General features: G+C 38.8%; 1 protein-coding gene across 2 annotated transcripts; it reads left to right on the top strand.

Annotated features, from left to right (window-relative positions):
• Positions 1–46060: 46060 nt before the first annotated feature.
• Positions 46061–132314, top strand: MINDY4 (MINDY lysine 48 deubiquitinase 4). 2 transcript variants are annotated; one of them, XM_074899830.1, is made up of 18 exons: positions 46061–46289; positions 48244–48363; positions 49559–49767; positions 55711–55969; positions 57031–57449; positions 73603–73661; positions 74012–74121; positions 75253–75369; positions 78864–78952; positions 83000–83101; positions 84127–84190; positions 85541–85606; positions 85868–85935; positions 103145–103208; positions 105097–105258; positions 118881–119061; positions 123847–123919; positions 128781–132314. In XM_074899830.1, exons 1-18 carry the CDS (start codon positions 46227–46229, stop codon positions 128827–128829), a joined length of 2274 nt encoding a protein of 757 aa, XP_074755931.1. In that variant the 5' UTR covers positions 46061–46226; the 3' UTR covers positions 128830–132314. The 2 variants fall into 2 exon arrangements, with proteins under 2 accessions (XP_074755931.1, XP_074755932.1); XM_074899831.1 differs by lacking the exon at positions 85541–85606.
• The last annotated feature ends 11865 nt before the right edge of the window (positions 132315–144179 follow it).

Genomic DNA, 144179 nt, shown 5'->3' with positions numbered 1-144179 from the left:
CCTTCCAGTACTTAAAGGGGGCTACAGGAGAGATGGGGAGGGACTCTTTAGCAGGGAGTGTAGGGATAGGACAAGGGGTGAGGGGTTTAAACTAAAAGAAGGTAGATTTAGATTAGATATAAGGCAGAAATTCTTTACTGTGAGGGTGGTGAGGCACTGGAACAAGTTGCCCCCTCCCTGGCAGTGTTCAGGCCAGGTTGGACGGGGCTTTGAGCAACCTGGTCTAGTGGAAGGTGTCCCTGCCCATGGCAGGGGGGTTGGAACTAGTGATCTTTAAGGTCCCTTCCAACAGAAACCATTCTGCAATTCTATGATTCTCTGACATCCTTCCCAGAGTTATGATGGACTCTGGGGCTTGAGCTGAACCATGACATATTGTCATGGTGAAATATTCTGCTGTAGCAGTCAGGCTGACTGGATCACAGCACAGCACTCCTGGAAGGATCAGGAACAGAACAAAGCCATCAGCAGCCACTTGCTTTGCTTGTGTGAAATCAAGCCCTGTGCTTTTGTTGCTGCCTGCCAATCTCTAAAATTGGCTAGTGACATGACTGAGCCTGAGCACTGTGTGAGTAAAAGGACAAGGCTGTTGTCTTTGTCTTCAAGAGCTGAACTTCCACCTTGGAGGGAGAACAACCAGGACCAGGCAAAGCACTGGTTAAAAATGCTGTACAAAACCAATTAGAGTCCATACTGATTGGTCCTTCAAGTGTCTTAGCGCTGTGAACGCTCTGACAGCTTCACGCACTTTGAATTGCAGCATCATCTGGCAATGGCTGGTGATGAAGCAAGGAACAATCACAGATAAGATGCCTGAATGTGACTAACAGTACCTCAGCAGTGATCCTGCATGACATCTTGTTAACTTTGCTTTAGCAAGCAAAGACACTCTAGTTTTGATGGGGCCATCATAAAGCCCAGTTTTCACTTGGAGATGCCCTGCTTTTCTTCCTGGACTTTTTGACTGAGTGGAATTTGAGGTTTTATTACACCTCTGTATTTGCTGATGCTCACTCTGAGGCTGCTGTACATCTAGAAATGCTGGATTTATCCACACCAGGTAGATTTAAGCTCAATACTTTCTGAAAATGTCAGACTTCCTACATTATACACAGTGAAAACAGACCCAAACATTGGCATACGTACAAACACTCAAGCTGACAACAACCCAGTGGATTTAACACACAAGACTAGGATTTAACTCCTGTATCTATTGCAGATTTTTCTCTGAGACCTTGTGAGACCTCTCTTCATCTTGGTGTGACCTGTATCTCGACAGAGGTAACACTGTATATGTTGTCTGAACCATCTGGCAACAGTTGTCAACTCTCTGTATTGTCCAGAAAAAATTTTTCTTGAACTGTTAAACACATATTACTGTAGTGGATTAATAAGTAATAATATAAAATATTCAAACTTCAATGGACCCCGAAGTTAAAAGCAGGAGTTCTGGAACATATAAGTTATATTCACCTGGTTTTGGTGTTGCCACTTTCTTTGATTTGTAGCACAAAAAATTGACTAGAATTTCTTTTAGAGATAGAATTCCAAAAAGTAGTGTTAATAAGAATCATGAACTTTCTGTTGAGCTTAACTCCAGTTTCTTTCAAACCCGTTGAACTATCCAGGTTTGCTTCAAATTGGATGCAGATTTCTCAAGAAAGGTCATGAACCTTGGTAATACCTTTATAACCATCCTAGCTTTAGAAAGATTTCTCGGGAAAATTAAGTGCCTAAAGGCTAAACTGCATCCTGTTTTAGAGCTCCCATGTTAAGGTCATATTTATAGGTATAAATTAGCTCTGTCTCTGTTAGTAGCTCTCTGACCTTTAAGCCTTCAATGTAAAATCCTGTAGTTTTTGGCTTAAAGTAAATTAAAAAAAAAAAAAACAACAAAAAAAACCACCAGAATCCAGGTAGTTAAATGAGATAGCAGCAATGGCACACAGATGTTACGTTCCTGTGAAGACTTGTCCTTTGTAACCTCCAAGATGTCTATTCTACTCATTCTCCAAAAACTGCATTATATTTAACATTAAAATGAGAGCTTGTAGTGATGGGCATCTTTGCCCATCTGTTTCTCCTCTGAAGTGCTCAGTATTTTAGGAAACCAATAAAAATAACAGAGCAATAAGAGCCAAGTTTTTTCAGAAGGGACTAGTTATTTTGAATCTTTTCTAGGAGAACTGGCCTTTTCCCAGCAAGGTGCACATAAAATTCCACCACGTGTTGGCTTATAGCGATGTACAGCCTTGCCTGTGAGTCTATAGAGTCAATAAAGCTGCTGGAACATACTGCATAGAGCTTGGGGCCAAAGCTGTGCTTAATGTGCACCTCCTAAATGCTCCTCTTTGAAGTATTTTCATCTGATGCATCTCTAAAATTGCCTTTGGGTCTGATTCACTAAAATCACTCAAAGCTTTTTCCATTTCCTCCATCCTCTTTTTAAGCTGTAAACACATGCCCCAGCATCTCCTTGGGGGATGGAGGGAATGATTTGGACTTTTCTGAACTGTTACTGTCCTCTTACCTCCACACTTGAAGGTGCCTGTGACAGACAGTTCAACTGCCAACTGAAGCTCTTGAGAGTTTCTGCTCCAGGCTGCAACTTTGAATGCTCCCAGCTGCAGTCCTTCTGTCTGGCTCCTCCTCAACCTCCTGATCATGTCTCTAATGCTCCCCTACCCTCTCCATTTACCTTCTTTTCACACAAAGCCCCACCCAAGACTGTGGTATCATTTCACTTACTTCTTCCCAACCCTGGTTAAACTTGTCCTCTAAGTATAAAGAAGAGGAAAGCTGATGGATAACATGGAAGTGATGACAGGGCCCATTTCTATACCCTAACTTCTCGGGTATCCAAGCACGTCACCTGTGGGTGGCATCAACTGGCTCCCTGGTTGCCTGAAGGGAGCAACAGGAATCGTCAAGGGTGCCCTGCTTACTCTTCTCCTGCAATTCTCTCTAAAACCATGCCTGAGCCCTTGACCCTCACATCCCTTCCCTTTCCTCTTCTTTGGTTGTGCCCATCATATTTTTTTTTTTCCTGTCTCTTTTTCCCAGCACCAAAGTACTTGATGACTAAGTTCCCCCTGACAGGACAATGACAGAAGAATAAAATTTAGTTCTTTCAGTCAGAGGGAAAGAGTAGTTAGTTCAGGTGCAATTCTTTGTGCAAGATTAATGTGTACCTAATAATTTACTAAAGTGTTGCCACTTTTATTAATATTGGCATATTAATTAAAATGAACAACATAAAAATGATCACTGAACAAGACATTCCTTCCTGTATCTGCCACCCCTGGGTAGTGACTGTAACCAATTCAGTCTTGTGAGGGAAGGGAAGGGAAAAGGGAAAAGGGAAGAGAAAAAAAGGGAAAAGGGAAGGGAAAAGGAAAGGAAAAGTGAAAAGGAAAAAGGGAAGGAAATAGGAGACTCAACAAATTCTGAACTTCATTAGAGGAATATTGAAGAAATGGTCTCACTTCTTAACACTCCTTATGCTTCCAGGAGCTGTGTCACATATCATGAGACTTTTTTCAGGGCATTATTTGAGACCAGAAAGATGTTTTAAAACAGCATTTCTTGTCCTTTTCTGATTAAGAGTGCCTTAGTGATATTCCAAAGGAGATGCAATGGAAAACCAGGACTAAGCCACAAAGCACGATGTTTCAATGCAGAAAAAGTACTGGAGTGCCAGACTGAAAGCAGTGAACATGTGGGTGGAACCACTCTGTCCAAGAAAGTGTAGCCTGATACATCAAATAGTTTTCAGCATGGACTTATGTCTCTGTTTCGTCTCCACGGGTCACTGGAGCTTCTTTCTGAACAAGCCACTGTGGCAATAATGGGTTGTGTACTAGGTCTCACTAACTACTCAAACACCTGGAACTTGTAGCCAGTTGAACCTTCATACTGAAGTTCCAACACACACCTATTCCAGTGTAATGTAACTTGCTATTTCCAGCATAAAAGAGCAGACACTTTAGGCTCCATGACCTGAAGGGGGTTACATTTGACAGAGGGAGTCATTCCCAGTGGTCCTTTAGTGGAGCAGAAGTGCGCTTGAGTGGACGGCTCCAAATACATGATTTACCTACAGGACTTTAGGACTCAACCTCAGTACAAGAATCCCTATTCAAATGCCACTGGGGTCACTAAAAAGACTCTGACATGAACCACAGTTGTCAAATGTTAGGCAAAAGACGGAGCGTGCAGCACTAAAGATTGCTTATTTTAATCTCTGACATGTTCCCATCTTGCTGCTTCCATTAACGCTCTTTTCTCCCCTCCTCTCCTCACTCCTTCCTGTCTTCTTTTAGCATAAAAATGAGTCTGCTAGACAATGCATTCACAAGTTAACACAGCGCAACAGACTGTGACTACATTAAGAGCAACTAACAGGAAGGTTTTATATCTAAGCCCTAGGGAAAGAGTAATGAAATAGAAGGATAGAGCTCACCACTGCTGTGAAGATGAGCAGTTTCAGCTATAAAAAGAATCTTTTTACACAGATATATAAAATGAAATACAGTCTGAAAGCATCTCTGCTTGGAGAGAAACATTAAGCAGCACATAAGTATCAAGTTGATGAGAGCCCCTGAATTGGATGTGTACGGAAGAAAGGTTTAAAATCTAGGTCCACAGTGTACCTCCTAAAACCAACCCTGCAGAGGGTGCGTGCAGGCACGATGGAGCCAAGGTGGTTTATCTTGGCAAGAGGGCTCCCTGGTCTGGCTTTCTCTGTGTGGCCAGGTGCTTCACACATGGCTTTCCCCATCTGTAAGTCTGGAAGTTGTTTTAGGATATCACAGGATGAAATGTGATTATATAACTGATACTGCACTCCTCTAAGCAGTTTTAATGAAATATGGAAGCTCTTTGTACAGGCTACAGACACAGTAGTGGTAACACTGCCCAAAATACTCATGTTGCCTTAGGATCCTGGGCCAGGACTTAAAGTAGGGCTCAAAGTGCAAAGGCTCTGGAAGTGTGAACACCAGAAAGGATTTGTCACCCAATACCACTGAGCATTTGTTGTTTCACCGCTACCCTGGGTCAAAGCCCAGCAACCTCTGGTAACAGCATTTCTCACAGAGACAAATTTGTTTTGAGACATCAAGAATTCTGTCCCTCATCTCTTTCACTGCAACCATAATTACTTCTTCTAAAAAAAGGGGTCTTGTTGCCCGAGTTTTCCTTTGCCATCCAACACTGGTTCTTGCTATGTTGCGTTAGTTTAAATAGCCTCTTACTTTGCCATTTCTTGTGGAGAATCAATTTCTGTGTGCAATCAGGTCACCTCTCTGACAAACTGAAGAGATTGAGATCATTAAAACATTCATCAAGTGTTTTCCCCAGCCCACAAATCATTTATGTGTTGCTTCTCCTCTCTGATTAGTTTATGCATATCCTGACACCAAAGATAACAGTGTGGGTCTGTCCAATACTCCCAGCTAAGGTGTTTTTTAACCAACTACTCCTCTCTCAATACACCTAAAAGTTTGATCAGACACACACCCCACCAAACACACACAGAGCTCCCAGTGTGCGACTACCAGTGCAGACTGAACTGCTCAGACTTATATCCACAAGATTGTGTCCAGAGTCAATGTTTTCAAAACACTATAATCTATTCTTCAAGTATTACTTGCATTCCTAGAGGTAGCAGATTGCATTTGTCTGTAATAAAAAGACCATTTGCACAGACCCATCTGACAAGGAAAATTGCCTTCTCTAAATGCCTTGTCTTCATTATTATTTATAGGTGCTTCATCATTTTGACACCCACAAATTTTATCAGCTGTGATTGCATATTTACTCTTGGATCATTAATGACACTGTTGACTAGTGCTGGGTTCAGTGTCAATCTTGTAAAATGCCAGTAAAGCATCTCAAAAAGTCATTTCATTAGCTACAAGAATGCTGTTTTCCTTGTTCTTAATCACTTGAAAGTGCTTCTACAGATAATAATATCTACTCATATGATCTACTGCTCATTATTGTCCAAAATATTGCTCATTACTAATTAAAAGCATTTGAAAGATGCTTTGGTATATTTATGCACAAAGCTTTCCAATTTCCCTTGATCAAGTGTCCAACAAGACCTATGTTCAATAAAGCCATGCTGACAAACATTATAATTGCATTGCTATCCTCTTGTGTCTTCACTAAACAAATCCCTTATCAGCTTTTCCATAATTCTACCCAGGGCTGGAAATCCAATAAACTGGCATGTAGTTAACTGGATTATCTGATACTAAAACATCTAAAATTAGTTCCTTGCTAGGTTCTTAAAAATGAATCCAGAAAAGATAAAATGCCTAAACATTTCCAATTGTTTGGGCTTAATCCACTTTCAGAAATGAGATGTAGGGCTCTAACACAGGGGGTCTGGCAGATTTAACTGCAGTGGAGCTGGTGAAGTTGAATAAAAGGTGGTCTCAGCTCCTCAACCACTTAAGCACCTTAACACAAACGTAACTTTGTTTAGCTATCTATATAATTATATAGCCTGCTCATCACCATAGTGACCAAAATGCTGTACTCTGAGAATAAGATTATGATATAAGTAACTACATTTGGAATGAATCTTTCATCTATAAATGTCTCTGCTTAGCTCTGCATTAATCCCCACAGCTACTCACTTCACACTAAAGTTTCAAGCTCAAGTAAGCACAAAAGTGTGAACTCATCATCATGAAGGAGATTTCAAGAAATATCTAAAGCTTACTGCTTGAATTATGGATGAGTTAGCCTGCTTCTTTCACTGTGAACAGTTTTGTCTAACAGCTTTAGGGAGCTCTACTCACAACTCAATACTTACTTCTGCTCTCTCATGAGAGCAGAAACACTTCTTGGGAAATTAAAAGTATTTGTGACCTCCTTTCTCTGTTTTTCTGTTTGATTGGTTTTTGGTTGTTTTTTGTTTTTTTTTTTTTTTGTTTTTTTTTTTTTAAACAGAAAAAGTTTCAGATCTGTAGATAAGGTCCAGATCTAGATACAGTCAAAACCAGAGTTATACCACTAAAACTGAATTCTGCTCTCATTAAATCCAGGGTTTGCACTGTGCTCCAGTTCTGGTCCTGAACTCTACTATTTCATGATCACTGCTGTCAAGGCTGTCATAGATTGTCATAGTCCCAAGTATGCATGACTAAAAACCAAGACAAATGTCACAAGACATTCTCCCCAAAACCCAGATGAAAATGGAGAGGCTAAAAGCCAACCACAAGGCTTAGGAAAGGGAAGGGGGTGGGGGGCAGAAACTGTGAAGCATATTGTTTCTAAACTCCCTAATTCAGATTTAAGCCAGTGGAGTTTTTAATGTGGCTTCCAGCTAATTAAAGAGGAAAGTGCAAAAATCAGTAGGAATTTCATGGTAGAGAGAAAGTATTTGGAACTCAATTTCTGTATACTCAATGACATTCGTAAAATGTGGATAAAGAGACTTACACGCTGTGTAACAAATCTCAGAGTGTTAGGCAAGCTTTGTGCCATGCCCCAAAGACACCACACTCTATAATCTAAAGCTTATTGTGTATAGCCTTTGATCCTGTTTTTAGCAGCATTTCAGTTAGCAGTTATACAAATAAGTGTCAGGCTACGTGACTGTAATTATACAGAGAATGAAGAAGACACAAAAACATTTAGTTAAAGGAACAGACACTTTAAATAAATTATTGTATTAGCTTGAGTGCAGTGAAATGTTAGCCAAAAGAAAAGGTTTTCAAAAGTTGTAATCTGTCCCTAGAAAAATCTCTAAGAAACAAGGGTTGCACTTGGTGCATAAGCAGGACCACAAAAATGCTGATAAGTATTCTGAAGTGGGAATGGCTAGAAAACATGTAGGTATAACATGCTTTCCTTAGAGAAAGGGCTTCAGAAGAATGATGGATCCACAAGGTCAGGGGATATAGTGAGGTCCTTAAAGACAAGCCATGAAGTTATTTCTTTGCATCAGTCTCTGTGGGTAAGGGCACAGTGTACGTTGGTCTGGATTTTGACTTCTGGGAAAACTGCTGGTTCTACAATCCTTCCTAACCCATTAACCTTCTCTCAAAGGTGGCCTTGGAAAAACAAGTCCTGTAACCAGCAAGTCTTGAAAAAGAGTAGATCTTTCTGCAGTTTAAAAATCCAGATTAACAGCTATTTTAAGGGCTTGGTTTGCATGTTCTGAACCACTGTAACTATGAGTAACTATGAACTATAGTCCTAAACATTGTAACTACAGCCTAAATGAGCCATTCAGCAGCATCACCCATCTACAGTACTTTGGCCAGCATAGATACTCCAGGTCCTTATTCTTGAGCTTGGAAAGAGAGTTCCACAATAGCTATACTGTGACTTCATTTCTTCCAGTACATCTTCCAGATGTTTTTCTGCAACAACATCTATAATTAGTCATTGTTACATAAGCTGCTATACTAGTAAGAGTGATACAAAGGGTGTGGAATAATGGGAAAATAAGAGAATTATAGGGGATAAAGAATTTAAAAGAGGGCTATTAAAAGATGTAGGCATATTGCAAGAACAAGTCCAGATGAAATAGCCACAGAAAAGAGAGGGGTAAGATGAGGGCAGTAAGTCAGAGTGGTTGAGAAGAGACCAACTGAAGCCATGCCACAAGGCTGACTGTTGACATGTGTCAGTATTAAAAGACACTTTCTAGCACAAACAAAAAAGGGCATCTACTGGGTTTTGATCTGTTCATTCCCATCAGCAGGGCACTTTTCAGGTCAATGTTTCTTTCCATAATGGAAAAAACCTTGTGCTTAATGAGTGATACGAATTGACACCATGGACAGAGCCACCTTCCCACCCCATGCCAGACCGAGCTGGAATTAGGGCTCATCGCACTGTGAGCACATTTCAATACCAACACTGAAGCCCTCCTCTCAGCTCCCTTTCCACCCCCACCCAGAGTCCATAGGCTTCCTCCTGCCAGCAGTAGTTTTCAGATCTACTACCATCAATCAAGGCAAAATCCTCCCAGCAGCTGATGGCTCATTTCACTCCCTTCTGACAGATGGTTAATATCAGAGTAGCTGTCAATTCAAAAATAGCATATAGCCCATTAATGACGACGTGATAAGGTTGGCACAGGAGACAGTTCACGGCTGTCCTTCGAAGCTGATGGCCACTGTCCACTCACACAAATCCTGCTCCTCCAGACAGACATCCCGGTTCAAAATATTGCCCAGGCAGCTTGAATACTGTCACCAACAGTGCTGCTGCCTCATGCATAGTTAGGATAGTTGAGCACCTCTTCTCCAGCCGCTCCCCCTGTAGCAACGGCAGGGTCTATTTTGTGTTTGTTTCCTGGCTTAAGTCTTTCCATTTGTTACGTTTGGCTCTATTCCATGCACAGCCCAAAAGCCAAATAGCCAAGGGCAGAGGGCTGCTATTTCACCTTTGATAGATGGGAATCAAAGTTACTCTTGGCAGTTGACCTGAAGCTTCTATAAAGAAAAAATTTGGGCTCAGTCACAAAAGGGCCATGCTCTGCAGATTCAGATAACAGGTTTAGTTAGGATTACCTAAGCTTGACTTTAAATCAGCACGGGGAACATGCTGAAGTTCATTTAGAAATGTCATGGTGGGTTTAAACTGATTATGCTTAAGAGCAGCTACAGGCTCCATAAACAAATGAAAAAAACCCAAGCAACAACAAAAACAAACCCCCATTTGATCTCTTGAATATTATCTCAATTTTGCACTGTCAGGAAGTACAGAACCACACAAAACACAGACAGACTGATGTGAGATGAGCGTCCAATGAAGTCAGAGATTTTAATCTTTTAGAGCTTTCTTAATTACAGGAGGTCTAGTCCCTAAAATTGTTCATTTTTTCCCTACTTTTACTATAAATTTTAGAAACACAGAAAGCAGTTATGGTACACACATAATATTTATAAAGAGCAACATGAAATTTTGTAGAAGTGCACGTGGTATGGGAAATAGATTATAATGTCATTTACCTTTTATATACTGTGTCTATTCGAACTGTTTCTAAATATTCTATTTCTACATCAAGCATTGCAGAATTTGCTAGTCTTATATAATTTAGACATCTAAGAATACCATAACATTTCATTTTAATTCCTCTTTCTACCGGATAAGTATATAAAATCCTTCCTAATCAGTTAGTCTTACTTTCAGGGACAATCTCTGAAAAAGTAAGCTGTGACAAAAATGAGCTCTGCAATACTAAGTGCCATAGATGACTCTGGCATGATCTAGACTTAATGACAGATGAATCCAGCTCCAGCCACAGCCATGGGGAACTTGTTTTCATGTTAGCAGTCAGGAATGAAATCCCATTGGAATCTGGGGGTGTTTGAGACTGGAGTCTTTCAGTCTTGAAGGACAAAGAGGTGAAAACTCTAGAATACTAAAGTGACTTGGAAGCTAAGGTCTACCTTCAGACAGGTATCTTTGATGACCTTTCTCTCACAAGTTCTAGGTCTAAGACTGATGTGTGGAGGTAGCAGATCCTGAAATGAGTGTTAGGAACTTCTGCCAGCATGTAGCTGAGGTGTGGGGAAAAGTAACACTATCTTTAGTCCTCTAGATACCTTCTTAGGTCTGAACTTCAGCTCTGATGTTATAGATGTTGGAAATAGGTTAGTGACCCCAGGAGGTTCTTACATATTAAGAAAATCCTCATGTGACCCCAAGAGCAGGCAGCCCTTCTGGGAACCTGCTTTCCCAGAGGTCAAGACTGTCCATAACTCTGGGGTTTTATTTTATGTGTTATCTTCTGCAATGGTATTCCAGTATGTTGGTCCAGTGAGCTAATCTAACACCTCCACAGCTACCCAGACAGAAGCACAGTCCTGAGGGGATAGACACAGAAAAAAAGCTTATAATTGTAATTTCCTATGTTCCTTTGCATTGAGCTCTACAATAGGCATGTGGTGCCCATTACCACTGCATACGGTAAGTAATGCAATTTGAATGCCACTATTTTGAAATAGTGGACCTATTCTCCTCATTGCTTTGATTTCAGGAAGAAAACCACAAAATTAATTTCATTCTTCTTTTCCAGCTGTGGATGAGGATAACTGAATTCTCTGAGCAATGGAGCCAGCAGGCCTGCAGCTACCTGCAGATAAGGCTCTTGAGTAACAGAGCAGTCCTTCTAGATAGTGGGAAGGCACAAAAATCCACCCCAGCTAATGAAAGTGTACCATGATCTGCCGGCCTTCAGCATCCTGACTTCTCTTCAGGTTGGTGCTGATCACTGAACAGGCTCTGTGTTTAGTCAATGCACTGTGTAGCAAGTAGCCAGAGGAAGCCTGTGCTTGTTAACTCACTCCTGAAGGAGCTCAGCAGCTATTCTTTCCAGCTGGAAAAATCTGAATTGTTTCCAAATATTTTCCCTCCCGAAATACCAGAACTGATATAAAGAGCTTACTTTGTCTGGCAAGTTTGGCTTGGATCTAGCTATTTCCCTTCCGCAGGTCTTCCTCTCTCTCTCACACACACCAACCCTTTTGTAGCAGAACAAGAAAACTTAACCTAGAAAGCAGATGCACCCTAGGCAAAGTGGGCTGTATGAACAACTATGAGCTGTGGTTAAAAAATGAGTGGTTCAGGTGTGCAGAGTATAAATGAACACAGTGACATGGTCAAATAAGTAGCAATAATAATAATAATAATAATAATAATAATAATAAATAAATGACTCTTAATTCTCCTCCAGATGTTTTACAAGTCACTTTGCCTGTAACTGGAAGCAATTTCCCTCTATCTGCTAGTCCCCTTTGGTTTCTCATGCAGACATTATAGCCAGGTTTTCCAGATATATCAGACTATTTACCAGCTGCCACAGGACAGCAGCAGGATTTTCCTTTCGGCTGCACATGTGCGTTAGCTAAACGCTGCCAAAGTGATTAAGGAGAAACTGGACTCAGCACAGCATCAATTATTCCTTTTGAGATGTAGATGGAGATTAATTTCACCTCACTTTAACCATCTTTGAATTTGCATCTTAGACTGTTGGTCAAGATTTGACAGGTACGTTCACAGCAGAACAATAATCAACTAAAATACTGGCTGCTTTGGGAAGGCTGTGGGAAGTTACTATTCCTCTCCAAGTGGCACTTGTGAGGACAAGTCTGCAATACTGTATCTGATTTGTGGTCTCGCAATGTTGCCAAAATTGAGTGAGGCCAGTGGAAGGCCATGAAGATGGTTTGGGGTCTACCAAACCAGGGAACATGATGCATGAGGAGAGCCTGAAAGAGTTTGTTCAGCCTGGAGAAGGCTAAGGGGGATCTAACTGAATTCTTTTAACTATCAAGTAGGAGGCAATAGAGATGAGGAGCCAGACTGCTGAGGAGTGCACAGCAGGACAAGAAACAGCAGTTACAAGTTGAAGCAAGGGAAATTCCCATTTGAAAAATCAAAACTGTTTTTACCATGACAGTGGTGAAGCATGGGAACAGGGGCTCTGAGAGGCTGTACAGTCTCACAGAATAGTTGAGATTGGCAGGGACTTCTCAAGATCTTCTCATCCACCCCCCCTTGCTTAAACAAGGTCAGTGAGAGCAGGTTGCCCAGGACCATGTTCAGCCAGGTTTGGAGTATTTCTAAGGATAGAGACTCCACAGCCTCTTTTGGCAGCCTGTTTTAATGTTCAGTCTCACAGTAAAAACAGAGTTTTCTTCCGTTCAGATGGAATTTCATGTGTTTCTGTTTGTGCCCATTGCTTCCTGCCCTGTCAGTGGCCACCACTGAGAAAATCCTGGCTCTGCCTTCTATGCACCTTCCCATCAGTTATTTATAAACACTGACAAAAGCACCCCTGCACCTTCTCCAGACTAAACACTCCCAGGTCTCTCAGCCTCTGAGAGGCATACGTCAGATGCCACAATTCTTTCATCTGCCTCTGGCCCTTTGCTGGACTTGGTCCAGTAAATCGTTATCTTTCTTGTACAGGGGAGCCCAGAACTGGACACAGCACTCCAGATGTTGCCTCATCCATGCTAAGTAGAGAAGAAAGACCACCTTCCTCAACCTGCTGCCAATGGTCTTGCTAATGCGGACCAGGAATCTGCTGGTCTTCTTTGCTGCAGAGTCACACTGCCAGCTCTTGTTGAATTCCTTGTCCACCAAGACCTCCAAGTCCTACTCTGCAAAACTGCTTTTTAGCTGGTCATTCCCAGCACACACTGATGCATGGGGTTGTTCCTTCCCAGGTGCGAGACTTTGCATTTGCCTTTGTTGAGCTTCATGAGGATCCACTGTTGGAGGTTCTCAGAACTGAACTAAAACCTTGAACAGCCTGGTCTGGGATAGAAACTAGTATTGCTCTGAGCAAGATTTGGGAACAGAGACTCGAGAGGTCACTTCAAACCTAAATAGTTTTGTGATTTTCTAAATAATTATCACAGATGTGTCAAGGGTCCAGCATACTGGGAAGCTCCAGCTTTATGAATGTGAAACTACATTAGATAAGAGAGACCTCAGCTAAAAGAATAGAAGTGCTATTTTTATTGCTATGAAAAACACACAATGCAGAGTTAGGGGGTTCCTCTACTGTCATTCCTGGCAGCAATAGATCAAGAATTAGCTCAGTTTACTAAATTTCACTCCAGTATCTTCCCCATCATCATCCAGATTCTTAATGTTCCTTCTTACTGTTTGTATCAGTTTAAGTTAATGAACTCCAACCTTACATATGCTTTCAGCTGTAAGTGCACAGTATCATTTTTTTAAAAACGGATATGGATTAGAAACATGTGCAGAGTAAAAGAATAATGCAAAATATGCATCTGAGGTCCTATATCTGACATAAATATTGCATTGTGAGGAATCAGTTGAAGCTGTACATGGGCTTAGATTTGTGCAAATAATCGGGGTAAGGTTGAGAAAACTTCTGGATATGAATTCAAGATGACCCAAAAATACTGACAACTATAGCTATGACATACAAATGTACTCAAATACTTGTAAGAAGCAGGTTTGTTCCTTCCTACCAGGGAAGAAGCATAAGCCAGGAGGATAACAAATCTGAGCTGTTCTAGGCAGATGTCTGTCAGTTCTACTTCATCCAAAAGAAAAAAAAAAAAAAAAGTCCTTTGGAGACATTGCTAAATGTCACCAGCCAGCCACAAGCACTGTACAATTCTTGGAAGTATGGCCCAGATAGCCCACATCTGTCTAGTAGCTTGCTTCAGTACCAGTGCACCTCCCTAGGAAGGTGATAAAACCAATCTGGCTTGGCTTTTTAATTATTGACTGTATTCCTGATTTTTTTTTTTTTTTTTTTTTTTTTTTAAGCTGGTAAGGAGTTAATTGTCTTCTTTCTGAGTAATTTCAAAATAAGGACAAGAAATTATACTGCCCCACATGTGAATGTTAGAGCAATGAATGTGTTCATTCTCAGAGAACAAATATTTTTTTATATACATATTTGAGTACCTTCTTGTGAGAGCACAGGTATGAAATTCAGAGAGGCACAGTATCAACAAATTTTCTTGCTACTAAGGTAAAACTATACACATCTATTGAAGACATAAAGTCAATGCATTGATTCTTATCCCAGTTGCTAGGTATTTAGCAGGTATTTAACCTTCCTCAAGGAGATGTTGCTGTTTGGAATTTGCATTACTGCTATGGTTCCCCAGTACAGTTCTTGGTAAAAGGATTGATATATCAGCACCAAGAGCACAGAGGTAACATTGGTCCTTCAAAAAGTACTTCAACAATTGTTGTTAGAGCTACTTAGAAATTTCTGTGCAATAAATAGCACATTTTCCCTGAGACTCAAAGATTCCCCATCTCCATGCTCATTCAAAAAACACCTGAAGGTTTTTCACACAAGCAATTCTGAAACCCCAAGTTACACACCTTGCAAAAAACTTTTTTGAAGTGAAAAATTTGTTCACAACTAAAACAATTAACAAAAAGATATGAAAAAAGAATCGCCACTGATGCTGTCTGAAGGTCCCTTCCAAAGTGTCCTGCAAAGTTAAACAGTTAAAGGGAAGGGAGTGATGATTTCTCATAATATGAATTATTTCTATTAAATATGCCAGCATCACGGGTCTCAGTCAGATGAGGCTTTGTTACTCTACTTTCTGTAGCATCCTTTAAAGAACAGTCTGATGCCAAAAGCTTGCAAAATAAGTAGAAAAGAGTCAAGGAGAGTGAGAGAGGGACAGTTATCATGTTTTATACTGGAAGACTTGAGGGGCAAAATGTTTAAAGGGCTTCTGCAAAGGGTCAGAAAAAGGGTCTTCAAGCTGGGAACAGAGTCCAGACATCTTTAGTCTCCTTGGAGCACAGCTGCAAGCTATTTGTCCTTGATACCAACCAAGGTATCAAATCTTTTTAAGAGTATTTTTGCTCAAGTCAGACAGAAAATTCCCTGTCTTACCTCCACACTGCAGACTGAAGCCTTCATACAATATATGAATGTCTGACAACAGCGCTTCAGCCACAACATACAGACTGCTAGCCATCACAGTCACAGCAACATTATTATACCAGACCTGCTTACACACAAGCCGCATCCTTATCTAAAAGCCTGCTGTAGAGAGGAATGGCTATCCATCCACCGAGTGACCGTCTAAGTGTTCAGGAGGACTGTAATAGCAATGGAAGGGTTTATAAGTGATTCAGTGCTAATCCTGCCAGTAAATGCGAACTGCAGTGGAATTAGTACTGGTACTTTTGCCTCCTCTTTATAGTCATTGTTCTCAGAGAAGCCTGAAATTTGATCTTCCAAATTTGATGAAAATTGGCCACCAATTAATTCTTGTAAGAATTACCGAGTTTTTTCCTCATTTTTATCTTTTAATGCAACCTGGGGTTTATCACATTTCACAGCTGCAAAATTCTACTGAAATCTGAGTTATAACAACCTATTTCCATAGAACTGTAATAAAAATCTGTTTCTTTTCTTCCTTATCAAAATGTTTTAAGCAACTATACTCACGGCTTCTACAGGAGAATATATAATTTGTCCCTTGATGCAAAACCAGTCATTCATTTTCTACATCTACATTTTCTACATCTACTCAAAAGTTACATATTAGCCCTACAGCAGAATGAAGGTCCACATGGTATCAAAAGAATTGTGCTTGACCAAACATTAACATGTCACTTGACCAGATCCCAACATAAACTTAATTAAAGTGTCCTTTTGTTTTAAACTAATACCACAAATAGCTCATATGTACTGTAACCCTCTCTACTCACATTAAATCAAGATACAAAATATGCAGGAAACCTGTATTTCACAAACAGAAATGTCACACGTGGGGATGAAACAATTTACTGTTGGCAGATAGAGAGTCACTTCTCTCCCCAATGTCATTAAATCTCCTATATTAATGCTGCCATAGCTGAATCCTGAAGATGTGCTTTGCCTTACAAGAGAGTCATGTGTTTGCTAACAGACAGGCATGCTCTGGACTTTTTAAAACGTGTGGTTTTTTAAAAGAATTATACCCTAGTTTTGAGCTGTAAATCCCTTCCTTACAGAAGTACATTAGGAATAACCCACTAAGGTCAGTGGGGTCACACCAGAGACCAAGTGACAAGATAATGGAAGAGCAGAAGCAGTCAGTGTTATTTGTACTGCAAAGCTGTTATGAGCCTGTCCCCAGCCTGGAGTAGGCACAGCACATGATAAAAAGCACTTCCCCAAAAGCTCACATTTCAAGTGGGGGAGATGACAAAGGGACAAATGATAAAATGGAAACCTAGAGAGAAAACAGGCCAGACTGACCCAAAATGACATCAGACATGTAATGGGGAACATCATCTTCTTTCCTTCTAAGGAATGTAGAGAAGCTGGCACGTCCTGAGGGCTAGTGTATCCTTTGGTTGTCCACACAAACCCAGTTTAGGTCCCTAACTCAGATGCCTATGTCAGCTAACAAAAAACCAGGCCACATAACTTCCCTATATGCATAAAAATAAGTCACTACCAGGATGACAGGAACCTCGGTCCAGTGGATTGAAAACTGAACTGCCAAACTCAAAGGGTTGTGATCAGTGTTATGAAGTCCACCCGCAGGCCAGTCATTAGTGCTATATCCCAGGGGTTTGATACTGGCGTCAATACTGTTCAACTACTCATTAGTGACTTGCCTGTTGAGACAGAGTGCACATTCAGCAGATTCATAGACAATACAGAACTGGGAGGACCAACTGATACATCAGATGGTTGTGCTGCCATTCAGAGGGTCCTCCACAGGCTGGAGAAATGTGCAGAGAGGAATTTCACGAACTTCAGCCAAGGCAAATGCAGAGTCCTGCACCTGGGGAGGAACAACTTCATGTACCAGGATGGGCTGGAGACTGATCAACTAGAAAGCAGCTCTGCAGAAAATGCCTTGGACGTCCTGGGGGACACCAATCTCAACGTGTCAGCAATGTGCCCTTGCAGGAAAGAAGGCAGCCAGCATCAGGGGCTTCATCAGGAGGTTCACCACCAGCAGGTCGAAGGAGGTAATTCTTCTTCTTTACTCAGTATTGGTGAGATATTTCTGGAATGCTGTGTCCAGTTCTCCTGTGTCTCCTGGTGTCTACCCAGCCCCAACAGCTCTCCACTGACAGTTGCCCCAGGTAGTTTTTCAGCCACTTATACCCATACCAAATTAGATTTTCACACTTTTGTTCACTGTGCTGTTGAGACTATCACTTGGGACATGTCAAGAAGCCTAACCCAGAAAACACCTCCCTTGTCTAAAAAAGCCTTTCTCCCTCCCATAAAATGGCATACAGTGTTGTGCATAATTGGTATTGACAGAAAAACTTTACAGCCAAAGAACATTGCTACAACTGTGATGAAGCCTGATGTTTTGAAACATTAAAAATGTAATTTCAATAATTCATAAGTTCCAAGGAACAAGTTTTTATGTTTATGACAAAATTGGTGGTAGTTATGCCTCACAAAAGAAATAATTGATAGGATGAAATAGTTTTACTTCAAGTTGTCGCTTTCAGTGAAGTGCCTGAAAATGAGATGAGATCCATCGAGACAAAAAATAAAACCATTACATGGCAATTAAAGTGTACCTAAGTGGTTATTTACTATTAAAAACTTCAATACTAATGATAAAGTGAAAACATTAAATTCAGAGTGAGAGTCTTGCTATACTCTGCACACCCCCCCCCCCCCCGAGGCTCCCTTTCCCAATGCATTGGTTAACACGCTGCTTTTCTGCACATGTTGGTAGGTTGGGATGCACAACAGGTTTCTACAGGGAGAACAGTACTGAACAGGGATGCCATGTCCAAAAGGACAGCTGCAGGCTTCAAAACAACTCTCCCAGGACACTGTTGGAGATAACCACCTACATCAAAGATCCTCTGCCCACTCCAAGGGCACATCTCAGTCTTGGCACCATGTTCAGTGTGCCACAGCCCTCCCAAGCATGGCCTCGTGGTAGGCACAGCCCAAAGAAGAGCACAACCCAGGAAGATAATTGCTCCAGCCACAAAATCATGCAGGCCCCATACCTGCCCCACAACCAAGAGTGACAAGTGCAGTATGAAGACTATTTATTTTGAACACAAGGCACATAGAGGCCAGCTGAAGTTATCAATTCTTCTCCCCCATTTCCCCTTCATAGGGATGCATTCACACTCCATTTAATGTGAAAACCAACAAACTTGCTCACCCTTGTACTGTCACCTGGGATGAACAGTTATATTTATGAACCCTACTGTGGTCTGCACAGCCTCCCATAGACTCTGCATGGCACAGAGCACTTATGGGTTTGGGGAAAACAGAGGTACACATCACCCAGACAAAACCATCCTCAGCTTGGCTGAGACAAGAGCAGTGTGGAAGGGGACAGACAATCCCTGTTCTAGGGCAGAATGGCAAGTGGAGAAAGAACGAGACCGGGAGAAAGAAAGAGAGTACCAGACTGTACTTTGATAGCCTGCGGTCCTTGCAGCTCCTTAACAGGGCTGAGGAGCACCTTTCTGCATCCTGTGAGGGAAAGCAATGGTGTAGCATACACTCTGCTCTGTCCTGGCAAGCTGCATGTTAGCAGAAACTTCATTTAATAGATTTTTCTTTCTGCACCTTCCTTTTCCTCTATGTTCCCAGTGAAAAGTCATAGATAGGGCAAGGGAGCATAATCCACAGTATGATTATTCTCATGCAGGCCTGAGAACTGCTTCACCAGTGAAATCTAATCTTACAATTTCCAGTCCACTGTGCCATATCACAATTTGAGGGAGTGATAAAGAAGTGCAGGTCCCAAGGAGAGAGACTTTGTGTATAAGTTAGTGCATCCGAGGCTGTTTTATTCATTTTTTTACTTTTTTTTTTTTCAATTCATTTTCTTCCACCTCCTCCAGCTCCCATTGCAATCACCGTGCTCAGCTGTCAGCTCCGTGGGACAGGCAGCCCTGAGTCTGGGCAGTTTTCACACCAAATAACAACACATCGCGAATGAGAACATGGTTCCTGAGGCAGGAACTGTTTTCTGTGTCAGGCCCTCCTGGAGCTTCTCACCAGGGCAGAGATTGGAAATTCTCTGTCATCCCAGTCCCAATTATTATAAAAATGTGGTAGAGAAAGGAAGGCCAATTCTGATAACTGAGTCAGGAAAGCAGAAAAATTAGCTGCTCTGAGTGATTTATCATTTCAGACCACTGGTGTAATCTTTTCCAAATTCAATTACAGCTAATTAAAACTAATTCTCTCTTCTGAGTTGATCATTTAAGAGTTCTAAGGTACAGTTAAATCCTTCTGTAACAACGACCATAAAAACTAACACTCTAAGGAAAAGTTGCAAGGTTTGCTACTGATGTAACACTAGGGTTATATCATAATATACTTAGTTGGTAGCCATCTGGCACACTCATTGGTTTTGAGTAAAGCAAGACTGGATTAAAGTCCTGAGTATCCCAATCTCTCTTCTTTTGTTTTACCTGTCCCCTCAGATGACTGGAGGGGGATGGATTGCCTGGAAGCAATGCTTGAGAAACTGCTGTTCCACTTCACACACAGCTTCACTTGGAATTACATTATCTCATTTGTAAAGAAGTGGTGTTCTGGCTCCAATCCACAAATTTTTTGGTCTAGCACCAGCAGACATATGAATATATTACTATTAGCACACACTCAGCATAAGGTCAAGTTCTGGTGACCAACTCCAGCATTTGGTCTGGACAAAAATGCTCTGTACAGTCAGCAGTCTTCCTCTGTCATTTGGGATGCATATAAAGCTGCTTGTTAGAAAAATAACAGTAAAAAAAGAGGTAGCAATTTGGAGCCATAGGCTTAATTCTGGAAAGAGTTTTAAAAGGCAGGCATCTCTCCTGCAGAGCATTCAGCATGATTAGGTCTCATCCAATTGTCAGGAGTTAGCCATTCGTATTCTATCACTCACTTGAAAACAAGGGCTCTGGAAGCAGCTACAAGACGTAAAGCACCTTCCTCTGCTTACTGCACCATGGCAGTAAGTGCTTAACTCCTAGGACTCTCTATTATCAACTCTTGTATCATGTTATGTGGATAATAAATCAACTACTTATTTACACAGCTTTTACTGACAAGATCAACTATGAGATTTGCAGTAGCGGAACAAAGTTGCTGTTTGATTTCAAACTGCCAAGAACAACACAAGCCACAACACCAGTCACAGCAAATATATTGCACACAGGAAGGACATGGTTCAGGAGGGAAAACAATTTTCTGGTGTTTTCACCCTCAACCAAACCAAGACTTGCCAATGACTGCCCTGTTACAATATTTGAAAATGGATGTTTCATCAAACAAGCTTCAGAATAGAGGTCAGTGATCATTTTTCAGAGTGTATCACACTCTCTGTATCCATCAGGGCACAGAAATGTATGTATGATTTGCCTAGGAGGATTCACTGCTCTCTGATACATCACCTCTTGAAGGCACCAGAATATGATACTTTTTTAAGAAAAACAGAATACCTGACTAGACCTCCAATCCAAGAAAATAACACTTCACGGGGGAAGAAATTTCCTCTGGCTCTTGTAGAGAACAGTTAAGCTATATTGCACATGATGCAATTATCCACATTTTTATTACCTTTTGTGTCTTAATTACTATTACAGTATGCTTGGCAAATCATAGCTGAACAGTTTACAATCACAGTCTTTGAGTACATTATTTCATTCATTAGATTATGAAAGAAGCCAAAGAAAGTTGCAACACAGATGCTGGTTTCTGTCCAGCTACAGTCCTCTAAACTCACACGACTGTATGGGCAGGCATATTTACTCACTTTAAATGAACGGTCCTTCAGTTAGGCTGCACTGCATCTTTTTGTCACATTCCTACAGCAGCTGAGGAACTGCAAGTATTAGTCCCTGGGTAGATGCTGCTCCCTCAATTGTCTGGGGTTTTGTGTGTGTGTGTTTTGAGAATGGAAAAAGCATGTTACTACACAATCTCAACACTGTGTGTCTTCAGAGCAAACTTCATCCCCAAAGAGAATCAGAAGTAGTTTGCAAGTACAGGGTCATAGGAAGCTTCATTCAGTATGATTTGTATACTTTCTGTTCAGGTTGTCCTGCTCCAAACAAGGGTCAGCTCCGACCAAAGCTCTTCTGCTGTCAGAGCATTTGTGGCATTCCCCTCTCACACAGGCTCTCTGGAAGCTAATAATGGAGCTGATCTGCCACACCAGCACAGGTGATAGCAGTTGATGTGGGCTAGGTCACTGCCACTGATTTTCACAGAATTTGTAGGAATGCTAAGGATTTCAGATCTTTTTTCCTGCATCATGTTCCAAATCATGTAATCTTATTGATGATATTAAGGATTAACAGATAGGAAACTGAAAAAACCCAATCTATTAACAATAATTACTTTTCCCAAATGGCATACAAAATATTGTTGTATAAATTATAGAATAGAATAGACTATTTCAGTTGGAAGGGACTTATAATGACCATCTAGTCCAACTGCATGACCAATGCAGGGCTGACCAAGTTAAAGCAAGTTATTAAGTGCATTGTCCAAATGACTCTTAAACACTGACAGACATGGGGCATCAACCACCTCTCTAGGAAGGCTGTTCCAGGATTTGATCACCATCTCAGTAGAAAAATGCTTCCTCATGTCCAGTCTAAATCTCCCCTGGCACAGCTTTGAACCATAAAATGCTACTTTATCAATAAATGAAGAATAATTATCTCAAACACTTGACATTCTCTGGAACATATGGTCAAATGATCGCTTATCCTGGAATCATACTCATTCAACCATCCTCCAATTACTGTCAGTTTATTGTGGCAATGAAAAAAGCAATGGAAAGAAGTTCAGTCAATGCCACTGCACTACAAAAAGCATAAAAAAATGAGCCTGAGCCATAAATACTATAATTCTGGAGTACAATGAAAGAGAAGATGGCACGTGGCTGCATCTTGTCTGTGAAGTAGATATAATTATGTTACTGAGAGCCCTACCAGTGGTGAGGTTAGAGGAGAAAGGACCAGAATTTTTAAACATTGTTACAGAGGCTCTGAAATAAATAACCAACCACCAAAATTTTTTTTTTTTTTTGTCAACACAATTACCTACCCCTCCCAAAATTACAGGTTCAAATGTTTATAAGAAGAGAACAGAACAACTTCCTAGGGTTTAACAACAACCCAAAAAGCTCTCTCACCTAACAAGCGAGGGCTCTCAACCTCGAGGACCTGCTCAGGGCAGCATCCCGACCCAAGTGACCTCGAGGAGTTTCCTTGGGCAGCATGCCAACTCAAGGGGAGAGTCCTTGACCTTCACCAGGTTGGTGATATTGCAAAATACTTTCATGTCTCAGAGAGCAATGTCAGCTAACACCTGATATGTGACTTAGGAAATGGAAAGGAAAAAAAAATGCCCACACTTTCTGTCATAGGTTTCTGCACCTCTCTACTGTCTTCACTGCAGAAATTGGTCACTCGGTAGTTTACCTTTCCCTCTTTTTGCATCAGTCAACCAGGTGAAAGAAGGAAAAAGTGTAGAATAAAGCCTGCCAGATATACCGAGGCAACGAAGTTAGGGACAGATGAGACTGGGAAGTCCCAAGCATGCACTGGCCTATGGCTATGACATAGCTATCATGTATATGGATGATGCAACTGCCTGCAGGCTACAAGCATCCAAGCTAACCTATCTGTGGGTAGTTCAGAAAGCAAGAAGCCCATGGAACAATTCATAAGAAGTTATTATCTCTTGACATGTTTCAAAGGAGGTGAGAAAACCAGAGCAATGGTCAATGAACAGACTGACATCTCCAAATAATTCACCCAAGTCCAGTAATAGTGGAGACAGAACAGGTGCCATGAAAATGTCATTAATTTATATTTGATTAACTTCCAATGCTGGATGTAGTAATGTTCTTTCAGTGGACTACTCACCAGCAACCCAACAGGCAGATGAAGCAGCACTCACTGAGGACACTCTATTGAGGAAGTTATTGAACTTGGACTTCTATAAATGTTCTTTTGTAGTAATCACCTTGTTAAAAAGTCTTTCTTTTCTGATGGATGGAGCTTTATTACAAGCACAGTGAGATGCATCTGATGTTGCCATTTAGATTTACGACACTCCTTGATGGGGGTAACTAATTTCAGATGGAGGGATCATTTCAGAAATAGCTGCTGCTTCCACTCTACCCATCTTCAGAGCATCATGGAAAGCTTCCTCCTTTCCTCCCAGAAGATATTTTCATAACAGAAAATCAAATCACAAAATTATTCCATTCTTTTTTCCAAACTGTGTTTAAGTATGGTATAAATTCACTTTTCAGTAAACATAGAGGCCATCATCATTGCTCTAATTGGGCTGTAAACTACAAGAGTTTAGATTCAGATTGATTTTTGAGATGCATTGTCAGAACAAAGATTCACTTTTAAATAGGGAAATTTAACAAATGTTTTTTAACAAATAGTTGGAAAAAATTCTGTAGTTATTGGTCTGTTGACATGCTACAGGTGATTGATTATGGACTTATGACAATAGTAGTTCATCTTAAGAGTTTCCATGGAGACATGAATCAGCATTAATTAAAAGATATGAAAAATCACTTGTTATGGGTTTGTTAATAAAAGTGATAAATTACATGGTAGATTTAACTGGAGAGAAAGCACTCTACCACACTTAATTCAGTTCTATTATTTTCACACATAATGTATACACTTAAAGTATACCTCTGTTAAAATTATTTAAGAAAAGAGAAGCCTCAATCTGTGATTCAGTAGTGGCATTCAGACAATATGAGGTGTTTTAAAGGATTTAAATTAGTGCTGAGGAAGCATTGTTTTAGCAGTAGCACAGAATTTATACAGAGCAAGTCTGTTTAACCGTTTGCACTTTAAGAAGTTTGAATACACCAAAAGGTATTTTGGGTATGTTTTTATTATTTTTTTTCCCGTCACTACTTCTATATTGCTAAATGCACGTACACCACGGAGCAACCCCAGGTTCTCAGAGATCTTCCTGCCAAATGGGTGGGTTCACTTCAGAAGCATTTGACTGAACTATGTGGCACTGTTGAGGCTGTTAGACAATTCCTGTTGTGGTGAACATCTTTTCAAAATATTGATGGTAGCAGACTATGTGCCAGCTGAGGAGATGTTTTTAAGATGTAAATTGGAAGACACATGATACAAAATTAAGAATGCAGAGCTTGCTGGGGCAGCACTGGAGGACAGGAGGAGCTCAGGCCTGTCTCTACTGATCATGGAAATCCTGGAGTGAACCAAACCCAAGCTTCACTCCAGAAGAAACTGATCTTTGACTCTTATAAAGGGCCTGAGAATTAACTAACATGGTCAACCACAGACCCTAAAAAGCAGGGAGCCAAGTTATTTGTCAGTGTAGACAGGCTCTATATTAGTACAGCAGACTCTGGAGTGATATGTTTTCAAAAAAAGTAAATTAGCCCATCAGGGACTGAATGGTCTGTTGTCACTAGAAGGATCCTTGATTTCTGGAAGATGTAGAATACCTGCTTTCTGCAAGTCGGTCCCCCCTAGGATAACTCGGCATATAGAATCTGTCATTTTGTCATCCATGTTTTTCATATGAAATGCATTTTTTTTCAGTTCATTCTGTTCTGAGACCGATATCCCAAAAATATTCATGAGAAAGTATGCAGTTGAATTAATGTGGATAAATAAACCTTTACGTATTTGGGAAGGATTGTTTTTGTGCTTGATTTCTATTCCCATAGCAATCTGCAGTGGGATGGCTGGTATTAAAAGAACAGCAGTTCAGTAGAGGAACTGCAACAGTAAGCAGTATTAAAAGAGCAGCAATGTCAATATCTTAATGTCTAGACATTTCAGCACCCTGTATCAGAGCAATATTATGAAGACATCTGAGTTAGTAAATCAAAACGGTTAAATCAAAGCTGTTAATTTCTGCTTGTCTTCTCTCCTTTCCCCACAAAGAGGGGGCTTTGCCAATGTTCCTCAGCTGTCCTTATCTTACAGAGCCAGGACTGAACAGAGCTCAGTTCCTGTTGCTTCCCCAGTCTTTGAAAATTGCAGGAGCTGTTGGACCTGCTATTTGGCAGCAACTGAAAAAGAAAGACCTGTATTAGAGAGCCATGGTAGGAAAAAAAAAAAATCTAACCAACATACGATTCTCTTTTACAGGAGGCTGTCACTTTGAATTCACTGGTAAACAGTAAAAAATATGATAGAACAGATACTGCAGACCTTTGTATCTCTGACAGTTTTGTCACTGTAAGTGCTACTAATCAGTACTTCAACAGAAAGACAACCTCTTGAGTAAGGCAGGAGACATGCTGTTACTCTTACTTCTGCAATGAGATGATATTCCTCCTTTAACCTTCAGTGGAATATTCTGCTTCTTCAATTGTTTGGTCTGACCAAAGTTTCCTAAAAGTAAACTAAAAAGAGACCCAAGGAGAAGTAATTTCATTGACTTTTACTGCTCTTAGGTAGACAGTAAGCTTGACCTGCTCAGTTGGTATGGTGAATCAAGCTATTGGGTTGCAGTTATTCTTCTAGACTCCCATTATCAGTAAATGGAGAGATGGGCACCTCCAGGAGGTGATTTATTCCACCTATTTGAGAAACTTCTCTGAAACAGCACAAATCACTCACTCAATGCCACCTTCCTCATGCACTGGCAAGGGAACCTAGCTCAGACACAAAGAAGTTCAGCACCTAGTTCAGTGTCAGGTGTTCCCTGCTGCAGTAAGAAATCCATCCAGCTCCTTAATTTATCAGATGTATTGTGGTATCCTTAATCCATTGGATTCACTTTGCAGAGAAACTGCGGCACTTGCACAGTTACTACATAATCTTGCTTTAAGAGTAGAAGCTCTTAGTATGAAAGCACTCTTATTCTGAAGGCAGGTTGTGTTTGATGCAGATTTAGTGGACGTGCAGAAGAGCCCGTTATTTGTTCTCCCAGCATCTCCATTCTGCAAACAACATGAAAAAGTGCCTCTGAACTGATTAAATATAATACAATTATAATAATACTGACTCAAAGCTAAAACCGCCTGACTCCAGAATCCATCCTGATGTGTTGACGGTAGTACTAAGAAATTTAGCTGGTTGATAACATTGCAAGGGGACAAAATGTGACATGTATGGAGTAACTGGGACTTCTCACTTGCACATCAGATTTCTCAGGAATGGACAAACAGGCCAGAAAATTGTTGTTTGATTTACAGCTGCTATCATGACGTTGTATGGGTGGGAGTCAGAAAAACACTTGAGCAGAGTGTGACAAAGGCAAGAGACAAATTTCCTGCAATTTTGTATTTTGTTATTTTTTTTTCCATTTAGGTGGTTCTTCTAGATTAATTTACCACTTTAATAGTCCAAAAATGTTTCCAGTCAACATGAGGATGCAGTGCCTTGCACTAGCTACAGTAGATCAAATTCATCTCAGGTTTGGTACTGATGGAATGAGTGGAGTTTTGAATGACTGGAAGTGCAGAAAAAAAACCCAAACAAAAAAGAGTCTGATTTAAATTGAACTCAGCTTATTGACTGGCATAAAGGATTCTTCTGGATCCCCTTATTTGTGTCCCTCCAGTAGTCCTTCATTTCCCCCATATCCTTTTCTATGTACCAAGGTGTCTCATCTCCAGTTCTTCTCTGCTGCTTCCCAGGAGCTGGGTTGGCCACATGCTAAATTGGCTCTTCCCCAGTGACTGTCTGGACTTCAGATAGTGTATTTCTCAGCTGTTATTCAAACATATTCAGCAAGCCTTTCCTTTTCAAGACATGATTTAGATCAAGTAATCTTTGTTTTCAGTAGTGCTGCATCATAAAATTAGGCAATTACTCTTGTAAATCTGTCAGGGCTCTAAGTAATTATCTAATTCAGAACATTTAAAATAAAAGGTAGGAAAATTCCACTCTCTCATGTGTGTTGCTTAGAGGAATTAACCTGGGGGATACAGGCACGCTGATGAAGTCTATTCTATTGGGTGAGTTGGGTCAGCAGTAAAAAATGTCCATGAATATATGATCATCGTAGAACAAGTTTCCCTTTGGCTGCATTCATCCTCCTTTTCTGTTCCAATTGCACCAAATAAGAAAGGTTATTGCAAAGAATCAATTTCTGCCTTCATCTACCTAGTGGAAGGTTATAGGGAAGACAAAGTCAGACATTCCTCAGAGGTGCACATTGAAAGGACAAGTGGCAATGGACACAAACTGCAGCAAGGGGAATTTCAGGAGGACATGAAGGAACAGCTTTTTGACATAAGACTGGTGCAGTACTGGGACAGGTGCCTGGTGCCTGGAGTGTTTGTGGAATCTCTGTCCTTGGGGATTTTCTGCATTCAGCTGATGAAAACCTCAAGCCACTTCACTGACTTTGAAGTGAATCCTGCTCGAGGCAGAGGTTGGACTAGTGACCTCTAGAGATCCCTTCCAACCTAAATGTCTATAATTCTAACAAGCAGAAACACAGTTCTGTAATTCCGTATTTCTAACAACCTTGCCAAGTAGAGGCAAGGTTGACTCAAGCAAGATCACTTCACCCTGTCAAGCTGCAACCAAGTGAACAGGGTCTCTAGTGCTGGGATTGTAGAAGATCCTTTAGCATCAAGTGGGTGTAACTGGGGTAAAGCAGTTGTCCAGTGGCATTTTAGCCTGAAAGGCACTGTCCCCTTAAATTGCCAGAAAATGAGGAAGAATGACTAAAAAAGCTTTAAAACAAATTACACATGCAAACACACTTCTTATTCACTCCCCCCAGTGTTATATCACTCAGAAAGGACAACACCTGGGCTCAAATCTCACTGTGAATACAGATTCTGACACCCCTGAGAGCTTGTCTTCAACAGTGAAGCCTGCTGTTGCAGGAAGGCTGCTTGCTCTCCTGATCCATCATGGAAGCACCATGCCTAGCTCCACACTGGCATCCACACATATTTCAAAACGTCCCTATTTTTCACAAAGCAGATGTACTGTTTCCCAGCCAGTTCTACTTGAGAGAGTCCCTATACCTCCCTCCATCTGCTCCCCAGGCCTACGCAGGCAACAAACTGTGCAACCTTGTAATGATGATCTTGGCTTTATGCCTCCATGAAAAAAAAAAAAAAAAGTCCTCCACTTCAGCTAGTTTTAGTATCTATAATTAACTTCTATCAAAAAACATGAACATAAGACCGTAGATATTTTTGATAAAGTTTGAGTGATGATCCTAAAGAGAGCACAGGAATATTTCAGAGGCATGAAAATGTTTCAAAGCTACCTTATGTACGTTTGTAATTTACAAGGAGGTTCTAATATTGAAGGCATGCCTTCAGTAAGAACGGAAACAGAATGATAAATACTTGCTAGGGCTGCTGGAAAGGCAGGATACAATTTCCATTGGAATTTTACCTTTCCCTTCCCCCAGTGAAAAATTTTAATGTTTCTCCAGAACAGCAAATTCCAATACCTTTGATGGTTGGACAGACCTCAAGGTCTTCATTCAAATTAGATGAACATGTGAAGTAGGAACAGCCCTCAGGCACAAAACATTTTAAATCCAAATTTTAAATACCTCTGAACTTTGAAAGAGATTCAAGCACTGCCTGTTACAGGAGGGAAGAACAAAACTGACATCGGAGTCAAAATACAAGTTTGATATTATAGAAGATGAACAATCTTAACATCTGAAAGTTTTAATTGTAGGTTAACTGTAAATTACGGATTCTCTGAAGTGGAAAGTTTTGGCCTTAATTTTTCTACAGAATCTCAATTAAAAAACATTTTTACTTCCCCCACATTCTCCTGAATTTCACTGTCCATAAATTCAACTGAATGTCCTTTTGTAATCAATTATTTAATCCCTACTCCAAGTTCCAATCCAACACTACTTCTATGAAGGTTTTCACTAAACAATCCTGTAACGCAAACAAAACCTTACCACAAACCTAGATGAATGCCGAGGGAAGCAGAGGCTCTAACAATCAGACATCATTGTTAAACAGCTTAACACTAATGTGAACAGTTGTTGAAAAAATGAACGGTATTGTTAGAGGGAAACAAATGGCCCCCAAAACAGAGCAATCGAACTGACATTCAAAGATATGACAACTGTAGCCTTATAGCCTCTCATGCATAAAAATAAGAAGGGCTTAGGTCTTAATAAATAAAGCATTACACTTTGACAACATCCACAATCATTATGAGAAAATAAAAAGACTATAGACACCTCTTCAGAAACAAGTACACAGTATTATGCTCTAACCTCCTGCACTTACAGCCCAGTTCTGTGAAGCCTCTATTGTTGAAAGCTAAAGGCTTTCCCCTCAGTCTGATTGAAAACAGGGGGAAAGTAATTGGTAAAATGGTAACATCCACATTAATCATATCTTCTTGGGGCTCACTTGTGCAGCAAAACCCGTGTGACTCAGGCTGATGCATGTGAGACACAGAATAGCTGTAACATTGACTCAGAACACCTGTCATTCATGGACTCCACTAAACTCACTCCTTACTCAATTTCTGTGAATCTTCATTTTTAAACTCTTTTAGGCATGGATGGATTTCCCCACCATCAGAACTGTTGTTAATGTAGGAGAGAATCCAGTCAAAGTGAGGTCTGCTGGGTGCCATTAAAAGCATATTTAAGAACAGAAGTAAGGTTTTTCCAGACCTGTCCACTGCAGGTTTTCCTGCACATTCTTTTGAAATATCCAGTCTGGCCTGGATAGATCTAGTCTAAAAACTGTCATGATTTTATCCTGTTGGTACTCCAGATTATGAAATTACTTACACAAACTGAACTCCAAAACCTACAGTAGGGTCTGGATCAGTCGATCCAATTCTGAGTCAAGCATGTTTAACAAGACTGTTTGGGAGCTTGCCATAATCCAGGGTCTTGGTGCAATTATTCAGTAAAGTTGTCTTGTATTTGATGGTAGCAATGCTGGCCACTGAAAAAATGGTCAGGACAGCAGTCACAGAAACCATATGATTATTAACATATGCACATACTCTAAGTAAATGCCTGAAACCTATAGCTAACTTCAGCTTTATCTTTCAATTCAAACATTAACCTTTTTCAATTATTGTGTAGTTTCTGCAGATCTCAATAAACTTAATTTTCCACACAGTCTGGGTAAGAAATCCAAGCAAGTACATAAGCTGCTGGACTCAAAGCGATTCAATTTACAGTGTAACAAATGCAAGTAGGCTTGAATTCCTGCAAGAGCTTGGGACAGACATCCTTTTACACTGGCTCTCAGCAAATACCCAAGCATTCCTTTTTTAGCAGAAATACTCATAAGAAATTAGTTTCAAGATCTCATGGGTGCATATTTGAGGCTCCAAAGACTATCTGTACACACACAAGTATGTTATTCATGCCAGAACTGCTCATCCAATCAAGGAACGGAAATGCTACTACTGTTTGTGGTTCATTTACACAAATGCTCACGAATACCACAACAGAAATTTAGAATAGTTGGGACCACTATGACAGTGAAAATATTCAAAATATGCATGATAAAAATTCTAACATTACACTAAAAATCCTGTGCTGCTCTCAGAGGGGAAGAAAAGGAAAAAGCCTATGTTAAATGGATTTCAAGACACCTGGAACTGTTACTAGCCAAAACCCCCAAGCTTCTGGATAAGCAGTGGATGAGGATCTGTAAAGAATAGAGCTTTGCTAATTCATTATTGAGAGTATTATTTAAGTCTTGTATTAAAATACATTTCAGCTTCAATTAGCTCCCCACTCCCGCCCCCCCCGCCCCACCCCCCCCAATTATTACAACATTGAGTAAAAGGCAATATTTTGTTTAAAGTTTCTCTTTTATTTATGGTTAGAACTTGAGGAGGCTCAGCTCTCCAAACAAGTCTGGAAAAAAAGAAACCATGAATCGTGAGCTCGCCCTAGTGTTTTAAAGTAAAACTTCAGTGAGGAACTAACAATTCACATTATACTTAACAGTTTAAAAATAATTTTACTTGTCTACCTTTTTTTCCATGTTAAAGCCAAAATTACTTGCCTAAACTCTGATTTCTTTTGTTAGTATTTAACAAATGCTTAGTCATCTGGATCTCCCATTTTACAACAAACTGAACATACTCAAATTTTTGATGAGCATTTTGAAGTCACTTGATCAATTAAGGTCAAAGCAGTAAATTACTGTTTATTTTGCAGACTGTAAGCACTGCAGCATTTATCATGGAGAATCCCTAGCAAATCGTTAGTTAAGATTTTACTCTATAGCTTCAGCACAAGACACAAGACAGAAGAAAGGAGAGAAAAAGCAATAGCTAAAAATCTGAAACATTTCACATGGGATTTATAAGAAATTCCTACTTCATTTATGACCTCGTTTTCAGAAACTCATCCATTTACACAAATACAGTCTGCATACAGCTACATGCTTTCTAATTTTTCTTCCTCTTCCTCCTTTTTTTTGTTTTTAATTCCCAATAAATCAATACATTTCAAGCATAAAGTTTGATGCCATTAATGATTATGCACTCCATCTTAGAGGAAAAAAAAAGCAATACCTATCACCTGTACATGGGCAAAGCTACCCTCCTCAGTCTGCCTATGAACAGGAGGACAGAAAGTACCAAGAGGAGTGGGATGGGGTACACTTCAATTTCAACAGAAGTACGAAGTGGGCTGCAAATTGTGGGAGAAAAGGCAGGAGATGTCAAGCCTTTGAAAACTACATGTAAGAAAAGCTTTTCAAGGACAGATGCAAAACCTTCTGCAGTTTTTCTCAGTGCTGAGAAGGAAAACAGTGAGCATGTTGCCCACAGCAGGTGAATTTCTTAATACTTTGAAGCTGGTTGCACATTTTAGGGGAAGAAAAGAAAGTTTTGCAGCATGCAGGGCATTGTCCTCAAACAGCCACCCTGCAGAGATGGTGGGGGGAAACACTGTAATTTCCCTGAGACAGAACTTTTCTCCGAAGACATGCAGTTACTTATTACATTTTCCCTTAGAAAAATGGACAATAGGATGACAGCAAGAAGAAAACTGCTTGACTGTGCCAATGCATCAGTGTAACTGCATATAAAGGAAACAGAATAGCAACGATTTGGTATGGGATGATGGGCATCAATTCACACCTGAAGTCAAAAACCACTGCAAATGCACAGCAGGAGGAAAAGCTTGAGATGAAATGAGAAATTTGAGGGCAAAACTAAAAGAAGGAGAGCACATCTGCTTATTCTTAACAGCTTTAAAAGGTGTCTGAACGGACACTAAGGCAGGGCCTTCTGTCACTCCATCTTCTTAACCCCTTCCTAAAATCCCCTCCCAAAACTAAAAAAAAAAAAAAGGGGTGGTGGGGAGGGAGGATCTCAATCTCAAATCAAAATCTTTTATTTCTATATCAGCCAGGATTCTGCAAGAAGTGACTGCTCAAGGGTAAAGGTTTTAGAGAGGAGATGTAAGAGCCAGGCTAGTTTGCAGAGGAAGCCTTACAGAGTCCATAAAAGCAAGCAAAAGTGTGATAGAGTCAAGGCAACAATTTATTTTGCTGACAATGATATGCACAGAAAAATGAGCTATCTACTGTATTCTTTTGACTCATACTCTTGCATTAAACATATGTTGTATTTTAAGGGAAAAAAATTTAAAAAGAAAAAGGATGTTTGAAAGCTGACTTGACAGTCAGAGCATATATTTTGTTACCGCAATTTTATTCTGCATTTTGCTTATTTCTTGGTCTATATGCCAAAGCATATTATTGTTTACTACTGAACTTAACTATTTTCCTGACAACAGTGCCAATTCCTATTTAAATAACAAAATATGTTCTTGATTGTCCACACAGTCACATTGCTGTTCCTAGAAATAATTCAGAAGCAGTGAAATCTTCCCACAAAGATTATCAGTTTCTCTGGATCTTTGAGAGGCAGAACACTGAAGAAAGATATTATGTAATTTACAGTGCTTCTGTTAAGGTCTGCAAGTAGATGACTGGGCACTGGCTCAAGGTTTAGTTAACTGAACAGACCATGAGAAACTACTGGACACAACACTAGAAACTGCTGAACATAAATAATAGAGTGAAAAGCTGAAGAAAATTACACACAGCACTGTGAAGGAGAGATGGATTTCACACATGATGAAGGGGTGATTATGTGAGAGAATGCCAAATTCCAGAGGTAATCAGAGGGACCATCTGGGGACCAGGATCTTGCAAGGCCAACAGGACCCAGGTAATGTCATACCTCGTAAGGCCCAGATAACTATCAGAAATACCAAATTTGGATGCAGATATAGTAAAACCATGACCAATGGGGAAAAGGTAATTAAGGATGGGTTGTTAATTTAGGACGACAAATGAGTGGAGAAAAGAAGAATTCAAAGTGCATGGGAAAAGGAAAACCATGGGAAAATACTGAGGAAAATAGAGACATAAATGGGGTTAGACATGTGTAAGCAGGCCAGTACCCTTGTCTGACTGACCCTGTGTCTGACCACTGCAAATCTCCCCATCTCCTTGTTAAATCCTAATCTTAACTATTTTGTGCGAGATCATACTCTGTTCTCCATGTTTAAGGGTGATCTAAGTGTCAGCAACTGGAGAGCAGACCATCAGTGACAGGGTCTCCAGGTCTTGGTGTAAGCAACTGGAGACACTGGGGCTGTGGGTGCTTCACCAGGCAATGTTGAGTGTGATACGCTAATAAACTTCAAGTTGGACTAGACGGTGAGTAGAAGATCCACATCTGGTAAAGCCCAAGGTCTCAGACAACAACTTGTTAAGGTCCTTGGGCAAAGCTCAGGCATGGATATTAAATGATAGAGCCTGTGACAATATTTGAGAGATTTGCCAATGCGGTGTGCTTGTGAATCTAGAGCAGCAAGTGAACTTCAATCCAAATCTGATGGAGAAGCGTAAAAGCACTGGGCCATCTATGTTCATGTTTATGAGTGCTGTTGGTGTTCCTGTGGGTGCTGTTAGGAGCTCATGTATACTGTTTTAGGGTACCCTAAGGTGCTCTGTGCTTATCACCTTCTATCAGCTGCCCAATTCCGCTGCCATTCTTCTCTTGATGAAATTCCAGAAGAGGAAATCCGTTATGAATACCTGAGTATGCCTTGGCAGGAAAAGCCCCTTCCCTGCTTCTTCTTGCTTAATCCCAGGAAGAATGTATAGATTTGTTCAGCAGATCTGGTGTCCTCTGTATAGCGGAGCGATTTGACTTCAAGAATGGTACATCAGTCACAGAAGCCCCTTAACTCCTGTTCAGAAATAGGTACCAGCACTGCATGAACTACTGAGAGACACGAGATGCCTGTTCCTTTTGGACACAAAAAGTAGCCCTATTCTGATTATTTAACTTTTGGGATGGTGACAGGTGGACTCAGCAAAGGAAGAATGGTCATTACCAAAGCATTTCTATGCAGGAAAGTAGCAACAGTTCCTATGAAGGGTAGAGAGTGCACACAGAGGCTTCCGAAGAGGTGGAAAAGATGCATTTACTGAGAGTGCAGCAGCTACCTACATGAGTAACCCCTCATATGAGCGAGAGGAATTGCTATCTTTATATGTGTGTTTACATTGCCAAGAAAAATGGGCAATGTTTTAATGTAATGCACTTTGTAACAGATGCTTGCAAACACTGCACAAGAGCTTCATATTTTCAGGATCCTAGGCAAACCATCTAAGTTACCACAGTTCCAAGCCAATGGAGCTTCTTTCTGTGGTAGTATGGGATCAGCAGTACTTCTATGACCACACAACTGTTCCAGCAAACAAAGAATGTGTATCACAAAAAGGAAAGACAGTTTGGTTGAAGTACAGTCATCTAAAATAGGCTACAGTGAAGAGAGGCTGGCTGATACAAAATGCATCCATCCATGGCTTCTCTGTTCTCTTCTCCTGCTTTGTAATTTGTAGGACAACAGATTTCTGTAAGAATCTCCGCAGATACCTGGACAGTTATCCAGTAAGACAGGATGAAATAAAAAGGGGAGAATACAAGAACAATAGGCTATCAGCTACCATGTAAGAGTTGCACAAAGAATGAGAAACAAAGCCCACTGTTATCAGATGCTGCATGAATGCTCCAAGTACAGTCCTGCTGATAAATTGTAGTGCTTCCACATTTCCAACAGAATAATGGCAAATATTTGTTCATAACTATTTTCCAAGCATTAAGGTAAGAGCACTGTTTCTGACTCCTGCTGCTTAACATCTCGCATTAGCAAGTTTTGACTAAATTAGTTTTTGACTTTAAAATGCAATATTCACAGGAGTATGACGTGATATTAGGAAACTAATAGCAGCATTGTAACTTAAAGATACACATCATTACACACATGTGTATAGTTAACAGTGAATTATGCTTCAGGATATCCAGCAGTCTCTTAAAAGGGCTGATAAAGAACAAGGCATCCATCACATTCCTATATGAAATATTACTCCAATATTAAAAATTACATAGCTGCTTACTCTCAAGGCCTTAGATGCAATTATAAAACTCAGTGGTAGAAAAGTACATATTGTTTGCTTTCATTAGTGTACTTCTAAAATATTTAATTCTTACCTGTGGTTCATACCTTTTCTGTAACAGAAAGCTGAGGTTCCCATTAAACCAGAACTCTTTTTTCAGAGAAGCAATACAAAAGAAAGGGTGAAGTTCCAGACTGAAACAATGCCATAACTCACACTGCATGAGTTATACAAAGGATTACGTTACTATATTTCAAACTTTGTCTGGCATCTCTGTGATTTATGTTTGTAATTCCGACATACGCAGAACTGCATAGACCTTTAAGAGAATCAGCCAATGCTACCATGTAGTACAGAAATAAAGGCTTTTTTTGAAGTTCTATCCTTTGTTCTTGATCCTCCTTAAATTGATGGGGAGTGAGGAATGCTGAAAAAAAATCACAGTGCCATGACTTTTCTTTTTACAAAATGAAATGGCTTTTCAATCCCACATCAAAAAAGTTCGTAAGAAAATATTAGCCAAACCACATTGGAGGAATCTAAACCATCTCCAGCAAGACAGTTATTAAAACAAATCTTTTGATTTAATATACATGTTAAACAATACATAGCAAGATAAACAGAATCCACTTGTGGACCAGGCAGATTCTGCTGGTTTCAGTCAACAAAACAGCAGAAAGGTACCTTGATACTGAAGTGTTCGGAGGGTGGTATTTTAACCTGTTGTTGGGTGGGTTTTTTTTAAGAGTGCATTCTTCATGTATCATTTTTGACAGGCTAATTTTTGCAGCACTAATTTACAGCAGTAGACCTCATCAGAAAAGCAGTGTAACAGCTTTTAAGCATCAGAATTTAACACTTCATCCTTGAAAAGCTTTTCGAAATTTCTTTCTGTTACTGTTTCACTCTTCCAGTCATTTCTACCTTTGATTTCTAACAGTTAAATGAAGATAGTTCTAATAAACACAGATGACAAGATGATACCCATTTCAAGTCTCCTCTTTAAATGATAGATACTCAGTTGTCTGGAGGGAGATCACAAACCAGGCTTGCATCAGACCTGCTAGTTAACTTACACCCACAAATATAAAATGAACAGTGTGTGCAAACAGGGACTAACTGGTTAGCATAGCGGGTGGCCCAGAGGTGTAGCCCAGGAAGGTAAGTCAGTGCAATGGTGATGCTCTTTATGAATCAGAGATCTTGACCTAGACAGGAGCCCATGGGGAAAGATGTAGCTGCATGGAATCCTGGGTCCCTCTTCCTTAGTCCAGGGCTGGGACTACAGCAGCCTCAATAAGGCGGGTGTGCTCTGGTCAAATTGCTGAAACTGGAGACCTGGTGGGAGAACAAATGAAATGCTTGACATCTAATGACCACCCCAATGGCAACACACATCCCAAAGACCCAGCCAAGACATGGTCTTTCAACAATTGGATGACTAATGCTAAATTATCAACTTTGTAAGAGTAACAGAGCCACAGGTATGGGTGGGTGTGTTCAGATATATTTAAAGAATGATACATGTTTGTAGTGTAACAGCATGAAGATGTTATAGGAAAAGAGTAACATGGAAGAATCCTTGAGGTTAGGAGTTCCATAATGTAATTCCAGTTTAGCACTGGAACTGGACACTACTGATCCCTATCAGGGCAGTGACAGTGATCATGAAATGCTCAGCACAGAAACCATAAATTTTGGACTCGTAGCAATAGGAGGAGTTCAGTTACCTACATACAGAATGGGTCAGGGATTCATCAGGATGAGATGCAGAAACAAAACTCTTAGAAGAACCTTTATAGGAATCCATGAGAGATGCTATTTTGGATTTAGACTCGAGTGGTGCATGGGAACCAGTGCAAGTGGAATCACTGGAAGAGCTGCCCTTTAGTGGTGATCACAACACAGTTAAGTTACTATAGAAAAGAGCAGGTGAGTGAAGAAAGCACTAGATAAAAAAATCAAGAAATGGAACAATGTAAAAACAAGGCTATTAAGAAAAAGATGAAAATAACAGCCCCAAAAGCAGAAACAATCAAATCTACAAACAATCTAAAAAAGCCACAAACAATCTAAAAACTATGCAGAATACTAGATTAGAAGCCCAGACAAAACATGGACCAAAGGGAAAAAAGGAGAAAAAAACTCCAAAATTAATTCTTGCTTGGCTAAACAGGGAAGTAAGAAGGTTGTCAGAAGGAAAAGTTCAGAATTTAAAGGAACGGAAAGCCTTCCCACATGCAGTGAACAGAAAAGCCATACAACATGGCAGATCAAATGTAAACAAGAAATTAAGAGGATAAAAATTAATTTGAACAGTACCTTACAATGGATACTCAATGAATAGTAAAATGTTCTTCAAAAATATTAAAAGCAGGAGGCCTACTAAGGAATCAACTGGACTGCTTGATGAAGAAAGAGTAATAGGAGCACTCGGTGGTAGACAAAAACACTCAATTATTTTCTTTCACTTGTCTCTTCTGATTAAGACCTTGGGAGGATCCCCACAAAAAATATTGGTCCAAACTGATAATGCCAATAAAACACCAGAACTGGGTAGCATTCTTGTAAATGTGAATCTGCAAAACTGCTGGCAAAGCCATGCTACCCACCTTTACAAACAGCTGCTCTGCCAGAGGCCTGCAGCACTGCTAACAAGAAGGGCTCCAGAAGGTATCTTAGAATTATGGGCTCATGAGTGACCTCCTTGGCAGTGACAGAGTCCATAATAAAGAATAAATTTTTAGCACATGCACAAATAGCCTCACTAAGCTGCTGGACTTGTATGAGTGTCATCAGTCAGTATTTGGGTAAAGGGAATCCCATAAACATGACATATTTGTATTTTGAAGTAACTTCTTGAAATTTTGAAAGTTTTGAAAGAAGTTTTGAAATAACGTCTTGAAATAAGCTACGCTGCCTTAAGGTTGTAAGGAATAAATCACATCCAGGACATGACCAAAGAGCATCTAAGCTCAGAAACACGCTAATACCACCTCCAGGTTATGATCAAAGTGCAGTACCATGCTTCCTAGAGCAAACACTCTGGGGACATTTCAAAAGCCTTTCAAGTTTCCTTGTGCAATAATGTCTCCTACTATGTATGATATTTTAATACTTTTCCAGCTTATCAGCAGTTATTCCTGTTCACAGCAGCTCTAGAATAGAATGCAGTCAACACAAACTACTTTACATTTTTAAATAAAATGTACAATTGCAAAACTGAAATGAAATTATTTCTAATGAATATCTGCACTAATGAGCCAAGTTCAACCTAAATGCATCATTTTGTTCAAACTCAAATTCTATAAATTGAAGTGGGTGTCATAGCCTTCAAGAGCTTAGGCACTACTTTAAAAGAATCTGTCAATTATTTAATAGAATTCCTTTCCTAGCACAATGTTGCTGATCTATGTCTCACATCCAAGGTTAATTTAATGCTTAAAATGTAACATTTCAAGTACTATTGCATGAAATAATTTATCTTAGAAAAAATGTAGAGAACAAAGACAATTATTCACGTGAATAAGAGAACGTGAATTATAAAGGAGAGAAAATTCTATCTATATAATGCAGACATGTGAATATCAATCTATTATACTAGGCAACACAAAGAAAGGAGATTTTAATTGTATGGTAAAATTATAGCTACATACTTTTTTTTTTTTTTAAAAATCTGTTCACCACAGATGCTGATCATGTCAGTCAAGGTGCTACTATGACATCCAGGAAACCTCTTTAAAACCACTCAGGCACATCTGTACTGCCGATACACACTCTTCCTTCCAAAGGTTTCAAATGATCGAGAACACACACAAACATGTGGTAGTTCCACAGAGGAACTCACACCCACAACATTTAGACAAAGTTTAGTCCCAAGGCAAAACCAAAGAGGGTAAGTATGAGGGATAGGACCTGCTTTCTCAGCAGGAAGAGGACCAGACACTTGACTTCTTCTTTATCAGTGAATCTAGATGATGATTAAAAAACCAGAAAAATAAAATAATGGAGACCTTCCATGAAATCTCAAAGACCAGTTTCATCCTGTTTCCAAGGACATTTCAGTAAGTGTCCAAGAATCAAACCACTCCTCTAGAGCAGGCTGGCATAGCTGCCCACATTATTTGTGACCATGACTCCAATTCATTTCAGAGCCCCTACCTTGGGGTCTGGCATCTTAATGTGGAAAACCCCAGAGCCAGATGCCAAGACAAAGAACCACCTGCCTGTCCAGGGAGATCTGCTGCTTCCCTTTTTCTTGAATCCGGGGTGCTGAGGAGAGACTGCCAAGGCTCATCCAGCACTTGGACACTTGCTACTCATTCACATGGGGCGCAATGTTACAGTCAAGGGAGACCATGAGCACATTGAAACAAAAGGCCTGAATGACTAGAGCTCTGTGATAGACAGATTACAGGTTACAGTGGAGGACTTTAGAAACACTGCCAAGGCATACAGAGATGGTGTTAGAAAAGCCAGAGCTCACCCCCAGTTCATGCTTGTAGGAGAATTTAAGGGCTAAAAGAAGTGCTTCTTCTCTCACATTAGTGGTGAAAGGCTGACCAAAGAAAATGCAGGATTGTTGCTCAGTGGGGAAGGTGAATTTATAATGGCAAAGACACATAAGGTTAAGTTAGCTGGTTTCTTCTCTGCCTCATTTGCCATTGACAAGGTCTCCCAGGTCTCTGAGATTCCCTCCAAGAAGATGAACTATTGGCAGGACATATCACTGAAGTCAGGGATTACCTGTGAGAGCCTGACTTATCCAGTTCCATAGGACCAGGTGGGCTTCACCCACGGGTGCTGAGAACTGACTGGTATTATAGCATGGCCGCCAGGGCTGGTCAGTACGCTTGTCTTTCTGCACCTGGTCAGCACAGCTTGTCCTGTCTCCACATTAAAATTTATTTTTAACTACTGTTGCAGGTAAGTGTCTCTCTATTCTGTGGCTATGTGTGTATAGGGAGGTCTGGGTCATCTGTTTCATTCTCATGCTTTTAATTAATTTTTTCTCCACACCTCTGACTGAGCAAAGGGCTGAAAAAAAGGCAACAGAAAAAGAAACAACAGTGTACCTAGAAAATTATTTGACAAGGAGCTCAAACAGCTTTCTTATTTAGCACCTCAAATACCAGTCCTTTCCTGTACAAATAAGTCACTCTCCAAAAATCCTTATTTACAAAAATGCCTTTTGTTTAACAAAAAGGTTATGCATTTCACATTCAGAAAATCTTTACACATTTCACCTTCTCCTTTAACATACAATGAAATGTTCTGCATTTTTACAAAAAACACAGGAACATTAACTAGACAAATAAAGGTCATCTAAACCAGCTTACAAAACATCAGGCTTAAGTGCAATTATGTTCTCCACAGCACAGAGCAGAGAACAAGAAGACTCAACAAACTGCAGCACATACATAATTGCGCACAATTACACACATAATACATAATTTGTTCTAATTATTTTGCATTGATATCTGACTCTATTGTACTCCAAATTTTGTACAAAAAAGATATCAGCTAACTCCAGGTGCCTTTTAAAAGCCAGATCTATTCTACTCATTGTGTATTACTCACTCTGGCAAATAATATTTACAGATACCACAATGTTCAAGGAATATTTTAAGAAGTCTTTCAGACCTCACATTTGCTGGTTTGCTGGAACTGTCACTCACGTTACTGACAGTATTTCCCTTAGCCCATAACCAGAAGAATGTTTCTAGATTGCATACATTCAGTAGCTAGTGGTGCTGAACGAGCCAAATTAAACTACGTACCATACTACCCCAGCCGCTATGTGATCAGTCAGTGAGCTCTGTGTCTGTCATGACTGTCACCGACTGGGATCCTGAAATCTGAGGTGGTGATACTTGTCAGCTTGATGACTAATTAAAACCAGAAGCCTATAAGACTGTAAAGAAGCAGTGAGCTACAATAGTGACCTCTGGGGAAGGACATCACAAACCCCTGTGTGTCAGGCAAAATCACTTCCAGACTGCCCTAAGACAAATGAAACAACAGTGGAAAACCACATTGTGTGCCAGAACGTAATCGAATCAGAGAAGTATTTGAGTTTAAATATATTTAACAAAACATCTGGAACTGTTTAGGGAACTCTCAAGGGGAAAGAATACACCATGCCAGGTCAGGCATGCTCCTCCAAGAACTCCAGCCTATGGTTGTCACCATGCTGGAGCAGGACCCACTGTGTTTATTGCCTCAAACTCCTACACTGCCCCTCTATTCATGAGAGGAATTTTTATGGACTCCATGTATCATTTGGTGAAAGAAAAGAGAATATGAGACTAACAAAGGGGAAGATAGAAGTCTTTCTCTAATTGTTTTATCTTTTTTTTTTTTTTTTTTTTTCCTTCAGTCCTCAAATCATGGTCAAAGAGTGATGGACAACTAACCAGCTCAAGTAAAACACCCCAACCATAGTCTGCTTCCCCTGTCACAGTGTTTCCCAAACTTGAGGAGCACCTGCCATGCAGAGCTCCAAACTCTTTTCTCATATCAAACAGGACTGTAGAGCACACCACGAATAGTGGTATCACAAGATACTACACTGGTGACACTAGGGATGACAGCTTGTCTTGCTGTTGCAGAGAAACATCTTGGCATTATCACTACTACCATGATCAGAATATGCAGTTACTGAGATCCAAAAGTCTGTGGCTACTGTACTCCAGACTTGGCAGTAAGTTTGGAGAAACACAGTAGAAACAGTCTAGCCAATGCTTTTAAGAAATAATTTTTCATTAATATAGCATTTGGAAACAGGATTTCCCAGTGTCTAATCTGTCTATAAATAGTGCATTTTCCAGATAGATCTGCCCTGCTCAAGCAACATGGGACTCCACCCTTGCTGGTGATGTCACCACCCCTTAACCCATGATGTGGTAACACTTGACACCCAGCTCACCTTCCTCTGTAGAGCAGATCTGCTCTTGATGTTCTCTGACATTGGGAAGCTTCTGACATCCGAAGGTTCTAATTAAACGTTCTCCCAGCTGTGCTCATGCTGAGCATAAGATACGCATCCCTAGTAGGTGCCCTCCAACTCCTATCGCTGTTGATCAAGAGGAACCCAAAAGACAGAGTGAGGGCCTCACAGCCAGTGTCCCTTAGCCCTCCATGGCGGAACTTGCTCAGACCACTTGAACATACAGGTTTTGGTGCTTCTGAGTATGTGGGTAACAAAGTAAGTAGCAGAAAAAGTACGTAAAGCAAGACAGATTTTGCATACTAAAAAAATCACTTTTCATAGGACTTCATATTGAATTTTCTTATGTTATTATAGCACATCCCTTTTCCCACTGCCTGTGCCTGATGCAACCTTATTCAGCTGAGGCACCCCATGATCCCAGGGGTGCTTGTCTTGGGCTGCAGAGAGGTGGAGCATGACATTGGCACCTAATTTTACAGTGGGGCTATGTTGAGAGATCTGTCACATGCCAACGTGGCAAATGCTTTAGACCTAACTGTGCCTGATGAATACTTCTTAATGCATGTGGACACTGGAGAGACACTGTCCCACGTGATCAACAACTACCCAGTCCGCCTAACAGTTAGGTCTACTCTAACCACCACAGTGGACACACTAAGAATAAGACACCTCATGTAGATTAATTAGTGATAAAGGTAAAAATCATAAAATCAGTATTATAAGAAGGCTTTTACTGAAACTCTGTTTCAGAAGCCCACTATACTTTGGCATACCTTAATAGTAAAAATTCCCTAGCTGTGAAATGAAGTTTCCTGATTTCTTTCTGTTTGTATCCTGGCTGAGGTTTCTTTCTGCGTCCTTGCAAGACAGAACATGTGAATACCCACTGTCAGGAGCACCCGAAGAGCTACTTCTGGGAAAATCAATCCCTGCATCACCACCTCATATAATCTCTTTGCCAGGTTATAATCGATCTACTTTTACTAGTAAGCATTAAATGAAACCTTGAGAACACTATTAGTGCAATGGACAACAACAGCAACAACGAGATGGTACAGAGGGTACTAAAGTCACCTCTCTGTACCGAAGTCAGTAGCTGCATCGACACGAACTATTCTCAGGGCTGCAAGACCGACCTATGGGCGCCAGAGGGCATGCCTGGCACTAACATTTCAGCTTGGGAAAAATAACTTCTAGGAACTCTTACCTCTCTTGTAAGGGACAAAGGTATCAAAAGCTGGTCTGGCTAACTCAAGGAGACATTCACACTCTTTTATTGAAGTCAGGGAGAAACATGTACACCACCAGGTGATCCACTCAGCTGTTGATAGCTGTTTATCCAAAACAAAGTCTACCCTCTAGTTTCCTTTGTGTTGAGATAAAGTCTGCTCCTTTGCACTGTTCTCGAGCTTCATGGGCACATCACCCTGACCCATCTTGACAGACCATTCTTCTACATTCAGTGAGTCACATTCCACCCTTTGTCAGTCAGAGAGCCCACATGCATGTGTGGCAGACTTAAGGCTGGGATTTCAGCTAATATCCTACCAAGTAAAATGATACAAAACCCAGCTACTTGGTCTTGCAGGTATACCATTTGATACTCCTGGACACAAAGCTGACCCATAAGTAAGCAAAACACCAGGTCTGGAAGTAGGTAAAAATAGCTCACCTGACTGCAGAGATACAGGATTTCAAGAAAAGAGAAGCAGGGAAGAGGGGGGAGAACTGTGCTGTATGCAAGGCAGTGACCTGAATGCAGAGATCTATGCAACAAATGATGGGAGCAGTCAAGAGCTTATAGGTCAGGACCAAAACGAAGGTCATCAAAAGAGCCACAGTCTGTTCTATTGAGAAGAAATGATTCTCTTCTTCTTTCAGAGAACTGGAAGAAGCTTCACCATCACCAGGTCCTGCTTCTTATAGAGGATTTTAAGCACCTCAACATCTCATGGAAAAGAAATGTGGCCTGGCATAACCAACCCAAGAGAATTCTGAAGGGTGTTGGCAATAATGTTTTGATGTGCTGGATAGACAAGTCAATGAAGAGGGGTGGGTGCTCTGCTTGATCTGCTACACACACATATGGAAAAACTGGAGGGTGATGTGAAGGTCAAATGCAAAGTCCTGCAATAAGAATGAAATAAACCCACTCAAGAATATAGACTAAAAGTTGGTTATACAAGAAAGCAACTTCTCAGAAAAGGATCCTGGAGAGCAAGTAGACAAGCTGAAAATGAGTCAGTAGGATGCACTTGCAGCAAAGGCACCTAACCACATACTGCAATACACTAGTAAAAGCATAAAGGCCCCTCTGTGAAGCACTCCTGAGGTCACATATGTAATATCATGTTTTATTTTCCTTACCCCACTACTCAGTTTAAGAGGGAGATGAATTAAGTGGACCAAGTACAACAAGGCACCAGTAAGGCAATTAAGGGGCTGAAGCACACAAGATGCAAGGAGCAACTGAGAGGGCAGTGTCTGCTCAGCCTAAAGAGAAAAAAGACCAGGTGAGAGTCTAGATGCTATATACAACTATTGTATGTGGGTTAAAGGAAAGACGGAGTCAGACTCATCTCAGAGGGCATGGTTAATAAGGTGAAATAGTTGGAAGCTATAGCAGTGGAAATTTTAGCTAGCTAAGGAAAACAGTTTACCCACCCAAGAGTAGTCAAATATTGGAAGAGGTTGCCCACGCTGCAGAATCTCCATCCTGGGAAAATACCCTCCTTTGAGCAGGGTTCTCTGCTATATGACCTCTCCAACCAAATTCAGATCCCCAAGCGCAAAGTGTTACCACAATCCCTCACATTAGCATATTTTATTACTGGCAAATGTAGGTGCAATCTGAAAGCAGAGATTCAATTGAAGAATGCTCCCACCCTAGACGTTGCCAGTATGAAAGATTAAGCTTAATTTCGCAGCTCTATTTTTTGTTTCTTTTATACAAGAGTGCAATTTTACTAAAGAAACACGTATGGTTAAAAGTTGTGTTAGCAAGGAGTAATAGGTTGCAAATAACTATGTTTGTTTCTTAAAAAACAAAAACCAAACCCCTGTCCCCTCTCACATTTGAAGGTTTCTTTCTCAAATTTTATTGCTTAAAGCAATTACCGAGATGGTTGTTGCAGTGCCACACCACGAGCTCTTCCAGTTTTAAGCCTCCGCTCGGGTTCCTTCCCAGGGGGAGGAGTTCTCCCTGCTTCCGATGACATGGTCTCCACAGCAACATCCCTCCAGCAGCCGGGCTGCGCCCAGCCCAACCCTGCCCTGCCGCCGCTGCAGGCCTGCGGGCGTTCAAAGCCGCCCCGAGGAGCTGCGATGCCGGCAGACTCGAATGATTTGTTAGAGGAAGTAAAGAACAAGCCCCCTAAGCACACTTTGGGCTAAAAATGGACAACTCCTTTGTGGAAGAAGTGGCTGCATCCCTGGTGAGAGAATTTCTCAGTAGAAAGGTAACTTGTCTTGATTTTCTCCAGCTAGTACAAATGAGAATGACACATGAAAAGTGTTAAGTGCTAAAAGATTGAGGAATGCTTTAGGGGGGGTGGGGGGGTGGAGTGTTCTTCCAGCAGCTAAAGCTGAACCGGCTAAGTATCTGCACTACATTCCCCACAATGCCTTTTGATTGCGGAATATGGAGGCGAGCTTCCTCCTTTGAGAAAGCCCGATAGTGGCCCACGCGCGCCTGCAAAACCCAAGATTAAATCAGTTGAGTTTGTTTGTTTGTTTGGTTTTGTTTGGGTTTTTTTTGTTCCCCCTGTTAATTACCTATCATGCTATTGTTCTTGTTTTTACAAAAGGCATACACAACTTCCCAGAACAAATACTTTAAAAAAAAAAAAAAAAAATGCAAAAGGTAGCGGTGCTAGAGGAACCGGTAGGAAGTTTTTTTTCCAGTTTTCAGTAATAGTTTGGCAGACGGCAGATTTATCTGGGGGGAGGGGGAGAGGGAGCTGGGGAGGAAAGAGGCCGTTGTACTTTCCACAAACTTAATGCTGTAAAGGAAACTTTGTACTGTACGTAGTTGTAGGGAGTGTGGGATTGAGCAGAAGAAACGGCACCTTCACATTTCCAGATTAAAGTACCTATCACCTTGTATTTACGTTCATTCCTAGGGAAATACTTCCGATGTCCAGCCTAGTCAATCCCCCAGTGTCAGGAATGAGTTAGCTTGTACGTTAAAGAGCCGTTGTCTTACTAAGTGCTACACAAACCTCAATTTTCTTTATCTGTTTTGCATCCAGTATCAAAATGCACATTTTCAATGCTTGTGAACAAAGCTGAAACATTTGCCAAAAGAATTTCAGATGCAGAATTCCTTATCTGACAGAAGTATGAGAGGCTCAAGTCTGTCCAATCAATTCCAAAGATTTTTCAAATGAAAGCCATTTACATTTCTGAGTTAGATATCTTTAAAGGTAAAACTGAATTAAAGCATAAAAGGAAAGGGAGTGCTCTGCTGGTAAAACAGACCATACAGTTTACAACAGTAATTTACACTTGAATTGCCACATCTGTTTCATACTGTATACCCTGGAGTCAAAAACAAGGAGCACAGATAATCCCTTATGCTTCCTCCCAAGTGTTCTCCTTCTTCCCCCAAATCTTTAATACATATCAGAGCCAACTGTGATAACCATCCTTTATTTACAAGTCGTCCATAGTTCCCTAAATCTGAGCCAGATAATCCATCTGCAGAAAAATACTTCTTTTAACAATAGCCCTTCAGAGAAGAAATCAGGACTTTCTCTCTCGAAATGGTGGTCTGCTGTTGTACTACTTGAGTAAGTTTGGGATCTGACTCAGACATTTCACAATAAATCATTCTCTACCTCCAGAAAGTGAGATGCCCATACATTTTGACTCTGAAGTGCCCACATATGCTGACTACAGATTCAGAGTATATGAGGAAGACCCCCACTGATGCCGTGGGGATCTGAGTGATTTCCAACCTGAGACTGAGCAGAATAATTTCAACTCATGTTAAAGGCTGAAACCACTGAGAGCTAGAGTACATCTGATGTTCAGACTTTGTAATTACCCCAGTCAGAATCTTATTTATGAAAAGCTGTATCACATCTTGATGGAAAAAGCAAACATGGTGTTTCTGGAACTGTTTGTAGCAGAAGCCCAGGTACTAGCAGGGGCCTTCATACAGAGCAGTCAGTCTTATGAGGCTGTTTAGCAGCTGAAGTCACCTGCATAAAGGTTTTGCACCTTAATTACTTCCAAATCTGCAGGCTGTAATAATGCAATTGTACCATTAAAGTACAGGTTCTAAGGGTTAAGTTTTTACTAATTACTGCCATCCAGAAGTTTCATATTACATCCAACAAAGTCAAGAAGAAAAGCTTTGGTAAGTTGTACTGTCTCAGGTACTCTGAAATCTGAAACTTTCCTTCTCAGGGTTTGAAGAAAACTATCACTACCATGGACCAAGAACTTCCACGTTCTGCACTTAGCATCAGTAACAGGAATGAACTTCGAAATGTCCTACATCTGCACTCCTTGTACAAACAAAACAAGGTAAGGAAACATGTCGTGCTTCCCAAAATATGGTTATCAGATACCATGAAACTAGGCCAACCACATCAAGACTGTAGCGTATGTCCAAACTGCAGAGAACTCAAGCTTGTGCCTGGTACTACCTTGCTGTGGACACACACAGTTCACTGGAGAATGGAGAGCTTAACCTTTAGGTGAGACTGCAGCTCATGGGATGAAGCTAAGAACCTAGCAGTTCATGAACCCTTGTTACAAACCACAACCTCAAGTAAACTGGGAACAATTACTCACTTTAACAGCTTTTCTGTCATTATGTCCAGATTATTCAATTTTGGAAGTAGCCTTACACGTCCATTTCTATTTGCAACTTTGTAGAAGATCTGGCAGATAAAATTATACTTTTAGCATTTATTATTATCTGAAATGTAATACAGACAGCAATATTTGATGACAGGGACCTCAGTAGATAATTTCCATTTTCAGTTCACCATGATGCTTTTGATAAGCAGCATGAAACTGTCCTGTAATAAGTCACTTCAAAAAAATTGCCCAGAATAGTTGCATCACTATAGCAGACATCATAGCATTTTTTATTTAAGCCCATAATTTTTGTGGGGTGTTCTGGTTTTGGGTTTTTTTTGTCTTTTTTTTTTTTTTTTAATTAAATGATCATGTACATAGGACGTATTTTTCAGAGTACTGTTGAAAACCACTATAACAAGTGGGGTGAGGTGACTCTCTACTTAGGAGTTATCCCAAGTCCATGAAAAAAATTCTACAGTCCATGCTTCTCACAAAGTTCTGGTACAATAAACCACAAATACTGAATTCAGGTACTAAAAGTACTTGCAGTTCATTCTACATTCTTATGAAGCTGACCAGGTAATATCAGAAAAGGTGTATTCTAGCATAGTTACCATACTTTGCAACGTTCATCTGAAATGAGACTAAGGAACAACCAAAAGAGGTTGTTTCTTCTGTATCAAAACTTATTTTATTTAACACACCAACACCTTTGAGCTCTTGATGTTCCCTAGCTGACATCTTCAGCCTTCCAGTGTTTTTGTAGTCACATCTAGGGTAAACCCACAAGCAGCTCTATCTATAGTTAACACATTCAACTACTGCACAGTATCAAAAGAATATCCTGTATTAGGCTGCAGCAAGACAAAGAGTTTCAGTAGTCACCAAGAACTTTGTTTTTCTTTTTGGATAGGCAAAGGAGAACCCACTGAAAACACTTCTGGAAATTATTACAAATTACTTCCTTGAGCACCGTGGGACTTCCAGAAGCATCAGTTCAAGTTCTACTCTTTCAGCTCCTCAAAGTAAGTGTTTAACCTCTCATCCACTCGACTTCACAGATGAAGATCCTGTGCGTGGAAGTGCCATTATGCCTGATGAGAGTGAAACTCAAGTCTACAGGTATGGTCCTACTTCTTTCTCTTTGCCCTGTCTTGTCATTGCTGTGTTTTTATCATTTAATAAGGGAAATAATGTTAAAAGTTTTATTATTTATACCTTCAGCTACACTACCTGTTATTAGTTATCCTAGTAACACAAAGGTTAAATTTCCAGATTATTAAAATCTCCTATGCAAGTCACCCTTTAAAAATGCTCTTCTATGTTTCCTACCAAGTATGAGGATTAATAATCTCAATTACATCTTTCAGTCACCGAAGCACATAGAAATCTGAGCTTTTATGCCTTGTAAATTGGGAAATATTCAAACTGAAGCATATTCTGATGAGAAACTAACCACCTGCACTCAAACTATGGGTATATTTGTGCCTTACATAGTCAAAAACAAGGACTACTATCTTAAATTCAGTATTGTTATTAACAGCACAGGTTCAGCTATTTCCATCTTGAAAAATACCTGGAAACAGCATGTAACAATGTCTTTCAATTGCATTTATTAGTGCCTCAAGGTTGGTTAACAGCCCTAGCTGTGCTTCAGTAGAAAGCTTTTAAAATGGGCACAAAAGAGTAATTCACCTTCCCAGCCTTGACTGTCAGGGAATTAATGTAATTTTATTCCTCATCGTCAGCACAGCATGCTTAACGTAACTAAGTCTGAGCACCAGGGCTTGCAAAATCCCATCAAGTCCTTCTTTATAGAGGAAGAAAGCCAAGATTTTAAAAGTTGATGCTACCAGCCGAGAAGCGACACTTGAAAAGGAAGCAGTGCAAATAGTAATTAGCTGCTTCTGTGTTTCGGATACAGGATCTTTTAGCGTGTTGTCACTGATCTGCTTTCCCTCGCCTGATACTATCCCACCTCAGGCTGCCTCAGAGCTCACACCTGCCTCCTTTTCTCCCCTTGCTGTGCACACTGTAAGTTGTTCCCCCTGCGAGGCTCCCCATGGCCTGCAGACCTGTCTTACTACAGCAAAAAACTCCCTCCTACAGAGCACTCCGCTAGCAACCCCCGTGCCGCCGAAGAGCAGCCCCCAGCAGAGCTGACCTGCCGCCACACACCCGCGCCACGCGCCCTGCTGGCTGTGCGCATGCGTGGTGGCAGCCAGGCGTGTCCCTACCCTGCCCGCGGGGAGGCGGGAGGGCGAGCGACGTCTCAAGGCGAGTGCTCGGCTGCTAGCCCAGAGCGGCCCCCACTGCTCAGGAAGTGGCACGTTACGGGGCCGCTCTGCTGTGGAGGGCACTCTATGGTTGTAATCCTCCACTGGCGGGAAAGACATGCGCAGTGTGGTTGTGTGTGGAACATGAACACCACCACCACCACCCTCTGCCCCCAATACCCTCCCCACACACAGACCCGCGCAGATGTACACGGTTGTTGTACACATATACACGAAGACAGAAAAGCGAAGAGGCAATGTAAAGCCTCACATGGAGAACTAGTGCGTGTTGGCCACGGGAGAGGGTGGGAGATGGCGTGGGCACTGACCCTCAAGGGGCAAAGTCTTCCCTGTAAGCCAAAACGTCTTATTAATACCTTTTTTGCACTGAGAATAGAGTAGGCCAATGTAACTTTTGGAATGTGCGAACACAACTGAAGGTTGGTGCTTTTGTAAAGAAGAAAGAGGGTTGAAGATAAAAAGGAGTTTGTATCATAAAGAGGAAAGGGGTTTGTATCATCAGTAAGTTTGCAGATGACACCAAGTTAAGCAGGAGTGTCGATCTGATGAGGATAGGGAGGCTCTACAGAGAGACTTGGATAGATTGGATCGGTGGGCCAATGTTAACGGGATGAGCTTCAACAAGGCCAAGTGCCAGGTCCTGCACTTGGGCCACAAGAACCCCGTGCATGGCTGCAGGCTTGGGGAGGTGTGGCTGGAGAGCTGTCTGCAAGAGAAGGATCTGGGGGTCCTAACTGACAAACAGCTGAACATGAGCCAGCAGTGTGCCCGGGTGGCCAAGAAAGCCAATGGCATCCTGGCTTGTATGAGAAATAGTGTGACCAGCAGAAGTAGGGAGGGGATAGTCCCCCCGTACTCTGCACTGGTGAGGCCACACCTGGAATATTGTGTCCAGTTTTGGGCACCTCAATATGAGAGAGATATCGAGAGATATCACAAGATATCGAGATATCCAGCAAGACTCGCTGGAGCGAGTGCAAAGGAAGGCAATGAAGCTGGTGAAGGGCCTGGAGAATAAATCCTATGAGGACCAATTGAAGGAGCTGGGACTGTTTATTGAGGAGGAGAGGGCTACAGGAAAGCCTCATCACTCTCTACAGCTACCTGAAAGGACATTGTAGAGGCTGGTGCTGGTCTCTTCTCACAGGTAATAAGCGATAGAACAAGAGGGAATGGCTTTAAACTGCAACAGGGGAGGTTTACACTGGATATTAGGAAAAAAAGTTTTCACAGAAAGAGCGGTGAGACAGTGGAATAGGCTGCCCAGGGAGGGGGTGGAGTCACCATCCCTGGATGTGTTTAAGGGTTGTTTAGATGAAATGCTGGGGGATATGGTGTAGGGGAGAACTTTCTAGAGTAGGGCTGATGGTTGGACCCAATGATCGCAAGGGTCTTTTCCAACCTGATTGATCCTGTGATTCTGTCATAAAGTAATAAATAAGACAGTCAGGACCTGTTCTTAAAGATAACAGGAACAAGGACCAGACAAATTAAAACAAACCAGCTCAAGACACAACATAGCTGCACAACACCTCCTAACAGACCTTTGTGAGCACAGAGGTCAGCCAGCAGGCACAGTGAGGAAGACTACCAGGGACCCCTTGAGACCCAGCAAGAAAACGCATGTGTAATTAGGATGCAAATATTATAATTAGTTCCAGGAAACCTAATGCATGTGTAACTCACTTCTTAGAAAAATTATGAATATATATAATTACACTGTATATTAGCTGCTGCTTATAAATCTTGGGCATGCTCAGTTTTTGAAGAGTTATTCACATGTGTGCCCAGCGCTGCAGTAAAGAATGCCTGCTTTCTAAAACTCCAAAATGAGTTAGAGAGTTCCTCTGCTGGCTTTTATAGTAACATCCCCTTCACTGCCCCAGCTGGTGGGCAGGGGGGAGCCAGAAATGGCAGATTAAAGGAAAATTGGAAAGAGAAAAGCAGAAATGCCCAAACTTCTGTGTGTACTAAATGGAAATGTTACCCAGCCACACACCAAAAGCTGCCGGCTATGGAGAAGGCAAAATCCTGTATTGACTTTCAGGTTTCCATCTAAATCCTATGTGATTTTGTACCCATTTTCATGTCTGTGTGCACCAAACTCAATGGTTATGCCTTCCTGAGATGGGAGAACCTGAAGTTGGCTGGAGGTGCGAGGAAGAAAAAATGGGCCATGTGGGTATGACAGGGGAATGTGGGTTTTGGGGCCTGTCCTGATACAAACTGGTATTTGTAACTGATTTTTATTTTAAAACCAGCTGAAAATCAGACTCTCAGACACGGGTGGTTTCATTTTTCCCCCGGATCAGGTCTTGTCCCAGCTGTGTTTTCGCAGCGTGGCCATAAGGAAGAGGCTGCAAATCTGCCATTACAGGACTGTCGTGGGCAGGTTGATGGGATGGTTTAACCACATACTATTTCAGCCCACAGAATGAACTAGTGAGAGAAACACTATGGCAAAGCACAGCTCTGTGATCTGTGATCTTCGTAGCTATTTCCATCCCCTCTAGCCAAGGAAAAATCAGGCATTGCCAGGTCAAGCAGACAGTGCTTGAAATTAGTTTTAAATTCAACTACCTGGGTAATTTTTAACAATACTTTCAGGAGTGGAGAGTATAATTAGATGGATACTCTTTGCTGGTTCCTTATTAGAGTCTTGTTTCTTTTTAACTTAACACTTGAAGGTTTTTTTTAATGTCTGTAAATGTTAAAACAGTCTCTAAACTGGCACACTGTGCCCTTTGGCAGTGAGGGTTTATGTTGTCCTAGGACAGGAGTAACAGCCCTCAGATTTCTAATGCTCCCAGAGACTGATCGTGCTCCCATCTGTTTACATATGCAGTGTGTCTTCACAACACAAGACATACTACTTCAAAAATAATTTTTTAGCTGGTTAAATGTTAAAGGAATAATTTTATGGTACAAGATCCTTCAACCTCTGGAATTCCTTTACTATGAAATAGGATGAAAAACTTGCTAGAGTGAAAAAAGGTTCAAGGACATTTATCGTAAAGAAGGCCACTATTTTCAGGTTACACAGAATATAAATTTATTGATGACACAGAAGTGGTCTCAGTGAAGTGGGCACTACTCAAAAAAATTTCTATTTTAACAGTGATCTAATATTATGCAGACAGTGAAGCAGATCCTGATAAAGAAAATCAGACTTGCCATTGGACTTATGGAAGGGAGAACAGGAAGACCTGGATAGGATGGAAGAGTGGGCTAACAAGAACATTAACAAGTTCAACAAAGACAAATGTAAGGTGTCACACCTGGGAAAATATAATCCAGGAGTGCAGCAGTCTGGGATCTACCCAGCTGAGGAGCACCTCTGTGGAAAAGAACCTGGAGGTCCTGATGGACAAGCTGAGTATAAGTAAACAGTGAGCTGCGGCAGCAAAGAATGTCAACGGGATGCTGGGTTGCATCAACAAAGGCGTCACCAGCAGAGATAGAGAAGCCATTATCCCACTCTACTTGGTATTTGTCAGGCCACACCTAGAACACTGCGTTCAATTTTGGTCCCCACTATGCAAAAAAGATGCAGACAGGCTGGAGTGGGTCCAGACGAGGGCCACAAAGATGATAAAAAGACTGGGAAACCAGCCCTGTGAGAAAAGGCTGAGACAACTGGGTTTGTCCAGCCTTGAGAAGAGAAAGCTTAGGGGAAACCTTAACCCCATATTCCAGTATTTAAAGGGTGGATGCAAAGCAGATAGAGACTCCCTTTTCACAAGGAGTCACATGGAAAAGATGAGGGGTAATGGCTACAGGTTACTCCTTGGGAGATTCTCATTGGACACAAGGAAAATTTTTCACGAGATCAATCAGCCACTGGAATAATTTCCCCAGGGAAGTGGTGGATTCCCCAACACTGGACACTTTCAAGATTCAGCTGGACAGGGTGCTGGGCCATCTTGTCTAGACCGTGCTTTTGCCAACAAAGGTTGGACCAGATAATCCCTGAAGGCCCTTCCACGCTAGTATTCTATGATTCTGTTATTTCTTACAGGCTCAAGTGATGACTTTTTTTTAGGAAGAACATGATTTGTTAGAAGATATTTTTTAAAAAACAAAAGCATATAGCATTGTACAAACAGAGTGACAGATCCAGGTGAATCTCACTTGCATTTCAGAAAACCTTATTTATAGCGTTATATATGTGTAGGAAAACAGATGCAAACATGGAACTACACCTTGTGTTGCTACCTGGAGGACCAGGCTGAAGAATACGCAAGAGGCCAAATGGCAGCAGTGTAGCAACCTCTTATCAAGGAAAAGCCCAAATACAGAAGTACCTTTCTTTTTGAACTAAAATAAGTGTTTACATTTGAACAAAGAATGAAGGGGGTCCGTAGGGTCAGTCTAAGTTATAACAGAGGGTGTTAGCAAAAGTGTTAACAAATTTTCAAACTGCCAAGCAAGCAGATAGAGAAGGAATGGGAATTGCTGGTGGTAGCTTTGGACCTGTCTATATATGTAGTTTGCTTTCTGTTATGATATGGTACATATCAAAATAAGTGAGTCTAAGATTAAAGTGTTACACAGATCATAACCAATTATGACACATGATAATGATAATAAAATAATGTCCTGGAGACCTACATATAGATATTTAAGTGAAAGGTGATTGTATTTGAGTACCATTGCTAGATAATAACTTAATTTGACAATAGTGCTGTAATTAGCCAAGCAGATGTTTTAATTGATTTCCTTGTGCATTATTTTGCATTTTGAAGTTCTGCCTTTTTCTTTCTTGTAGATATGATGCTGAGAATCCACTAGATAAAATCCTTCCCTTCAGAAAACATCGGCACAAAAGTGAAAAATGCCACACAGGGACAATACACAACAGCCACTTACCCTCTGATGGAGAAAAGAAGTTAAAAGATAGTCGAGAAGATTTAAAAGCAGTGACTATTTCTGAGGAGCTGAAAGCCACAGTGAGGGAGAAGCCAAGGCCTGGGTCTGGTCTCTTTATCAGAGGAATGATGTCTGGACCAGTAGCAAGTTCACCAGAGGTGATTTCTAACACTTAACAAAATATTTGGCTTGGCCATGGATTTTATATCTAACTTTCTGCGATAAAGTAATTTGCAAATAATATTGAAATGACTTCTGCATGCTAATCCATTAAATCTGCAGTTTGAAAATACGTGGTAAGTTAGGGAAGTGGTTCTGGTTAATACAGAAATTCAAACTGTTTCAGATATAACTACTACATGCAAATACCTGCTGTATGTCTTGATCTTAGGTTACAGAATTTCTTTATAAATCTTTTCCATTCTTAATATCTCTTGACAGAGGGGATTTTCTATTTTCCTAGGAAAACTGCTTTTTTATCTTAGCAATATCTACAGCTTTCAAAGGTTTCTTAGCCATGCGTATCTGTTTTACTCGGTTTTCCTGAAACCCCACATTTAATTAGTAGCAGTTTGGAACTGAAAATTACTTTCAGTTAAAAATATGTTTTAAAATTGTTCCAATCAGACCATATTCCATCAGTAAGTGTTTTTAAAACACAGTTCTCGACTTCTTGCCTCTTTTTTTTTTTTACCTTCAAGCTGCTTTTATATAGACAGGAACATTCCATGTGTAAAATTAGGGTTGCAGGAATAAGCCTTTGAAAAATTTTTAACATAACATTTAGATAATACTGAAGAGAATATGGACATTAAATTAATTTGTTGGACTTTTCTAAATATCTCTGATTTGGAAATAAAAATCAGATCCCTGTAGTGGACAGACTTTCCAGAAAAATGTTTTGTATGTCTTGGTTTTCCAAGTTGGGTACAACCCCAAAATTCAGCTTTTAGGAGGTATTTTATTGATGTTATTGGGTAAAAGAAAGCAGTTTTTAATGGTATATAGCACCTTTAACAGTGTTCAAATTTTAAGTAAAAGTGTGTGTATGTCTGCCTTATTAACAATTCTTAAAAAATCTGATTTACTATATAACCTGATTCCTAATAATAAACAAATTGCTTAGCCCAGAAATTAGTGATAAAACTTTCCTTTGCTTTTCATGCATATTTAAAGATGCTCAAATTTTAATCTATGTTTTAATGGCACTGATTTCTAGGATTTGCAAAAAAGGAGGCTTTCAAAACGATGCACTAGCGTAAGCAGCACAGCACAGCTCAAGGGTGAAGAACATGAAGAAAATGACCTGAATGTCCCAAGTACTGATTTTCAGGAAAGCAAAGGGTCTTCAACACAAGTGAATACAGAGTTTGCATCAAAGACTATGTCAAGTTCACACTCAAGTTCAGCTTCTGAAAAACAAAGAAACATCACCAAAGATACAGATGACTCTTTTGCCAAACTACTGTCTGAAAGAGAAAAGACCAAGACAGAAGAAAGAAAATTAGTTCCAAGCTCTGGTATAGACAGCAATGAAAAATGCTTTAAAGTGAGTGCCCCTCACAGACATTCAGGGACTGGAAGAGAGAAGAGAGAAAGATCCCTCAAGAAAAATGAGAGTCAGTTGTCAGGCCACAGGTAAGAGTATTTGTAAGAATATTACACTAAAACATTGAGGAAATCTGATAGCAGGCTAGGAGTGCCTGAGATACACCTTCTGGTTTCATTGGGGGGAATTAGCTGGAAGAGGTGAAGATACTGAAAGGCAGAAAAGTTTTAAGATTTAATGTACTAACTTTGACATCCCAAACCACTCAAGACTCCTTTCTTGGTCAGTGGAGAGAGCCTAGAGGTGCTGGCTTCTCTTTACTGCTTCAAAAGGGAACTAAATACTAGTTCAGACCGCTTAGACATCTAAGCAATACAGGTGACTCCCACCTGTGGAGATCATCTACAGTGTTCCAGAGACATTGCTTGCTCCTTAGGAAATATTGTTGATTATCTCTAAGTATTGCAGTAGTACATCCAGAAAACCTCACAGGATAAAATTAAGGAATACCAGCCAAGTGCATGCATATGTTCACATGGTTCAATGCAGTGCTGTGTTGAGATACCTAAGCCATGCTCAGACAGGCTGGTTTAGCTACCAGCACAGTGCTGTACCACGTAGACACACTGCGGTGTGTATTTGAAGAAGGATAGCCTGTGTCATTGCAGTGTTTAGACTAAGCCAAATTAGCAGCCCCATGCACCATGAAGCTGCAGCCACACAGCTCCTGTGTCTCAAAGTATTTGACTCAAAAGTTAGTTCAGACTTTTTTTTTTTTTTTTTATTGTCCTGCATTGCTGCTTATTGAAATAAAAGGATTAGAAGAGTCTCCTGTGAGCTTCAAATATGTATTTTTGGCCTGCCTTACACTCTTAATTGATCTTGGTTTAGATGTTTTGGTTTGGGGTTTTTGTGCAGAATTTAAGAGTGGGAGGCATGGGATTTTGTTTATTTGGGGGTTGCTAAAGCAGTAGGACCCAGACTCCCACATCTCAAAGCTGGCTTCGTAGTAGAGCTGTGACTTGGGTTGGGTCTTGAAATGCTTCAGGTTGAGTCATCCATCTGTTTTTAACCAGTCTGGAATTCTGAATGGCTGGAGATACTCTAGGTTTGAGCAATGCAGGGCAATTGTGCCCTGTCTGTGCATTTATAAAATATGCGTAATAAAATCTTCTGCCTCATAATCTAGCACTTCTCGTCAGCGACTCTCGAACAACTATAAGCAGGGGGTGAGTATCACTCTGCCCATGCTACAAATAGGAAAACTGAAGCAGGCAGAGAGAAACCTGCATGCTACACGTCACACAGCATGTCAGTAGTAAAGTCATGCATAGGGCTCAGCCACCCTGAGTTTTGGTCTTGTGGTACACTCCAGTGCTGGAGGTGAGCATGTATTATAATATTTTTGAGTTTATATCACCTATTGCTCCATAAACTGAGGCACATGCCATTATCCCCTTCTGTGGGCCATAAAGTAGTATTTCTGTCTTACTAAATTTAAGAGCAGCCATGTTTGTTGCTTTTGTTTAAGTGCTGAAAAACCTCATTAATATGCTAAAACTGCAACCAGAGACTTTTGAAAATTATTATTACTATTTTGTTTTCCTATTTAATTTCTTATAAGTCTTGATACACAGTGTGTGGAGGGCCTGTTGAGATCATGAGGAAGCAATGAGGAAGCAGTGATATATTAGGTCTTCCCAGATTTATGTTAGAGGCTGTGAGAGTTATCAAACTGGGGATCTAGTGGAGCTGCAAATGGGCCAGGGGTGGCACTTCCAGTCTGGAACAAAAAAGCAACTGAAAATGGCCACCAGCATTACGTAGTTATTTTACAGTGTTAGCTGACTTCAGTTGTGAAAGATTATTGAATAACAGGCTAAAGTACTGCTGTCTTAAGTCTTAAAATCCACAAGAGGTCAGTTCTCCATTATGTACTGTACAGGAAAACTGAGCTGTATCAGATGGCAGCTGAACCCAGGCAATACAAGTCCAGCTGTTGCTGAAGTGGTGCTTGCAGATCCACCTTTGATACTCTGCTTCCAGAAGGATTTATTAAGTCTTGTATTACTCCATGTGAATGCAGAGATCCAGCTCATAAGTCACTGTGGAAGCAGAAGCTACAGGATCTGAATCCATACAACTCTTGTTTCATCTAGCTTGACAGAGCGTGTAAGTTAGTGCTAACCCACAACTTCATCCTTTCTGGTTTCAGGATGGTTTATTACTTCATGCTCAGCATTAATTGAGGTAAAGACTACAGCTTCAGGGGGATTTTGACAGCTCCCCAACAAAGCTAAGAAGAGTAAGTGTATTTCTTGGTAATCAGTGAATATATAGTACATGAGTGTCAGAAGCACTAGATAAAATTATTTGGGAAGACTCTTGTCTGACCAAGAAATCTCTTGTACTAACTTCACTGAGCTGTAGTTGGATGTGCTGACACTTCCTGACCTTATGTAGTAGTTCTGGAGTGAGCAGAAAAAGAGAAGCTGGACTGAAAGAGGACTGTCCCAGTGCACCATTTTGTGCAATATACTGTGGTACTGTGCTCCATTGCTGTAGTAAGTGGTTTGAAGTAGTTTTGTTCCTTCAGAGGACTGGTTTGGTTTCAGCAAGAACAGAAGAGGGAGCTATTTCCTAAGCAGAGTCCATGTAATCTGTTTCCAAAGCAAAACGGGGACATTCCTGCCAGATGATTTGAGTTAAAGCCAGTAGAGCATTTGAATTCATGCTGAGCTCTGAGCTCCTGAAAACTCTCACTCAAATCAGCAGGACTGCTGATACTGCTGAAGTTAAGTGGAAGTAACAGAGAGTGGAAGTGAGACTCCAAATAAACATAAACCATTACAATATAAGGCCTGGCTCTTGCAAGACTTTTATATCCCTTTGACGAAATCCTGCAGTGTTTGAGAACCTTTCAGGATTTGTCTAGAGTGCTCGAGCATTTTGAGGCATGAAAAATTACAATGTAGGAGCAGATATTTGTCTGGATCGTCTTCCATTCTCTGTTACAGCTACCTGACGCTTCTAAATGCTAGTCTAAATATTTGGATGAGTAGCTGAAAATCTGTATAGGATTAACCACAGCTACTTCATTCACAGGCATCTGCAATCCTTTATTTGTTTTCCATAGAAAACTAAAGACAAAGCTTATTTTTTCTTCCATTTGCTGTACTTTTTCATTTTCTCTTCTCATATGCAAAAAATGCTATTGTTGCATACAGGCATCCATTGTCTACATATGCGAAAAAAATGAACCACTGCCATGCTTCAAAAGGCAAGCTGAATGTTATCAAATAAATGCTTACTGACTGAGTGGGCAAAAATACCTAGCTATAAAAATATCCCGAGGAAATACAGATCCACAGTATTTTGACTCACGAGTTTTAATGAAAGAAATGATTGTGCTTTTTTTTCATCAACTATCTCATTCTTAGCTATTTCATGAAGTGTGTGTGGCAGGGTAACTGTGTCAAGAGGCCAATTTGTGACTTTCAGTCTTAGAGTAACAACATGAAGTTAGGTCTCTGAGTACCACATTTCACATAAAAGTTTGTTCTCATTAAGAATTGGAGGCTCTGTCTTTGTTCAGATAGATAGCATTTTTCTGTTTGACAGTGAGGAAGCATTTGGATTTCTGTGATGACACAAATTAAATGCTTACCTGCAAAGAGGGCTGTGCAGTTCAAGACTGAGCACTCAGTTTTCCAAAACAACAGGCCAACACGCCAACCACAAATACGAAAAAAAGAAGCAAATTCATTTCTTTGCATTGCTATTCCTTCATTACCTTGTTTCTTTTTAGGAAAATGGAATCAAGTTAGTAAATCAATCAAATGGAGACTAATGATGTCGATGTAGTCTTTCCTTGTTCGTTGAATTGCTACTGCTGAGAGCATCTGCTTTCAAATTCTAGTAACTCTAGTGATGGCTTAAAAGGCCAGTGCTTAACTGCAGTTATTACTTAATTACTCATAACTGTAATAAAATGCTGACTTTTAATAGAAAACTTCTTGTTACTTTTTCAGTATTCGCCATACTTAATGTTGATCCCCATGCAGACATACTGTCATTAGATAGAACAGAATCATAGAATGGTTTGGGTTGTAAGGGACCTTAAAGATAATCTAGTTCCATCTCCCCTGTATGGGCAGGGACACCTTCCACTAGACCAGGTTGCTCAAAGCCCCGTCCAACCTGGCCTTGAACACTGCCAGGGAGGCAACAGCCACAGCCTCTCTGGGCAACTTGTTCCAGTGTCTCACCACCCTCACAGTAAGAAATTTATTTCTTCTATCAAATCTAAATCTGCCCTCTTTCGGTTTAAAACCATTTCCTCTTGTCCTATCACTACTCTCCCCGATAAAGAGTCTCTCCCCATCTTTCCTGTAGCCCTCTTTAAGTACTGGAAGGCCACTATAATGTGTCCCTGCAGCCTTCTCTTCTCCAGGCTAAACAACCCCAACTCTTTCAGCCTGTCCTCACAGGTGTGTTGCTCCAGTCCACGATCATCTTCGTGACCTCCTCTGGACCTGCTCAAGCAGGTACATGTCCTTCTAATGTTGGGGGCCCCAGAGCTGAACAGAGGACTCCAGATGGGGTCTCACAAGAGAATCACCTCCCTTGACCTGCTGGCCACACTTCACTTGATGCAACCCAGGATGCAGTTGGCATATGTAACAAGTACACTGCATTGTTTTGGTAACAGTAAGATAGAGGTGAGGAACAATTTATTTACCTGCATCTTCATTGGTCTGCATAATGCCTCAGAGTGCGATGTCTGAATTCTTCCACAGAGAAGGGAGAATAATGATCACAAAGAATTAGAACAAAAAGATTATTTTCTTCCTTGTATTACAGGGGGAACAGAATTTTTTATCCTGTTGGGTCAATGATAGGTCTCTCTGTCATGACTGTTTTCTTTTCCATTTCAGTATGAGTTAGTCCATAAAGAAAGTATAATATGCTGTAGAGTTTGCATACCTACTCAGAAGAAATTGTGAATGCAATCTGTATGCCTCTTTTAAAAAAAATCCTTTGTTTTTAATTACAAATAAAAATATATAGGTGGCAGCAAATTTTCATGTATCCTCAGCTGTAAGCAAACAGCAGCTAATTTAATTCCTCAATTCGTAAAGTCATAGAATAATGGGTTGGAAGGGACCTTGGGGATCATCTGGTCCAAACTTTCCTTGGCAAAAGCACGGTCTAGACAAGATGGCCCAGCACCCTGTCCAGCTGAATCTTGAAAGTGTTCAATGTTAGGGAATCCACCACTTCCCTGGGGAGGTAATTCCAGTGGCTGATTGATTTAATTGTGAAAACTTTTGTGTCCAGTCAGAATCTTCCAAGGAGTGACTTGTGCCCATTACGCCTCATCTTCTCCATGTGGCTCCTTGTAAAAGGGGAGTCTCCATCTGCTTTATATCCACCCTTTAAGTACTGGAACATAGGGATAAGGTTTCCCCTAAGCTTTCTCTTCTCAAGGCTGAACAAACCCAGTTGTCTCAGCCTTTTCTCCTATGGCGGGTTTCCTAGTCCTTTGACCATCTCTGTGGCCCTCCTCTGGACCCACTCCAGCCTGTCCAGATCTTTTTTGTATAGCGGGGACCAAAATTGAACACAGTGTTCTAGGTGTGGCCTGACAAATACCAAGTAGAGTGGGATAATGGCTTCTCTATCTCTGCTGGTGACGCCTTTGTTGATGCAACCCAGCATCCTGTTGGCATTCTTTGCTGCCGCAGTTCACTATTTACTTATACTCAGCTTGTCCATCAGGACCCCCAGGTTCTTTTCCACAGAGGTGCTCCTCAGCTGGGTAGATCCCAGACTGCTGCACTCCTGGATTATATTTTCCCAGGTGTGACACCTTACATTTGTCTTTGTTGAACTTGTTAATGTTCTTGTTAGCCCACTCTTCCATCCTATCCAGGTCTTCCTTCGGGGTGGCTCTCCTTTCTGCAGGGCCCACTTCCCCACTTGGTTGGTATCATCAGCAAACTTCATCAGGGTACACTTGATCCCATCCTACAGATCACTTCTGAAGATATGAAACAGTATTGGGCCCAGTAATGATCCCTGGGGGACCCCACTTGTGTCAGGTTGCCAGTTCAAAAAGGAGCTATTTATCACCACCCTCTGCATGTGGAACTTGTTTTGTTTATTGTACCATATATGTTGTGGTGTTGGTAATGGTAACCATGCTGGCCCCTGGAACCTCAAGGTACAGGAAGTTGTTACAAGGACAGTATTTCAATCTGAATTTTAAACTTACTTTTCTCAGGAGTTGGATGTCTGATTTTTCATATTCCACGGCTTTAGCTTTTAATAGTTTAGATATAGTCCTTCTGCAGCCACAATGAATTTCTTTTTTTCTGCCTAAACTATGTAACAGTAGTAAAGTCAAGCATATATGAAGTAAATAAGGGAAGGTAATGGTTTGCTTTGACAGAGAAGTCATGCAGCAGAAGTAATTAACAGTGAATCAGTTTGTGATACTTTCCTATGTGACTTTATCATGCAAAGGTAGATGGTTGATGAGTTTTCTTGTTGTATAAACTAATACAATATATGCAGCAGTCCTATTACTTTACTGTAGAACCTTTCATTTTAAATAAATGAAAAATGTTTCTCCGAGAACATACGGAGACAAATACATAGTCCAATATTTTTATATTGATACCAAACTACACACGTGTGTGTAAAGAATTATGTCAGTAATTCCTCCATGCTCCCTCATATCAATTTTATTTAACTTCACAAATGAAAAATGACATTTATGTCTCAGTGCCACTTCAGTGGAGAATTTGATACCCTACTATCCTTTCAGGTCATTTTGATGCTGTTGTTTATAGTTCATTCTCAAAGGAGTATTTCTCACTCTTCTCCTTTTTGTTGAGTCCTTGTTCCTCTTAGTAGTGTTAGTTGTGTGCAAGGCACAAGCAAATGTGGATGACTCACTACTTTAAAAATTTTTTTATTTTGCAGTTTTCAGGGGAATAAAAAATTATATTTAAAAATGCACACTTCAAGTGAGTGATCCAAGATTCCAACTAAAAAGTTGCCGTATCTGTAGTCATGATTTTGTTAAAGTGATTTGGGTTCCACAGGAGCTCGGGAGAGACGATGTTGAAGGAATATATTCAGATCAAAGGTAGCAAACTATTAAAGACTTTCCTGAGTCTTTTAAAATGGGCAGAGCCTTGAATGGCAGTGAGGAAAAGTCCTCTGCCACGTTTAATACCTTATGGTAGGGTCAACCTTCCCTTGAGAGGGGGTTTGGATGAGATGACTTCCAGAGGTCCCTTCCAACCTCAACCATTCTGTGATTCTCTGTATTCTGTAATGCTGAATCCCCTACACGAAGGAAGAATTTATCACTGAACTGAGCACGAAGAATAAAGAATGAAGGTCTACAGTGGAATGGAATCCATGATCTTTAGGCACTGTGATAAAATAAATATCTCTTGAAGTTGATTGAATTAAAATCTTTCTGTTGCTTTTCCAGAGAAACCATGGTGAATAAATGAGTTATTTGGTAAGGCTAAATGGTGTTAAAAGGTCAAGATTTCCCCATATTTCATGGCTTGAGCAACCAAAATTGGGGAAAGGCAAGCAAAACCACAACAGTCGAGAAACAGTGCTTTTGTGTAAGCTACAGAGACATGTTGCAGTTGTTGCTTCTGCAGCCTCTGAAGTTGAAGTGCTCTCCTAATTTTCCATGCCTGTTAATTCTGTCAATGTAAGGTGTGATAGTGATCTAGAAACGCTGCAGTTCTCAGCTGAATAGTTTCTAAATGAGAGAATCTGAGCTGACCAGCTGCATTCTGACTGGGCAGTTCTGCAGTATAGTGGAACCACCTTATGTTGAGTTCGATGGACAGACAGTATCTGTAGACCTCAGTTTCACTTTTGGTAGTTAAGAAGAAGAAGATATTGCCATGTTTTAACTTCTAGTTTTCATGTATAAAGCCAACCACTCTCCCACCTCCATTTCCAAGAAAAACAGCATAGAAACTAGAATCAGACCAATGAAAGAAGAAAAAAATGTAAAACTGGAATCGAATACCCAAAGGAACAAAAGGGCTTAGCAATCAGGACCTGAAGTTAAGGATATCTTACCAGTTCATAGAAACTAAAAGGGAATGGCTATCAGAAAGGCAAAAAGAAATGGAAATTACCATTACATCAGAACAAAAATTTCCTCCTGCTACTATTGAACAAAAAGATATAGTAGTGAATCCCACTGTCCAAATGCAGAAATCTATAATACAGTTTCAGGAGCAAGGAAGATAACTGTTTCTCCACTCATCATTTCACTGTGAACGATCACCCTACTTATCCAGTAGTTCTTATTGCATCTGCCGTACTCTCCTTTGCCATCAGCCTTGGCTACAAACTGAATGTGAGCTAGTGGTTTCCTTTCAGAAGTCTGCCAGTACAGATGGATATTTCAGACAGTAGGGACTGTTTTATGACTGTGTAGCTTGGCTTAGGATGACTTTTCCAACCAAAACCTAAGTATCATTGATGTACTTCATCTCTACCACCACAAAAGCAAGTGCCAGTGATTTCAGAGCCAGGATTTCTCTTCCTACAATAGTCTCTCAATGGAGTTCACCTTAGCTGGGCACTCTTCAGTAGTTACCCAAATATCTCTCATTATTTGGTAATAAGCCTTTTTCTAGCAGTGCTCGGCATTCTAACACAAATAGGGTAGGGTTAGTGAATTGCCATAGATACCAAGTTCCTTAGTGGAACATTACTCATATTTCACAGAATCTTAGAAATTACAGATGGAAAAGACCTTTTAAGGTCATTTGTTTCTATGGCAGATTATTCATTACTATATATATATTTGCTGTAATACTTTTTCCAGGGTTTTGTCTAGTCCAGTCTTAAAATGACTCAAGTGACACCTCTCCCCTGAGAATATATGCCAGGGTCTAAGCAGTCCTTAGTCTTAAGAATTTTTTCCTTATATTCACCTTGCATTTGCTTTTTTTCTGCCCTGTTACTCATAGCTGAAGTTGATTTTTGACTGATCTTTCTGTTCCTTTCTACATAATTGCCTCTGTTAAAATACTTCTAAACATTTTTCATGTACCTTTAGGAATTTTTTTGTCTAAAACTTGTATCATCTCTTGTATTTTTATCTTTCCTGCTCTGAAATTTTGCTCTTGTTCTTCTGTTAGGTTTTATTAATCTGTATTTAAGGACTGTTCAAACTTTGTCACTGTGACTCTCACTAATACAGGGTAAGAACAGTCACCTGCTGCTCATGGCATGATTCTCAGCATTATGAAATCACATTAGCACATTTGTCAATGCAGTTTATCACAGGCATATGCCTTCTTACTTCAAGTTTCAAGAACACTGAATGCAAAATATCTCCTCAGTGTTTTGGTTTGTTTTCCTCCAAAATGGCTTTTATAATATAGTTATTAAGTCAGTCTGATCTTCTGTGGTAAGGCAATAGGTGTTCCTATAGAATGGTACCTCCCTTCAACTCCCTGCATTTCTATGTAAGACTGACAAGGAGTGAATGGCTTGGCTTTGCTTTCTGAACCACTTATGGCTTTCTTCATCCTGAATGGAGACCAGTACAGGTGGACCCATTGTGTTACTGAAAATTCCTGCCTTTTCACTTTCATATGTTCCAATAAAAAGTCCCTGAAAATTCATTTTTATGGAGCTAGGAGATCTTTAGAGGAAAAGAAAATACTGATCTTCTGCAAAGAAATCCTTTAAGTCCTTTAGAAATATATGCAGGTTTTTTGTATTGTTTTATATATCAGAGATTTTCAAAATAGTATTTTGGAAGTGTTATGATCATTCACACTTTCTGCTATTAAAAGGGATAAATAAGCTTATTTTTTATATAAGGACCAATCCTATACCTGTCAGTTATACATGACTGGATGCCTAAAACTGCCAGGATTCTCTCACACATTTTTAACCTGCATCATTCCTGGCCACAAGCTGTGTTGATTTACATTAGAACATTAGCAGAGCATGTTGGCCATGAGTTTCTGAGCAAGTCTAGACCAGGATTTGATGTTCCCTCTCTCAGCATAAGCAACAAAGCAGAGTGCAAGCAATCCAGGAGGTTTCTGGACTACACTGATATTAACTTCCTGACACAGATGATCAAGGAATTTTTTCCTGTGAAGGTGAAAGTACTGGAACAGGTTGCTCAGGGAGTCTGTGGTGTCTCCATCCGTGGAGATACTCAAAATATGACTTGGACATGCCCTTGAGCAGCTTGCTGTAGGTGAACTTGATCTGAGCAGAGGGTTGGACTAGGTGAGCTCCAGAAGTCCCTTCTGACCTCAGGTATTCTGTGATTCTGAACTTGTGACAAAGATAAGAGAGCTGAAACAGCTGCCCTCTTGTAAATATGGACTATCACTGAAACAGGAAAATACAGTGCCTAATGAAGGTTAATACATGCAAGTCAGATTTCATAAAGAATACTAATCAACATTCCAGTTTTAATGGTATTTTTAAAATAAAATTGAAATTCCGAATCAAAGGAAAAATAATTCCAGCAAAGTTATGTAATGTACATTATTCACTCAACAGTTATGATTGGCTACAGTCTTTTTTACTCTGCATTTTGATGTAAAAATAGGCTTTCTATGAATAATGAATTCTGTACTGTTTACCTAATAATTGCATATAATTTTACTGTTATATGTAGAAACGTATGTCAAATGACATAGCTTTGTCTAAAATAGTATCTGATATTTTGGTAAATAATAAAGTTTTGACCCTGTGAGGTGTTGAGCAGTTCCTAAATGTAATTATCACTTCGATAGCCTATTCTGTGAACTCAGAATAGTCTATTGTCCAAGCTCAGTTGGCCATATTTTTACAAACTAGAGCCTGTTAAAATCACTGAGAAAAGCCCAACTGATTTCAGTATATGCCAGCACACTCAGTGACATGCAGTGTGTATGAGCAACGTCTGAGGAATTCATTAATTTTTTCCCACTATGAGAGGAAGAGGATATATTTGGCAATGGTGGCATTTCTAGGAAATAGGAGTTTAGTCAGAGTGCAACATTTCAGATAAAAGAATGAAAAGGAATGCAGAGTTAGAGCAGCCTAATAGTAAACTACCTTTGCATGTTTCCTTCCATCTTTGTCTGTCTGTGATCTGTGCGTAGCACCAGGCATCATCCGGAAGCCACACGAAGAAGCACATGACGTCATTTCAAGCTTTCGTCAATGCTTCGTTGTGGCTTTGTAGACAGGAAGCACAGTAAGAATAGTGCAGTTGGCACCTTCCCTTAGAGACTAACCAAACCCTCCTGGAGTAAGCCGGGGAGTAAGTCTTTATTTGACTCTTGCAGTTGGCAATCAGAAAAATGACTGTCAAACAAAACAGTGTTACCTTTGGGGAATATGGATTTAACTAGACCATATACAAGAAGGGAGAGAGATTGTGGTTGCCAAATCACTCAGTAGTGAAAATCTTCAAGTGTCTGGAGTTGCATAACACCTTTTTTTATAACATAATGCTTTAACCGGAAAAAAGAACCTAAAATAAAAGCAATAAACTATTGTGACTTCTGCCTTCTGCCAATGGATTTATGGCATCAGAGCCTTCAACATAACATCTGTGTGTGCTGCCATTTGCCCTTTTAGTATTTTTCCAGCACTCCATAGGAAGAAGTACTTTGCAATTACTGGAAATGACAAATGGTTTTCATATAATTTCTTTATTTTTGGAAAGGATATAAAACTGGAAAGGTCCAGCCCATTGCCTAAAATGCATTCACTCAATTGAGAATTTGCCTTGTTCATGTAAACATAGAGGGAATTTAGATCTTCTCAAATGTAAAGCAAGAACAGGCAGTATACAACCTGTTTCACTAGTACAGCTTCATACCATTTCCTTCCACTGTATCTACATACAAGCACTGGGGGGAGCACAGTAGGAAGCAGTATAAGAAATTACCTGCTCCTTAAAAACAATCAGTTGTTTGCAGGTAGCACAAGGAATTTTTGCCCTTCCCTGTCACTCTCCCTCAGATTACTTTACCAGGAGGTGAAATCTCTCTCTGCAGTATGTGTGCTGACCAAAAGGCTGTTACCTGTATTCACCTTTTTTAATAATAAAATGAGATAAGAGAACTACCCCACTTCTCATTGCAAGCTTTTGTCTTCTTCCAATTTAACACTTGATATTAGCTTTCAGGAAGGTAATCTATTTTGCTAAAATCTGTCAGGTTACAGTGATTTGATCTGTTAAAAATCTGAGGTTTCTGACAGGAAATGTAAGGCCACGAAAATTCCACAACCTTAAAATAAATGGCCTGAAAATTGAGAGCCAAAACCAGACAGAGTGGGTACTTCCTTATGACAAACAGAAAGGAGGGTTGTATTCACCTCCACGGATGTAAACTGATTGAGTGTTGAAGCCTGGGAACCTTTCTCAATGCTTTATATAGTGTCTCTTAGCTGGTGTCCTGTAAGCGTGTTTAATGGAATTTTAGCTCCCTGTTTTATTTTACTGATACTTTTTATACTGTTTATTTTGCTGGTAACTGTTTTGAGTTGCTGAATGTAATGATCAGTTCCCATGAGTGGTACTCTGCTCCTTGAAAATTCCAGTGTGGGGGCATGGCACCAAAAAATCATTGATAGAGTACAGTATGAATAAAGGAGCTACACTTTTATTATACTAAGTCTGGTTACCATTCATATTCATTCATTGCCTATGAGAAAGCATTCTGTTCATTCTGTTGAGCCCAACTCAACATGCAGTTCAAACCATATTGTAGCTCAACCCATGATCATCATTGTATTTTTTTTCATATGCAAACCTTCTCAGCAAAGATGTAATTTTCTTCTGAATTGTCACTACAGATAATAAAATTCAGCAGGACAAACACAGATTCATGCCTCATGTGAGCTTATTAGAAATTATTCTTTCAATGCCAAGTTTTTCATTCACTTCTTTTCATTTACATCTGTCAACGAGCTGTCTGTTCATGAATTAATTTTTCATACTGTTAGTGTGCCAATGAAATCAGATGCAGGTCTTAACTTAGAAAGGAATTTTGGAGAAATTAAGTGCATGAGCTCTGTCACCTCTGTGAGCATATTATGCATATGCAAGCATATCAGAATTTGTGTTAAATCTTCTCAACAAGGTCTTTTTTCCACAGAAATGTACTGCCTCATACTGATTATGATAATTTCCTTTGCATCTTTACAATTGCTTTTAATAATTCTGGTTTTATAACTTTGCCCCAAAGCAGTGGCAAGTGTATTGCATATAATGGCCTTATTTACCCTTTTGCAAATAGTAACAGTTCAGTTTTTTTCTTATCTGCTCTCCAGATCTTACTGTAACAAGAATGACATGGATGTCTGTATGTGGCATAACAGCACAAGGCCAGAGGATTGAATTGCGACTTCTAGGCATCGTTCTGACATTAAATTGTTATGCAGAAAAGATATATGTCCAGTAGAAAAGCTGTTGTAAACAGGCAGTGAAAATAAGTTTTCCCAACACAGTCATTTTAAAGCCACTGATGATCAGTGTTTATTTTTTAAGCCCCTTTGTCTGACCTCTTGTATATGGTAGTGTAAATAGGAAATAGGGGAATGTACATACATTATTGTGCCTAGAAGTGCCTTCTCTGCGAGTTCAGCTATTCTCTGTAAATTCAGATTTCTGCAATGCATGAAGATCAGACAGGAATGTTCAAATATTTAGAGAAAGTACTGTATAGTATGTTTATAATGAAACGTGTTTTCTTCCTGTCCCATTTTTCTGCCATGACAGATGACTTCCCCCTTCCTTAGTATTCTAACTGTATGGTTTTACTTGTACAATAAATTTTCCTGGAACGGTAACCATCTGCTGAAATGGAAATTGCAATAAATGTCCTGCTAATGTTTTGAGAAACACAAGTTCCCCTTAAGGATGGAACCTACACCTGCAAAAATACCCCACTTAACCAGAAAACACCCTACATCAATCTTTGATATTAGCACTTTCCTCAGCTTGATGGGAATTTCCTTGTGCCTTGAGAATTCAAAGCACTTTGCATCCTGGGCTTGGTTCTTCCTGGAATGAGTATAGAACCAAGATCTTATAGACTTTACAGAAAGCAATAAAGTTACAAAAACTGGTGCCAGGTGAGCTATACATGAATTGTATGATAGTTGACTTTATTTTTATTTATAGATCTTTTCAGATCAAACACTACCAAGGAGAAGTGTTTGGAACAATAATGAAAGAAGGGTGCTAATTTGATGCAGGGAGTGATCTGCATGCCTAAACAAAGGCATATAGTGCTATGTGAGACTCTAAGGTATCCAAGATACCTAATGAAACCAGGAGATATGATACAGTACCTATAGGAGACCCAAGCTCTTCTGAAGCAGCAACTGAGGATGGATAGGATGCTGTAACCTGTAATGCTGCATTCTTAAGTGTAAAGAGCTCTGGTTTTGCAAAACTAGGTTTACCTAGGAAGAGATACATTATGCTCTAGGAAACAAGAGACAATAGTGTGCTATCTCAGACAAAATAAAAATGTGGACTGTGGTTATGTCTAAGTGCAGTTAAGTGACATGAGTATTTGTCTGAAAAACATTTTATTGGCAAATTTAGTGTCATTGAGACTCTTTCCCTCACTAGGAGAGATGAAAAATACTAGCAAGTAGCTAGCAGAAGGAAATCTTAGCTGAAATTCATTGGCAAAAAGCAAGGGGAGATCTAATTGCAATTTAAAATTTAGCACAGTCAACTATATTAAACTCTGTATCACATTAAAAGTACTGTTAGATGAGAGCTCAGTAAAATTTGCTCTCAATACTCTTGTTTATGTTGGCCTGCTGGGCATCCTATTCCTTTTTCCCTCAAATCCCTAGTAACATGGGCGATTCTTTGCCATTCTGTCTTTTCAGAATTATGGCCATCTGCATTTCATTGTATAAATCCTTTAACTTGTTTATAGAGAAAAAGAGAAATGTTTCTTTTCTTACAGTGTTGAAGATTATCAGTGAGAAAGGTGCCAAAATGCTTTTAAACTGAGAAAGTCCTGAGTGTGATATGTCTGTTCTGTTTTTATTCATCTTTCACACAGTGAAAAAGGAAATTAAGTTAATGGAAAGTATTTGATATGACAGCAGTTGTTGCTATAATAATACCATGCATACAATGTTTCTGAGCAAATTATTCCATATTATTTTTGAAAGGACTGCAGTGCAATACCTTTTTTCCAAAGCAAAGGCCAATGATGCAATATTGAAAAAAAAAAGAAAAATCTTTTTACAGTAGTTATTTGAAACTTTTCCTTCTGAATTCATTTTGGTACAAATTCAACAGGAAGACTAATTCCATCTCATCTCTGAAAATCTAACATTCTATTTTTAAGTTCTGACTTCACAACCAAATATAAATACTTAGTCCTTTTAGTAGTTGTTTATATGAATCTTTAACCTGTTGTTTATGTAATAAACAGTTAAATCACAAGGGCAGTTGAACAACTGCTCCCTATTAGTGGATTAAAAAATTACCCTGGTAAAGGAAGACAGTTTTAACACCTATTTCCACTTATATTATTTGCATATTTCAAGTAGTTTAATGACTCACTTGAATCTCATCCTGATCCCCATCAGGAATGTACATTTTCTTTTCTGTCCTCATGCTTTGTACTCAGAGACAGTCACATATACATGAATATCCTCACCTGAAGTTCAGGGCAGTATAAAGTCTGCCCCTGTATATGAGCTTGCAGGACCTGACGTAAACTGAAACCACACAAATGAAATGAAACTGATGTTGAAGCAGAACTGAAATCTTGAATCAATTGCAAGTGTAATGCTCTGTACTGGCTACTTTTCCTCATGAACTCCTGAACCTTAGCTTTCTTCCACTGAAAATGTTTTTGCTCTAACACCATTTATTTCTTTATACAAAAATGTTAGTGAGGCGGGTCTCCTTTGTATAGAACCTTTTAAAAGCTAAAGGTGAAAGCCACTGAATATGTTCTTTTATCTATCTGCACCTTTTATTATGTCTCTCCACACCCGCGTGTGTGTGTACGTATATATACATATATACACATACATATACATACATATATATACATGCACAGAAAAATTTTATATCTTTGTGTGGGCACACTCCATATTTCTTCTTGTTTATTTAAACAACTTTTCTCATTAAAAGTGAACATTTGGTCATTCATTTTTTCATTAATTTTAATGTAGGAAGTCTCCAACATCCACTTGTTATAAAGAAGACCAGATGAAAGATGTCCTAGAATTAGGTAAGTTATGTCAACCTTCAGTTTGACTTATGCCATATTCTTCAGAGCAGCTGTAACCAAATACACATGAGTTGCTTCTTTTGTAACTCTTAGTTGATTCAGAGTAACTGCATTTGCTATTAACTTCTTGGGTGAGACTGTGTAAAGAAGTAATTAAGAATTAACCAAAAAAACCACTGGCTCATGTATTTTTTATCTGTCCTTTCTGGCTAAAGCTGTATTTTCCTTTTTATAAAGATGGATGACAAGGAAGTCTCGATTGCTATAATGATCACTCCCTGGCATTGAGCCTGCTGGAGGAAGCAACTTTTTTCAGCCAACATATGATACGATTTTTTCTTTTCTTTCAGTTGATGTTGAGGATGAAGAAACAACTGGTGAAGTTAGTAAGAATGTGGATCTTGCAACACTGTACATGCTTCAAGTCGTATCAAAGGCAATTGATATTTCTCTTGCGAAAGTAAGACTAACTATGATGTTTAATAAAATATATGTGTGAGAATGTTACCTCAGTCAAGTTAGCCAAAACTGCAATGGATTGCTCTGTGTTGCATGTTTGTGTGTGATTGAACATGTGCTGTATTAATTCCTGAGTATTTTCCTTATTTGGTATTCAGGTGAAAATGTAATGTAGGGATGCCTGTCCAAAATTCAGAAGGATACCAGGAGAATGTGTTAGAATGCATCAGCCCACTTGAAGCACAGATAATAGCTTTAATTAACGAAGCTTGTAATATTTTAATGATTATAGTCATTGACTCATGTGCTTATTGTTCAATCCTTTAAATTGACAGTGGTTTAAGATAGGTTTATTATTCTCATATCACTGTTTCTCTGTTGCTTATCTTCCTTATTTGAGCAGATGGAACTGTTAAATACTTTTAATATTTTCTTTCCCATTCAGAGGGAAAAAAAAACAGAGAAAAGATAATGGTGTCTTTCAATTTTATTTCTAGATCAAAGAGGTCTGAGTAACTATACAAACACTGAGCAGTCTGTTCTTATTTACTCAGCTTTTCTTTAGCATGAATGCAATTTCTTCACTTTAGCTATTCCTGAATTATAGTAGTCTGCAGTTGTTCAGGGCCAAGGTCTGAATTTGGCATATGCTGATATACTGTCCAACATACAACAGTCAGACATTGGAGTAACATTTATCTCATACCACCAACTTTGACAGGCAAACCAGGCTGAAAAAACAGGTTTCTCCATGCTGTGTCAAGCAGGGTCCTTTTTTCCCTAATGTAACCATCAGTAGATGTTGATCTTCTAACTGTTCAATTTAAGGCAATATTCTGTAATGCTTTCCTGGGAAACTGTGCCCCAGACAAACTGTATAAAGAGTTTCCTATGCTGAGCGTCACACAGCATTATGAGTTGAAGGAATATTGCAGGAAAAGGAAAAAATTGCTCCTTTTCATTTGAGTGTTGCTATTTACAGTATGTGTAAAACAGAAAAGAGCATTTATAGTAAGTTAGTCATTCCCCTTCCACACTCCTCCTTTCTTTTCTAGAAATTACTGCAAGTAAATGTACTTGTGTTTTGGATTTGTTTTTAAAATGAGAACTTTTTTCTTTCTTTTTTTTATAGGAATTAAAAAATCTTTTGTTTGGCTCTAGTCTTTGTTGCTTCAGTGAAGAATGGAAAATACAGAGTTTCACATTTAATAACATACCACAGTTAAAATACGGCATTGTGCAAAAAAAGGTACTGTAAATTACTTTCTTAAAGTGATCTTTGCTTTTTACACTGAGTTTACAAAGGCTGTGTGTTTCAGCAATAAAAAAAAGACTCTTGTCTTTCTTTAACTTCTCTTGTTACCACTGGATGATGTCACCTTGTCAAGTCTTGTTCAGAGACTTGAGATGGATGGAATATTTCTGAGGGAAACTTAAAGTAGTTACAGAAAGTGTGTGTGTGTGTGATGAGGAGTTATTTGTAGGGAGGAAGACAAGCTTCTTCAGCTGAAAGCTAGTGGTGATAAAAGAATAAAAGGGCAGAAATCAAGGGTGGAGTTTAAGAGAAACGGGATATATAAGGGTAGTGGTTAACAAGTTTAAGATGGAGCTTGATCAGTTTCAGAATGGGGGGACATAGGAAGAATTGCGTGCTGTGCCTGAGAAATCAGAAGATTTTTGCATCGTAAAGATATAAGGGTCACATGATGAGGCTCATTCCTAAAGTAAAAGGAAAAAAATGCCCTTGCAGTGTCCCTGGGACTGGGGCACTGGACTGGTGGTGGGACCACCTCCTTTGCAGTCACGTTTCTGTAATTCTGGACTGCAGCCACAAGATGCCAGCTCCTCCCTAAACCAAGTTTTTCATCAATGCCTAGGTATCTTCTACCAAGTGGCCCACTCTAAAATCCCCAGCATGTCCCTGTGGTGACCAGAGCTGGTTAAAGTACCATGCCATGACTAAGGTCAGCCTGAAAAGCTTGTACCCAATCCACAGAAATTTTTGGTGCTAACAAAGTCCTCTCTGGTCTAGGGCATTCGTAGGGAGACTTGCTCATCTGGTGTCTATCTTGTCAGCCTTGCCTGGGCACTTGTCTCATGCAGATAGACTGCAGTTCTTCAGACTGTCCTTCTGCTTGGTACGCTGGATGCAGTTGTTCAGCCTGGATTCTCAGCTGGCTGATGTGTAGACTCAAACTGGGGACCACACTCAGGGCACAAGATTTGCATGTAATATGTAGCTGCCTCCAAAATCGAGCAGATCCATAATAAAAACGCATCCTCCTCAGCTGCAGCTTAATGCCTTGGTCTCTGCCCTGTGACTCTGTACATATGCTTCTGGGATATCCATGCACCAGGTCTCTTCTTGTAAGAGCAAGGATCTGAGAACTTCAGCAGAGACTTGGAAAGGAGTAGACTCCTCTTTACAAAACACTCATCAAGCTTCTGTGCTGATGCAGAAAATCTTTATGTGGCCTGAGAGAAGTAGACCATTATTTACTATACAGAAATTAGAGGGAGAGAGGTTTTGGGGCAAGGACAATGGCTAATAAAAATGTCATTAAGATGTTTAATTAACTTACCTTGTCTAGTTAAATATTTCATTAGGCTGATGGTCTCAGAAGAAAGCTGCTTATGTTTAAATAAAATCTAGTGGAAAAAGGATATTAAACGTTCATTTAAACTCCAAAAGGAACCATGGCAGTAAAGTTCACTGGTCCACAGTAAATGTTACTTTGGTGTTTCCAGACCCTGCTACTAGAGGAAGGGTGTCTCATCACTTCCAGTGACTTACTGGCCATTAAATTCCCTGCCGTAAATTCTAAATTCCACAACAGGAATGGTAAACCAGACGGTTTTGCTTAGATGTGTTTATTTCAGATAGTTAATATATTTGTCCTCACTTCCAAAATTCTTTTCAGCTGAACAAATGTTTGATTCTTTCCTATCTTAAGTTTCTGTGGTGCTATAAGTAGATATTTAGAATGGTTCCTACAATTTTTTTTTTTTGACTGGGAGGCTTTCCCTGGTGGATTGAAATAATCCTTGCTTTTTTCCTTAATACATTTTAGACATTTCACTCATTATTATGTAAGTAATTATAGAGAGGTAGTGTGTGTGTAATATAAATGAGAAAATAGAAGGTATCGGTATCTAAGCTATTTTCTGATTACAGGACCTTTATTTTCTAGGTTGCATACTATGCATATTGCATGTACCTGCAGGTCCTGTTCTCTTAGGCTTGATGCTGTACTTAGGACAAACTGAGAAATAAACTGATCACTTCAGTCACATTGCTATTTGAAAATAGCAGCGCTGGCTGCACTTTTCATTCTCCTCCAGGGTTTTGAGGGGAGTTTGACAGATCCTAAACTGATTCATCGTAGCCTGATCATGATCTATAGAGCAAATTGGGGGTGCAACTATAGCATATGAGCAATGTGATCCTGAGTTAATCTCAAGAGTAACAACAGCATAGATTTTGGCATGGGTTAAAATCAGAACAGAGACTCTCCAGAAAACCTACTGGATGGTCCATACTTTCTTACCTTAATTGTTTTTCTTACTTTACCTGGGTACACAAAGCTAGCACTGATACATTGGCCTCTATGGGATGTTGGCTTAGGGAATACCTCTGTTAAAGTAATGGACTTCCTTATGTAAAGAATGAACTCATTTCTGAGAATGGCAGCATGTGCTCACAGACACATGGGCCAGCATCTATGGGATTTAATATGCTGAATCTTCTGTTAAGTTGCAGTAATTCCCAGTACTACCAATGTGCTATGTGGTATTGTGGTATCTGTAATGTTAGTCTTGTGTCCTGCATAACCTGCTCCATTTATGCATAGATGTTCCAGAGAAATTATGACTTTTCCCTATCTCCTCAGCAAACTACTTGAGGAAATAATACAATGCAAGGCACCTGGGAGAGAATTGAGTGACAAGGGAAGGAGAGTTATGGTGGATCAAGTTTTCTAGAAAAGAAAAGGGCATACCATTTGCTTCTTAGGACAACTTGTGCAGCTGTCTCTGCCATATAGTTAATCCATAGGAACAGGTCTTGCTCATGCTGTGGGGTCAGGTGGCCTAGATGGCAGGGAACAAGCAAGGAGAAGGAAATGCATTGCTACTCCATCCCACAGTCTTTCAGAACATCTATAAATTTGTTTTCCATAAAGTTTAAAGTTAATATTTGTTGGTATTGTGATTTTTTCCCAATATTAATCGATTGAAAGGTTCAAACTTCCTTCGTTTTCTTTCTCTTCCCCAGTGAGATAGCTGCCTGGTGCAGAGCACTATACATAAAACTGAAATCTTTGTTTAGTGATGTAAGTGGGAACTTGAGTGGAGGCATAGTGCTCAGAGGAGCCTTTGGAAAACAGTCAGATTTTATTTCTCTCTGGGAGTTAAGTAGGCTGTGTCTCAGTGGGGATCGGGTGATCTTTCATTTGTTTGCATATTCACAGAACAGATTTTTTAAAAAGTTTCCTTTGATGTTATAGATGTCTAGACATTTTCAGGAAGAATAGGTGGGAAACACAATACCAATTAGTAACACTGATTTTTATTGGCTTGCAAAAAAAAATAAAGCAACAGAGAGCACTACAAAGTCATGGATCGAAGGAGAGAGATGAAAGAATGGCTTAAGCCTGAGTGGAAGCATGTAGCTTGCAAAAGTTTTCACCAGTATCGAACAGTGCAAATTGTTTTGCTCATGGAGTGTCCCATTACTTCCCTCAGGGTGGTCCGTGTGGAGTACTGGCTGCAGTTCAAGCTTGTGTCCTACAACAGCTTATCTTTGCAGACAGTAACAGGAATAAAGACACTCGGTAAGTCAGGAATTGACAACAGAAATATTTTCCACACAGAAGTAAAAAATGTTTTTTTCTGCTGCAGCCACTCAGTAGCCTTTTGAACTTATTGAACTTCTCTTTGCGTCTGAGAGAGAAAGAAAGGAGCATATGATTTACTTGTATTTACTTCTTTTTCAACTGTAGGAATTTAGAGGTTGCTGTTCTCTTTGTATAATTACTTGCTTGTGATTAATCCAAGCACCTCTAAAATAAGCCAACAGCTTGAATTAAGGCCAATGAAAATTATTTAACCTTGAGATCCTGTGGAGATATGATTTCAAAGAAAATGTAATCAGAGTTTGAAAGACCATGTAATTCATGCAGGTTTTGTCACTAAGAAACTCAGGGAGGGTGAAAAATTGAAGTTAGAGCTATATTTTTTTTTTTTTTATTGCTACTATGTTTGATCTTTCACAGCTAAACTCCTTATTAGAATTTGAATTTAAATTCTGTGTTTGTGTTTTCTACTTACTTTAAAGGAATATTGTTAAGTATTGCTAGTGTCAAGGAAAATTTTTTTGACTGCTATAATATGAACGTACTTGTCACTTTGCTAAAGGAACAGAGCTTAATCAATGAAATGATGGAAAATAATGTCTAAAAAAATCAATTCATTACCAGACTTCTTGTATTTGTCTTTTGCTTTCAATAAGAAATTAAGTCTATTACAAAAGAAAAATTTCACAAAGCTTTCCTGTGCTTTATAGGTACAGTTTGTTGAATAGGGACAGCTGTATTTTATTAGTTTATACTACCACCACCATGTGATATGTGTGGGTGATACATTGACCCCAATTTAGTCAGAAGAAAAGCTTTTATGCTGAGTTTTTTTCTTGAACTTCATTACCTTACGATGTAAAAAAGTTTCTCATGTATAAAAATTTGGCCTTAAATATACACTTTTCTGCTTGGAACTAGTTAGGAAAGTGACTGGGTCTGTCCTGATTTTCATTAGTTTTGTCTGACTGGCACTTAATGTAAATTCATTGTTTGGGCTGCTTTCATCAATAATGAAAAAAACCAGGCACCTGTAGAACATCATTACTTGTCTTCAGCACCCAGAATGGGAAGTGACAGTTAATCAAAGGATTGCCAGGTCCTAGGGCATTCACACAGGTGCCCAGGTCCAGAAGTACTAGTGGGTAGGCAGTCCTGATACAAGACACCTAGTAATCCATAAGAAATGTTGAAAACCAGACTTACGAGTCCAAATACAATACTGAAAGTTTTACCTTTATTACTACTATTGCCGTTGCTAGTTATTATTGGCACTGATTGCTTGCAGACCCCAAGACAAGGGCCAAATAAACAAGATGCTATGAATTCATCACTTGAAAATCGCCTGTTCCTTGAAGTTGCTTAAAGGCAATAAGCATGGAGAGATAAAGTTGTAGGGTCAGTGGTATGATACACGTGCACAGTGTAATGTTAATTCTACAATGTTATGCAGTTTAATTTTTTTCTTTGTCCGTTCAGTTCTTTCGTTACTTCACCTCTGTCCGTAATTAATATCAAGAGCCTAATGTTCAGAGCTCACCTTTTAAAGGTGCAGAAATTAGCTAGCAAAACTAATTCAGATTATAATAAAAGCAGTCTTTTCAAGGTAGAATAAGGCACTTGTCCACATAAAAGAAAAAAATTGAGAAAGAAAATCAGTATATATTTAGATTTTATGACCAGGAATCTACAGAATTCACTGAAGAATTATTTCTGGTTGTGAAAACTAATAATTTCTTTCATCTTGGGGGACATCCTCTGATCATCTGCTCCTTGGTCCCTTTGAGTTTCAGGTCATCTGTAGTAAAAATAGAGATGTTAACCTTTTCCTCTTTCAACACGGTTCAGTGATCATAAGTATCATAAAATTATGTGGCACCAAAATAAGTGGATTGAGGCCAGGTTGTTTAAACTATAAGTGTCCCAACTCATGCCAGCTACAACTTATCCTGTTTACTTGGCAATATTTGCCTCTCCTATTTTTCCCCTCCTATTATCTACATGGTTTTAAAAGATTTTGGGTTTTCATATTTTGTATATGAAAAACGCTGCTGAAGTATGCAGAAAGTCTCCAAGGAATTTCAGGTTAGCAGGTGAGCTCTTTGTCTTTATGCACAGAAATGCTAAAAGCCTTCAGGCTCTGAAAAATGAATAGCAAGATGGACTCCTTTATTCATGAGATAAACATATTTTTCTTATGATGTGTTTGCCATGGGCAGAAACTCTTAGGCAGAAAGAAAGGGGAGTCTCAGAGCTTGAAATAAGAAGATTAATATTTCTTTCTAATTCTAACCTGAATTTTCAAATCATTCTCCACTTCACAGTAAGTGTTTGACTTGAGGCTTTTTCAACGTTCAAGAAATAATTTCGTCTCCTTACTGTGCTACCTGTCTCAGACACATAAATTAGTTGCTAAGCTTCCCATAAATTTCTGAATGTCTGTATTAGAACACAGGCAGAGAAAAGAGGAAGTTGTGATTATATTTTATTTACTTGAAAACTCTCACAAATTATTTCCCATATCTTACATCCCTCAGAGAGGGAAACATTCTCTAAATGAACATTACATTGAAGGCAGACATTGAACTTGAAAGTTTGTTTAATTTTTTGATGTTTGGTGTTTCTTGTTTAGTCTTTTGAATTATTAGATCTTTTACTCAAATGCTGGGAACAGGTTTGACATCATCTCCCATGCTGGTAACAATCTTAAGACTGATAATATCTGAATTTCAAAGACTGCCATTCTTGAAGGCACTGGAGAAAATTCCAGTTCTGTGATATTTGGGTTCAATAGACTGCGGTAAATATTCCGTAGTTCTGTACATCACTGTGTAAATTCCAAGCCAGGCATCTAAGTGAAAATATTTCAGAAACAGTGGGGCTGCACATACCAATGCTGTGTCAGTTACTGTAATGTTTTAGGTCACCACTTTGGGAGCATACCTTTTTATTATAAAAATGCAAATGTAGTGTTTATTGCAGATGGTACTTTATTTAAAGTTTAGTAGTACGTAAGAACATTATGGTGTAGATCTATTGACAAGACTTAAGAAATAAAAACATAGGAAAGAATTTGTGAAGGCCTTCATAAACTAAAATTCATATTTAATATGTAAACCAATCCTGTTACAGAATATTAAAACAATTTTATTACAGATTTAAAGATGAATTAGCTTCTCATGTCTATTATTTGCTAATACAGTATTGTTCCCTAAAGTACATTTACCTGTTTTTTTGTCCAACCAATTATAAATATGTATTCTGAAAGAGCATGCACTATTTTTTTTAGATGATTAGTTTTCAGGGTGTTATTATAGATCTGTGTATAACCAGTTCCAGTTGCTGATCATATCTTATTTAGTCTTCTCTCAATTTTAATAATTGTAATTTTTTCATTTTAATTCTTGGTAGTAATAGTTTTTAGTCGTTCTTTATAAATCAGACACTATCTTTACTATTAATCTCCTAGAAGTAGAGATTGTGCATTTCATCTCTTAGATTCACTTGTATTACAAGGCTATTGTCATAAAACTTATAGACATAGGCTACGAGACTTACAATTGCTTAACTTAAGTACCCATGACAGCAGACTAACCATCATTATGAGCAACATAAGCACATCCAGATCCCCCAAATGCAGCACACTGCTGTTAAGACTTAGGTGAATTAACTTCCCTCAAATTTCTGGTTTGCTTCTGACTTCAGAAGAGACCTACCCACTGTGCCCAGTTTGTTTTACTAGCAGTCTAAAGAGGAAGTTGTTCCAAATACAACTCTATTCACTGGATCTTATTATCTTCAGTAAGATGCAAGGTATCTTCGTAAATGCCGAAAATGAGATATAAGGTGGCTGACCTCAAAGAATTGTTCCAGAAAGCCCATATTGCAGCAGCGACTTCAGCTGTATCTCCATCTTTAGAGCTCTTTAGGTGCTGAACTGTAATTGGAGCAGTTTGCCCTCTGATGTGTAACCATCCTAATACACATTTTGATACTTCTCTGTTTCTTGCATATCATGGACTTCAGTTGCCTTCAGCCTTCAGAAGTTCACAGGACCGAATGCCTCACCATGGCTATTGCAGGCATATTGTGGCGTGCAGGGGGCAATGAAAAAGCAATTGTGGCACTGTAAGTAGGAGAAGCAGTTTCAGTTATTGTACAATGCTGGTATACTTGTGTCTGTTACTTATGTACATAGTTTGCAAAATGAAAGTTTTGTAAGATGTATTTGTGCAGTCTAAAAATGGCTTGGGGAGAAATGCAAAATGTAATTTCTGCTCTCCCACTAGCTGCGACAGTAGAGTCAAATTCTTTAAAATTGCTGTGAAATATCCTGTGGATTTCATTGAGGTTAGGATTCCTCCAAAATCTTTACCAAGCATTATTTTTCCAGATGCAGCATTTTACTCTGACAATTTCATATTGCAGGATATTCTATTATGGCTGGGATTAATTTCCTTCTGCTGTAGCTGCCTACTAGTTAGTTAGTTTATGCACCAATTAGGCTTCTTTGTACACAAAACATATAACTCTTAGATCGCTAGCTTTGGCTGTACTGGATTCTACATGATATTTTTAAGTAAACCAGGCTTTGTGAGAAGAGGTCATTTCTTTTATTAGATCAACTGAGATAGCTGAAAAATAACAGAGAAGCTTTTGGGCACAGAAGTCCTTCTTCAAACCTGAAATAGAAGCAGCAAATTCAAAGACATTTCAAGTGATATTTTGCATATTTTACATCTAGAAAATGCTTCCTCTGTGATGATATTGTACATATGTTCTTCTGCTTGCTTTAATGTCATTGCTCTAATATTATTTTCCAATAAAAACTGTCATTAACATCTTAAACCTATATTTATCCTCCTTCTGTATAGACAAACTAATGTAAGTTTGACAAGTAAGACAAACTAAGACAAACTTGTAATTCATATTAAATGGACTATGAGAGCACAGCCCAGCTAAAGCATATTGCTTCACTGATAAAATTTTGTTTAATATGTAGTATGAACTTATTATGCAAGAGGTATTTTTAAAAAAAGTTAAAAATAATAATACAAAATCATTATTCAGTTCATATAACATGCTGATTTCACTTTAATGTCATTTTGTTCCTTTTAACATGAGCTTTGGTTTTGTCTCTATATCCTCTTCAGGCCATCAGGAAGACAGCAGTTCACTCCCATAGGAAAATACAAGGCAGATGGAATCTTAGAAACTGTAAGGCTCTGTGTATCTCACAGTAACGTTCTCCATATATCCTCTTTCTAGATTTTCTTATTTTAGCACAGTGAATGTGATTTCCATTGCTCTCTTAGTGTTTAAAAATCTTTTATGTCACATTAGTTGGATCCAAAAGCCAATAGGAAGTAACAAAGTCCTGTAGTTTGTCTGCCTGGCTCTGAGTCATCCCAGTATCTCTAGGCAATTGGGCTCGCTGATGTCCTTTTTGTTCCATCTACCTTTCAAGCTTATAAACTGCCTATTTTTATTGATACACAGTAAAAGTGAATGTGGATCCTTTCAAGTTGACCGTGAGCATCAAAAGGCAGTATTTTCTTCTTGTCTTACGTAGAATTCTTTGCCTTTTTTTTTTTTTTTTTCCTCTTCAGAAGCTCTAAATGGGAAAATACTTTCCAGTTATGCCTTTATTTCCATCTGAAGCTCTCAAATGGCTTTGCTAACAGTGATGCCATAAGCCAGGCTTTAGTGGTTTAAAGAAATATTACTGGCCTCCTACATGGAGGAATGGATGTGTCAACAAGTTTTCAGAAGCAGACAGTTTTGGAACAGCTAGAAGTGAAAACCTGTATAAACAGCTTGAATGCAGCAGGAAACCTTGTCTGTAATATGCTCTTCCAAGAGACAAGATAAATTATTTAATTAATATGTTAACATAATTCTGAGTAGGTGTCTATTTCAGAGTGCAGTTAACACCATTATGCTGCCTCTGAGTACTGCTTATCAAAGGTACTGTGGACATAGCCACAGTGAAAATATGGTGGAAAGGAATATAATCCAGACTGCTTGATCTTTCCTCACACAGTATCCACAAGACCATCATTTCTGTCAAAATCTGAAGATGACAAAGTATGTTGAAGTAAGGGTCTGGATCTATGAATTCTCCTGTTAAATAGGGGTATTCATGTGAGTGTGGTAGGAAGTGACCTGATGCATGCCTGCTATGGATGGCTCACCACATAGGTACAAACTCCTGAGCTACTTGCCCGTTCTATGTCTTTTAAAGCTGCAGTATTCCTATGTTTGTTCTAGGAATTGTTTTTCATTGCATAAACAATGCTTAAAACTGAGTCAAACTGTCTGTTCAATGAACTTAAAACCAAGAAGAAGCAGTATTAAAAATTCAAAATCTACAAAGTGCTGAGATACAATATTACACCAAGTAACAACAGTAAGAGGTAGATTTCATTAGATCTTTATTCCATTTTTTTAGTTCAAATCTTTTCAGTTGGACTGAAAGTTTTGGCTACTTTAGTTCTGCTTTCAGGTTATAAAAATGAGTTGTTATTGTTTTGTTGATTTTTTTTTTCTTCTTACATTTCTTCTTAGTTAGTACTGCATAGTGCCACAAGATACGAAGATCTGATTATATTTCTTCAGCAGAATATTCACCAGGTACTGTGTATTAGAGAAGATACTAAACCTGTTATAGTTCAGCTGCCAGTCCATCTGTGTTTATCAATCTCATATGGGGTCTTCTGAACATTGTTTCAAACACTATGTGGACATGTCTTGCATTTTAACAAACAGCAACAAATTCAGTTTTGACATAAATGAGAACAATTCTTTCCACTTTCAGTTCGATTTGCATTTCTTTAGGATTGGGCAAAAAACAGAGGCAACAAACAAAATAAAACCAGTCCTTTTCTTTTTCAGTTTGAAATTGGTCCCTGTGGGTGCATTCTTCTGACCGTGTCTGTCATCTTATCAAGATCTATCAATCTGTGAGTGTCTTTGTATCCCTACTTCATAAATTCCAAACTGTGTAAAGTAGGGAAGCAACCATGATGTACTTAATTCTCTGGCCTTTTTAATCTATCTTGATGTTTACTCTGTTAAATACAGGGAAATTATGCAGACTTACCTAATCTTGGCTTTTTTTTAATTGTATGAACACACACACACATATATATATATATATATATGTTGTTAAAGTGGTAGTGATCAGTCCACCTATCTGATATAATTACTCCATCTAAACATTAGACATCATGTCTAAGGTAGTTGCCTATGCTCCCTGTCATGACAGTTGAAAGCAGGACTCACTTAGAGGGTTATTTATTTCAGGTATCAGTCTTAGGTAGGGATGAATAACTTTCTTGTGATGCTCTAGTCTCTCCATCAATGATAATGGTAAAGAAAGGCTAGTATAAAATGGATTAGGCAGCTAATTTTTAGATGGCTATAAGTGAGGTATGACAAATCTGGTCTCAGTTTATTGGTGTAATAAATATGCTGAGCTCCAACTAAGGGATAGTCATTATAGCCTTTTTTAAAAACTCATTGAAGCTTGCCCAAGCACAGTTGCAGTTAATTGTGCTTTTATACAAATTAAACGTATTTCTGTGAATATTAGAGTGGGTCAGAATGTAAAAGCTTTCTTTATTTTGTCCAAGTCCACTTTTGTAAAAGTCTCCCAGAGTTACCTGCAAGTGAAAAGACCTGTTCCCTGACAGTTCACTTTCCCAACAACAACTGACTTGAAGAAAGCAGTTGCACTTGAAAACAGCACAGGCTTGATTTATGTAAGCTTTTATTTCTTACATCTCTGCATTGTTTTGAAAATAAATAGCTACTTAGTCCAAATTTGTGATATGCATTGAATTGCTCACCTACTGAGATTCTTATAAGTGTTTACAGATTTTTTTTGTTTTGTTGTCATTTATTCCTTTCTTTGGCTTACAGTTACACTACAGGCCATTGGCTTAACTTCACTTTTGCACTCTAACTCAAATGACATAATAATTTTATAGCATATGTCATTTATTCTCATTTTTCTAAGCTAGTTACAGCAGAGAGGTCCAAATTAGTAAAGGTATTTGAACAAGTAACAATACATTTGGCATTTGATAGGATTACCAAAAGCAGCAATGTTCCTAATTGCTATTGATTGAATTGCTTTACTTGCTATAAAATGGTAAACATTCTTTAATAATAGAAGCAAGAACCTTTTTTTTTCCCATCACCTCAGTTCTTACCAGATGGATTATGACAAGGCCAATCAATCATCTGTGTTTGTATTTGGGGGAGATAAGTGTCTAAAGTGAACTTGAAAATTCCCTATGGGCCCTATTTGCATTTTTAGGTATCTAAATATTTTTACAGTTCTGATCCACAGTGTCAGAATTGTTTATAAAATGTTGCTCTATCTTGAAGAATATTCAGGTCTTTCTCACAGAACTTCATTTGAAAGTACCATTACTCTTCTAGCTCGGTACTGTGTAATATATTGCATTGGTACCTATCTTTTGTTTATAAGACACAGGAATTTTTCTCTGTCACTTGATACAGTGGAATGTGTTTTCAGACCTTTGCATAATTTTTTTTAGAAGTGCAAACTAAATTTCATTTATGTAATTTTTGGTAATAGATTTGAATGGCTATGTCATAGAACTTCTCTTAGGTTACTACAGATATCAAGGCAAATAACTCATTGCTCATATCTTCAAGAAATATGTACCATTTAGTGAGTGTTGCAAGCATTGTAAGTAATTATTTACATAACTGGCATAGTTCAGGATGAATAGTTGAAGACACATAAGAATTGTTTTAGGTAATGGAATTTTCATCCAGTAATAGATCTCCCTGGGATAATTTTTTTTTTTGTCCCAGTTTTTTAAACACAAAATCAGTGTTTCGTTTGGTTTGGGTTTTTTGTTTTTTTTAAAAAAAGAGAAAATTTCACAGAAATTTCAATTGTCCTGATTTTTGTGTGCATCTTCTATTGAAAAAGCTAGATAGATTTTAGTTCAGAAGTTGACATATTTTAGTTTCTTAAATCATGATGAAATGCTTCTGTTTGTGTCAGTTCTTCACCATGTGCCCACAATGCTGACTCTCTGTGGTCCCTTGGTAAATATCTCTTCTATAAATAATTGGCACTGCTTGTACGGAAGTTGAAAACTAACAATGGAGTAGTCTTGAACCATGGTTATCAAAAACCAACATTGTATAAGATGCAGGGCTATGTTCGATGAAACCAAACCAAAACATTTATGTTTGGTTAAACAAAGAGAAGACTATTATTGAAATGTTTCTTTCAATCAAAAATATACTTCTCAGTGTTTTCTGTTCCATTAATCATTACAGTGTTTACTGAAGCTTTCACTTCAGGATATAATTAGAATAAACTAACATATTAGAACATATTTTATATGGCAGGGAAACATTAATTACCCATAAAAAAAGCAGAGCACTGAAAATGGACTAAATGGTGAGGTTGATTAATTGGAGGATAAGTACCACTGTACCAAGACCTGTGCAGTTCAACCCATGTGAAACTGGTCTAGAAGGGGTGCAGGATAATGAAACCGCAAAGCTTACAGACTTCCTCAGAGCAGTCACATCTTTGGGCAGATGCTTCCCATGTCTGTACAGATGGAAGATGGCATGCAGTTGTGACCACGCACATAATTCAGAAATGATAGCTGCAGTAGTTGGTGGGTTCTGAATGATCAAAACCTCTTAGCAACTTCTTAAATCCATGACTAAGTTCTAGCAGTTCAGAAGGATCTCATAGTGCCAACAATGGAGTAATCTCATCTAAATTCAGCCTGCTAAAAATTATGTGAAGTCTCAGTTCTCCTAACTCCCTCTGTGAAAAGTGAGAAGCTTTTCTAAGAGAGATTCTAAGAGAGAGTCATCCCGTTGGTAAAGAAGTGTAAAGAAAGGTGGGGGCAATTGCCGTGGGCAGTGCCTGTCTTTTTCCTTTGAGTCTGGAGGGAGAACTACTAGCTAAGACTTCTGTGTCCTAGGTGTTTGCTATTTTGAGGGTAGTGATCTATCTTACCTCTATTTACTTTTTATGGAAATATTTGCATCTAGGCTTCCTTTATGCTCAAAAAAGAGAAAAAAATCTCAATTCATCTGACTCATTTTGAATGTCAATCTTAGAATGAGATAAATCATCCCTGAAATGCTTACTTATCTCCCCTATATAAAAAGAAAATCTAAGTGACCTACTCATATAGAGGCTTTACACTGTAAACATCAAGTGGTGAAATGAATTCTGTCTTATAGTGACTGGTCAATTAAATGGGAGATGAAATTCAGTGTTAATAATGCAAAGCATTATACATGATGAAAAAACAGTCTCAACTCTACTTACCTAGTGATGGGCTTTAAATAAGCTGTTCTAAAAAAGGAGAGAAATTCCGGCACCACTACTAGTAATCTAATTATCTGAAAATATTAATTCAGTTTTCTATGACAGACAAAAAAGGAATAACGTGTTGGAAGTTAGGGTGATAAGAAATGAGAACAGAATAAAACCATGGTAATGTTTTTATATAAATATACGATCTTCTCATGTCTTTATCTTGCATGTAGTCTTGTCTCCCCAGGTCAGTAAAGACACATTAGAGCTAGAACCCATTGGAAGACAAAAACAAAGTTTCCCTTTAGTGCGGACTAGCTTCTGTGTTAGAACAGATGAAATCTTTTCAGCCCTGAAGAGGAATAACTCAGATGTGATAAAAGTTTAGACATCCATGATAAGGTTGAGTAAGGAGTGATTATATTATTTCCGAGTCCAGAAACTTGGGGGCTGTCATGGAAATGCTCAGGCTTCCATTTTAAAACAAACCACAGTACTTTTTTTCCACAGCATAAGTAACTTTCAGTACTGGGAGATGAGGAAGCCAAAAGTATGAAGTGGTTCAAATAAATTTAGTCAAATTACTGGAACATACATGCTTCGGTACCTTTAAACCCAGCTGTGTAGGTGTAATCTCCATGTGCCCCATTTTTGTGTTCTGCCTTGATGTTTGCTACTGCTGCTGCTGACTGAATGCTGGGATAGGCTGACTTTTGGTCTGGCTCCATAATTTTTACATTGTTACTGATTTTACCTGTAAATGGACATTCCAGATTTCAGCTAGGTCTATCGAGCAGTTGTTCTAAATCACTGACAACCTTAAGTATTTTTATTTATTGGGAATGCATGCCAGGAAATGCAGGGTTTTGCACTGCTTTGTAGATTTTGGTAACGAGTTTATCATACTCCATGCACTAATGATCATCACTGGTAGAACTGATAACAAATGGCCAAAGAGGAGTGCGAATTCCTGAGGAAGTTGCTGAGAACGTGTTGTTGCTTCTGGTACAGGAAGGAATGCTAGTCACTAACAATTGTAAACTCTTTTTTTTTTTTTTTTTAACAACCAGTGAATTAAAAAATAGTGGGCGTATTGTACTACCTCAGGGGACTAATCTTCTTGATTGTGCAAAATGTGTACTAAAATCTTCATGTTGTTAAGAGCTACGAGATATTTTCCATGTACCCAGGAGAGACTGAGCTTAAAGGTGGGCTGCAAGCCCCCATGTGGGCCTCTCCGTTGCAACTGAGAAAAGCACATTGTGTGTAGCAAAGTTATGAATACTCAGGAGTGGTTTACAGTGACACAATAATGGCAGCTTCAGTCAACCCCACGGTTTTACTGAAGTTACAACATGGAATGACAGCACAAGCTTTCTCTACTAGATGCTGTCTCATCACCTCTAACTCTTGGCGCCTCCCTCACTGTGCTTACTCATGCAAAACCATTGCTATGTTGGGATGTGGCTGATTCTTACCCATTCATTGAAAAGCTTTCTTTAAATTTCAACTTACAAAACAGTCACACTGTTGTCATTGCCATATTTTTCTTAATCAGTGCAACAACTATTGTATAAAACCATAATTACTAGAATCTGTAATAGGAAAGAATGTATTGAATGAGAAAATTCCTTAGGTCAAATTCCTTTCTGGAAAATGGTGTATTGCTGTTTTCAAGATACCTGTAGAAAATAGAGCCTCATCTGAAACACAGAGTGGTGTTACTCACAAGTTTGCTGACCAATAGAATCAAAATGCTAGTTTTTGCAGTCTCTTTTGTCGATTTAGGAATACTTTATAGCTTACTGATAGCAGATGGGAAATGTAATTCTGCAGTCAGCATTGGTCATTTGGGTATCTTTTCAATTTTTTCTTGGAAGTGTTTGTGTGAGAATAAAGAAAACAATAGCTTTATCTGTAGAAAAAAAAAAAAAAGGAGAGTGATTTTGCAAGTCAAGAGGAGGCTGTGTACATTAATGCTGGATAATTACAAACCTAGGAAGATACACATCAACACCTTTTTCCTTATTGTGATCCCACAAGTCTAATAACTATCTTTCTGTAGTCTTTACTGTTCCAGAAATAGGTACTCCCCTGTTTCAAAATTATTTGTGCTGTTTCCATTTCTGAGTTTGGATTTTGGTTGTTTAGGGGTTTTTGCTTGTTTTGGGGTGTTGGTTTTTTTTGTTGTTTTTTTTTTTTTTCAAAAGCCAATGTCTTTTTATTAACTGGAATAAATCACATTTTGATTCCTTATCAACCTAGAACTTCTGACACCAAATAAGTCTGCCCTTAGTTATTAGTAATTTATCTAGTTCTCTGAAATCTGTCAAGTAACAGTTTTTTACTAAGGGGAATCATATGATTAAAACTATGTTGTTCTGTGCCCTTGAGCACTTATTCTTCATTCCTGTGGTACAATTTTATTGAACAAGGGAAGTTAAATTTCCTTCTTCTTTTATTCTAATCCATCCTTGTAATAAACACACCCAAGCATCAAATCATGTTAATAGCTATCCAGTATACCCATTCGATCTCAAAAAATATCCTTCCTGTAATAAATAAAGATGAGCTGCACTCGGCATGTTATAGGGGAGAGTTTTGACTTGTTTGAACTTCATGTCAGATGAAAGTGTGATTAGAGAGGTTAAAGGACCACTGGTTACAATCCCTCTCTGACTATGCAGGACATCTAGCTTCAGCACTTACAGAACTAGTATACCTTCCTGAACGAATAACTTGCTTATCTGAGGATTCTCACTTCTAAGTGCTCCAAGGATGTTTGATGAACTATGCATTGTTATTGTTATTATGCCCCATACTATGCTCAAATACATCCATTTGTCAGCTTGGTCTTACTGCTGTAATTATTTGTCTGGTTGCAAGCCATATTTCAAGAATCTCCCTGCTTTGGTCCACTGGCAAACTATTTTTATCAATTTAAAAAAACCACAACGAACACTTCTATCTTTACTCATATCCATAGGACAGTATTTCACTGGGAGACATACTGTTATATATATACATTATATGTTCATAATACCTATGGGCTGTAATAAAGATCAGAAGCTCTCCTTGCCAAAAAATCAGAATGAATAAAGCCACATCCAGAGTCACCTTAGTGTGCCACCTACTAATCTTCAATAGTTCTGACCATATATGCAGTAACTTATAGGGCAAACAGATGTGTTCATCCTTGTTTCACACAGGAGAAAATTATCTCAGATTTGCTGCAGGGTAAGAGCATCTGTATATGCAATTACTTTGGGTCACACTCTACGTGGCCTCAAGATCAGTTGTTTGCCCATAGCCACACAGTTCCTGCTCTACAGAATTTTCATAGAACTGGAGGAACTTGTGACAAATGGGAAGCAGAAACCTGTGGGATTTGATTTATCAAAGACTTCCAGGTATTTATGATTTGTTGGGCATGTGCTAGTAGCATGTGAACACATTGTTTACTGTGGGTAGAACAAGATGCCACAAATCAGAGAAGAAATTGTAAAGTGACTACTGAGGTTTGGCATCTCTAGCCATGATGTTACTTGCCTTTCAGACATGATTTACTGGTCCATTTTCATCTGGATTATTTCATATAGCTGCAAGGACAGAGTAAACACTCTTAATTAACCATGCACTTCATTACGATACATAATCTTAAATAATCTCAAAAAACATATTAAAGTTATAAAATATTAGTGCAACTAAAACATATTGAAAACCAGGCTCTGAGAAGACGACCTTTACTCAACAATACAAGTTTTCATTGAGATGTGTAGCAGGTGATAATCATCATTGCAGTAATCTGTATCAAGCCATTTTTTTCTGTATCCTTTTCTATATCCTTTCTCTATCATTTACTGTGAAATAACCCTGATTCTGACATGTTACTTGACTTTTAATCTCTTTCAGACACGTAGGGCATTGAAAAAGAAAGTGATGCCTGTTGGCGCATGAATTGTGGATGGAACAATGGGTCCTCCACCCTCAATCCACTTGCCTTAATTGACACCTTTTCCTGTCTCAGAGACGATCTCTAATTTACAGTTGCCCTAAAATGCATCTACAATCCACATGCTATTTTGCTGGTGAAGAAAGGCTTTCTGTGAAATGACCATTTGTCTTGTCCAATGGTAAAAGCAATTACAACTTCACATAAAAGATCCAATCACAGGGGACATACTCAGTTCTCATTTTCTATGAGATAGTTTTCTGGGAAAACTTTTACAAGAAGTAGTTACCCCCCACACTTGAGAACACCTGAAAGACCAACACCAAGGGGAAATTACATGTGTGAGCAGTTTTCACTCAGTGTTTATAGTTATGTAATATAAATACATGTCATCATTTATTTTACAGCTTATCTTTTGGTGTTTGACAAAGATAGGGAAGCAGCTATTTTTAAGGGGAAACAGCTGTCAATTACGTTACAGTGCTAAAAAACGAGCAGCTTGACCTCGCTGAAAAGTCTGTATTTGAGTGTCAGACCTCTCTGAGACCCATTTGTGATTTTACAACATGGAGGAAGCATGAGTTTAGATTCACCAAGAACAGTGGGAGGAGAGCAAATAGGAGAGTTTGTGTGGGATCCAGTCCTTGATAGGGGAGAATTGAGTCCTTGTTTGTTTGGGTAAGTGAATTTCTGTGTCTCCTGCTTGATAGATTGCATGCAATTCATAATCTTCAGGATCTTACGTGTCTTTGAGGCTCTGATGTATGAATTAGCCATAGGCCATTCTAGCTGGAGTGTTCACTGTGAAAGAATTGCTTGCTGCATTAATAAATGTATTAATAAATGTAGAACTGTAATGAAGCATAGATTGTAGATTCAGCTGCTGAGTCAATAAAGGGAGTTTGATTGAAAGACGTTAATGTTTTTCCTTCAAAGAAAGACAAGAAGACAAGGTTAGTAAGTGACACAGCCTTAGCAATAATTGAAGGAGGATGTGAGACCAAGATTTGAAGGTATGAAATTTATATTCTTTCAGAAATGAATATGCAGTGGCATATATTGATGTATGACACAGGGACAAAAGAATAAAGCTAGAGATTATGGTAAAATGGGACTCTGAAGAGCAGATACAGGAGAAGAGAGTAGGGTCTGACACAAGACAAATATGTAGGCATCTGTCATATAAGATCTGAAGCTAAGGAAGCTTTATAGCCTACTAGGTAAGAAATGTGAACCAGGTGGAAGCATGACCACAAAGGCAAAGAAGAGCAAAAGCTGAATTAGGTTTGAAGAAGTTTGCTGCACTGAAGAACAAGGAAAAAAAGGTTAGTGGTAAAGGAAACTGGAAAAATTAAACCAAACTCATCAAAAAAGGGAAGAATCAAGAAGACAAAGAGGTTGTTACACTGATTCTGTTGGACGTCTTGATAGGTAGAGGACTGAAATATTGGGAAATAATGAAAAAAAAAAGCCTAAAGCAAAAAGCCCTGGGATTAGCACAAATAATGGAGAAAGACATTGTTTTCTCTTGTCTCCCTGTTAAGAAAATTCAGGAAGTGTGTCACCAGCATGGGTCCACAGATCAGAGAAGTGCACTATATATTTGGTGATAGCAAATTTGATGTGGATATGCAACAGAAATATTTCTTATGGCAACAGGGGGAAAAGAAATCCAGATTGTTCCCTGAACACATCCAGTTCCTTCTAGAATGGATCAGGATAAATCATAAAGCTGAGGAACATGCCTGAAGAGAATAAAGCTTATTAACTCATTCTCTGGAAAATGTTCTGATCTCAATAAAGAGTGCAAAGGAATGAAAAGAGTGTGGTCATCAACAGATAGTTCTAGCACTAGTGATCTGAGTCTTGGTGTTGGAAAACAGACAAATAGTGAGAAATATGATTCAGATGAGGTCAGACCCAGACCTTGAGTCAGAAATTAAACAAGAAGCAATTTCCTTATCATATCAATAAGAAGATTGTCAGGGAAATATGTAAAGTTTCTGTGTGGAGTGGATGTGACAGATATTAGGAATAATGTAAAGAATACTCCAAATCTAAATTAATATTCTGCCTTACATTTCAGTAAGGAAAACAACATAGTTCAAAGTCAGGATGGACAACTGGAATCCGTAATTGAATTAATTTTGTGTGAGATAGAACTGAACCTGAAAAAGTGATGGCTACACAAGATGAAGGAAAAAATAAACCAGGTATCTTTTTGCCTGTATCTCATTCCTAAACTTACACAAGACTTTCTGAACTCTCTCTTGCTTTGTCAGACTTTATGAATGGACTTAATCCTAATAGCTTACATGGTTTGCCATACTATGCCATTTGCCCCATTAAAACATACAGTAACCTTGGATCTCTGGTGCAGTAAATCTGGAGAAGTGGATGCTCTTCATCTCCAAATACTGAAATAGCTAACATCTAAAATCAGAGATACAATGACAGTGATGCTTAATACCTTTTCACAATAGAGGTCACCATATAACTGTGTAATAGCAGACAATGCTTACATTTAAGAAATACAGAAAAGCAGACCAAGCAACTTAGCCTTTATCTGAGCAGACTGAAAAATGTAGGCAAAATTCTGAAATGGGTGTAACTAACTACAGAGATAAATGAAAAATGGCAGGGAATGCAGTAAAAAGTTATCAGTGTGGGGAGGGTTACTGATAGAGTTCCTCAATGATCAGTCTAGGATTAAACTTAGTTTTTATTCCCTACAGTAGTGTTAGAAGAAGGGAGTAGTATGCTAATGAAATGTACTGATGACTCAAAAGTTGAAAGACACTGTCAATAGAGACTAAATCAAGTTGTACAAAAAGAGTTGGCTCAGCTTCATGATGAGGGTAATATAAAATAATTTCTTTTAACTGCGGAAAATACAGGGTCATGCAAACAGAGGCTACTCACTGCTGTACTGTGGGAGTTCATGAGTTGTAAGTGGCAGGATGAGGAGTTGAGAAGAGTAGTGAAGCACACAGTGACTTTGAGGCAGCATTATAAAATAGCACCGGATCTACTCTTAGGGTGTATCAACATAAATTGTTTTAGTGAAGAAATATTAATAGATTGTGCAAGGCACTGATGTGTCCTCATTGAAACACCATGTCAAATTGGGTTCACTTATTAAAACTGGGAGAAGTGTAGGGGAATTAAAAATACGTCTGATAAAAGAAGAACATAATTTTTTATCTCTGCTAGCATAAAAAACAGATTTTGAGAGGGGACATAGCTATTATCTGAAAAGTGGGAGGGTAGTAGTTATTTAATTTAAAGAACAATATTATTACAAGATGAAAATGTATCAGTAAACTTAGCCTGTGACTCAGTGAACCTAGTCAAAGTGCATCTAGATTTCAGGTTCCTAAGCTACCACTGAGGAAAACATGGAAAGCCAAGAAAGTGACTAAGAAATACGGTTTTCTGTGATAGAGAGTAACTGGAATCACTGAATTTTATATGCCAGATGCAGAGAACTTCAGCTTGCCCCTTTCCACAACTCTACTTTATTCCAGTATGGCATATGGCTGTAGTCCACACCATGCCTAATATGAGTACTCTTCTGAGGAGTATCTGAGAGATGTGGATTTGTTTGCCCATCAGTTCCATAAGACTGTCTGTATAGGATCAAAGGAAAGGTCCATCTAACCTATAGCCTGTCTTTGATAGTGGAAAGCTGTGGCTGCTGAAGAAAGCTGTTTAAGTATTAGGGTGAATATAGAGCAATTATTCTGCTGGTATATTCTCCATGTTTCCGATAGTCAGTAATTCAGAGACTTCCTAAGCTGGAAGTTGCATCCGGACTGTTGAGTTTATTAGCCCTTGATGAACCTATCCTCCATGAATTTTTCTAAAACCTTTTTGAACCCTTTAATTCTTTTGGCCTTCACAACATCCTGTGGCAGTGAGTTCCCCAATCTAGTTATGTGCTTTGCGAAAGACTTCTTACTTTTGTTTGCTTGAACTTGTTGCCCAGTAAGTCTACAGAGTGCTGCCTAGTTCATGTTATGAAAAGTAGTGAGTAAATGTTCCTTAATCATCTCCTTACCATTGAGTTTTTAAACTTCTGTTGCAGTCCATCAGTTGTGTCCTTTTGTAGTGAAACGGTCCTCGTCTGTGTAGTCTCTTCTCACAGGAAAGCTGCTCCATATCTTGACAGTTTCTTCTGACCATCTGAACTTTCTCTCATTCCACTATATCTAAATGCTCAAATTCGTTACTGTTGAGCTAAATTTTTTATAAAGTGACTATCTGAAACAGATAAGAAGAACAATAGTTCATGCATTGCTTTAAATTGGCTTCTCTAATTGAGGAGTCTTTTTCAAGGCTGGCTGCAGGGTACTGTCATTTCTGTAGCAACCTTATTTCATGGCTTGTAATCTAAAAAAAGATATACTCAGCCTGTCTGTAGTACTGGCATATTTGTGAGTATGATTTATCTGTCCAGTCCCTTGTATATAGCAATTAGATGGCCATACCCAAGTCTTGGCAGGTTTTCTTTATGTTCATCAGATGTGAAAAGGCATTTTCCAGTAGAGTTTCTACTACTCTGAAAATTATCTAAGCAAGGTCACATAAATTACCTCTGGGATGTACCTGTTTCCCTCCATGTACAAGAAGCCCAGAGTGATTAGCTGATGTTTATGTGTCCATCTTTAGATATAGGAAAGTTAGTGATATGAAGCCCATCCCTGAGTGATTCATTAGCTTTGTCATCTTCCCAATCTTGTTTTTAGCTTTTCTTTCAGAAAATCAATTTTACAGAAATGAACTCTTGATTTTAGGGAGATAAAGTATATTTATTAAAGAATCCAAAGATGTGAAAGACTAAGTGTGATTCTACTACAAAGTAGAGCAGTATCAAAACCAGTCATATTTTTGCTAAATTTCAGCCAGTGTACTCTCATACTGTGTGCTATTCAACTGTCTGCTAAACTTAAAGTCAACATGGTTAAGCAGATCCAGGTTTAGTATCTTCGCTTAATGTGTTGCTCTGAGGAAGACATGCTGCATTCAATAAGAAAGATAATTTATTTTAAAAAATGAAATAGTTGGTTGAATGTGCAATTAGAGTAGTTACTTTTCATATCAGATCATTTGTGAAATATAAATATTTCCTATAGTATGTCAGCACCCTGTAGCAGCAGAGCTGATGATTAAATGTACCTCAGTACAGGTACATTTTAAGAACTTTGGGAAATTAGCAGGTACATGAAAAAACTGATAAATAAAGAATGAAGCCACTTCCTTGCTTTCACTGGTTTGAATCCCAAACAGCAATCTTTTTTTTTTCCTTTTTTTTTCAGAAGGGCTCTTCCCTTCTTTTCTGAACATTCATTTGAAACCTTTGCAGTGTGCTAGTATAAAAAAAAAAAAATATTGTGGAACGTTTACACAATAAGCCAGTCACCCATCCTGTCATTTTCCACATCCCCATTGTAATTATTTGAAATTCTTACGCTTGAAGACAAGTTTTTCTCCCTCCCAACCCAAATTCTATTTTCAGAGTAGACTTGTAATTGTGTGTTTGTTAATATAACTGTCTGTTGCCATGAACAAAGTGAGGTCACCAATTTTCTATTACAGCTTTGCCACAGAGTGAAGGACTGTAAACCAGCTAGCACTTACTTTAACGAAACATTATTTGTTTTATATTTTTTTGTTTTGTTCTGCTATCAACCCAAACAATGTCTAGAGTAAATAACTGACATGAACTAAGTCACATTTCGATAGTCTGGAGTTATTCCTAGTGTTACAGTTTCTATGTGACTTCCGTATTTAATATTCATTGCTCAGATGTTCTCCATTTAAGACTTGGCAAGAAATTTCCTAGAAGTAAATTGAGAATTAATGTGTATATGAAGCATTTTTAAAATGTCTTATTTATCTTACTCAGTGTTATTTGCTAAGAAAAAGTTAATCTGATTACAGATTGTGTTATATTGTAGCGTCCAGTGCTAAAAATATTTATATTTTGGTTTTGTATTTATGCACTTCTAAAACTTCAGTAGAGTCCATAAAGATCACTGTAATTTATTTTATCAGTTGCTAGGTTTATACTGCCATTACAGTTTCTTCTAACTCTGGCATTTTTGTCCATCTGTCTTAAACTCTTAGAATTGTTTTTTATAATTTGTATAACCCAGAATGGATGAATAGATTGAAAACATGAGGCAGATTCCTACTAAGAACTGTCGTGGCTACCCTGAAGTCAGCAAGTTATGTCAGTATGTCTGTGGCAATTCAGAGCAGTCAAAGGTTTGGCTCAGAACATCTATTCATTTTCAGTACTTTACATCCTTAATAAATGTTTTATTTATAACTAACAATTTCAACAAGACTGAAGACTAACACAGAATCACCAACAGGAGCATGGAAAGAAAATGAGTTTTATAATATGTAATGATATTTTTTGAAAAGGCTATTTCAGGCATTTGTGCCCTAAAATCAGCAGAATTAGAAAACATGAAAAAATATGTATAATTCACATGAGATGCATTTTGTTGATTTCTGCAGTTGCTGTAAAGCAGATATCTGGTCTGAAGCGACCTTACACATCTTTTGGTTTTGCCACATAATGATATTCATTTTATGCAATAATAATGTGAGAAAAAAAAATTTGGTTGCATGCTGAATGAAAAGACAGTTAAGCCCCAGAATATAGGTACCTCACACTGATCACCCTGTTCTGGGGAAAAAAAAAAAAAAAAAAAAATTAAACAGAAATATTTTTAAAAATAATAATATAAAATTCTTAAACTATGTGGAGATGAGTTTTGCCATGTTATTTAGGTTCTATGAGCATATAAAAAACACATCCACATTTTGTCAAATTATCAGAAAAGCTGGACTAAGCAATTCCAGCACTGCTGAATGCAGAATGCAGCAATTCAGGGGTCCCAGGGCAAAAAACTAAAACAAAAGTTGAAACTATAACTTTGATCACATTAGGAAGGATGTTGATCTGAGTGTGTTTGCTGCTGTATCTCTCATCTCAACAGGCTGCTTCTTTCTTAGCAGAAGACACAGCTTCACTCCCTTCCACAGAGAATTCAAACTCACTCCTCCCTGGTTTCAGTACACATGTAAGCCACATTACTTTACACACAGTACAACTAAAAATAAAAATCAACCTGGGAGATCATACAGATTGACCTGAAATTTAGCAGATCTCATTTTCACCTTTTTGGTCAGGTATCAACTCAGGAAATGATTCCTGCTGAAAACTGAGTTTAAGCATATTTTAAAACATGCTTAATTGTAAGTATTTGTCCAAGAGATTTTAAAAATCAGTATCTTGCTCTCTGATTGCATTTTTTTTTTCACAGACTTTACAGTATTACAGGTGAGGCAAACCACTATTTTGTGCCAGCAGTCAACATACTCATAGCTCACTCTCCAGTTAGACATACTGGAAAATACTGATAATATTGCATGAGGAGGAAATATTTATGATTACCACTGTTCTCTTTGGTAGTGTCTTTCTACTGACCTGTGATTCTTTCAAAGCAGCATGCAGTGCACTGAGTTGTAAATTAAGAAGGAGAGATTCAGTAGAGTCAAGACTACTTTATTGTCTGATGACAGTGGGGATTCTTAAAAGTATTCTGGCTTAAAATTAATGGAGTTTTCTGTTTTAAAGTGATTAAAAAATATAAATGGAAAATGCCATGTAGGGACAAAGTAATATTGGTAGTAATGATTTATTCATTATATCTGTTTTGACATCTGATAGCCAAGACACCAGAATGAACAAATGCTGCAGATTTGCTTGTCATAAATGTATGTCTTCACAGCCTGGCAGAAAACAAAACACATTATTATAGTCATCTGACACTTTTACAATGCATGAAGTGTACTTGCACTTAAAAACTGACTCCTTTTAATATAACACAGTAAATACACCTGCACAGTAGATGGTAAGTCTTTGTCAGGTATAAATGATAATCTTAAAACCATTTAGAATAGGTGTAAATCTCATAGCTATATGCCTGATGTTTGTTTCCTCATTAGCAGAGATGATTTGAAAGGCAGATGTTCTTCTTGAAAATCTGAGATACACCTCTAAACTCCCATATTGTTTGTACCTACAGATGAAATTAGAACTTCCTCCTATTGTCTTTGTCGTATGTCCCATCGTCCCTAACTGACGCATATTGTATAGTCTACTCATTTCAAACAAGGCTATGGCGTTTTCAAGTGAAACTGTTTCTAAAACTAAAAAATGGCCAAAATCCAAAGATGATTATCACCTCATCCATTCCTTCAGTGTTGCATGAGAGAATTTTCTATATCACGGGTACACTTTCCGTACTCTTTTCTTTGATTTCACACTAGCAAGAGATGTTATTGTGGCACTTTGTTATGATTGAGACTAACTTGAAAATTATCTTTAAAATAAATTTTTTGAAAAAGGAACTGTGATTCAATGGCTATGACTTGATTTGAATTATTTTAAGTATCATTGTGGCTGTAAATCTTATAAAGTATGTATTACATTATGACTTTGACATTCAAAGAAATCCCATGAGAAAATAATCTTGTAAAGTTTGGGATGAAGACAGGGAATGTCCCAGCTTTTTACTTAAGACATAAAATTTTTAACAGAGCTTGTATAGCAATGTTGAAGGGAAATTTCTAGCTAGCACTACTCTAACCACATCAGTTCAACTCTTTATCACAAACAAAATATTTTATTTTTTGAAAAATAAATGTGCTAATTGCCAGGAAACATGAATATTTGGGTGCATAGAAGATTTTACAAGTCAAATGAGAGTGAGAAGTACAGATGTGTATAGAATAACTGAGTTTTAATTGATGATCATTCAGGCATTCTCTCTACCTTTGTAACAGTACCAAAATAAGGATGTAGCTAAAACAATTGAGATTCACATGTTTTATAATGAAGGGAAATAGATTTTTTTATGAACCATAGAATTAATCTGTGGAGTTCACTGCCATAGCTGTCCCAGAATATAGTACACTGTTTTTTCTCAAAACTAGATTAGACATTTATGTATACAATAATGTTTGCAGTTACATAAGGTCTGCAGGATAAGAATTATCACAGTTACAGCCTTTATTTTTTAGGTCATTAACCAATTGCTAATTCAATAATTCCAGGAGTTATGGGAGAGGGAACTTAGTTTGGGGAGATATTACTCCATAATTATCAATAATGCAATTGCACATACTTTTCTCTTTGATGTCATAAAATATAAGAAGGCACCACACAGTGTTATTAGATATGTGTACACAGGTAGAGGTTTTTAATTTCTTTCTTTTGTTCTTCTTTTCATGGACAATATAGTGTATAGATTATATCATCTTCAATTTGTGGGTATATTCCAAGTATTGATAGGAATAACAAATACATGCCTTTGTGAGAACATCTTATCTGAGTACTGGCATAGGTTGCCTTGGCAGGTTGTGGAGTCTACCTCCTTAGAGATATTCAAAATGACATCTAGGCATGGTCCTGGGCACCTGGCTCTGGGTAACCCTGCTTGAGCAGGAGTTTGGCCAAGGTGACATCCAGGGGTCCCTTCCAACCTCAGACATTCTGTGATTCTGTAATTCTGTAAAACAAGTAGTCCAGTAGTTCTAATTTCTAAAGTTCTAGCTAGTTGTGACAATATATTCTTTTCTCCTCTACAGCTGTTTTCTTTAGTCTAGCTCTAACAAACCTTTGCTTGCCACAGGTTACATACACATTTTTTTGCCATGAAAAAAATTACCTTGAAAAGATTCCAAAATGAAGAGCTATATTTATGGTTGGGAAACAGTTTTTTCCCCCCCAAGATTTAGAGGTGTTAAATCTGATGAAAAGAAACAGTTGTATTTGAATTTAATTGTATTCTCCACTCCTTTTCAGGGTGCGCAATGATTTTGATGTGCTTACAAACAGGCTGATTGGCAGCCATGGCTATTGTACTCAGGTAAGTTAAGTGTGCAGTCTTGGGTATGTCATACACTTCTGCATGCAGAGCTGTGAACTGACCTCTGATTCTTAAAGTTCCTTATGTTTTTCCTTTTTCCCCATAATGTCAAGCACTTTCATCCTTTCTTCTTTTTCTTGTGTTTTGACATATTCTTGTTGCTTACAGAGCCTCTGCTTTTTGGCCTGGTTTTCTGTTCTGCGTTTGTGTGAATGTCCTCATACTCCTCTCATCTGCCTCTTTTGAACTCCTTAGTTGATGTTAGAGCTGAAATACCACTGAGTCTGCAAGCTGAGTTTTGTCCCTGCCATTTCAGAAAGGCAACTGATGTTGCATGTCCAGTCATACAGATCCTCTGTGAGTGGTCACTGCCCAGCTAACTGAGCTGATGCTGACTGAAGCTAACTGGTGCTTCAAGCATGTATATCAGGCTGACTTATGATATACATGTCTAAAAGGCCTTTGGTGCTTGAAAACAAGCAGTCTGAATTGCTGTCTGACACCTAGGACCACAGCTTCATGTAGTCTAAATTCCAGCTCATGTCCTGTACCAAATGTCTCCCACTGGCTGGCTGTAGACCTGCAGAGGCATCCAGTCAGTTGGAAATGCTTTGCCTTGGACATGTAGGTGGAATGTAGATCCCAAAATTCTGAGACAGATTCCCCCAAAGCTGTGACATATGCAGTTGGATGATCTGAATATGGTCCACAGCCGTTAAATATGCTGCCACTTTGGCCGAAAAAGGCAAGCTTCATGTTCTTCTCTTGTACTGTTGCGGGAGGACTTTTATACTGTGTTATGTGATGATTCCTCAAGAAGGTGGTGGAACATCATGGATGGATTAGAAACGCTAAAAACATCGGTAAGAACCTACAAACTTTGAAGAGTCCTTCCAGAGAAACACGGGGCTATAAATGTGTGCATTATTTTTAAAAGCATACATCAATGTGCCAAACTGGCAATACCAGTGTTATTCATGTCTTTGGGCACAGTAATTTGAATTATTTTTTCTGGAAACTTTCTTCTTGTTATTCCCCTCGTTTTTTGACATATGTTATTTATTAATAGTTAGCTGGTTCACTGCTGTAAGCAGTCTGCTGCTACATATTGTTACTTGCTGTTACACCCTAGAAGGCACTCGTGGGATCTTATGCTAAACAAAATGACTAGTGTCTCCATTTCTTGAACTTTATGCACACTCACATGTGCACATGCACAGACACCCACTGTCTCACATGTATTTAGCCTCTGACACACCCGTATTTCTAGTTCAATTGGAGAAGAAATAATAAACAATCTGCTACAGTAAGTATGAGTACATTAGTGATATGGACCAGATGTGAAGCCATATGCATGAATGTCTTACTGAATGAGACTTAAGTTCATCCAGAAGTAATCTGAGGAAAAAAAATCTTTTAACAAATCTTGTCCAATGTACAAAATAAATCACTAAGCACATGCAGAAATATCAGATAATACTATACAGGCTTTTAATTTATATCATTCATGCTGTAGCTTTCGTTGTAGAGAAAAAGGGACACCAAAATGTTTTAAATTAAAAAACCCAACAATAATATGAGAAGGTTAAGAGTTGAATGTAAGAGTAAGTTGATTGTCAGCATTTTGCCTCTGGAAAGGTGAACTTTGAAAACTGTGCTAATATTTCCTTATTTTACTTTGGGAGTAGACTTTCCCCAAAATATCTGGAAAACATTTAATAAGCAATCCTCATCCTAACCCTAAAGTTAAAGCCACCACATAATTTAAGGATCTGGTACACATGTAAATTTATTGATCCCGAATCAGTCTTGTAGTGGTATCTAGTAGAGACAAGATGTTTAACTACTTCTTTTTTTTTTTTTTTTTTTTTAACCATGTCACAAACAGGAATTGGTGAACTTGCTTTTGACTGGCAAAGCTGTGTCCAATGTTTTCAACAATGTGATAGAGCTGGACTCTGGAAATGGCAATATTACAATTTTGAAAGGTATTACAAGCCGCAGTGATATTGGTTTGCTCTCTCTCTTCGAGCACTATGATGTTTGTCAGGTATGCTTTCCATTCTTCTGATTTTAATTAAAAAGGAAACAATGAAATTTAAAATTAGCTTGGAGAGAGTATAGCAGCTAAGAAATTATGGTCTTGATTCAGTTGCTCACTCAGAGGCATCTAGTGCTGTTTTAGACACCCAAAGTCAGAATGTCGTCTCCCTTCGGGATGTAGGTTCTGTGTTACCCCTTGGTAATGACTTGGGTAGTCTACAGCATCTCAAATCTTAGATACCTGTGTCATTTTCTAACTGATCGGGAGTGGGTGTCAGTTTATAAGACTAACACACTTCTATTTAAGTGGCTACTGTATAGATCTGTGTATGTAAACTAGGACCTGCTCAGTTCAGTCTGTGGAGCTGAAATCTGTTGAGCTGACTAAACATAATTGTGTATTCTAGGCTGAGCTGAACAAGCTCCCCTGACTCTATTCACTAGATCTCCACTGATTATAGTGGAGTTGAGACACCCAGTTCACATGTGGAGACCTGTATATTAGTCATTTATATGTAAGCAACTGAATCTGGCTCTGAAACTCATCCTAAGTATTCAGTTTTCTGTGTGTTTTCATGTGATGGATTGAATCCTACACTCTGTGCTGTAATGGTGGTCAGCAGTAGTGGCCAAAAAAATAATAGACAATTAAAATATCTGACAACATAATCAGAACGTTCCCTTTAACATGTCTTTGAAATCAGTATTTCGTCATCATGAAAATTAAAAGAGAGATTAAAAATTTCAAAGAAGTGACAGCCATTAATTTACCTCTGGAAAAAACTTTTATGAGGATTTTACTGGTTCTCCGTCAACAGATATTGTTGTCGAGATAGACATCTTTCCTAAAGACATGTTCTATCTTAAACAGACAATCATGTGTCTAATGCAAAGGTATTATTTGAAATTCTCTTGCTTGTGTTAGACACTAGATTAGATAATTGTAACAGTCCCATCTGGATTTGCAGTCAGTGCCTCCATAAAATATTTGAAATTGATTAGCAAAGAATTTGTTTGTACTCATCTAATATAAATGTGTTACTGAAAATAAAGCTTGATTTTACTTGTTCCCTGTATGGCTAAAGCCAGTTACATTTTCCTACTACTGAAAAATTATAATTTTGTTATTAATTAACTCAAATATTGACAATATTCACAAGATTATAAGGCTTAAATTCAGTCAAGACAGCATATCAGTGTATCCAAATCAGATTAATTCTGAAAAAACTGAACTAAAAATAAATTAGCTTCTGTGTCTAGTTCAAGCTCCTTGTCCTTTTCTATAAACAGTGTAACATTTAAAACCTCAAAAATGGTTATGCACCACTGTAGCATTTTTTCCGTTCTCTAGTGAGGAAAATGGTAGCAAAATGTAAGTGAGGTCAATGCAGGTAAGAGCTGTTTCTTCCCCATCTGCCCTCTAAAAATAAAATAAAAAGTTACCCAGAAAATCTGACACCATCTTCCATTTATTCTGCAAATTATACAATGGAGTGGGGTCTCTTTCTTGTACTACTGTGCTCTCACATGGGAGCTGGACTCATGAGCAGTGATCTGTTTTCCAAGCTAGTGACTCATAATCAGTTACAGAAACTCCAGTAGATGCAGTTTCCTCTTTTTTCAGTCTAGAGTAGTTAGGCATCTGATGCAAATTGTCTTGCTTTTTATTAAGAACGTCTGTGACTGCTCCGCATTTCAGTTTTTATGTCCCAGCACATGCTGTAATGCTTGCTTTAGGACTGGGACAAAACTCAGATTCTGGTGGACTTTGGCCTCATCTGGAGAGTCTCCACTGTGGCTTCATCATGAGGGTCCAGATTTTGCTTTCTGTTAGAAAGATAGAAGTTTAGAAGAATTTTAAGCAAATAAATGTCACTGATAGTTTGCAGTAGTGGAACTGAGAATAGCATTTGCCTTTCAAACTGACTCTTTTCTTCCTCTCAGTGTTTCAGTAAGTGGATTCAGCATCCAATTACATTGTGGCTATGAGGATGGTAACTGAAACCAGTAATGGAAAAGGACTGTCATTTTTGGTTGGTTTTCTTTTTGTTTCCAGGAGTAAGAAAATCCTGAGCATGATATATGGTGAATCATAGACATTAGAGCTGGAAAACTCCCTTTAGGTCATATCCAGCCAATCTCTCAGGGGATAATTCAGGATATTTTTATGTCCTGTTATATATTAGACTTTCTTTTAAAAAAGAAAGTGTCCGTGAAGTTCCTGCCTTTTTTTCAGATGGCCGTTTATTAGTTGATTGTAATGCATATAACTGTGATCTTACCTTTTTTCTCACACACCTCTACTTTAAAATATGAGGAAGTGCAAATACATATTTGCATGTGCCTGCGAATGTGGAGCTTTTCATATTTACTACAAAACTTGTGCTTTGGATATACTAATATTAAATATGACTGATTATTTACTTAGTTTCCTCTGATTATCATTCTTATTTCTAATCCAGCCTGCCCCCTAAACAATTCATCCCCATCCGCTAGACATTTGCAAGCTGATGTAACAGTTCCTCCCTTTTTCATTAGTACATCCTGTCCAAAGCTTATTTTTGTTGCTTTACTCTAGACTTCTTCCAACTTACTAACGCATTTAGGAAGAGATATGCAAGATTCCAGGCTAGATGCAGTGAATCCACATGGAGAAAATTTTCTATACAATTTTGTCTCCCCTGTCTAATATGTGGAGTATTTGTATATAATCCACAATTTCCTTGGCAATGTCTTCTTAAATATCATGAAAATATCATGAGGGCATGACAACTGAATTAAGCCTTCTGTCAAACTTCAACAGTAGCAAATCAAACCAAAATGATCAGTCCCTGTTTCTCCAGTGATTGCCCTCTGTTGCTGATCCATTAATCTCTTTCAGTGGATCATGATGAATGTGTTATCTCTGCTGATTAGAAAAATGTGTGCTTCATGTAATTTGTCTGGAATTGTTAATGTCTAATCATCACTCTTAGTCCTAACATATCACCATACTCAGTATATTTTTGTAATGTGATTACTTGTTGCAAATTGCTTCATGATGACAGATGGATTCATTCAATTTATTTCATACGCAAACACTTAGTTTCATAGTGAGATTCCGTATTTTAATACAAAAAAGCTAAAAGTCCAATTCTGCTACTTTTTGGTAGTCAAGTTACACATCTTTGGATTTCTTTTATTTGAGCTAAGCCTTATTAATTCTATCTGATCTTGCATTAGCATTTAGCTAAGAAGCCTAAATTCAGATTTTAGGTTTCCTGGGATTTCTTTAGCGCTCTTAAAACAATAGAAACATTTTCAAAAGCTGGTCAGTCCACATAAAATTGGTGCAGGTTTTGCTCTGTTTGCTGGGCTGCAACATGCAACAGTTTAGCATTAATTTCAGGGAAGCCTGAGTTGATTCTTCAACAGGGACAAGACCTCTGAGAAAGGGGTGAGGCACAGAAGCGGGCAGGGCCAATTATAGCAGTCGTGAGTGAGAAAGTCGCTGCATTTGGGTCAGAGTCTTTGACCTAAATGTCACATTGAAGTTGCAGGTGAAAAAACTTTGAATGATGAAATGCTCTTTTCAAAACTTATTGCGATGTTTAAATAAAAGCAGATGGAAACAGATGCTCCTCATATTTATACCAGATCATTTAAGAGACTAACAACAACAAAAGAGAAACATAATCTGCATTCTCATCTGAAAAAGGTAAAAGATACTACTATTATCATTAATAATGATAATAATAATTATAACAATAATAGTATCTAGCATTTATATGAATAAATGAATAGATCTGTGCTTTGCAAAAGAGGAAAGTAATATATTTTTCAGGGGAGATAACAGACAAACAGAAGTTGAAGTGCTTGTCCCAATAAGTCATCCAATAAACTAGTGTCTGAACTGGGAAGAGAGCACAGATGTTCTGAATCTCTCATTCTAAAGTTAGTATGATACTGGCTGATGAACTTGACCTTCCTTCTGAAATGCTTTTTAAAACCGCTTTAGGTATGTGCTGTTGTACATGAAGTAATGGAATTATTCAAGGTTACTTGTCTCTTTTGAACTTTTATTTTTCTTTGTCCTCATTGATTCTTTCCTGCTTTTAACCTGTCCTGCTATAGCAGTTAAACCTCCTACCATCTGACCTCCCTCCCAAACTTACCCTACTCTGATTTTTGACATTGTCCAAGTCTCTGCCTGAGCTGTCAGCATTTCAAGCATCAGACTGATGCTTTTTAGCTCTTACATTTCTGAAAATAAAGAGAGAACATGGCATTGACAAAGAAGTTAAGCTGTTTTTTCCTATTTCTTTTTAAAAAGAGAGAGAGCATAAATAAACAGAATTTATTCATTAAAATTCCACAGATGGGAAATATTATCTTTGGTCCTTTTGATGAAACCAGCACACTCTGTGCTACAACAAGACCTACTTGAATTCGTAAATGCAGCACACATGCTCTGTCTTCTGGCACCTCACCTGTTTACTTGCCCCGTGGAACGTCCTTCCTATAACCTTCTTCACTGGGAAATATGTCTGCTAAACAGGCGCCTTAGTCAGATGGACTGGATTCAAGCCAGTTCATTGGTGGGGTTGCAGAGGGGGAGGTTTAGAAAGAGTATTTTAACCATCTTGTTTAAGAAACCAACAACAAAAATATGCATGTGCAAAATGGAAACTGATGGTTGGTTTTAATTTTCCACTTATTTTCAGTAATGGGTATGCAGTAGGTAGTGTGTCATGTAGATGCGCTCGGCAAGGGACCCTACTATTTATATAAGACATTTGTGAGTGCCACTGTGGGCACAAACATGTGATACATACAAGTTTTACTGAAACAAGGCTGACAAAGCATTGGCCATTTAAAAAGTCTGTTCTTCATTCCCTGTTTTTACAACTATCTTTCTAGCCTGGAACTGAAATTTTCTTTAATGAAGTCTTATTGTCCTCCTACTTATCCATGGACAGTTATTTTTCTGGACCCCAGCCACTGTTGCTGGGATATTTGCATTGATTTCTTGTCAACATCCTTACAAATAAAATAGAATCACAGAGTTTTTATTTAAGACAATAAGAATAACAAACCCCACATGTTTAAAAGAGTTCTGCATGATTTACAAACAGACAAAACAGATAATGAGAAGTCAAATATTTTCCACATGTCTCTCTAGATGATAAATACCTGCATTTGGATTTGGATTTATCCCATCTATCTTTAGGTCCCTTATAGGCTGAAAATGCTTCAGATAAGAGTCCAGCCAACTCCCTTTATACCTGACGAACAGGGGGGTCTAAATTTCTGATAATACCCATCTCTTTGTTGTTTGATTTTACAGACAACCAAAGCCTAGGGGCTAACCTAAATTAGAGGGCCTAGAAATAGATGCTAACGAGTTAGGTGGGCTGAATCTTTACCTATCTTTGTCACTGCAGTGAAGTAACTTACTGAAATTATTTGTAAACTCCTTCACATGCATTGAGGGGATGACAAAGTGCTGATGTCTGAGTGAGGGTCTGAATCTCCCTCAACATTTCTTCACTTGATGTGACATACCAGAAACGCGGAAGAATGGGACAAGGACAAAGAAAAGATCCTGAGGCTGCCTGGTGCCCTGATGTCTATTTGCGTTGCCACAGCTGCTATCCTCACTTATGTTGTGGCAGCATAAGAGAACTTTAGTCAAAAGCCAGTGCTTTCCAGGAGTCCTTTCTTTGGTTTGGTAGTCCTGGTATTGAACACACATCTCTTTCTATTCTTCATTAATGCTGCCCTTTTTTTCTCCCCCAATTCATTTTCAGAATTATTTCCATTTCTACAACAAAAAGTATTCAAAGCTGCAGAGAAATTATCTAGGGCTCCCAGGTAGTTGTAGTGCTTCCTACTACAATGTATAAATATCTGGCTAAAAACTTCAATTTCTGCCTAACCTAGCATAGTCATTAAATTATGCATACTCTAAATGTCAGATCTTGTGAACATTAGATTTATTTTTCTTAATCTGATTGAAATCAAGTACATATCAGTGGCAATAACTTTACGCTCACAGTGTCCCTTAACTATATGCAAATGTAATAGTAATGTGGCTGACCTGGTGTTTTAATAGCGCTGCTTGAGTAAGTGAACTGAGTCAGTGGTGTTTTTGATCACCCAAGGTCTATTGCAAAGGTATCTAGTTTTACACCATTGACACTTCAGTCTTAACACTGTTGAGACATTGTTTAGTATTAATTCTGTAAAGGTCATTGCAATTGCAGGGAAAAAACTTTGACGGAACAAACAATAGGCTGTGGTCTGTGATTGTGAAAACTTTGTGTAATTATCCTTCTGTCTATCAATCCTATTGAAATCAGTACAACTATTAATTACTCAGTTTGACAGAACACAGACTTTTGTGGAATCACATGGGTCTCAGTACTACAGTGTATGATTACTTTGGAAAATAAGTATCTAGAACAGTTGTATTCAGGCAAACAAACATAAAGCAAGAAATGACTGAATATAATTTTAATGTAAAAAAAAAAAAAAGTCCAGCAAGCAAGGAAGTGAAATTATCCTGTGATAACAAAACTAGAGAAAAATGCCATCACATTCACCATATCCAGTGTTCCCCTTGATTTTGATATCTTCTTCTCTTCTTCTTTGAAACATGTCCACTGCATTGGAGCGATAACCTGTTTGTTTTTGTTCAAGGTAAATTGTGTAATGGAGTCCAAGAAACATGGAATCTAGGTTATAGTTCTTGTTTGTTTATTTTGGTATACACATGGCAAAATATAGCCTTGTTCAATGAGCAAATAAATCTGAACGCTGAAGTAATATATACTCATTCTGGCAGATCCATTGGAATAATTGTCCAGCAATAAATACTTATCTGTAGATTTAATTTCACCATTGTGCGAATGCACACTGAAGTCAGATGTGGGAAAAGACCACCCGTAGTGTTGAAAATGAGCCCTTTGAAGGTGCTTCCTTTTAAAAGGTTGACATTTTCCAAAGATGAGATTTGTGTCTCTAAAATTTATGAGCGTTCTTAAGGGATTTGTAAGGGAGAGGATTAGGGTTAGTAAAGTCTCCATAGGAACTGAAAACATGCAGCATGAAAAGACGCCTAATTCATTCACCCCCTTTTTTTTTTTCCTGAAGTAGATTAGTGAGCACATTTGAAAACATATATCTGAATAGTAATGCATTATTATTTTTTAATTCATTATGATACTGCAAGCAGAAAAAAAAAAGATACTTTTTATGTTCTGCAAAGTAGAAATACAGCAGTTGAGCCCTTAACAAAAATAATAATATTTAATTAAATGGATTCAAGTCACATATCCCTGATTTGCCTTTGGAAGTCAGAGCCAGCATTACACTCACAGGGCAGCATACAACAGCTGGAAAGAAGGGCCCCATTCTCTGGCAAGCACTTGTTGGATGACACACACTCTGAGTGAGTTTAAAGGGTTTCCTGAGGAGTCAGAACACTGGGTGTTCATGCTTGTTCTTCCCTGTCCTGCTTCAAGGTCTTATTAAATTCCAGGATCACTACCATCAACCAACCTGTCCAGGCAATTGAAGAAGCACTCACCACTCACCATCTGGATCAGTTAAACAAAGGCAGACTTTTAGTCCACTCAACAATTGATGCCTGAAGAAACGGGAAAAGGAATCTTCACAATGAAGATTGTCCTTACTTTGCCAGTAGCGTGCTTCCATGATATATTTTGTTTGAAAAAATGAAGACACAGAATGCTATAGGAGAGGGAAGTTCCTTATAGAAAGTCTAGACAAAGTAATGTGTTTGGGGAGAGAAAGGAATTTTAGCCTTATGGATAAAAACCATTCCATGCTGCTTGACCTTAGAACTGGAACGCAGGAATAACCTGAAGTATCTGGAGAGCCAGAAGCCCCTGGAAGGTGATGACAGTGGGACAGAGTGGCCAGAGGTTTTGGGAAGAAGCAACCTGCAGTGACCAGCCAACAGCTGGCACACAACTTGATGTTAAAAGCAGCAACTAATCCTCAACTAGCGTAACTGATATAAGTGAAAGAAGACTTCTTCCTTTTTATTGTCTTAAAGTTCATGCCCTCGCCTTCATCTGCAAGCATTGTAATTGAAAACTATACATATTTGGAAAATATTCCTACAAACCATACTCATGTGAACAATTTGTCCTGACTTCAGTAGGATTGTTCATGTGAGTAAGAATTGGAGTGGATATGTGCTTTGGAACAGTTCTGTATCTCTCTAATCTTGTTTTGTCAAATGTTGTTTGATGAAGCTCGGAAGTTACTTTAGCAGACGTATGTAGGAAGAACACATTTTCATGAGCAGACTAGCTGTTCCTTTTTGGCTTTGATTTATCTGCATATTAAAATATGCATGTTTGTGAGACTGAATCTTTTAATCCGCATCCCTCTAATTTTGCCATCTTTTGTTGCATCTGCGTATTTCCCTTCTTGATAACTCCTGTTATGAGTATTTTTGTAAGCTTGTAAAAAAATGTCTTTACTTTTAAGCCAAGAACTTACATGAAAAACAAAACTGTTGTATAAAAGGCTGTTTTAAATAGATATTAGCAAAGTAATGAGTCAGAGAACAGTTATTTAATTAGCTAGAGACTGGTTATCTAACATCAGAAGAAATTCTCATTGGGGAATATAATTGACTTTGTACTTAAATAACACTTCAGATATAAACTCTAAATCTCAGTAATGAAAAAAGCCCCACACATTCCTTATCACTTAGGAAGCTGTTTAGATTTTTAATTACAACAAAATATATGTTGGCTTCTGCCTTTTAGCTGTATATTAGATGACATTTGCATTTGTGTGCCCAAGGTGAAGAACTGAGGGTTGAACTGTAAAAGCCGTATCTGTGAATCTATATCTAGAAAACATGTATAAGAATTTTTCTGTTAAATGTCTTCCAGTTTCCACTAGCACCCAGTGCTTATGCAGAAGCATGATTTAAATCCCATACTAGTAAATGTAGCAATAGGCACAGATTATTTCTGTAGATTGTATCACCATATTACTATGCAAACCTCTTCAAAACTACCTAAGCTTCTAAACTAGCAAAGTTTCTTTGATCCATCTGTCTGTATTATGGAGGCAGAAACTGATCTTTTATTTCTATGTGCATATATTTGCACACTTGGCTGTCATTCGTTGTTTTGCAGATTGGTAGCATACTAGCAGTGCAAGGCATGCATAAAACTGGGGATAAAATAAAGATGGTTATACAGTGTCCTGCACAGCAGTGACTCAGTCTGCTATAAGAATATTAAGTGGAGCTGTAGGCAGAAGCATTGCAGTGAAAGCAAAAAGTTTTATTTTAGTTTTTAGTTTCCCTGAGTGATTTATCAAACATACAAACCCCAGCAATACAATGGGGGAAGAAAAGGTTATTATTTTGAACTTAGAATACAGCTTTCAATGACAAGAATAGAGATAATAATAAATACCTCTTGCAGCTGAATATTAAAATCCTAGCTGGAAGAAATAAGGTTTCTTTGCTACATTAAGCAATCTAATAACTTTTTTTTTATTCTATTATTTACTACTGAAGGGGCTAATATCATTAACTGATACTTCAGCTTTAAAGCAACAGCATACAATAGGAGGATGGTATCTGTCTCAGAACACATTAGTGTGAGGTGAAGAAAATACTACAAGATATTCATTGACCTCAGGGGATGCAGATAACTTCCGTGACTCATTTTATATCATCACATATTAAGTTTCAAATCCATAGATACACTCCCCCAGGTATTAAAGCATTTATATGTTTGCCATAAAACATAAATTCCATGAGAAATAATACATAGGAGTCTAAATATACATAAAACTAGCCTCTATCCTTCTCTGGACTTGAACCTTAAAGACTATGGGGTGAAGCAGCAGAAAAAAACGAATAAACTGATAAATGGATACATATATAGATAAAAGCAATTACTCACAAATCCAAAGAATTTCTGTAGTAGCCCACATCTTAAATAGCTGGCAGATTTAAGAATAATACTTAAAATTAGTAGAATGAAATAGCATAGACTATTTAAGTTGGAAGGGACCTACAGTGATCATCTAGTCCAACTGCCAGATCAGTTTCAGGGCTGACAAAAAGTTAAGGCATGTTGTTAAAGACATTGTTCAAATGCTTCTGACCGCCTCTCCAGGAAGCCTGTTCCAGTGTTTGACCACCATCCAGTAAAGAAATGCTTCCTAATGTCCGGTCAAAACCTCCTGTGGTGCAGCTTTGAACCATTCCCATGCATCCTAGCACTTGGTACCAGGGAGAAGAGCTCAGCATCTCCCTCTCCACTTCTCCTCCTCAGGAAGCTGTAGGGAGCAGTGAGGTCTCCCCTCATCCTCCTTTTCTCCAAGCTAGACAAACCCAAAGTCCTTAGCCACTCCTGATAGGACATTTCTTTCAGCCCTTTGACCAGCTTTATTACCCTCCTCTGGATACATTCCAGGACCTTAACATTCTTCTTAAATTGTGGGGCCCAGAACTGCACACAGTATTCAAGGTAGGGCCTCACCTATGCTGAACACAACAGGATAATCACCTCTTTTGACTGGCTGATTATGCTATATTTAATGCACCCCAGGACGTCGTTTGTCCTGTTGGCTGCCAGGGGACTCATACTGAGCCTTCTGTCAACCAACACCCCAGATGCCTTTCTGTGAGGCTGCTCTCCAGCCACTTCTCTTCCAGTTTATACTTGTGCCCAGCATTACTTTGTTCTAGGTGCAGAATCCAGCATTTCAACTTGTTAAATTTCATCCCATTAATTATAGCCCAATGCTGTAATCTGTCTAGATCCCTTTGTAAGGCCTCCTGTTCCTCAAAAGAATCAACAGCACCTCCCAGTTTGGTATCATCAGCAAACTTGCTAATGATGCATTCAACTCCTGCATGCAGTTTGATAAATATATTGAACAGAACTGGCCCTAGAATTGAGCCCTGAGGAACAGCATTGGTGACTGGTCGCCAGCCAGATTCATTGCAACACTTTGAGCTCTGCCCTTCAGCCAGCTCTTCCCATAGTGCACACTAAACCTGCTCATTCCATAGTTGGACAACTTGTCCAGAAGGATGCTGTGAGGGACAGTATCACACACCTTACTAAAATCCAGAAAAATTACATCCGCCACCTTCCCTTTATCCACTAGGCAGGCAACGTCATAGAAGGATATCAAAATAGGTAAGCAAGACTTCCCCTTTCTGAACACGTGTTGACTGTGCTTGATGATTGCATTATTCTTTAAATGCCTTTCAATAGTACCCAGTATGATCTCCATAATCTTTCCAGGAACTGAGGTTATAGGACAGGTCTATAGTTCCCTCACACCCTTTTTGTAGATTGGAATAACATGAGCTAGCTTCCAGCCAACAGGGACCTCTCCAGACTCCTGAGACCTTTGGTAGATAGAGAGGAGTCCTGCCATAACATCTTCCATCTCCTTTGGAAGTCTTGAGATGAATCCCCTCAGGCCGCATGGACTTGTGAGCATTCAGCTGAATCCACTGGTCCCTTACAGTTTCAGTGTCCACAAGTGGAAAGTCACTGTTCCCATACTCATGGTCCTCCAACTCAGGGGCCAGGCAGCCCAAGGTCTTTCAGTATTATCAAAGACTAAAGCAAAAAAAAAGCATTGAATGCCTCTGTGATTTCTTCATCCATATTAGTCAGGTGACCATCTTCAACAAGTATCAGTCCAATGTTTTCTTTAGACCTCCTCCTGCTATTAACATACTTTAAAAAGCCCTTCTTGTTATCTGAAACAACTCTGGCCAGTTTCAATGGACTTTGTGTCTCTTATCCCTGTATAAGTGAACCACAGCTCTGTGCCCTTCCTGTGAAGCCTGACCTTGCTTCCAGAGTTCATACAGTTTCTTTTCCTCCTGAGCTCCATGAAGACTTCCCTGTTCAGCCAAGCTGGTCTTCTGCCCTGCTTGCATGACTTACAACACAGTGGAATTGCCTGCTCCTGTGCTTCTGAAATGTCTTTCTTAAAAACTGACTAGCAATGGTGGACTCCTAAGACCTCAAAAGCAGATTGACAGGGTACTCTGCTAAATAGCTCCCTGAATCGCTTAAACTTGTCTCTCTTGAAGTCCAGGATAGCAACTCTCTAGTCCTTTTTTCTTGTTACACTGAAAATTTTAAACTCAATGATTTCATGATCACTGTGGCCAAGACAGCCACCTACCTTCACATCTCCAACATGTCCTTCTCTGTTCACAGACAGCAAGTCTAGGAGGGCATCTTTCCAAAGGTGGCTCACCAAATACCTGTGACAAGAAGTTATTTCCTACAAACATCAATAATTTCCAAGACCTACAGTATGATATTCTCAGTTGATTTCCAGGAAGTTGAAATCTCCCATAAGGACAAGGGCTACCATTCCATAGATTTCTTCTAATTGCCTATAACTTATCAGTGCTTACATCCTGGCTGGGCAACCAGTAGTAGACACCCACTACAATATCTCCTTTGTTTTCTATCCTGCTAATCCTTACCCAGAGGCTCTCTCCCTTACGTACAGTGCAACACCTCCACCTCACCTGCCCTGCCTGTCCCTCCTGAACAGCCTGTAGCCCTCCATCCCAGCACTCCAATCATGGAACTCATTCCACCAAGTCTCATTCATAGCTCTGGAAGCTGACCAATGCTTCCAGTTCATCCTGTTTGTTTCTGAATCTGCATCCATTGGTGTACAAGCATTTCAGATACACTCATGAGCCCTCCATGCTCCCAGAAGCGGTGTAAATGTTCCCACTAGCATTGCCACCCTCAGGCGATGCCATGCCAACCCTTGGCTTACTACTGCCATCCTGTTGGTATCCTCTTCCCCCATCGATTCTAGTTTAAAGCTCTTGAGTATTCTAGTTTAAAACATCTTGAGTATGAAAATCATTTAAATGCAGTTTAATACAGAAAATTTAGGATATTTATAAATAAGTATACTTTCAAACTTTCAAAAGGAGGGCAAAGGCTTAGAAAAGGCATCTGTTAAAGAAATCATTGGTTTTTTTCAGCTGAGAATATTTGATTTTTAAGAATAATGAATCAAGACAAGTGCTTCTGTTATTGCTTTCTTCTAGCAGATGAAAATATTTTACATATCTGTACTGTGAAGCTAGAAGAAGGTGCTAAAGTGAAGGGAATATATTGCATCCAAGAAAAGATTTGGACTGTTTAGTTGCCCACACAGGGGTGTCACATGTCATCTGAGATTCTGTGAAGTCCCTTGCCTGCCTTTTAGGTACCGTTGCATAACAGCACGGTCTCCCATTGTTCTCATGTAGTATTTCTGACCTAAACTCACTGTGGTTTTATAGCTATTGTAGACAACAGGATTCCTTTTGTTTCTGATCATCTGGGATATGATCTTTTTGCTCTAAGGAAACTACAGCTGCATTTTATTACCTGACTATAACTCAAGTCCAGATACCTGCTTTATATGTTCCATGATTTATCAGAGCTATCTTGGTCTGCTTCATCAGCAGTATATAATGTGTCTTCATTAATGTTTGTAGTCTATAAGAAGTAAGTGATTTTATGTATCTCATGTTTTCCACAATTGTTTCTCCCCATGCCCCCTGTGATATTCTAATGTTTTGTATCTTTCTTTTAGGTTGGTTGTTACTTGAAGACCCCTAAATACCCAATTTGGTTGGTATGCAGTGAAAGCCATTTCAGTGTGCTTTTTTGTTTGGAAAAGGATTTGCTAGGTGACTGGAAAACAGAGCGGAAATTTGATCTATATTATTATGATGGCTTGGCCAACCAGGAGGAAGAAATACGGTTAACAGTTGGTATGTACAGCTCAATAATTCTGCATTTCTTCTCTAGAGGTTGCAACAGCATCGCATCAGGAAGAAGAATTCAAACAATCAGCCATTAAAGATTATTTGTGTGCCTGTTTCCTAATTTCCATAATTAGTTTTGGTGATTAATTGGAAATTTGATTTCACAATGAAATTTTGAGGATAAGTTCTTAAAAGGGTTAAAAATAATCATGTGCTATATACAGACTGGTAAATCTTTCAGTGACACTGATTTCCAAGGAACAGATTGTGATCTGGCCTATTCAAACTCCTAGGACTGTAAACCATATTTAACTACTCCCATTCTCCTTCACATCTTCTCACATAGTTTCCACAGGCAGAAAATGCAAGCCTCCTGTTCCTCAACCCTACATACCTATCATAAAATGAGCAGAGAGGGTGAGGAAGCATGAAATTCTTACTTCCAAAATCAGTTGCTTCAGAAGATGGCAGTAATCTGCTAACAAAGTCTAGTCTCTTACCTGCTGATAAGCATACCTGGAAACACAAGCATGACTTGTTACACTCATTCTTTCAGGAAACCATGCCAAATTATGCAGCTGCTTTTACAGTAATTGTGTATTTCTCCAACTAGAAGGCATTTGGACAAGCAGTAATCTAATGCTTAGAGCGCTCTTACTTATTGCCATCTTAAGACATTCTTAACCACTAGATTCCTATTTGCTAATAATATCCTACTTATCTTTTGTGTTCTTTCCTTCGATATATTTATACAATCTAATCAAATTCCTTCTTAATCTTAAGGAGTCACTCTGTTGTAGTCCATGCTTTAAAAATAAGCAGTCTGTATTCCTTGTTTTCATCTACATTCTGGTTCTTGGACAGGATGAGTTATACATGGCCGTTGTATGTGCTAATTGAGACCATGTGACAAAGCTGTTCGTATGGTGGGAGTGCCGGGGGCTTTAGCATCTCACAAGATTTGGTGGTGAATTCAATCATCTTTCTGCCTGTTATTTATCCTCTTATTTTAATTAAAATCCCTGTCCTTCTATTGTAGTGATCACATTATATATTATTTCAAAAAAATGCTTAACCTTTAAACGACTATAGTTGCCATCTGGTTCCCACATGGTCTGCCCTAGATAAAAGTTTCTTTGTAAGTGACACAGATAATATAGTTCAGCACAGGACTAGAGAGATCGAGACATTTTTTCTATTGTGTTGTACCATGTAGCATATGGTCCAAAACAGGTGTCCCGGTCTGTCTTTTCATCACTAATAAATCAGGAATATTTCCAAAATCCAGAGTTACCAAGAAGTCTAAGATCCCTGGATGAGAACGTGTTCAGACTATGTATAATTTTTTCTCTTTACTGTTCAGCCTGTTATGGCATATCTGTATATTTCTCCTCAAAGACTAAACTTGCATTGAGAGGTAGGTATCTTTTTGTTGTGGCTACAGCCTCTTTTAGGGATATGTCCTAGTAAATCTTCTGTTATCTGTGAAATTCTGCAAAAGGCTGTAAAATGAAAATAATTTCGTCATTCCAGGAAAACTCTTTCCTAGTTCTGGCTGTACAGTAATCCTTTATTAGGTCTGGAGAAAAACTGAAATTACATCCAAAAGGTGACATTGGTTGTACAACTACATGCATGTAGTACCAGATGGAAATATCAGAATGCTAAGTATTACTGATATTTCTTTGGAAATATCGACAAGCTATGATGGTTAGGTAGTGTTACCTAGAGATACTTCATGAGGTCCTGGGTGTCGCACATCTACATCTCACTGGTGCTGGTTAGCAAAGTTGTTGGGTTTTCACTAACAAGAAGATAAATTCATTGAAATGGAAATCTTATTTATAATTAAGAAAATTATAATCAAGGTCATATTTTGGGAAAGTTTGAAAAAATTACACTGGGCAGGAAAGTCAAAAAAGTCAGAAATAAAAAGTAGAATTACATTTTGGGGGTAATAGCAGTTGCCACTTTATATTGAAAATTTGGCCTGCTTCTCATACTCATAGCCATTTGCCAAAATGTAGACAAGAAATAGGAAGTTCCTTCCTAAAAAGAGGCAATGCCTGCTAGTGAATTCAACATACTATCCTAAATAGATGAAGGTTCTTAAATTAAGTAAAATTTCTGATAGGCAGAGAAGGAAAACAAGCCAGTGTATCTAGATTAATAACCCCCGGCATTATGCTCATCTTCTTTTGTCAGCTTTTTAGAGACTGAGTGGAGATTCTGGGATTTTTGTTATAAGTCACAGAGCACTTGTATGAAAGAGTGTGTTTACTGCTCAGAGAGATACTGCTCCTTCTTTCTAATATGCAGTTAACACTACCTACGTTAACATTTACAATATGCTGTCTGCAAGTGAAGATATAAGGAATTTTTGTACAATATGTTTTAATAAATCATTCTTATATCTCATTGGTACATGCCTTCAACTTAGTATCATTTTAAAGGTGTTTTCGAAAAGCAGCTAAATGTCTGCTAAGAAGAATATACTGTATTTCTCAGAAGATTCTTCCAGAGTCATAGACCACCCTCAGTCCCTTTGCAGATCCCACAGAAGGTAGCGCAAGCAGTGAAATTAACAGATGTTCAGATACTGGAGGCAGCTTCTAGGGAAGGCTGGTATATTATTGATTATGACACTTTCTTTCAGAACAGTTTTTTCTCACAGTGAAGATGAGATTATTCCAATGTGCAAAAGTCTTGTGGAAAGGCAATCATTAAAACATCACTTCCTAAGGTTTCCATGTAAATTATGAGCAGTATTTTTTCTTTCGGTGATTAGATTCCACCTTCTGAATCTGTGCTCATCATAGCTTCTGAATTGCAAGTTTGTCCGTAACTGTGCTGGCACTCAGTTTCTCATTACCCTTAGCTTAGAATATAAGTGAAGCTCTAAGAGATCTTAGAATATAAGTGAAGCTCTAAGAGATCATATTCATCCCCTTCTTGCTGTTGGTGACTCCAAGACAGATGAGTGTAACTTCACTATTCCTTGCTCCAAGTTAATTAACTTGTTTTGTTTAACATTGCTAAATGTTCCTTGCCTACTCCTGGAAGATGTATCTTTAGTCATACTTTTTTTTCTATTTCTTTGTATGAAAAAATTCTATTCAGACCTTGTGATTGGAAGATCTCAAGTCTAAAAATGAATGACAAAATTCAACAAATTGGAAATGACTGGGCAAGGCAGCCATGCCATATGCCTATCCTGCTATCAATACTATCAAGACAGTGGCTCTTCCTTTTCACTTTGAGAAGATCCAGAACATCAGTATCAGGAATTCTTAGAGAGATCCAAATACTATTGCAGACCTCTAAGGAACTGTTATAAACTCCTCAATATTAGGATAAAAGAGGGTCTTTGAAACTTAAAAGATTCCCATGTACCTCTAAGGTACAGAGGATCTAGAAAACTGACAGTACTTTATGAACTTTTAAATATTGTCCATTTCCTACTAATACAGCCCTTACAGTCATTCAGAGTTTTCTGCATGTATTTATACTGACAAGATCAACAAGCAAAGGAAGGAATGACATGAGGAAGCCAGATATATCTGAGACTGGCAGCTGTGAATGTAAGAGCAACTGCTACCCATCCTGTCTACATCAGTCTCACTGAAGCAGACCCATATACTATACCCTGCCTTGGCACTGTTTGTTGCTTGCAACCTACCTGTTGACTAGATGACAGAAAAGAAGAAAAAGAAAAAAAACCTAGTCTGCTGAAGTTTAAAATGCTTTACTCCAAAACAGGAAACAGCTGAGCAGACTGACATACAAGCTGGTTGCAGGATGTTTTCTCCCTGGGAAGTTCAGAGACTACTTTCACTGTTGACAGATCTAGTGTCTGAGACACTGACCTCTCTGTTTTCCCCGGAACAATGCAATTGCATCTCCGTCCCAAAGGAATGCTCACAGCCTGTGGTAGCTCTCTTATATCCATCAAAACATCATTTTCTCCTATCTGTGCATGGTTTTCTCAACAGTCAAGGGACAATCTTCTTTTCAAGGGTGAAAAAATCTTAATGAACTTTGGATTGGACTTGGGGTTTCCTATTCAAGTGTAGGACTACTGCTGCCCTTAGTATTTGACTACAAATTGCTTTTTTAGTAATTATGACATCAATTGTAAAATAAAAGCCTCATGACAGCCCTCCAGCATATTCTTTCACCTTCAAATCCATGTTTTTCCTTGAAATCATCTCTATATTAATAAACTAACCTGTTTCAGGGCATGAGTCTGAACAGTGTCCTACTTTCATCCTTACTGTTAAGTAGTCAACACAATTCTGGGCAAGTTTCTGGCTCAGAACAGCTAATACTGGGCACAATCTGGGACTCATTCCCAACAGCGTTTACATTGTCACCTCCTTTCAGCCTTTATCTTGCCATCACATGAACAGGCAGTAGACCACTAGCTGAAAGGTTTCAAGAGATGACAAAGTAATGAGTGCCAGACTGTCCACTCTAAGTCAGCTATAAAGCCCATGCTGTTTGCAAAGAGCCATAGTTGTGGTATCTACTCTGAGTGTTCCTGTCCCTGTCTGTGGCCACTCTGTTCAGATGGTGTGAACGAGGGCATGAGATGGTATTCAAGTGTCAGCAGTGCTCACCTTCCAGGGTATTTCAATCCGGAGTGAATACATGCCTATTGTGGGCTAGGATGTTTACACTGTGAGTGGTAGCCCGTCACTTCCATAGGTGGAGTTTCTAGAAGTTACTGTGGAATTCTGTATGAACAGAAATGTACTCCAGCCACTAATAATGTCTGATATGTCTCTGCAGACACAACTCAGATGTGTACTGAAGATAAAGAAAATGATCTTACTCCTCCACTTGAGCACTGTATTAGGACAAAGTAAGTGAAATTACAGTTTTTCATCCAGATATAACCAGTTATTGATACAAATATGTAGAATATGTTGCAGCAAGGAATCTTGCAAAATTACTGCTTAAAAATCAGAAAGGATCTGAATAGGCCAGGATCTAATATGTCTTATACATTTAATTGTCTGTTATTGGAGTTAACATCAAACTAGCTAAGACTTTCACTTCATTTTTAGAGAAACCTTCATTACATCACAAAGAACTGACTGAGACAAATTCAGTTTGAAAGCAGAACTTGATTTAAATAGATCTAAATTTAGATTCCCAAAAGTGATTGATTCCTATTGTATAATGAGAAAAGGAGAAAATTCCTATTTTATAATGAGAAAAGGAGAACATTTCTTCCATCTAGTATTTTCTGAAAAAAATAATTGCACTGGGGGACCTGGGTACCATTCTTGATGCATGAAGCCCTGTGCTTAATGGTCTCAGGTTTTTCAAACTTTCCATGTGTCTATGGACAGCACAGAGTTTCTCAAGATCACAAATCACCATGTTTTGTCCTTGACAGTTCTTAAGTCATATTCTCTCCTTTAATACAAGGCTAGTTCCTGTCATGTTAGGAATTTCCAGGCCATTTTGAGGTCTATATGGTATTAAATGATGGACTTTTAAGCAATTTATGCAAGTCATACTGAAGTTAATGAGAACATTTTCAGTTTAGCGAGACATGAAAGAAGCAAAATTGAAAAATTTAACTGGGTAGAAAAGTCAGGTTTATACCAATTCTATCAACATGACTTTGAAAGCTGCTATCTGAATATCTTTGGAGCAAGAAGTAAAAGCCTCATTGTCAAAGACCATAACATTTGTTAAAGCAGCAAGCCAAGCAGCTTCAGATTTCTCTTGCAATTTCCCTCCTTTCCTTGCCATAATTTGTCCTGTAAAAAAGCACCAAAAATAATGACTGGCTGCCAAACAGTGTGTTCATGCAGTGTTGCCATTATAAAGTTACAGAAAAGTAGAAGAGGCATTCTGTAACATGACAGCAGTGACATTAGTCCCGACTCCCCGTGCATATAAACTGTATTGATTCCTCTGTTCCAGTGACACATAAGCATGACTACAAACTAAAATAAATAATATATAGCCTCAGAAATCCACACCGTGGGGGTGAATAAGGCATGCAACTACTTAAAGTTGCTCTTAGAACATCTTCCGTTCCTGGCATTGTATCAAAGTTACACAGTTTTTGTAATAGTGTTGTTTGTTTATTTTAAATTCCCTGCTTTAATCTACTGGAGAAGTAAATTACCAGCAAATTCCAGCATCAGTGTATTTTGTTTGTACATTCTCAGGACTGTCTGATTTACCCTGATCAGTCTGGCTTCTTGTTTTCAGTATTCTCCATTTGCTTTGAGCATATTTATTTAAGCATGGCCTTGCTGCTAAAGGTTCTTCATGTTATATTTTTCCTTTTTGTTTTTAAGAACTTTTTCTTCCAGCTATGAAATGGTATATAAGGACAAGTAAAACCAAAACAAACTAGCCAATATTTTAACAAATTTGGAGATAAAAAAAGAAATGTTTTCTATTATATAACTGTGGAATAGATTCCTAAACTAATTTGTGGTAAAGCAAGCAAGCAAAGAGCCATTACTTATTTTGAGCAAGCATTCATGATGGAGCTCCTAATCAAACCTTTCTCATCAAAAAAAGGTGGGATAATTTCTCAGACAGTGTAGAGAATTTCAGTCTGAACAGTCAGAACTGAGCAGGTTAAGTGTTGTTTCCAAATGTTGATGGATTTTTTCTGTTCATTCAGATGACTCACTTATGGTTTAATCCATGAAAAGTCTCTCCCATTGTTCAACACCTGAAGGCCACCATCCTGTAATGCACTGAGTTATATACCTAACATCTGTCTGCTGTTTGCTCTCTTATCCTCTCCCAAAAGGAAAACTGCATCTGTAATAGACTGTTTCTGTATTTAGGTTTTTTTGTTGTTATTATTATTATCAGAGGAGAAGGGTTGTTTTGCTTCTGCAGGAGGAGAAGGCTCATGTTTTCAGTCCCTATTCTATAAAATGTCAGAAGAGTGAGATTTGAGTTTAAAGCAGTTAACTCTTCAGATGGCTAGAACAACTAGTCACCAACAGGAATCACTTTAACCTGCAGGCTCTCAATCCATCAGTATAAGTACATGTGCTTTTATTGTGGCTTTCATCCCTAGACATCTGTAGAAGCAGTCAGATTCTGACCAAGAGATGTCTGGAATGTGCATCCCTGGGTTGTTTGGGAGATGCCGTGCAGACGTCTTATCCCATTCTTCCCTGATGAATACTCTTATATCACAGTCATGATCCTCAGCGGCTTTCTGTACTGGCGGAAAAAAACCATCTGTTAGCTTTGCCTGAGGGGAATAAAACTTTGATCTGATATTATAATCTGAATTCAGTGGTATATTTTGTTAACCCTCTAGCATCAGCTTTCCTCTGTTGTAGTGGGGCTGTATGATACCTTAGTTCATCTGTTTGGCTTTGAAGTGAGACATTCAGTGGAAAATTGGTGGATAAGAGAAGAGCATGGGCATTTCATCCTGAATTGTTGGTGTGCTCTAAAACAATACCAAATGATTTTTACATGAGACACCCTTGAATGTTATTCCAGACTGAACATTGTTCACGGACTGAACCAGTCCCTCTTGGGTTCCTGTTAACTCCATGACCCTTGGGTGAGGTTGTAGTTGAACCAGATGGGTCAAATGTAGTTTTTTTGTCGCTAATCTGATAAATTATAATTGAATCAGCAGCTAGAATCTGGGTTGTATTTGAATTACATTGTGGCAGGATAGTTTGGGGGAATGATAATGCTGAATTGTCTGGACAGTTTTGTTTCTGTCTGTAAAGGAAAAACTTGTTCAGCACCTGTGAGTGAGGTTCCTCACTGTTTGGCACCTTTTCTTGTGCAGATTCAATAGGTGAAAAAAGTTTTGAATCTGTCTCCGTAGGAGTAAACAGCTGCAGAACGCTTTTCAGTCTACAGCAAAAGTGTTTTGAAAATGTACATAGGAGATAGTCTTTGTTATGAAAGTTACCCTGAGACCGGCTTCAAAATAATAATTTTCTGTTTAAGCTCTTTATTGAAAACCTCTTTTTAAAAGGCCAGTTCTTCACTGCCTAGTGATTAGCGACATCTTAAACCTAACAACAAAAGTGGTATCAGTACGTTAGTATTTTCACAGATTACAGTGTACTCTCAGAGCAGATTTTATTCAGTGTCTTTTGGCCTCTGTAGGGTCTCTGTGGATCCCTCTCAAAGCTTTAATCACCTTGGTGAGATAGAAGATGGTGCCATGGGAAGATTGTACACAAAGATAAGGGATGATTTGATGACATTACCTGAGAAATCCAATGGGGACAGTAGGTAGCAATTGTACTTCCCACTTGGATATGGTTGTTCTGGGGGTGATATTCTGAACCTCTGGCAGGGACAACTCTCACCACTGGCTAATGCCAGCCTAGGTCAAATATCTCCAGCTAGAACATATTCTGCTTTTAGCTTAAGATGTGAGGCATCACTGTTGTGTATTCCTACTAAGTCATGGAATGAGGACAGTCTTTCTACAAATCTTTATTTTCTCAGCAAAATAAAAAAAAGAAGGAAAAATTTCAAAAGAGCCCTCAGATGATCACTTCCTGTGAGACTTTGTACTGAATCCTGCATGAATTCAGATTTTGGTTTTGTTTTACACTTAACTGACTTGCTCAGCGAAAGGACTGAGTTGCCATACCCTTGCTGACACATTCTTTCCTCAGTGACAGAAACTCGGTGACACTCTGGCAACTCACTGTCATCTTGACTGCCTCACCAATGTTTTACTACTGTGCACATGCACTCTGAGACAGTTTTTCAAAACAGGTATAAATACTTGACACTGAGAATGCAATAATTTAGTTCTCAGAAGCTGTGAACCATGAACTTGCAAACATGAGAAATGCCACTGGCAAGTGCAATTCATGCAATAAATGACTCTGACCGTACAGTAAGTTGACTAACTTCAACCCAATGAGGTCACTGGAGAGCATCCTCCTGCTTTTACCAAGTCTTTGGTCAGATCTTTATCTTTTGCCATGATTTGAAGACACATTTGGTGACAAATACAGGATCAATACCTTCTTTGCATTCAGTGTTGGTCACATTCCTGGAGTGGGCAGCTGAGCAGTAGCAACCAATACAGAGCTGGGTATTAAATACATGGAAGGCTTTTGTGCACATGTGTGTGGAGTCATTTGGAAACTTTCTTCTTAGAGTACATTTTTAAGTTATTCTGAAGACGGAGTGAGGGCAGAGAAAAAGCAAAACCTCAGCAAAGGAAAAGCAAAACATTGTCACTAAAGTGAAGCATTGAATCCTTCAGAGGAACCAAGGTCAGGAGCAAAGATAGCTGCTAAATGCAATTATCTGGTCTCCAGCTCTCAGAGTCACAGATTTCCTAATCAGAGACCTGCCTGTATGAGAGTGTGCAAATTGCCTAGTAACAGCTGAGACTGAGCATTCAGATACAGGGTTAATTCATATACCCATCTTGGGGATTCCCTACAGTGTTTGCAACATTAAGGTACTTGTTCTGAATCAGCTGCTCCTGAGGACTATCCATTGCCTAGAAGAAACTGAAGGAAGGGTAAGAGGACTGACCTCCAAACTTGGGCGCCTAAAATTAGGGGGTACAAGTATCTCACTTCTGTTCCTTTCCCTTTTGAGATATGATTAGTTATCCCAAATGAATCCATCCTAATCTCTAAGGTTTACTGGGTGGTGGAGGGGTGTTGGTTTACCTTTCCAATGACCTGATTAACTGATGGATGTAAAATGATTGCTTTCATTTCTAGGTGGGAAGGAGCTGTTATTGACTGGAATGGCACAGAACCAATCTTGTGACTGACCTGACCTGCACTTTTCTTGTAAAGATAAAAAGGAAATGACTGAATTAGCACATTCCTATTCCCACCGATACAGGAAATAGGACTAAAGTTGTGTAGCTTACGATGAGGAAGAATGACAGAGTTTGCAGGCTGGAAGAGTTTCACCTCAATCACCTCGTGCTTCAGTTATTTTGCTTATAATGTAAACAACACTTACATGAATTCCTTGTCACTGCCTTTAACATACATCTTCTGAGAGCAGATTGAGTTTCCACCACAAAATCAAGGTTACAGATGAAGCAGTGAAGTCATCAACATCCCCTTGAGGTCTCTTTCTGGATCCACTCTGTATCCTGCAATTGTTTTAAGGCATCTGATGAAAGATGCTGAACCCAGATTTCTGTCACTGTACATGCCTTCTCTGTACTACCTAGTTCTTCACCTACAAAACTCCAGTGCAAGTATAAAATATCGTCCAAAAATACATTTTCACTTTTTTTCCTGATATTAGTAAATCTCAGTTTGCACTGAACAAATCAGTAACCATACAAACCATGGTAACATACGAAGTTCTTGTTGTGTCATAAAATTTGTAGTAAAAATTCTGGGTTTGTGTTACCAGATTAATAACTCTAGTATGTTCCTTATACTGGGTGCTGATGTAGCTAATTTTTCTTTCTGAATGAGAGATAGCTCTATTAGTATCTTTACATTCATGCCATTGTAACTACTTATACACTAAGGTTTATTTACACCAAAGTGATAGATAAGATCTGTGGTCTGCTTCTTAATAATAACAAGAAACTAGAAGAGTTGTTAGGTTTGAAATTTAAATGGTGCCTATCTGTGATAGATACTGTTCATGATTAAATAAAGTGCATGTACTTAAATGATGTACAGTGGAGATGTATCATAAGGTACTGAAACAGCAGTTTGTATTCTGAAATTAATTCTTTAAATGACGTATTTTGGCAACACTTTACCAACATTGGAAGAAGTTACTGAAGATTGGAAAAATGCCTTAGGAAAAAGGCAGATAAATGGTGTTTCTAGAATTATTCCTCTCTCTTGAGAGTGAATATGTCATGACAGGTTAATAAAGAGCTTTTACTTTCTGGTATTTATCACATAACCTTCTTCCCAGTCAGTATGAAAACTTCTCTAAGTCCTGATAGTCTAGTTGCTCTTTCCAAAATCAATTTCCAACAAAAATTCAATGTCCTGATGTCCTGCTGTATGTAGTGTGGAGATACTGAACTGACTACACAAATACAGATTTGGGGAATTAGCACCTGAGCTAGATTTGGAAACTAATCTGAGTATAAGCCATAACAGAGTACCACAGAGGTTTAGATAGTCATTGAATGAACACCTGTCTCCCCTTTTGCTTCCCATTCACATCAAAATATCTATAAGCAATAAAGCATTTCAGATTTTCAGATAATTTTATTTAATTCAGTGTAATGTAATTTGTTTGGTTTAGAGCAGTTAAGCAAACTTCTTTAAACCTTGTGAGATTAAGATCTCCCATTCAGCCTCTGAGGCATAAGCAGCATCAGATCTGAGCTTATTCCTGACTCTACTACAGGGTTGTTACATGGTTTTGGCAAACCCTGTCATCTCTGTATAAATAGGGATATGTTTGTACTGTCAGCTATAGGCAGGCTCAATACTGCCTTTAGGATACACTCATCATCCATAGTTCAAGCACACCATTTTCCCAGAAAAAGCTTGCCTCACTGTGAGCATCAGTGTTTCTGGGATTGGGAGATCCGAAACGGTCAAAGATCCTAGATCCAAAGCCTTTGTTGCTCTGGAAATTTCTATGAACTATAGTCCACACTTTGTTTCATGAAACAAGTATTGATTGATTTTCCCTCCTACCTCACAGGGCATTTGTAGTGTAAAATAAGATTTTTTTTGAGAATGCATTTGGACAGAAAATAATGTAGAGTTGAAAAATTGTTTAACAAAAAAAAAATAATTTCTGAATTTTCCAGTCTACTTTAGACTTTACTTTAAAGCACTACTTTAAAATACGTAAGTCTGGAGATAGCCTTCCACTACCTGATAGCAGAGCAGACAAGATAAGTGTTCATCTGGAGAAGGAGGGAGCTGCCTTGTGACAGGCCAAATTTCATCTGTCTGAAATATGGATGCCTACAGTTCATACGTGTTCAGAGGAGCTGTTCTCCTCTGTTCCAAGGAGGGGACATACCACAGTGTGATGTAACTTCTCTTTAGGATAAGAACTGTGCTCCAGACTTAGAATGGTAAGTATAAAGAGGATTGCCTCAAATGGATTTCGCCCATGAAAATATAAGGATTTTTCAGGCTGTAAGAAAGAGTATAGTGTAGTGAATAGGTCTTGGAAATAGATTGTGGTTTATGGGTTATTCTGGAGGGTAAATGAAGATAAGGAGAGGCCCTGAAGATCTGACCTTCTTTCTAAAACAGGATGCAAAGAACTTTGAGGCTCCTTCATCACTTGTTATGGAGAGTATTTTTGTTGAAACTTAATTTCTGTGACAACAGAACCTCAGTGAGACAGATATTTCTTACCTATTATTTGTCATTGTGTCCACATATAATTGTTCTGCAAAGTCCATCTGTCATCTGTTTAAGATGAGCTAACTCCAGATTCACCTGTGCCCTCACTCACAAAGGCAGAAATAAAGCACTTGGACCATTTCACCAAACTGCCACCTGTGTAGGGTAATTCCACCAAGCTGGAGCACTGAGAACCTCATGACTGCTAAGCTACTTCCACCGTCCTTGCTCCTGGAGCCTAAAAGCAATATCTTCCTTCACCAGGGTTCAGTGGCAGTGTCCTTATTAGGCAAGAGACATGGATATTGAGATTTGCTAGGACATCCTTCCATAAGGAAGAAATGTACAACCAGAACATTAATTTAGAACTAGTTCTCAGAAAAATGCCAGAGCATTACCTCAATCACTGTCTACATCAAGAAGCAGCATATTTTTATTCAGTATAAAGCACCAAAAGTTATTTCCATTAAGACATTACAGGGCTTTTTGAGTCAATCATGCAAGGTAATGCAAAATGTTATATGGCAAAGCAAAAACCTTCGCACATATCTGTGTAGAATCATATCCTGTTCCATCAGCATGCATCTATTTTTTAAAATTATGTTTTCCTCTTCATTGTTTCTCATTTTCTTTTTCATTGCCCAGTGAATGTGACTTCCTGAAATGAACAAAAACAGCAACCGTTTGATAACTGAGTTTTAAAAGACACCAGTGATATTGGCACTTGGTCTGCATGTTGTCTTAATTTCATTCTGTTCTCTTCTGTGGCATAAAAAAATACACCCTCTGCTGAAAACTGACCCCTTAGCTAACAGCAGACATGGCATATTGTGTGTGTAGATGAATATGTAAGCAGAGTGCTATTTTGGTAATGTGTCATATATGTCACCTTTGTACAAAATGTATATTTAACTTTGTCTTGTACAGAACATCCCATACAAATAAAACATTTAAAGCAATGGTAATAGTAAAACCTCAGATTTCCTCCTCCTTTAATAATTTATTTGCTAGTGGAAATTAATCTGAGAGATTAGATTATAAATGTTTCATGGAGCTCATCAGGTCAGTGGAATAACAAGAAGTTAAGTTAATAATAAGTCTTATTCTGTGAGAGGAACCATAGTGCAGTTGGAGTGGAATAAAGGAGCCCATGCTGACCTTGGTCATGTTACCCTGGGACAGCTACAGGTACTTAAACCAACTAGTCTGGAGCTAGTTTAAAGCATGAGGTCTATGCACACTGACTCCATGCACATGCATTTACCATGTTATGTCTAAAGCCTACCCAAGTGGTAGTGAAAAGTGCAAAGATCTCGTTAACTTGTTGTTTAGTCTGATATGAGTCACCGCATCCTGATGAAAATCAGAGCAGAGGCAGTCATGTTGCAGAGCTTTATAGGGAGTCTGGGCAGGATGGGTATGTGCACACGTGGAGAAGATTTCTTAGCCATCTGCAGGTGTACTCCATAGAAGAAAAATTTGATTTGTTATTATAGCAGCAACCTCTTGTTAAAAACTCATCCTTGTGTGCAAAATTCAGACTTAATTGATGAACCAGCTGGTGTTCATTTTTCTACATATCTGCCCTTATTATGCTGGTCAAATCTGTGAAAACTTTGATATATAATGACTGACTATAATGAGTTAATCTGTGCTGTCACTATATGTTTTGTTCCCAGGTAGAGCATAAATGACAACTTGAGTCTGTGTTCAAATCTTCCCTTTTCTGAGACAGATTTCTTTTTGGTTTTGTTCCTAATATATCTAATGGTCTGATTTGAAATGACAGGAAATGGTCACTTTAGAAATCAGAGGAAAGCTGAGAGCTTGGAAAAAAGACACAATCATAAGCCAAGTTTTTCAGAAGTGATAAGTGTCTTAGGGGCTCTAAAGATTCAGTTGCTGAAACTGAAGTACTTGAAGAAGGCACAATTTTCTGGTGGTGGTTGGGAGGTCCATTAAACCGTGAGAACCTCAAATCACTAGTTGTTTCTGAAAATGATGTTCCCAATTTTTTGAAGGAGTAAAATAGTTCTTCAGAGTGCCTCCATGACAGAGACATGATACAAAATATAGATTTACATTATTAAGTCTGTTTCATTTTCCTGTCCTGGGGTATGTTTACTATGGAGGAAACTGCCCTGAGTTATTTCACACTGACCATACCTGGTATACGGAAAGTTATTGTGGAGGAAGTGATTAAAGTTAACCACACCAAAGTTTGTCTTGTAATAATTTCTCTTCAGTTCACATTTGTAGAACCATAAAACTTAAGAATCAAGCACCAAAGCCTTCATGACTGATGTGCATTATTTTATTTTTCTGTTCATCAGTAAGATCATGTACAAAACAGAGAGGTTTCTTCACGGAAAGAAAATAATTGCTCCTGCATATCTGTTTGATACAGGGCACAGTTTACTGCATAACCTAAGGAAAAATCATCCCATTAAGAGCACTTTGTATATACTAGTACTCTTCATGTGTTTATTTTCATTGGCAAGAAGATAATAAATCTAACATTATCTCTGAAATAAGGAAGCAGTTTCTCCTTAGCAGCTTTGTTTATAAAACCAGTGAAGGAAAAAGGGCATTTTCAACCAGGTATTTTATTTGTCATTTCACCGAGGGTGGGGAGGGATTGGTTTTGCAGTGGAAAGCAACCTATTTTTGTGATGTCCCTCATTAATAGTTGTTGACTATATCAACATGGAAACAAACACCAATTTTAAAAAGAAAAACCCTGTAAAGTATGCAAAGTGACTTTTTTCTAAGATTAATATTTATCAGCAGCCCAAGATTTCAAGTTTCATGTGCTGTGGATTTTTAAATGTTTCTTTTGCTTGAAGGAATTATGCTAAACTGAAAGAATTGACACTTCATGGAGGTTGTGCTTAAAGGCACAACTCTTAGCTATTCACTAGAGTGATAGCATTGAGACTTTTGCTAGACCCTTGAACCAGAGCATAATTTCTTTGACCTCTGACACTTGGCATTTCAGACAGTGTGTGGTTTCTGTGGCACTGTACATGCTATTCACTGTATGCTTCACATAGCACATCCTTGGACTGCACATATTAAAATGGCTTATAGCAACTCATGGATCTGTGTGCCTCAATTTTCAAGGCCCATTTAAGAAATCAGAGATCATTTATGAAAAAATAGAGAGTTGTCTTCAGACAGCCTGAGATGAGGTGGTCCTCAGAGTGCAGAGACTAGATTCAGATACTCAGAGATAGTAAATCTGGAAGCAGCAGTGTGACTAATACAGCTCTGAAGCTGAACTGATAAACTTTTATTCTTTTATGGAGGATAATTGACTGGCATGCAGCAAGGCTAATGGATTCAGATGCAACACATTTAATTTTTGCAGCTGGTCCATGCATTGCTTACTAGGACATGTTTGCTTGATATACCAGTGCCTATAAAGACACTGCACAGTAGTGAGCATCCACAGTCTCAAAATAAATGTTTTTCATATGCTTGAAAGTGGTCATCCCAAGCCAAAAGCTTCCAGCATTGTCAACTAGACTTTGCAATATTTATTCTGCTTAGGTGGCTTTCTGATGAAGTTTAGTCTTATCCAAGCACAAATACAGGCTGTTTAGAGAATGGATTGAGAGCAGAACTGAGGAGAAGTACTTGAAGGTGTTGGTTGACAAGCAGCTCAACATGAATGAGCAATGTGCGCTTGCAGCCCAGAAATCCAACCAGATCCCGGGCTGCCTCAAGAGAAGTGTGGCCAGCAGGTCAAGGGAGGTGATTTTCGCCCTCTACTCCACTCTCATGAGACCCCACCTGGAGTCCTGTGTCCAGCTCTGGGGCCCCCAACATAAGAAGGACATGGACCTGCTCAAGTGGGTCCAGAGGAGGCCACTAGGGTGATCAGAGGGCTGGAGCAACACTCCTATGTGGACAGGCTGAGAGAGTTGGGGGTGTTCAGCCTGGAGAAGAGAAGGCTGCGGGGAGACCTTATAGCGGCCTTCCAGTACTTAAAGGGGGCTACAGGAGAGATGGGGAGGGACTCTTCATCAAGGTCATTTAGTGATAGGACAAGGGGTAATGGCTTTAAACTGAAAGACGGTAGATTTAGATTAGATATAAGGAAGAAGTTCTTCACTGTGAGGGTGGTGAGACACTGGCACAGGTTGCCCAGAGAAACTGTGGCTGCCCCCTCCCTGGCAGTGTTCAGGGCCAGGTTGGACGGGGCTTTGAGCAACCTGGTCTAGTGGAAGGTGTCCTTGCCCATGGCAGGGGGGGGTTGGGACTAGTGATCTTTAAGATCTCTTCCAACACCACTCATTCTATGTTTCTATGGTTCTATGATCTGTCAATCTCAGTCAGGATCCACCTGATCTAGTCAGAGGTGTCTAGAGAGTAGACAGGTTTACATCTCCATGTAAATCAGTGACCCTGGACAATCTTTAAAGCCACTGGTGAGAATTAAGAATAATATGGCCATGAGCCACCTGAGATATTTTAGGTATCTACAAAGTGAATCACATTTTTCACTTCCTTGCCTGCTAATGGCTGAATATCCACTGATTATACTATCAGGAAGCTAGCATGACTAGTTCAAATGAATCCCACTGTGTGTGAATGATAAAGTCAGAAAAGAAGAAGAATCAGTTTATAGACCCATATAGTTGTGAAAACAAGTGAGTGAGATGATGGGTTAGATTCCTCCTGGCTCCTGCATCTGATTCTACCTCTGTCTTCCACTTCACAACTTTTAGGTGTGAGATAGAGAAACACGTCTTTGTGAAAGAAATCACAGTATTGAGCAGCAGGAATTTGCCAGCATCTGGAGAAGAAGCTGCTGCTAATATTTAGTTGCTCATGTGGGCACACAGGAGGCATATCAGAGTTGAGACCTGGAAGGTGTTCTGGACATGAGATTTTGTAAGCACAGATTTCGTGTATAACAGTACTAGGACTGTGTCACAATCCTAAATCCTGGTAAAACACTCGAGATATCTGTACCTTGTGTAGGTGTTCTGCTTATTTTCTTATCGTTATCTTATCATTTGGCAAGGACTTCCAAATTATTGTAAGAAATATTCTGGGCATTTGTAAAAATACTTCGTGCACTGGAATTCAGCAAATATTTATTAATTGACAAAGCACTAGCAAAGAATGTGGAACAAAAAGAAGAATAAACTTCAGATCCTCTCTGTACAATACACAAAGAATATGAGGTTAAAAGTTACATTGTGCAAACATACCTTTTGCTAAAGAGTTGTGGATATGAGCCAAAGTCTCCAGACCTTGAATTGTGGATCCTTGCTGCAGGGAGCATGGAAAAATGTAGCTCCTGGCTAAGGGAAGGGAGTGGTCTATGATCTCCACCTGTGCAGATCTGTGTGGCACAGTTCCCCTGAGGACATCTGGGTTTCTGCAAGGTTATTTCCAAATCGAAGTTAAAACCCTAATTGAAGATCACAGTTACTGAGTAGCCACTCAGTCAGCTATGCATGTGACATGGGTCACAATAGTTTGATAGTTTTGATAGGAATTAAATCCTAAACATTAAAAAGGCATCGTCATAAGTGGGGGTAGGAGGTGCAACAGTAAATTAATTTCAGTAACCCAAGTAAAAAGAAAAAATCCACCTTAAACAGTGAACATGGAAGAGGCTACAAATCATTTTACTGCAAAGGTACAGGACATCATGAATCACTGAGTTTTTTGTTACTCGGATTTTTTTATTTGTGATGCAGTTTTAGGCCTATACTTCATTTACTTTATTGACCTTTAAATTCAGGAGAAAAACATACTAAGGGCCAAACTCATGCCAAGTGCAAATACACTGTTTTCAGTGTGCTCCATATTTTTATTTATCTCACATAGAAGATAATGATCTTGCATGCCATTATGTTTTGACTGAGAAAAAGGTTCACAGCTTGTGTCTTTATGTCTTATTGTCTACGTCTGTTTTTAAGTGGCTGTAATACATTGTTGATATGATTTCAAATCTGCTGTCATACGTTGTTTGCATTTGGTTAATAGAAGTAAAATGGAAAAATATCACAATAGCAAGTTCCATCTGGTAAATGTCAGTCCTAGATAGTGTGACAAATAAGTAATGTTTTGCAATGGTGTGTGAAGAACGCTGTTTTTTTACGAGCGCTTCAATACAGAACAGTTTTATTATGACTGACATCCTTCTCAGGGCTGAATTCCTATCACGCACAATATCCTTCCTCTCGGATATTGTCACTCTTGGTCAAGTCAGTTCTGTAAGAAACAATCCAGGTTTATTAAAGTTGTGACTCCAATTTTCAAACCTGACAAACGCAACACACACATTAGAATCTGCTCTGCTTTTATTGGTATTATTTTTCAGGAGATTTCAATGGCAATAGCAGATGAACACAGCAAGTGAAAATCTGAAAGTCGGGATTATTTTTTTTTTTTTTTTAGAGTATGAAATATTGCCATGGATACCCAGCTGTTTAGTCATCTAAGAGACAAAATAGGTATCTAATGTCTGCATGCCATATGCTTTGAGAAATAAATGTGTGTATGAGTAGCAGAGGGTACAGAAAGATGAATTAGAGTGATAATTATCATATTTCTTTTAATTTGTGGTGGAATTTGCTGGGGTTTATGCAACAGTGTTAAGACATCACTAATTTTTAGCAGAAGTGTGACTTAAGAATACAGGGAAACATCCTGAAGAGTGAGAGACTAAACAGCCGTAAAACCATGTTAGGAGCTGTAAGAGTCTCCTTAATTGCACCAGCCTAGATTAAAATTCTAACAACTTGTGCTGTCCAAACCCACATTGCTCCTGTGCTTCTTCCTTTTGAGTTTTCTCAACTGCTAAAAACAATGAAAGGCACTCCATAAGTTGTAGTATAAAACAGGATTAATTTTTACTCTCTCCTTGCTTGTTTTGTCCACTTTACATATTCTACGTTTAATGTATAACTGAATCAGGAAGCCTCTTTCTTTTGTGGAATCTGACAGCAAAATGTCAGTATGGTCTGAGAGGGGAAGGCTGATTTATAAGGTTTCTGGGATATAGGGAACAGGTGACTTTTGCTTAAAGGAAAAATGATGCTACCTGCTTAAAAAAATAAGCAAGTAAAAGTAAAGCCATACAGAGAATGTGTGTTATTGACAATCGTTCCAGAAAGAGTTTCCTACAGAACAACCACTACAAGTCATTGTAAGTCTCTTGGGAACAGCAGTCAAAAACATCAGCAGTTAATTACTAGAACTTCCTAAATCAACCTTCTTTGGCATGACATGAAGTAAACGAAAGCAATAAAAGCAAGGAAGTGCATTGTGCTTTGTCCTGTCCAACTCCTGTTCGGACAGGCGTAGGTCACAAGCACAAATGTAACCAGGCATGAATTGTTGTTTTTTATTTTAATTCCTGGCCTTGGGTTTAATTAAATCACCATGCTGGAAAGGCCAAGGTGAAATATAGGGCCAGGTCTTCAGAGTGCGTAAATCCTCTGACTTCAGCTGAGTTGCACTGTTGCCACACCTTGCCAGAGCGTAGTCCCTGATCTAGTAAAGCATCAAAGAGTAAAAATAAAGCATGCTCTGCAATGGTTGGTAAAATAGAGAAACTGAACAATCTGTTCTTATTGCGGTCTTTAAGAATGTATGTTGGGGTGTTACTAAATTTTATGATACACATCTCTGGGAAGTGGAGCATTTTCTTTGCCTTGCCCCAATTGTGGTCAGTCTTGGGGGCAGCAGAAGGCTTGTGCAGACTTTATGTCTGCTGGAATGAGTCTGGAAGGGATTATGTACCCTCATATTTATTAACAGGTTTGGGAAAGGGAAACTATTTCATGTGTACCCTACTTCAAAATTATTTATTCACTTTAAAACCAATCTGAATAATCTAGAATATCTGCTTGATAAAGCAGAGTTACTGCTGGTTTTCACTCATATTCATTCTTGCCCTTATATCTCACAGTGAGTTAGAGAAATCCTTCACTAGCTGATTTGGTGAGTCTTCCAGGGAAAAGGAGTTTTGAGTAGGGATGTGAATGGGGCAGAGCTGCAGGCATCACACATCTCTGAGACTGAATGAAGAAAACTCAGAGGAAAAGCTAGTGTCTTAACCAGAGGGAAGGAACCAAAGGGAAAGGCACACGATAAAAAATGAGACAGAAATTGTATACCAGGAACAGTTTTATAGGATCTCAAAACCTTCACAGATATGAGTAAGGAGATAATTGATATAGGGTGACTGAAAGGAAGAGAGTACAATGAGATGTTGGCCAGACAGGGTTCCCCAGACCTTGGAGCTTAATGCAGCCTGGAAAATGGGAAGCAGCAAAGCATGATATTTTTGGGTCAGCAGGTGGGCAAATCATGCTGGATGCCATGCAAGGGCTGGCCAGAAGAGCAATAAACTAGTCAGCAGACAGGAAGTTTCCCTAACCATTATGTGATTAAGAACTAATCACCATAAATAAGCGCTTGTCAAGGAGTTGAGGAACTACAATAGGTGGAGGAACGCCAATGAGTGTCAATGGAGTACTCTGACTCAGTCACTCCTGAGGTTACCCAGGGAGGGTGATCAACCTCGGTCAGGGCTGAGACCCACCAAGATGACTTGCCTTGGCCAATGAAATACTTCCCAGATGGCTTTGAAAGCCACGAGTTTTACTGCTGTCACAGAAACAGGCCTCATAGTGGGATACAAGGGAGGAGCATCTGAGGATTGTGTAAAACTTATTGTGGGATGTTTTTATGAGAATTGTGAGAGTGTGTGAGACTTATTATAGGACGTTTGTGGGAAGAACCAATCAATGTGGCTTGGGGAAGAGCAAGTGTGGGAAAACAGAGAGACAAGGGGATAAAAGCAGTTGGACACATATAGACCAGGACTGGCCATGCTCTGTGCTTGCTCAGCTCAGTCTGTCCTGTCTTCTTATTAAACTCAATTTCCAAATATTTTCTTGGGTGAGGGGGTCCCTATGCTGTGTGCATGTGTGCGTATGGTATCTGAATGCCAGCAGTGGAGAAGTGTCTGTGGCTCACAAGGCTTACGTGTCTGTGGGGCCAGGAACCAGAGAGACCAGGGTGTGTGAGTGTTTCCCTAAAGAACTGCAGTCCTCTGTGTTTGTCCACGTGGGTATGCCTACTTTGTTAGCGAACTTCAAACCAGACTGGCTGGCGAGAAAGGCAAGAGGTTTGAAAGCCAGGCATGGGAGAGACTATGGCCCTGAGGCCAAATACTGGAGGAAACAGAGGTTTGGCAAGTGGCTACTGGAGGGTCCGTAGGTCTGAAGAAGCTACTGGAGAGATTGTGAGTGTGCGTGCAAGCCTGTTGGGAACACATGCTGAACGTCACAGCTGGCTGAACCTAGGGACATGGAGCTGTGGCAGCCTCGCATTCAGTGGGCTCTTGGATCCAACTGCCTCTAACATCCTCAGTCATTGACCATCTGATCATCACTAAATTTTGGTGTTTACAGTGATTATCTTTTAATCATATAATGTGATGTATGTCACTAAGGGAGAGACCAACCTTTTGGATACATATTTAAGCTATTAAAAAAAGGAAATAAATTTGACATTAATATTTTGGGGGGCTTTTAACTTCACCGCTGGACAACTGCAACCCCCTGAGGCCTTTCTATGCTCTGAATCTAAGGGATGGGAACTTGTTCATCCATCAACAAAAGTTCCTGGAAGGGATTGTAGGACACAGTATGTTTTGTTCAGCAACTTGGGGGAATCTCCTCTGGTCCTTTATTTCACTGTAGACATATATGAAAGTCATGTCACCATCACTTTTAGTCCGAGGAGGTTTCAAATATCCCCCTCCATGATGTCATCTCTCTGACTTCTTGTTTACTAAACAATTCAGATCATTTTTTTTCTCCATGTCTCTACAGAACCTACTTCTGTCTAATGGACTGATGAGTTTCTGGTTTAATATTTCTTAGCATCTTTTCTATAATAAAGGTGAACAATTATGAAATGTCATACCAGTGTATTATGCCTCACATCCAATATTAATCACAAATCCAAAATTAAATGTCAGGTGCCTGAACTAGAATTATATTATTGATTAACTCCACAGCACCCCAGTAAAATTCTGACTAATACCGGGCTCTACTTTGCTGTGCTTTTTAATGGCATGTAATATAAAAACATTCTCCTTGCCAGAAAACATTCAACATATAGACAGATTCAAGCAAAGATAATTTATACCATGGATAACTTTTGTCTGTAATCAAAATCTAAAGTGAAGCCACTGCCCATGGTCTTTATAGCAAATGCACATCTACTCTCTTCTTCTGCTCTTCATGTTCAGAAATATTTTATGCTTAAAATGCTTAAAATATGTAAATATTTTAAAAATGTAAAAAATATGCTGTTTAAAAGTGCACGACCCTTATTTTCATCTGTGGTTTGTGCTTCTCAGTTTATTGCTAAGGATTTTGAGAATGAAGGACTTTTTTTTTTTTTTTGAATGAACAAGCTAATAAACACATCTCGAACATGGTTTCCCAGAAAGGCTCTTATGGCCAGTTGTTGAGCTATATAAATCTGCAAATCACACAAAAATTTTAAGTGTGAAAACAAAGAACCTCTGAAGAAACAAACCATGCAGATAGGGAAAATGATAGTTATCCAGAAGATTATATCAGTTTCTGTGCCAAAACCATGGCTATTATGTTTCTTGTAATCACTGCTATGTTTAAAAACAAGTGTCCCCTCAGGTTAAAGGACAATTACATTTTGTTTACTGTGGCAGTATTTTGTTTTCCACTGCATACCAGAAATGGAGGAAAATGAGGGAAAGAGCTTTGGTTTTTCATCCCTTAATGAAAGACGTATGGTTATCTTGGGCTTTGAGTGTGTGTGTGAAGTGATGACCTGGTCTGGAGCAGCCCTAACACAGACTGATACCTGAATAACATAATTTTGTTAAATGCTGTTTTTCTCTTGAGTGAAAGCTGTCAATTAAAGTTTCATTTTTGAAATATTATGTCTGAATTCATCACCCTACACATCTTTTAGGGTCGAATGAACAAATGCCTCCACCTGACCTGCCTTTTACTTCTACTTTAGGAAAACACAAATAATACATTTCTGAAAGTGGAGCACAACATACAAGATGAATTGTGACTTCAGAAGAACCTTCAAGCGACCCTCTGCTTACAACTGTAACAGTACAGATTGTTTTTTTTAATAGCCCTCCCCTTCTATACATGGATCATAGCCAGTGACATCTGTGTGCATACCATAAGCTGGTGGAAAAAAAAAATAATTACAAAATCAGGTGTAATTTTCTAGGCTTTTTCTCCATGATCTTTCTGAGCTTGCAGAATATTTAACTGCTTGTTCCAGCATCAGGATCAGTGTCATTTATGCACAAGAAGCCCTTTATGATCTCAGGCCTCAGCAGGCTGTTTTCCAGCTGAAATTTTTGAGCAATTCCAGTGCAGTGTGTAGGAGACAGCCTCTGGTGACATTATGCTGCTTTCAGTGCCCTTGCCAGCATGTGCCAAAACAATTGCTACTATAACAAATAAACTAAGCCATGCTGCATTTGCCCTCTGTGTACATTAGGATGAGAACTGCGAATACACCTAACATTCTCCAGAGCTGAAGCATAAAACTGCTGCTTTATTCAAAATTAACAGCATGTGGCATCCCCACTTAAGATTGTGCATGTCTTTCTGAATGTATTCATGTTGTAAATTACACTATAATTCAGTATTACCTTGATAATATTTGATAAAAATACCTGGTTTATTAAGCTTGGGGAAGCAAGCAAAAAACATCTGAAATGAATAGACTCACAATATAAAGACGTAAGTAGATAACAGCAAACAGTTGTGCTAGGATAGTCACATCACACAAAATGAGTAATTTGGTTCATCGAGTCCTCTGTACCTGAGAAGTTCAGGGAGGACAAACTGTTTTAATGATCCCTGAGCCCAGCAAGTGACAAAGCAGAACAGCTCCAGGAAAACTTCATTTGCTTAAAGCACTGGAGCTCTAAACTGAAAGCGAGAAGAAGAATAAATCTCAGAAATTCTTAAGCAGTTCCATAGTACTGATTCAGAATCCCATTTGCAATAAACAGATGAACAAACTGTGATGTTCTAAATGTTTTCACTCTGAAATTCACAGTAAATGTGGAAAAGTACAGCCAAGTCTGTGCTGAATATTTAGAAAAACACTGCTATATGTAAAAATGAAAAAGCAAAATTGAAAGCAAATCGCCAAAACTTCCTGGCTGCACTTCTGTCATTTGAAAATGAAAGAAAAAATATAATGACAACAGCAAAACACATGATAGCAGTAAGGTGAAGGGACATTCAGAGAAGTAAGAACATAACTTGAAATCAAGGACATATAGAGTATCACCATTCAACTGTCTTATGCTCATTTCTGTCCTGATATACTTAGGGATATTTGAGAAAATCTTTGTTGACTGAATTTTATTTTTGCTTTCCTATTTCTTAACTATACGGAGGTTGAGACTAAAACTGACACCTTCATACTCTAACATGAAGGATCTCACTGAAAAATCAAAAATAATTTCCCATGTGAATTTGAGTGGATATTGTAAAATCAGAAATGGAACATTTCTATGACAGTTAATCAGAGAATTTCTGACTTGCCTTTAAATATTTCTCAGTATGTGTCAGTATCATGATGTCTTAAATATGTCCTGTCAATATTGACATAAGATGTATAAAGTAATTGATAGTAGAGCTTTACAGGCCTACACATTTCCAAGACCAGCTAATGAGGCTGACTGCATCTCTACCATATGCTTCTTTGAGAAAAGATGTGTTATGATAAGGAATGAAGGAAAGTAAC

The sequence above is a fragment of the Athene noctua genome, chromosome 2, assembly GCF_965140245.1.
Source record: "Athene noctua chromosome 2, bAthNoc1.hap1.1, whole genome shotgun sequence".
Classification (NCBI taxonomy): domain Eukaryota; kingdom Metazoa; phylum Chordata; class Aves; order Strigiformes; family Strigidae; genus Athene; species Athene noctua.
This window is presented reverse-complemented; position numbering and strand designations above follow the sequence as displayed.

Excerpts from the sequence above, each read along its gene's own strand:
- MINDY4 (XM_074899830.1), top strand. The coding sequence starts at position 46,227 with ATGGACAACTCCTTTGTGGAAGAAGTGGCTGCATCCCTGGTGAGAGAA. Across the intron at positions 55,970-57,030 it reads CAGTAGCAAGTTCACCAGAG|GATTTGCAAAAAAGGAGGCT; the intron begins GTGATTTCTAAC and ends ACTGATTTCTAG. Across the intron at positions 119,062-123,846 it reads AGAAATACGGTTAACAGTTG|ACACAACTCAGATGTGTACT; the intron begins GTATGTACAGCT and ends ATGTCTCTGCAG.